This window comes from Gallinula chloropus, assembly GCF_964237585.1.
Source record: "Gallinula chloropus genome assembly, chromosome: 2".
Taxonomy (NCBI): Eukaryota; Metazoa; Chordata; class Aves; order Gruiformes; family Rallidae; genus Gallinula; species Gallinula chloropus.
The window spans coordinates 7,208,418-7,352,596 of NC_140086.1; positions in this window are offsets into that span (position 1 = coordinate 7,208,418).

The following is a 144,179-nucleotide window of genomic DNA, read 5'->3' on the forward strand; positions in this document are numbered from 1 at the left end:
TATACATATATAAGTAGATATGCATGTGTGCACGCACACACACGGACACACACATATATATACAAACCTGTGTGTCACCACGTGATAAAACAGGAACCTTAAGTAAAAGTAAATATTGACCACTATTTTTGTGTATGTAAGTAAGCATATATTCATACAGATATAAGGATACATGTATACACATGTATATATAGATATGTATAGAGATGAACATTGTGTCTTGACACAGCTGGATGTTTCCATCTGTCTGCAGAATAAAAAACAAAAAGCAAGAAATGGTACTTGTAAGATCTACATAAATTAAGGTCTGTATCTTACATAACATTTATAAGAAATTTTAGGTCATATCTAACACACTTATTAGCCATTCATTTCCCTGCTTTTTGAATTTGCTCTACAGAACTGACAGAACTGTCTGTCTTGTGTGATTGCTCTTTAAATCAACGATTACAAGGGAAACGAGAGATTAAAATATCAACATGTTTGTTTATTTCTTAGCTTTTAGTTTTGCCATTTCAAGTGGCATAAATCTGACAAATAAGCACACTGACTTTTCCATCAACGGCACATCCAGCAACAGGCAATCCAACCAGCTCAGGATTATTAGCATTTTAATGTTTTTATTAGGACACAGGTATACTTAACAGAAAGTTTCAAACTTCCTTAATAGGAAAACACACAATCAACATAAACTAGCAAAACATCATCAGCATTCTTTATGATGCATTTTTTTCGGCTTCACTCATGTTTCATTCAGGAACATTTATTGTTCATGTTAGCCCTTCTCTGATTCAAGAGCCCTAATGCACTTGAACATCTTGGCAAAGCTCCTCTGTGACCATTTATGGTGAGTTATCTTCATCAAATAATTCTATAAATGTTTGCACAGAGACAACATGCATCTGTTTTCCAGTTTGAGAAAGAGTATCATCATCCATGCCTGCTGGACTGCCTTGGCTTTTCCTATAATCCATCAGATGCATTTCTGCCCTTTGGCTGTTTATTTCAGAAGCCTAAAAGACATAATGTATAAGTTTAAAAGTTATGCCAGCTTCTTCAAAAATTAAAATTAAATAAAAAAGTTAAAATTAATTCTAACCTATTAAATAAAATTTCTAACCTATTCAGATAAATTAAATAATATTTCTGACAGATAGTGCAAACTCATTAGGAGAATAATTTATTTAATATTTGAGCAACTGCATAGAAAGGAGCATTTACAGAAATGACTTCTATGTCACTAATTCTACAGACCCCAGTACATGGGGACCTCAGTCAATGACTTGAGATACCCTTGTATGGAGTACTATACAGTCAAGCAACACAGACCTCAACAAAGTAGATGGAAGATATGGTGAAGATTTTTTCTCCACTTAAATTAGTGGCTTATCTAAATCAAGCAATTATGTTGCTTTTCTCAAGTTCTTTAAATATTTGCCTTTCTTTCTATAATAACAATTTGGAATGCAACCTAACAATTAATCACAGTAAAAATACAGAAAAAGTACAGAAATCTCTCAGTTACTCTATATCATCAGTTAAAACATTTTTTAGTACATGTATATATATGAAAGCTTAATTTCTTTATCCTGAGTTTAGAAGAAATTGTCCTGAGATTGTAAATATTTCCTAGGGTAAGAAAATTAGTTATCATGCACCTGCCAAAAACATTCCCCATTTCTTCCTTAGATTTTTTTCTTTTTTAAATATTTGTAGTCAAGGGCTCAGCTTGATTTCTGTGAAATATTTATACTGGAAAATTTTAAATATATTTTCAGTTTTGCAGATGATATTTTTCTGTAGGTGATTGTTAAAAACGTGTGCTTATCTATATATGTATGCAGATTCTAATATTTTTACACAGAGTCTTTGTTGTTAATAGATGTATGTGAGAAGAATAGCTTAAATATTACAGAAAGTCAGTTATGTAGGAGGGTTAGACAATTACAATAGAACACTGGTATCATTGTATTAAAATACATAAAGTAGTGATTTTGTATAATAATTTCTTAATCTTATTTATAATTCCTGCTTTTATACATCTTGCTCAGATTTTTTTAAACTTTCATGCAGATTTAATTGCATGCAGCTCAATAACATAAGATGTACCCAGGAGATGGATAAAAATTTGATAGGTAGCTGCTATTCATAACAATATATGAAGTTTGTCTTTTAAATAATCTAAAAAAATGGTTCATCATCCTTGTAGCTTTTCTGAAGAAATTATAATATTCTTAATTGTATAGTAATATTCTGAATTGTGTAAGTCTATAGTTGGAGGGGGTTTGAAGACATCTGAAATCTATCCCTTTATTTCAAGGCAGGATGATACCTACGTAATTAGTGATGAACAGTAAGTGCACCTTCAGCTATGGAGACTCTTGTGGTGGATTGACCCTAATTGGAAGTGGGCTTCATACATGGTCACAGCCTCCTTCATGCATTACCTGCTCTGGAGTGGAGTCCTCCGTGGGCTGCAGGTGGATATCTGCTCCGCCATTAACCTCCATGGGCTGCAGGGGCACAGCCTGCCTCACCATGGTCCTCCCCATGGGCTGCAGGGGAATCTCTGCTCTGGCACCTGAAGCACCTCCTCCCCCTTCTTCTTCACTGACCTTGGTGTCTGCAGAGTTACTCCTCTCACTCCTCTCTCTGGATGTAGTTTCATCGCAGTTTATTTTGCTTGCTTCAATATCTTATCCCAAAGGCTCTACCGCCATCATTGATGGACTTAGCCATGGCCATCAGCAGGTGTAGCTGGCATTGGCTCTAAAGGACATGTGGGGAGCTTCTAGCAATTTCTCACAGAAGCCACTGCTGTGTTCCCCATGCTACTAACCTCCTGCCATGCAAACCCCATACAACGCTGGCATCCAGGCCAGTTAATTTTTCTGTCACATTACCCTGACCATACTATTTCTTATTATAGGAACTATGGGTATGGAAGAAATATATTCTCTTTTCAGAAGAATTTGTGTTTCTGAGGATTGTTTTAGTGCATTTTCTAAAATATCGTTCATTACATAACTTGAGTGCTTTCAGCTTTCATTAACAGTTTGTTTTCTAGTTCAGTAATCCGTGATCTCTTTGGCTTTGTCTTCAATGAACCCACATCTTTCTTGAAATGTAAGGTCCAAAACTAGGTATAGTGTTCCAACTGTATAGTATGGCACTGTCCCTTGCTTTCATCTTTGATTTACTGTTTTCCCAAGACCATTTCCTATAGAACCATGTTCCACAGCCTTTTGTTTTCTATGTTAGAACTATGCAGCTACCAGGACTGGTATGCTGCACTTCTATAAATAACATTACTTTTTTCTTTTTTCAGGCCATTGCTCTAGTTTATCAAGATTATTCTGAATTATAGTCCTATCATTCAACACATTTAAAAGTGCCTTTCAGCTACATACATAGCATACACTATATTTTTTCAATCAGATTATTAATAAAATAATCAAATAGTAGTGGACTGAGAAAAAAATTAATGGAACATCACTCATCATATTCTTATAAGTAACCATTAATGATAAATCTTTGAATACGGAGATCCAACAAGCCAAAACTCTACCTTTGTCCCAAAAGCCATTGTATTCAAACAATATATAATTTTTAAGGAATATCATCCACAGGTCTGAGTGACCTATGTGCACCTATATGGAAGTGCCTCAGAAACAAGCAATAACTGTCTCCAGGTTTACTACTGCTGATTCTAGTAGGTAACTAATTCATCCTTCTTTTACAGCAGTTAGCATGACTCAGTGTTCTATCTACACACTAGCTGGCATCTCCATGTGAGGATTGATAATGCTCTTATCTTGGTTTAGTACAAGAAGGGCTCCCTGGATCCTCCAGCATCATGAGGGTTAGGTCCCTAGGTGGCTAAAGTATTATTAATATCCATGTAATATATAATAACACACCACCATGACCAATAATAATAATAATAATAAACCACAAAAATTCATGTTTTAAGAACTGAAGTATTATGCAGAAGGGAGGAATTCATTGCTGAAATCACCTGTTTCCTTCCAAAAAGCAAGTGGTACTTCATATGCCCATCCCAGAGGAAAACTGCTGAGCCAATTCCTGACTAGAGTTAGTTTATGCTTTCTTATATGACAGCTTTAAGTGGCTCCTAGAGCAATAAATGAAATGTGATGGAGAAATAAGTGACAAGTCTAGCTGGTCTGTCTACCTGTCTTGTGTTCAGAGTCACTGACTCTGTTGACTAAGTAGTGGATATAGATTTGTCTGTCACCACTCACAAAGAAAAAAAAAGCAACAACTAAAAACCCCTAAAAACAACAGAATAAAATTCCAAGCTTTTTTTTCTTTTTTTCTTTATCATTTTTCATGGTATTATTTCTAAGAAGATGCAGTTTCCTTTTACCTCTGGGGATAAGTGACAAATGCACCGTATCATTCTGAAAATAATTTTGTCAGTTGGATAACTCAATACATGTCTGTTAGCTTCAATCCATATTGATATGTCAGGGTCTGATCTAGGAACCTGAAGAAGTAAAACCTCGTTTAGTGATAGTGAAAGTGGATTAATAAATCTGTGTAAACCCCATCCCCCTTCCCCCTGCTCCGGTAAATTCTGTCCATTACGGGGGGCGGCGGGGGGGATGGGGTGGTGGAAAGTAAGTTCTTGACATAATTAACATGAAACTGCTAATATTGAGAAGGCATTTTTAGATTTCATATGTGACAGTAGAGTGAGTTAAAATATGAAGTCTAAGTCTTCACTTGGAGAGATGATTTAGCATGAGATAACAGGTGTTTTTCCATTTCTCTGTCTGTCCTGCTGTTACATAAGAGTTCAGTGCCCCTTTAACTTGGCTTTTTGTAAAGTAGCTGTTGAGTAATTGACTACAACTTGTCACAGCAACATAAACTGGTATGAAGTGGACAAGCAACGATGTTGCAAACATCTAAGACATCTCTGCAGTAAGATATAAAAGAACCTTTGCAAATGTCAATATTAATCTCTCCCTAGTCATTACTAAGGGCTCAAAAGACTCGTGGCTGGAGTGACTTGAGGAGAGTTCAGTAGATTTTACCAACAATTGTAAAAAGTACATTGATATTGCTTATCCACATTTTAGAAGGGTCATTATGCTGTAGTAGCAGCATTGTTACCCTCTATCTACAGACACAAAATAGTGCTGTGTTTTGGTCATGCACTAAAAAATGTGTGTAGTCAAAATAATTAATTGTGGAGGTTGCAATCTCAAAAGCAGCTACAGTCAGATGCAGTGTGTGTGCATATCTATAGATCTATATTCATTTATTTATGCACTTGTTACTATTCTGAACACATTTCAGAATCCATTCCTAATACCAAAGACTTTGATTCAGAGCAACTCTTACCAACACGAATGAGGAAAACTTAATTAACTTGAGATGCCCAACTTAATGCTCCAACAAAATTCAGAGGATTTAAGCTCATTAGTCCCTCATATTAAATATTTATATAAAAAACTTGATGTATTACATACTGTATCATGAAACCACCATTTGCATTGCAATGAGATGAAATCCAAACACAGAGAGAGCTCCCTTTACCTAGTTATCTCTATTGCTACCTCTGTATCTATAGTCAGGAAATGATATTAAGGTGCATGTAAGAATTTGCTGAATAGTAGTGACAGAAAATCTTCTTGTGTAACAAACACTATTTTCAAAGGAGTTCTTTTAAATTTTCAGTACCTTTTGTGTTTTTTTCTGAGCATGACATTCATGCTTTAATGAAGAATTCTGTTCAACCTACAGTCACCCACCTGACTGATCAGCTTGATCAAAGAAACTAGATATAGATCTAGAAGAGAACTTAAATGAGGTTAAGATCAAAATTACAGAAAACCCCTCAGATAAACAATCTGAAGGGTCAAAGTTCCTTGTCTCTGTTTACTAACAATTCATTTCACATTATTTCTAGACTTGGTACAACTTTGTGCTGTTCAAGATTTACTTGCAAGAGCTAATAGGTGGCAAAATAAACCTTTGATACTAGTTGATGGGGAAAAAGACCAAAACACTGGAGTTGATATTATTGTAACTCTGCTTGCAAACATTATATGAAGTTCAATATTTGTTTTTAAATACTACACTGGAACAAATAATTTTCTGTGGGAGTGTAATATCCTCACACTACAGATCTGTTCAGTATGCTCACCCTGACAATGGAGGACTTTTCCCAGCAGTGCAAGTTCTAATGCTTCATCCAAATTATTTTTAAAAGTTTCTAATGGTTGAGCTGCCTTGAACCCCTTGGTGATTCCCTTTTCAAGCTGAAGACTTGTAAATGTCAGAATATTGATATTTGAGCTATTTTTTTCTCCAATTCTGTCTTTCATTGACTGTTAAGTCTTACACCTTTTCATACAAAGGGAAGGACTTTAATGTCAGACAAGTTCAGAACAGAAAAACAAAAACAAAAAAGCAATATAAATAGAAGTAATTTAACATTGAAGTCTAGATCTAAATGGGGTGGAAGGCAGCTTCTGTAAAACCAGATCAAGATTAGCTGCTTGAAATTCAGGATGGATTTTTACTATCTCCTGAAAAAATCCCAGAAACCTTTAGAGAACATGACTGTTAGTGCAGAACAAAATCACTTGAGGGACAGTTCCAGTTTAAAAATATTTAGAGTTAAAATCCACTACCTGGGAACATTCCCATGCACTGTTAATTGGTGGAAAGATCTATGAATGCCATCACTACATCTTTTTTGGTGCTCTGACCTGATGTAGAGGTCGCATTAGATTTGTTCATTCTCTTTTCTGAAAGTTAGATCTGTGATACCTAGTTCCTAAAGAGCACCTAATGGGGCTCTCTGAGTGTCTGACCCTATCAAACAACATTATGAAGTGCTGAGAGCTTTACTCATAAGAAAATCCATACTGAACAGAGTCTGAAAAAGCAGACTTGAGAGAACAGCAATTTAGAAAAAAAATGGCCTAGATAAGTAGTAGATGTCAAAATGCTACAGCTGCTGGTTTATTTGAAATTTTTTCCTGTTGAAAAATGTTTCCTTTCATGAACTATTTCACTGCATTTTTTTATGTCAAAATCATTGCTTTCCTTAAAATTAGAACAATTAATTGCACAATGATTTCTTATGTTCCACCCCGGGCCTGAAGATGCTGGATATCCAAAATGTCTAGTAACCTGATGTAATGAACAGAGAATCAGTGAGAAGGAAAAACTATCTTTGTAGTTAGGGCACAGGGTTGCACACCATGCAGGCATCTTTGTGGATGTATGCTGCCAAGTACATAACCCTTAGGATAACATCAGGATTGTGGTAATACAAGGAGCAGAGTCATGACTGCATAGAGGTGAAGTTTTTAAACCAAAGAGGTGACGAGTTTTAAAGGAAAAAAAAAAGAATGAAAAAAAGGAAAAGATTAGGCAGGAAGAAATAATACAGGCAAAATAATAATGATATATCAAGGCTTTATATATCTTGTCTGGCTCTGTCTGTGAGGTTGAGAATAAAACCTTGCACCAGTCTCAAAGTACTTTAATTAGCTAACCTCTTTTCACCAATCTATGCACTATTGTTCTATTCAGAAAATACTGAGGGACCACTGTTATTATTATTATTATTATCATAATTATCATTATAATTATTAAACCAATAACAACACAGCAGATTGTTGAGTTTCCAAAATCTTTTCAGTTATTTACATGAAATGCAGTTTACAATGTTGCAGGCTTGAAGCACTTCTGCTGTTTTCCCACTATGCATCTTCCAGATTTCAAGTTTTACCACTAGGAATTTGGAGATAATATTAATAAATATTTTTTAACATTTAAAGCTCTTATATCAGAACCCTAATGAACTCGTAGTCACAAGTTTTGGACAAAAAAAAGCACCACATAAAGCATGGATTAAGTTTTACATAAAGTTTACCTCCCATCAGAGAGAGACTGAAATCTCTAATGCTCATTCCTGTTCTTTCACTCACTCATATGTAATTTTAATAGTAATAGTAATCTCATTAACTTCTTGTATGCGTACTATGCGTGTAGGAAGTAAGAGACAAGTACAAAGTAATGCAAGGTTTGGTAAACAAAGAGGTAAAGAAAAACAGAAATTCAGAATGGCCCCTTGTTTCTTAGCATCCTTTCAGGACAAGAGTTTATCCATCGGGGACATTCCACCTGCTAACCCTGCTGCAAGCACAGAAAGTGAAAGAAAGAAAAACTGTGGAGACTTCATTCATAAAATTCAATAAGCTTGGCTAAGCTGAAAGGAAGCTTTCACTGCTTCTTCTATTCATTTCCTGAAGGTTTTTTTTCTTCTTTTGTCATTATCTTTTTTCTGCACACACCAGAAAATAGACTTTCAACAAGAAGTTGTTTTATCAAATACTAAATAACGCCGGATCTGCCACTTTTATATCTCTGCACCTTCCCAGCTTACCTGACAAAAAGAACTTGCACTTCTGGGTCTGAGTACAGTGGCAGTTATGACCATATATATTCAGGAATTTCACCAGACTGCTCTGGAAGGACTGAAATAGCACCCTCCTGGCATATCAACTAATTTTTAAGTGAGAGATGAAAACTAAATCATACCTAAATTCTTTGTTTTCCCAGGCAATGGAAATAATGTGCCATTTGTAAGACTATCTCATCCATTTATATTTCTATGCCATTAAAAAAGCATAACTAATTTTTGACATATCTATATTTTATTTTTACCTAATATTTTTACTGACATATTGCCAAAAATCTTAGACTAATGTTTTGTTCTACAAACTATAAGGGCAAGGCAGCATTGTCAATGGGAAGGGTTTTCCATCTGAAAAAGACCTTAGGTGGAGAGACTATAGATGGAGACAAAAAAAAGATAATGAAGGAAAGAGGGTATCAGTTTAAAAAATGGGCTATAATTAGAAGTAATTGTCCTGTAGCTTCTCCATTTGCATACTTTAAGCCTTTTGTAGAAATCAGAGAATAACTGTGATTTTGAGGACAAAAGTATCCCTAAATCTTCACTCTTATGGGAGCTTCTGTTAGCCAAGGGGAAAGTGAGATGATAAATAACAAAATACTTTTTTGAAAGTCTATCCAGTGAATGGCATTTTTTGCCTATAAGAGCAGGAAATTTGCCTTTATTTACTGAACAAGCATGAGTTAAGGGTACATATGAAGAGCATGGAAAATTGAAGCACCCAGCTTTGACTTAATGTAAGAGAGAAAGGAAAACCCGGAGTTAGAAGCATGATTACTAAAACCCAAAACAAGAAAGGGAGTCCTGGGAGCAAATCATATTCCTTTTGATCTGGGACACCAAGAACCATCAAGGGCTGTGGCCACTAGCACTACACAGTATCATTTCCATAGTAATGACACAGCAAATTAGCAGAGTAAGTGTTAAAGACTAAAAGCTTTAGTGATAAGTACAAAGAGTGATTAACCATTAGCACGAATTATGTTGCTAATGAATGAACCTAGTGAAACTTTCTTTAAAATTTTAAGCTGATCTGAATTATCAGTCTTCTAAAAACTCCTCTTGTGGTGATTTCTAGTTTTCTAACAGAAAAATACTTAATTGAATTCAGTTATATGATGGTTTTGCCTTGGTTGGAGGCCAGATGCCCACCAAAGTCACTCTATCACTCCTCTTTCCAGCTGGACAAGGGAGAAAATACATATTGAGAAGCTTAGGAGTCAAGATAAGTACAGGGGAGAGATCATTCTGCAAGTACTGTCACATGCAAGACAGACTCAACACAGAATAAAAGAAAGAAAACTCTCTATTTTATTACACTGCACTGCACACCCAGTGACATCAGAGTTGGATAATGAGAAGCACAACCAGATCCTAGAGCACCTCCCCACAACTCTCCCTTCTTAGCAGACTTCACTTGATTAATGACTTCTCTTCCTTCTTCTCCCACCCTCAAAACCCCCATTGTGCCATGGGGAGGGGCACAGAATGGGGGATGGGGGTTTCATTTAGTTCCTTGTAAGTTGGTTACCTTCTCAGCCAAAGGTGGGGGTCATTCCTCACACCCTTCCCCTGCTGCACCGTGGTGTCCCACCCATGGGAAACAGTCCTTCAGGATCTTCACAAACGTCAGTCCTTTCCCATGGGGTTTCATCTCTTCACAAACTGCCCCATCCTGAGACCCTTCTATGGGGTGCAGTCACAGAATCACAGAGTTGTAGGGGTTGGAAAGGACCTCAAGAGATCATTGAGTCCCAGCCCCCTGCCAAAGCTGAAAAGCATGTGTAAAAAAAGATGTAGATAGGTCAAGCAAAGTTCACACAGAGCTGACAAGGTCTAGTGCAGAGGCCTTACAAAATCAGCACAAGTCTTATAAATGGCAAAACTATTACAGTGTGACATGGTAACCAATGTGATACAGAGAAGAGCAATGCAGGTGTATCATTAGTGGAATTTACTGGGGAAGTAAAAATCTGTTAATGTCAGGGTGAGACCTTAGACAAGATACTTCCTAGAAAATGTGTGCACATTCCTTTCAACATGTTGAAATGCAGAGAAAAAAAAACTCCTCAGGTAATCAAGTGAATGAAGAGTCTATGTTGCATGAGTAAATGAGTAGAATTTGGCTTGATTACTCTAGGAAAACAAAAGCTAAGAGGGGGTGTGATTGCTATCTATAAATATATGTTAGAGAGAAGGATGTGTGAGAATGCATGTAGAGAAGACAGAGAAAGCCTAAACCTCAGGGCCGTGGTCCTTGGGAGCAGCCTTTCAGGAAGGAGACAAGAAGATTTAACTTTTTCTGAAATACCATTATACATTGGGATTTCATGGAACACTGCACTGGCCTCAATGCTGCAGAGAGAACCTTCTAGCCCACAACTCCTCAGCTCCTCTGACAGAGAAGAGAATGTTTTGTATAGTGTTGACTGAGATTTCACAGATATTAGTAATGAATGAAGGACTGAGTAACAGAGCAGTTCTTAAAAAAGATTTATCTGGTGGGAGTTAATGAACTAATTTCTGATATTATCCTTTAAATTAGTTAGGGTGAGCATACTTTTAAAATATCGTACAGGAAGTTATTTGTTTTGGTTTGGTTTGGATTGTTTGCTTCAATTTCTGCCTGAAAGTGGAATGACTGATTTCTTAAATATATTTTTTAATTTAATCAGATTTTAATTTAAAAAAAAAGAAATTGAAAGTGTTAATTATTTTGTTTGAGTTCTAATATTTTCTCAGAAACACTTTTTTTCTGCTCAAAGTGACTCTTAAGTATTTAAAAGACAACCCTGGTATTTAAATTTTTGTATTGTTTTCTCTCTGCATAATTTGCTGATCGATCATGATGGTGTTTTAACCAGTCTATTTTATCCTGATATTTCAATTATTGAAAACAGCTATTTGTTACTACCAACTGACACAACTCTTCTTTTTGGATCATTGTGCTTCTTGACTTGGACACTAACAGAAACTAAAGTAAATTGGAATTTCAGGTCTAGTTAAAATATATTCACTTAACCCATAAGTTATGTTATTATGCAATAATATCTTTAATCATCCAGACAAATCATAATTTAGTTTTAAAAACAAATAAATAAAAAGATTAAAATATAAGGCTTGTGAGATGAGAAGTAGAGACTGAATTAGTGTTGGATATGAAAAACAGGCAGCAAGGCATGGAAGATGTATGGTTAGATTTTGATGCTACATTTTAATATACACTACTCAAATCACAGTAGTATTTTATGGTATACCTGCATTTGGCAGTCTTATACACTGAGCAGCAAATCCTATTTAGAGTGTCAAACTCTTTTATCAGTGTGGGAATAGTTTGATGTAGAAAAGAAATAGTGTTTCAATTAATGCAGAGTTTCATTGACACATTCTGATTTCATAAATAAAGCATTTATGATATAGGCATGTTGTCCTGCCTGTAACACAGCTGGTACAACATACTAATAAAAAATAAAAATTAATTTAATGTAACATTTTAAATGACATGTTGAAATTTCATACTAAAATATCAACATTCATGTGTGATTTTTGTTTAAAGCCAAACATTTTTGTATGAAACATTGTTGTATCAAAAACAGTGTGGCCAGTAGGTCTAGGGAGGTAATTGTGCCCCTGTACTCGGCATTGGTGAGGCCACACCTTGAGTACTGTGTTCAGTTCTGGGCTCCCCACCATAAGAAGGATATTGAGGTCCTTGAGTGAGTCCAGGGAAGGGCAACCAGGCTGGGGAAGGGGCTGGAGGGCAAATCCTATGAGGAACGGTTGAGGGAGCTGGGGCTGTTTAGCTTGGAGAAGAGGAGGCTGATGGGAGACCTTTTTACCACCTACAGCTACCTAAAGGGAGGTTGTAGAAAGGTGGGCGATTGTCTCTTCAGCCAGGTGACAGGAAGATAGGACAAGGGGAAATGGCATGAAGCTGTGCCAGGGCAGGTTTAGAGTAGATATTAGAAAAAAAATTGTTACTGAAAGAGTTGTGAGGGCCTGGAACAGGCTGCCCAGGGAGGTGGTGGAGTCACCATCCCTGGATGTGTTTAAAAAAAGGGTAGATGAGGTACTTAGGGATATGGTTTAGCTTAGGATGGGAATGGTTGGACTTGATGATCTTCAAAGGTCTTTTCCAACCTTGTGATTCTGTGATTTTGGAAATTCAGATTTTCTGGTAATTTTAAAAAGATTAAGCACTTCTTATTTGGAAGTAAAACATCAAACTGTCAATTATGACACAAATTTTAAATTTATTTCACTTCTGGTTTACTCAGTTGTTAAAGAGATTTTTTAACCAAGATTTTTTTATTTTTTTTATTTACTTTTTATATCACAGTACCATCCATGCTGGGTTTAATTTTCAGTGTGAATTCAATTTCTGCAAATTCTGAATCATCAGAAGTACCTGAGAGTTTTTGTATTTTAGGTATTTACCTGAATATTTTTCTTTTCTTTTTTTTTTTTCCTAATATTATCCTAGATCCTCTTTAGATAAAAAGAAACACTAACCTCCAGATATAAAGACAGGAAAAAAAAACAGGGAGATTTAATGAGATGCCAAAGATATGAGAGTAAATTTCTATTAAAGATGAAAAATGAAATCACCGCGTATTCTGTCTTCCAGTACTAATTATGACAGGAGGGCAAACAAAATATTAACGTATTTCTTACTGTGTTCATATTGTATTTCCCTTATCCCAACCCTTTACAGGTATGTAATAAATAACACACTCCCTTTGATTCATCAACATATACAGGTATGCCTCTGTAAAGTGATTCAAGTGGAACGGATCGTAAAACACATTAACTGGGATATGAAAACTGAGATGAGAAATGAATCACATTCCCCAGTGACAATGTCTCATGTGTATTATAGTACCTTTAATTATACTGGGAGTCGCTTCTTTTGCTAACACTGGGAATTCCAAAATTTTGATGACATTTCAGCCCTTCTTTTCAGCATGTTTTTTCTGGACTTCTTCAGTGGAACACAGAAATAAAAATATTTCTCTGTGCGTGAATATTCATAATCTATCAGCACTTCCTATGAAAAAGACACACATACACACACATGAAGGTACATTTTTATTACAGCTTAACTTTAGAGAAAGAAGTCCCATGTCATATATCATAAAATCATATAATGTGTAAGGTTGCAAGGGACCTTTAAAGGTCATCTACCCTCTCCTCCCCTCCCGCCTCGCAGTAAGCAGGGACATCTTCACTAGATCAGGTTCTTTTTTATCCAACCTAAATTTACTCTTTTCTAGTTTAAAACCATTACCTCTCATCCTATTACTGCACGCCCACATGAACAGTTTTTCCCCAGCTGTCTTATACGCATCTTTCAGGTATTAGAAGGCCACTATAAGGTCCTCCAGGAGCCTTCTCTTCTCCAAGCTGAACAAGTCCAACTCTTTTAGCCTGTCTTCATAGGGGAGGTGCTCTAGCCTTTTGATCATTTTTGTGGCCCTCCTCTGAACGTGCTCCAGAAGGTTCATGTCCTTCTTGTGTTGAGGGCTCCAAAGCTAGGCCCACTTTTCCATCTTGTACAGGTCCCTCTGGATGGCATCCCATCCTTCTGGCATATTGTCTTCACCGCTCAGCTTGGTGTAATCAGTAAATTTGCTGAGCGTGCTCTCAAAACCACTGTCAGTTTCATTAATAGATATTAAACAGCACCAGTCCCAGCACAGACCCTTGAACTCTGCTTGTCAAAATCTTTCATCTGGACTATGAACCATTGATCACCACCCTCTGGATGCCACCATCTAGCCAATTCCTTATCCACTGAACAGTCTACCCATCAAGTCCATATCTCTCCAATTTTGAGAGAAGGATGTTGCAGGGGACCGTGTCAAAGGTCCTGCAGAAATTAAGATAGATGACATCTGTAGCTCTTCCCTTGTCCACTGATGCAGTCACTCCATTGTAGAAAGCCACTAGATCGGTCAGGCAGGACTTTCCCCTAGTGAAGCCCTGCGGGCTGTCTCGAATCACCTCCCTGTCCTCTATGTGCCTCAGCAGAGCTTTTAGGAGGATCTGTTCCATGATCTTCCCAGGCACAGAGGTGAGACTGACAGGTCGGTAGTTCTCAGGGCCTTCCTTTCTACCATTTTGAAAAATGTCCATGATGTTTCCTCTCTTCCAGTCACTAGGGACTACACCTGACTGCCATAACTTTTTAGATATCTTGGAGAGTGGCTTGGCAACTCCATCAGCCAATTCCTTTAGGACTTTGGGATGCATCTCATTAGGTCCCATGGACTTGTGCATGTTCAGATTCCTCAGATGGTCACAAACCTTATCTTCATATGGTCTGATGTATTGGGTTTGTATGGCAAGAGTTTTGTGGAGTAGGCCACAGGCAGCAGCTTGATACCTGGGTGGCTGCGTGTTCCCACCAGGGCTCTGGCTGGGAAGCTGCATCAGTCTCAGTGGGTCCAGAGTTTAGAGAGAGTATGGCCTTCTGTCAGAAAGGTATCATTGCTCCCTAGTCAAGCTGGTAGTGTTAGAGCATCCTTCCTGTGTGCCTTCTAAAGCAAACTGTCACACCGTGTCCTTTTTGCCTTGTCTGTTACAGTCATCCACTAAGGATTTTTTTATTGGGTGGGCTTCCAGGTGTCTTTGTCTCCCTGAGCCCCACCCAGGTCTTATCAATCACTGTCCCGAAAGTTGCTGGCTCCTGGAGGGTCTCTCTACTCTTTCAGAGTTCCTCCAGTCCAGGAACCCTCCCTGTGCATTGCACTAGACCACTCCACTTTTGAGCTGATTGTGCCAGCATTGACACTGCGACTGTTCAGTGAGGGAGTTCTGGGGTGCTTTCTTACCTAACAAAAGTTACCTCAGTTCAGCCATGCTGTCCCTTTTAAATCATTCAGGTTTCTCTCTGTGTTTCTTTTTTTTTCTTTCATTTTTTTCTTTTTAATTTTATTATCTTCTGTTTCTATCAGGAGCTTTTATGGCTACTTTTATATCTTGAGGATATAAAGAGGACATTTTTAAATTCTTCCTTTGCTTTTAGGCGATCTTTGTGCCTAAAATAGTCAGTAGAACACTCTCAAGCTTGTTTAAGATTACATTTCTTACCTGAATAAAAATGGGACCTCAGGTCTTTTTTCTTGCCCTTTTTTGTTTCTTTCCTCAAGCATTAAACTGAATTGCCACCACAAACTTCCATTGTAACATTTTGAAATGTACATAACTGAAGATCATTTTGGCATCGTGCATGTGTCTGCAATTTGTTTATTCTTCTTCAACACAGCATAACCCACAACAGAAGCCTTTCATTCCTTTATAGCAGTTTGCTATGTATTTTTACACAAAAAAATACCATTATGCAGCATGTTTTACAGTCTTACCATTAGCATTATGTTACAGATTTCGGTAGAGACCTTTCCTGACACATTAATGGCACAGAGGACTGCTTGGGCACTCCATTTCCCTGTTAGTTTTAGGTGGCTGTTCATAGCTGTGCTGTTATCTCTATACTGCCATGGGTAGACAGCTAGGAGCAAATAAAGCAGTCGCCTCAACGCCACGTCTGAAATACAGTGTAGTATCCCTGACAATGGCAAAAACATCATTTTGGGTACCTGGGTTGTTAAACGTCTGGAATGATGCCACAGAAGACAATGAAGACCCACAGATGTGCTGCTTCCTTTGACTTTGAAGGGTTTTAGTGACTTGGCTATGATCAAAACAAAGCGGTGCCAGTGGTTAGAATAAAGCATGAAATCTGAGTTTAGGCAATCTTGGAGAGAATAGGCTTTTGTGGCAGCATAGTTATAACAGGCAATGACAGGGAATTCTGGCCCATGAAAGGGCACTCTGCCTTGTGGGATCTGGATCAGAAAGGCAAAGGGGCAGCTCTGCAGGCAAATAACAGAGAAGGGCAGCAGCCAGGATCATTATTAGGAAATGGGTTCTGATCTGAGCAAAAATCAGGAACTGAGCAAGGGGGAAGTCAGGACAAATTCTGCCTTAAATTATATTTACCAATTTCCTATTTTTCAGGCCTCTTCTTTTGAACCCATTTTTAGGCAAATGCTGTATGCCCACTAAGTGATGTCTCATTTCACGTAGTCTACAGGATGGACAAGATTTACTGAAGAAGAACAGGATATCATGTATTTTGTATTTAATATTTTTATTCTGTAAGTAATTTGAGGCTTAAAAAGTGGAATTTTGAATAATAACATGTTTTTTTTCAACAACTCATATCAGTGTTGACTGAGTTGTTTCAAAACAGAAACTGAATAGAAACTAGTTCAAGACACCTTTATGCTAACATCTTTGCAGTGAAAAAAAACCCCAATATGTTGAGTAATGCAAAGGATAACATTTCCAAGAAACAAATACCTGAATCTGTTTTACCAAAACATATGTATGAGAAAGAAATTTGTTCATGATATATAAGATAAATATCCCTGACCTCAAGAAACTGAGGGATGAGATTCAGATGGTGATGATTAATGTTATGCAAACTGCTTTACAACTAAACCAAGAGCAGTGGAAATTGCTTTTCGTGCACATGGGGGTGTGTGCTTTAGGACAAATCAGTTCCTTTTTTTCCATTCTGTGAAGTGTTGCACGTCTTTTTATCAGAATGAAACATAAAAACAAACAAACAAACAAGCCCAAACAAACAAAACAAAATTCTGTTGCCTCTTCCTAGTCTTTACTGTTTGGGGTTGGGTTTTTTTTTTGTTACAGTTATTTTTTGTGTGGTGGGGTTTTTTTTGGTTTGGGGGGAGGTTGGGTGGGGTTTTGTTTGTTTGTTTGTTTGCTTGCTTGTTTTTTTTGTATAAGCAAAATTATCCCATTCATTGCAGTGGGAAAGGGATTAGATTAGGATGCTTAATCTGATGCTTAATATAATACCACTTTCTCCACTCTACTGGTAGAATTTAAAAAAATCAGAAAGGTACTCTAAAAGTCAATATGTAGAATATATTTGAAATTTTCATGCAATTGTGTTCTCTTCCTTTTTTAAGAAAGAATATTTTGCCATTGCTAGACAGGGTTCCTCAGAAGGGTAACTGAGTGGTAGGTAGCATAAATGTTTTCAGATATCTGAACCTCCAAATATTGGATTAATGTTGACCCATGACATCAAAAACCACTTCCTTATCTGCTAGTGCCACTCCTATATAATAGGTCTCTAGTATCCATATTCCTTATAAAAGACAGCTCCACCATTGCATTTATGTAGTTTTTCCTTTAGAAAGCAGGTGAGATATATATACAAGCCAGAAAGGACCACCTAGTGTGATGAAAGGATGAGATCACTTTAGAGTATTTTCTACAGATCTCCTCTGTGATTTTTTTTGCATGCTACATGAATGTGTGGTAGAAATACTGCTTCTGTTAAAAAGCAAATATTTGTGTCGGCTTCAAATTGTTATTCAATGAGAAATCATATACCTCCCTCATTGCCTGTGTTATGTTTTTACAGTTGAAAACAGCAGTGGGAAATGACTGTTGATTTGTTGCACAATTTCTTCCTGCATTTCTACTTCATCACATTTATATACTACATAACCTGTGTGTGTATTCCTTCTTGGGACATTATAGGACTTCTACATCAGTTCCCTCTGTCAACCCCAGAGCAAAATTAATCAGAATATTAAACAAACAACTCAGAGTTTCAAGTAGATTTGCTTTCCAACAGATATCTGTAGAGAATAGCAACATAAAATATAATGATCAGGTTCTCAGATGGTCTAAATCATCATAGGTCTACTTAATGTTGCAGCTGTATTAATTTACAGTAGCTAGGTATCTTGCCTATAGACCCTCAATAATGTTTATTTCCACCAAGCCAAAGCTAGTCCTGAAACTGTAAGAAATATAGTTTGCAGTGGAAACTGGAACTTGCTGAATTGCTTGAGTCAAAGGGTTCTGTCTGCCTCACTAGTTTATTTCGACAGGATTGTGCTAAAGTAATTTTAATGAAAATTCTGAATGAGGTTAAGGTGCAAAACCTCATAATATCAGCATAAAACTACTATATATACCTTTTTCAAAGGTCAAAAAGGAGCAAACATTGGCACAGCTTACCTTCTTGTTCCTTGGAGATGAGGGGGTGAAATGGGAAAAAGAACTTGGAGCAGTAATGGATCATGAATCTTACATGACTTAGAGCTAATAAAGCATCTCAGTTTTACTATACTTCTCTTATAAATGTGTATCCCTCAATATCCTGGTTTTATGCAATTACATATGCATAAGGGGCACTGAAAATGACATTATTCCTGATCCTCCTGTAGGCTAAGATATCTAACTCTTAAGTGCAATATTGTCTGCCTAGGAATAAATGATGCAAATCTTGAACACTGACACCTATGACCAAAGCATTTGACAGAACTCACTTTTTACCAAGAAATCATATTGATAAGAGCAACAGCCAGGTATTTTTCCCTCTCCAAGGAAAAGTTACTATAACTGACTGGTGTGAGGAGTCAGATCTTCTCAGTGCTTATGAGAAATGTAGTTGGTTGTTTCCCTTTCAGGAAAGGCTCCTAAAGGATTATAATAAAACCCCTGAAGCTCTGTGGAAGAGTGAAAATAGCAACATCCTCCATTTCTGTGCTGTTTCTTCAGTATCTACCAAGGCCATCAGAATGTTTTTGAGTGGAACAAGAATATTAATTTTACATACTTTACAGACATCTGAGAAATGGCAGAAGTTGCTGTAGAAACTGAATGGTGATTTCATTTTCAGAGGCTCCGATCTGCTCAGGAATTTGGAACCTTCAGTGCCTTTAATGAATTTTATTCTAAATTATTTGTGCATAATCACGGTGTCTGTAGCAGATAAGAGAATTATGATCTTATGGTCTCTTGGATGCTGTAAGTGTAAAACTGCACATGGTTTTAGTGAACCTGAAAGAATTTTTCTTGCTCACACAAAGGCAGAATTCAGATATAGGTATGGGAAGAGAAAGACCAGGAAATGTTTAATCAAAATACATAAGAAGGTTTTGGAAGGGAGGTCTTCGATATCTTAAACATGCCTACATCTAAGCAGCAGATTTTTTTTTCACTTGAAGAAGGTGTAGAAAAACAAAGCAGTAAATTTACTGGGGGATTCTATTTATCTCTTCCACAGCTACAGGTAACTGCAAGTTATCTGAAGTATATTAATGGATCAGTCAAAACAGAATAATATTGGTAATAACAATAAAGCCAAGAACTTTTTACATAGGTAATATCTAGGCAAATACATTAATTTGCTGAATCACAGAATCACAGAATCACAAGGTTGGAAGAGATCTTCGAAGATCATCAATTCCAACCATCCCCATCCTATGCTAAACCATATCCCTAAGTACCTCATCAACCCTTTTTTTGAACACATCCAGGGAAGGTAACTCAACCACTTCCCTGGGCAGCCAGGCCCTGACAACTCTTTCAGTAAAAAATTTTTTTCTAATATCCAATCCAATCCTGCCCTGGCACAGCTTCATGCCATTTCCCCTTGTTCTATCTCCTGTCACCTGGCTGAAGAGGCCATCACCCACCTCTCTACAACCTCCCTTCAGGTAGTTGTAGGTGGTGAGAAGGTCTCCCCTCAGCCTCCTCTTCTCCAAGCTAAACAGCCCCAGCTCCCTCAACCGTTCCTCATAGGATTTGCCCTCCAGCCTCTTCCCCAGCCTGGTTGCCCTTCTCTGGACTCGCTCCAGGACCTCAATGTCCTTTTTATGGTGGGGAGCCCAGACCTGCAAACAGTACACAAGGTGTGGCCTCACCAATGCCAAGTACAGTGGCACAATCACTTCCCTAGACCTACTGGCCACACTGTTTTTGATACAAGCCAAGATGCCATTGGTCTTCTTGGCTGCCCGGGCACACTGCTGGCTCATATTCAGCCTGCAGTCAACCAACACCCCCAGGTCCTTCTCTTCCTGACAGCTCTCCAGCTAGTCTCCCCCAAGCCTGTAGCGCTGCATGGTGTTGTTATGTCCCATGTGCAGCACTCTACGCTTGGCCATGTTAAACTTCATCCTGTTGGTCTCAGCCCATTTGTCCAGTCAGTTCAGATCCCTGTGAAGACCCTCCCTACCCTCAGGCAGATCAACAGTTCCTCCCAGCTCAGTGTCATCTGCAAACTTCCTGAGGGAGCATTCAATCCCTTCATCAAGGTCATTGATAAAGATGTTGAATAAGACCGGACCCAGGACTGAGCCCTGGGGGACGCCACTCGTGACTGGCCTCCAGCTGGATTTTGTTCCATTCACCACCACCCTTTGGGCCCATCCAGCCAGCCAGTTTTTATCCCAGCTGAGGGTCCACCTGTCAAGGCCAGTGGCAGCCAGTTTCTCAGTCAGAAAAACAAGTGAGACGTGTAAAAACATAAACATTAGCAATCTTGAACAATATGCTTATTGCTTATTAATTATACTGAAGTGGTATTTGTGATTAGTTTAATAGCGTACAGAATGAATTGATTTATCATAAACAGAACCGTAGACTAAATCCCTCAATCAGTTTTCTAAACTTGAAAAAATAAAATAAAAAAATTGATTCTGAGCTGAAAAATATATTGACAATATACTGACAGTAAAAGCAGCATTTGAAGTGTGTTCTCAGACTATAATATATCAGTATATGTAGCTTCTTCTTCAGTGTCAGTAAAGTTACAAATGTCTTAAAGATTCTGATTTAAAGTGATTGCTTTTTTTATTCAAGACAGAGCAGTATCGATTGTGGGGATTCCCTGAGTTCATTTGAATAGAAACTCAATTAACTGCTTTTAAAGAGAAGTTTGTCTGTATGCTGCTATCCTTATAGAATCATCTATGAAACTGAGATTTATTTTTTCATCTTTTTTCTTCTCCTTCACCCCTAGAAAGGGTTTTTTTTTTTTTCAGTGAAATGCAAATCTGACTTGTTATTCTTTAGTCCTTTCTGTCCTTTTCCTCTCACGATTTCTCATACTGAAACACACCTTTCACTGGAAAAGGTGAAAAAGAAAGGGTGAAGCATGAAATATAGAAGTTTTGATTTCCTGGACAACAGAAGAATAAGAGTAATACTGCATGCAAATAATTCTGATAACCAAAATCTAGGGAAATAATGATTTCCCATCTGCCCTCAAAAATGATGGACCATTCTGTTTATTAGTGTTAATAAAACAGTATGACCACCTCAGCATTTAGAGGCCTTACATATTAGTCTTCCTTAGAAAACCAGCTCTAGAAAAGAGTCTTGAGAGAATATGACCTTTTGTTAAAGAGATAAGGAACTGAATCTCTGACAGTAAGTACGATATGAAGACATAAAGAGAAAATGAATTTGAGATTAGCTAATGTAAGCAAGGGGTTGAATATTTAGATTAAATTGGAACTGGCAAACAGTTTACAAATTCAGCTGCTGGAATTGATTAAAATCTGTTATTTAATTTTCCCTGATGTAGGATCCAATCAATCTTGAGGTGTTTTCAAATTCATGGTATGATACAATGTCATGTTTATAGAAATATTGCCTGATTAATATATGTACTCTCCAATTAGAGATTAATAAATCTAGTAATGAGATTTGCATCTCCTCTATTTAATTTTAAAATTTACATAAATTTAAAACAAAACCTAGAAACAGGCCTCCCATATTTAAAGAAAAGATTTGGGAGCCTTAGAATAAGCAATAAATCCTAGACTGTAAGAAAGAGCTGGAATTGGAAGCCCATGAAGTCTCTGAAATCCTAACCCTTAAGGCAGTTTTGACTTCAAGAGAGTTTGCTCTGTTCAATCCTTTGAATTCAGTCTTCAAAGTAGGTGTCTATAAGGGCTCCTTGGGAGAAATGAACCAAGTTAACTCCTGAAAATGCACACTGAGAAAGAGCTGTTGCTGATGTACATAATAGTCAAGAAAGGGGACTCAGCCACTTCCTAAAATGGCAACTCTCATCAATACCTGCTTATGAAAAAAAATGTTTTATTTTTGTGTTTGGGATGGAAGGCATTAACTATATATAATTGTTGCTTGTTTTATTTCTAATCAGTTCACAGGGCTAACTTACAAAAGTGTCTGCATATCTGAATATAGCTAAGCCATTTACTCAGAAGCTTTTGATTCATACTTGATACCCATTTTATTTTGTTATTTGAAGTCTATAACCCTGTAGACACACTTAAAGGAGAAAGTCCTTCTGAATACTGAGATAAGTGTATGTCTGATTGAAGGATCTCAAATGAATATGGATAGGAAGGATTACCTACCAAAGTGTAGACTTGTCCATGTAAAATGAACAAACACTTTTGGGATAAGATGATGTTTGATGGACAAGATTTCTACTATCTAAGACAGGAAGCTATAATTAACAAATACATCATTTTTAGTCTCTAATTTCTGAAATGTCTCCTAATCTGTCTGGTTAAACCTGGTCTGATAGCAAGAAAGCCTCTGTATTCCAAACAGTCCCAGCCCACTGTAATTTTTTCCATCTATCTAGACCTACTGCACAATTCCAGTTCAGCAAAGCACATGTTCAGCGGATACCCCAACTGGGTTGTATTTACAGTCCTTTAGAAAACTTAAACCTCAGCAGCCCAGGTCTCTCCAAGGAGTTATTTAAGAAACACATTTTATCTCTAGTGCATGTTATCTGTATTGCACACATTAGCATAAGGAAATACATTTGCAGCGTGCTATATGAAAGGCATGTTGCTAGAATGACATTTACTCAGGGAACTCAAAATTCAGTCCAAATAATTTTTTTCATGCTATTAAAAAAAGAAAAAAGAACAGTGTCTTTATGAACTGCAGTTGGTTTGGGAAAAACACCCAAAACAACAGGTGCTAAGGATTTAATTATTTTTTTGCTGTGTTTACATGAATTGTTGTGTGCCTATCACATTAAATTCTAATGAGATATTGAGAATTACTACCAAGCAATTACCCAGTAATGGTTGTCCTTTAAGGTGTCAATCACTTATCCATGGCATTTAATTAAAATAGTTAACCTCTGTAGTCACAGAACAATCACTCATGTTGGATACACCATGTTTTTATACAAAGAATAGTGGTATAAAGCTGTTCAGGTAGATGCATCCGTGAATCAAGAACTGTGAATTCAACACAACTCACTCATCTAAGTGGTCTGTACAACATGGGCCAACATTTTAGGAAGTTACAGTGGAGTTTATCACACCTAGCTTTGATGTCTACAATATCTATGCCTATGAGTAGAACATCTTAAGCTGCTTATGACCACAGAATCACAGAATATTAGGGTTTGGAAGGGACCTCAAAAGATCATCTAGTTCAACCCAACCCCCACTGGCCCCTAGAGCTGTATCACCTAGATTAGATCACACAATGTTCAGGTGGGTTTTGAATGTCTCCAGAGAAGGAGACTCCACAACCTCTCTGGGCACCCAGTCCCAATGCTCTGTCACACTCACAGTGAAAACGTTTTTCCTTCTGTTCACATGGAACTTCCTATGCACCAGCTTGCACCCATTGCCCCTTGGCCTATCATTGGACATCTCTGAGAAGACCCTAGCTCTGTCCTCCAGGCCCTTTACATATTTATAGACATTGATGAAATCACCCCTCAGTCTCCTCTTCTCCAGGTTAAAAAGACCCAGCTCCCTCGGCCTGTCAGTATAACATAAGGAAGATGTTCTACTTCCTTAATCATCTTAGTGGCCCCATGCTGGACTCTTGAGAACTTTCACAGAATCACAGAATCACAAGGTTGGTAGAGACCTTTGAAGATCATCAAGTCCAACCATTCCCATCCTAAGCTAAACCATATCCCTAAGTACCTCATCAACCCTTTTTTTGAACACATCCAGGGAAGGTGACTCAACCCCCTCCCTGGGCAGCCTGTTCCAGGCCCTGACAACTCTTTCAGTAAAAATTTTTTTTCTGATATCCAATCTAAACCTGCCCTGGCACAGCTTCATGCCATTTCCCCATGTCCTATCTCCTGTCACCTGGCCGAAGAGACCATTGCCCACCTCTCTACAACCTCCCTTCAGGTAGTTGTAGGTGGTGATAAGGTCTCCTCTCAGCCTCCTCTTCTCCAAGCTAAAGAGCCCCAGCTCCCTCAACCATTCCTCAATAGGATTTGCCCTCCAGCCCCTTCACCAGCCTGGTTGCCCTTCTCTGGACTCGCTCGAGGACCTCAATGTCCTTCTTATGGTGGGGAGCCCAGAACTACACACAGTACTCAAGGTGTGGCCTCACCAATGCCAAGTACAGGGGCACAATTACCTCCCTAGACCTACTGGCCACACTAGTTTTGATACAAGCCAAGATGCCTTTGGCCTTCTTGGCTGCCGGGGCACACTGTTGGCTCATATTCAGCCTGCAGTCAACCAACACCCCCAGGTCCTTCTCTTCCTGACAGCTCTCCAGCCAGTCTCCCCCAAGCCTGTAGTGCTGCATGGGGTTGTTATGTCCCATGTGCAGCACTCTACACTTGGCCATGTTAAACTTCATCCTCTTGGTCTCAGCCCATTTGTCCTGTCAGTTCAGATCCCTCTGAAGAGCCTCCCTACCCTCAGGCAGATCAACACTTCCTCCTAGTTTAGTGTCATCTGTCAACTTTCCCGATCAAAGTAGAGAAACTAATTTCATGAGGTGTTTATCTCTACAGTAAATATTTACACATGAATAAGGTAAATAAATATTGATAGAAGCTACTTGTTCTGGGGAAAGGTATCAGTTCCAGAATCGGGCTGCATATCTGCAGATGCTGTCTATCTGATCAATGAGGGATAGTGCTTTCTAACGTGAACACAAAAAAATGTATTAGAAATACTTCATTAAATTATGTCACATGTGAATGGCAAAAAAAATGAATTTTATACTTTTGAATAGGACACTATACAGTTTAGAAAGATTTAAATGGGATGGAGAATGCATTTAAACTTTATTTTATTTGCAATATCCATCAAGTTACCATAAATCCCAGATCATCTCAAGCCAGAGTTGGATTCTGTGATTAGCAACAGCACTGATCTGTTGAGCCCAAAGAAATTGACATGTCCAGTAACTCTATTCCTCCCTGAAATGTAACTCAGAAAATGTTCTTTTTCCTAAATTGAATGATTCTTGAAACTAAACATGAAAGGAACTGCCCTATTTAAATCTTTTTATTCTGCCAATAAATTTGCTGGTGGCTTTTTTTCATTTAGTGAATACATCAGAACTGGGGAGTATTTCTAAACCAGACAAGCATGAGATTCAAAGTGTAATATAATTTTTTACTTACATGTATGAAAACCCATGATATTTAATGCAGGCATGGCAATGTGACCCAGCCTATGCAGTCCTATGTTCGAGAGGGAAAAGAACACAATGTACTTTATAGCTATAATTAATGATGGAACTTTTTAGCAAATGTCTGGGCTAAAATGCCATGAGTGTCAGAATGAGTATAACAGTATCTACAAATTCCAGCCTCATTTTAAGCCAAGGTCAGGATCTCCTTTACAATTTGGATTTTTTCCCAAAACACCTGCATAGTTCTGTACCTCATCATCTTATAAAGATGAAGCAACTAAAAGACAACAGCTGAGTGTCCTTTACATAACAGAGAATGTCCTTTGGTTATTGCATCCCAGCAGGTTATTTTGTTTCTGTACATGTTGTAAGGGATTAAGCACCAACAGGGAATTTAAAATTATCATAAATTTTCTTAACTCTTTTGGTCCCACTCTCTTTGAGATGTGTTTTTGAGATGGGAACAAGTCTGAGGTGAATACAAACGAAATAGTTATGTTTGAACACTGCAATACTGATGTTGGATTTATTCAACATTGGTTTTTTTACATTTTATGCTGTAGAACATGATTCCATTTCTGAATTGGTTACATCAGAAGGGCCCTGTCTGGGAAAATTTTTTGCAGGTAGGGTCTGCAGATAAATATAGTTTTGGATATAGAAATAGCTACTAGCAAATACTTAACAGAAGAGAGGAAAGCTACATGCCAAGAAATAGTTGCTCAGAAGTTTCCCAAGGACTGATAGTCCTTGTGATTAGTAGTTCTGTTTAATCTGCAAGAACTGATGAAATCAGCACCCCAAGAGCATTTGCAGTCTGTCCAAAGCCACAGGCACCCAGTGGTGTCACAGCTGTGTTGTGAAAGTCAGACTACACCCAAAGGCAAGGCAGCAGTGGACAAAGACCACTGGGTTGAAGAGACAAATGCTGAAACAAGGATATCTGTAGTTCTAAAAGGTGAACTAGCCACCAAAACCCTCCACTTTTGAGGGGACAGTTGCTATTACCAAGTTGCAGTTTAGACTGCTGAGACTGTAGCTAATCTCTAATTAGATGGCTAAGTAAACATGTGTGTGATTGGCACCATGAACAAATAAGTGTATGTGCTGTGTGACTAGTTATCTGCTATTAATAATAATAAAGATTTAGTTGCATTAATAGTTACTTAGTGAAAAAAAGGTCAGATTCATTTACATCCATTTCCTTCATACTAAAGACAGGCGTGAGGTCACAAGTAGAGAAGGCTCTGTGCAGGATAAAAGGAAATTGTGTTCTACATGCATGCTCTGAGTTGGCCACGTATGCAAGTAGTTGATGGAAAACTTCACATCAGAATAATCTATAGATTAATACAAAAGTCAGTTTTTGGATGGTGGTTTTGAAAACCCTAAAAAGAAAAGAACAGCCAAGCTTCCTCTTGTCTGCTTTTCTCTTCAACATGGACAAGCTGGGTGCTTTATTTATTTGCCCAGATTCAGAATAATATTCAGGTTTGTGAAAGCAGACCTCATCTGCAGCATCAAAATGTTCCCTAAATATGAAGCTATATGTATCTCTGTGTTCTTTGATGACAGTGTTGATTCAAAAGCTTTCTTATCTGTATGACTGTACATAATTTCATCCATTTTATGAATGGAGTTTTGGGCTGTAAAATTAATTACAGATTTAGGTTAATAATAAAAAAGCACACCTTCCCCCCAAAAAAACCAAAACAAAGTTCAGTGGTCCCAATAATGAGGTGGGAATTAAATGTGAATCTTGACTGCAGTGTGTTACTGATGAATGTTGCCCTAAGGCTTTGAGTACTACAAATAGCAGGATAACAGCAATAATATAAACTCTTACCAATTTGGAAGTGCTTTTGTTGACTCTTACTGCTGTTTTGTAGGCATCATTTATCTTAGAAAATAATAGTTGTTAAAAGACTGCACTGTTTTGTTTTCTTTTTTAGTGCCAAGCTGATCTGTTTGCAATTGTCAGATGGAAAGTTTGTTCAAGTGTACCATTAAATGATAAGCTAGAGCTTTTGACATTGCTTAGTAGAAACATAAGATACAATTTGTAACTGGAGAAGCTGCTGTGCACAGTTTGATGCTTACACGACCCAACAATGACACAGATTCAGTCAGTAATGGAGGCTGGCAGAGTTTGGAAGATAGCAACAGGAATTCAGGGTAATAGAACGTGCTGATGGCAGCTTGCTGCAAAATTAAATGTCCTGGTGCCCGCTCTGATATGATCCAAGAGGCACAGTTCAAGATGATCTCAGCAACACCCGGGTCCGGACTGATACAGTCACTTGGTAGCATCATTGGTGTTTGACTCGAGGCTGTTTGCTGTTCACTGGAAGGACTTCAGCATCTGTTAGAATGATCTTGCATTTAACTAGGAGAAAAATGCCTCAGCTGCTAAAAGAATGAAACTTCTAAAAGCATGCTATTATGAATCAGGATCGTTCCAGCACTAGCTGGGCATTTAGAGTTCTCTGGTGTGTGCATTATTGGCATCATTATCCTGATTATCAGTGTCTACTTGGCTCATTTATCTGTGGATATAAATCTGTGTGCTTATGTTGAGTACTCGCTAAGCATACAGGAATACTGCAGTGCATAAAATATGGCCAATCATTTTTATAAGGTTTAAAGACCATTTCAAAATTACTAGCTCACTTCCTCAAACTATGTATCTGAGGACTGATTTATTTATTATTTATTATTTATTTTCATTGAAAGAATTGTTAGGGCCTGGAACAGGCTGCCCAGGGAGGGGCTTGAGTCACCATCCCTGCATGTGTTTAAAAAAAGGGTAGATCAGGTACTTAGGGATATGGTTTAGCATAGGACAGGAACAGTTGAACTTGGTGATCTTAAAGGTCTTTTCCAACCTTGTGATTCTGTGATTTACAGGCAGATTTACAGAAAACCCTCTATGTGGTTTCAATCCCCAAATGCCTGTTCCAGAACAGGAATGTGTCAGCTGATCATGTGCAGACTGAATCACTGCGTGTTACAGTTGCTGCAGTAAGGAAAATAAATGCTGTGTTGGCTTTTTCCAGTTTGTACAGTATGGAAGTGGAGGTACTCCTTCACAAGCAGTTTACAGGGCCCCATGTTGAAGCACCAATATGTGAGGAAACAGTTGGGTACATAGTTAGGTGGCCCATGAGGCTTGGCTGTGCTCACTGCTTGTAAGTCAGGTGTATGTTGAAAAGAATTTCCTATAAGACCATGATATCTAAGGTTCCAGGTCCAGGATTTCTCTTTTCATTCTATATACTAAATGGAAAACTAATAAAAAAAGAACGAAGCAGCCCTAGCCCTTTTATATAATAATTGGTTTTGCAGATTTTGCCCATAAGAAGGCAACTAATAATTTCAGATTGATATTTTAGACTTTGAAAACTTCTTTTTTTTTTTTTTAAATTCTAGTTAAAGTGTCCTTATGCAGTCCTTTTTTGTAAAAAGATTGGGAAATAACAATTTATTAAATATCTTATGTGAAAACTTGGTCATGCTGTTTAGATCTGGGTCAGTATGTCAATAAACTGAATTCCTGCTGTATTTCTTAGGTTGTGGCTCTCTAGGTTTTGAGTCACCAGGTTTTTGGGATCAGAAGTTCATTCTTTTACAGCCTTCCTTCTTCCCAGAGTAGAATGAAGATCTTATTCAGTCTCTTTCTGGGGCAGCACTGAAGATATTTGGGAAGAGGAAATTGAAAATATTAAGTTCTTAATGAGTAAAAATATACAGATTATACTGCTGTCAGTTACCTGGGCTATGGGTGTGCAAAGATCACAACACATTTGGTATCTGTATTAACTCCTGATCAACATGGTCTAATCCCATACCTTAGCTGCCTTTGAACAGGAGGTTAGACTAAAAGCTTCCTTCCTGAGAGCTATTCCAACCTAGGTTTTTATAGTTACAGGATATGGTGGGTTGACCCTGGCTAGACACTAGGTGCCCATCAAAGCCACTCTATCACTCCTCTACTCAGCTGGACAGAGGAGAGAAAACATAACAAAAGGCTCATGGGTTAAGATAAAAACAGGGAGATCACTCACCAATTACTGGGCGAAACAGAAGTGACTGGTGGAAAACTGATTTCCAATTATTATTTCCAATTATTTTATTGCAGCAGTTAAATGAGGAGAAAACTTTGTGGATATAAGTGGATCTTTATTTAAAAATGGAAGATTTAATATTGTTGTTGTTATTGTTATTGTTATTATTATTGTCGTTGTTGTTGTTTGAGGTGTATTTTAAATTTTGGAGCAGACAAATCTGCAAGACTTTGATACCTTCCACAGAGTGACACAAGCAGCACACTCCTTTCTCACGTCTGGAGGTTGGTGTCCCTCCTATGCAGTGGGTTGGAACTCTGATCCTTGGGGTCCTTTCCAACCCAGACCATTCTATGATTCTGTGATTCAGCAGCCCAAATTTGAAGGATCAGTGAAGGGCTCATCCTCAGTGTAGTAGTTATGATCTACCACTTACGTTCCCCAGTGGAATTTTTTACCTGCATTTCACACTCAGATTCACCAGCCAATGACCACTGCCATGGTCAGGTGAAGGTATGGCTTCAATTTTTGTGTTGAACAAAGTATTCAAACTGAGAACAAAATTAGTGCTGAGTCCTAGTGGTCAGACTGCAACATTTCTGTTCTTGCTCCAGTGTATACTCAAGTATTTAATTCAGCACGTGACATTTATACCAGGAAGACAAAGAAGCCTTCACACCAAATGCCTTGGAATGTTTAGATTATGGAAAACAATGTTCACGCCTCAATTAAAGATTTAATCACTAGCAAGGACGTTTCTGTATAAAATAGGGAGCACAGTGCACAGGTTTCTACAATATTTTGAACCAAGAATGTGACCTATGAAAAACTAGCTTAAATTACGATTCTAAGGGTGGAAAAGTCTGAGAGGATTTATTTTATTATTTTTTATTTAAGCACTAACTCCATAATTGGTTCAGAAATGTATTAGCCATTATATATACCTCAGAGTGAATCTAATGGAAACCCAGAGTCCAGAAAGCTGTTTACAGGTATACCACCCACTAGTCATAATGAGAGTCTGAAATGATGTGGAGAGTGACATTCATGAGTGTATGGCAAGAAGTGGCAACAAGTAATTTTTAAGTGAAAGGTCAAGCTGTCAAGCACTCAGTGGCAAATAGCCATTTTCAAGGATTCTGATGTCCATTATATACCAGCTTTTTGGGATGGAGCCCAGGCAACATGGGGACACATAACAATCTGGGTTTTTATTAATTTGTTCTTTTTGTTTGCTTGTTTGCTTTTGGTGTGTTTTTTGTTTGTTTGTTGTTTGAGAGCAGAGGGGAAGAAAAGCTTTTAATGGATTCAGTCTTGGAATAGACACTGTGTTACAGAACACACTAGAAGAAAAAGCTGTCTGCAAGGAAGTCTGTCAAATAGTTCAGGTTTTTCTCTAGTTACATCAGTTAAGAAAATGAGCAAAATCTAAGTTCTCTTTGTGTTATGTTAAATTAAAATATTAACACTTGAAAATTAAAACATAGATTCCTAGTAGATAAAATATTTTAAAAAGTATTTTATAAGACATTCTACAGGCTGCACAGTCCTTTGAGCACTGGCTGTTGCTTTTGGCCACTATTGCACCCTAAATAGACTGTGAAGTAAAGTGGACAGGTGCGGAAACGAGAATAAGATTGTGTTAAACACTTTTGGCTGAATGTATTCTTCTGGTCTCATGATCTATAGAACAAGCCCTACACTGCTCTTATGACCCAGATAAAACAGTATTTTTATTGTCTCTACATCTAATCAAAACTCTTGGAAGAAAAGTCATACATCTCCCTTAAGTATGTCCCAAGGGTTTTGTTTCTAACTCACACATAAATGTAGGAGGAAATCTGCAACTTCCTCTTCCTAAGTAGTTACACTACAACTGATTTGGACACAGCATTGCAAAATATTGCTGAAAATAGTTACAAGGATGGTGTTTTCTTCCATGAAAGAGGAAAAAAATATGAGGAAAAAGTAGTCCCATGTTTAAAAAGAGGCGTAATAATTTCTTTTATAGCCACAATTGCAGCTTCTTATCACTTTTCCTTCCAGTGTGCATGCCAGTATTACACATTGAAGAACCTTTCATCTGAAAAGAGTAACGGGTCTCAAAATTTTGAGAAAAAGAGCTGCAAAATAGATCTGTGACAGAGGGTATATAACTCATAACTTCCTATTTCTTCATTTATAACACTTAATCAGCATCACAATACTCTATATGTCTGACAAGCCTCTGCCCATGCTGAGGAATGCGGCTGCTGCTTTCTCATTTGTAGATTCAGCCTGTAATAAAGCGGTGCACGTGCTCCAGAGACAAACACACAAACACACACAGAGGACCCAGACATGGCCAGTCACACAGACTGCCACAGGCAAGGTGGCAACAGCATGAACACACAGGACCCAAATAAACAAAGAGAATAAAGATCAGCCCTGCAGAGAAGGACTTGAGAGTACTGGTGGATGAAAGCTGGACATCAGCTGACAATGGCACTTGCATCCCTGAAAGGAACAATACCCTCTGTTGCATCAAAGCATGGCCAGCGGGTCAAGAGAGGTGACTCTTCCCCTCTACTTTGGTTTCATGAGACCCCACCTGGAGTACTTTGTCCAAGTCTGGGGCCCCCAACAGAAGAAGAACATGGAACTGTTGGGATTACATCCAGAGGGCCTCAAAGATGATCAGAGGGCTGGAGTATGTCTCCCATGAAGACAGGCTGGAAGAGTTGGGGTTGTTCAGCTGGAGAAGAGACGGTTCCAGGCCAGTTTATACCAGCATTCTAATTTAGATTAGATACAAGGAATAAAATATTGAGGGTGGTGAGACACTAGAGAAGGTTGTCCAGAGAGGTTATGGATGCCTGCTCCCTAGGTCTGACAATGCAGATGGCTCTAAGACAGACTCACCACTGGTCAAGGCCAAGCCAATCAGTTGTGATGTTAGGGCCGCTGTGATAACATATTTAAGAAGGCTTTTGCAGACTGAGAAAGGAGTAAGAAGAAACTTTGCTGACACCAAAGTCAGTGAAGAAGGAGGGGAAGGAGGTCCTCCAAGTACCTGAGCAGAGGTTCCCTGGGTAAAAATCTGTCTGGATGGCCAGGCCCAAAGAGTGGTGGCAAATGGAATTAAATCCAGTTGGCAGCTGGTCACAAATGGTGTTCTCCAGGGATCAGTACTGGGGCAAGTTCTGTTTAATATCTTTATGAATGGTCTGGACAGGGGGATACAGTTGATCTGCTTGAGGGTAGGAATTCTCTACCAGATGGATCTGGACAGGCTGAATCAATGGGCTGGGGCCAATTGTATGAGGTTCAGCAAGGATCAGTGCCAGGTCCTGCACTTTTGTCACAACAAGGCCATGTAACAGCGCAGGGTTGGGGAAGAGTGTCTGGAAAGCTGCCTGGTGTAAAAGGATCTGGGAGTGAGGGTTGACAGCCAGATGAATATGAGCAAGGCAAATCAAAGAGTATACCTTTTTATGGAGCTGCATCTGCTTACTCTAGCAGATCAGCATTGTGCTTATATTGGGGCATAAAATATTCACACTGCTCATTTTTTTCTCATTTTAGAGAAGAGCTCAGATCCTCATTTCTACAGGTAAAGTTGTCATGATATTACTACAGCCTCCATTCAAGTGTCTGAGTAGGATTGAGTGCCTTATGCATGCACAGACTGTCTATTCCCATTACAGGTCCCACTGACCTGCACTGCTTTGCAATCTCTTTGATGATATACAATTTAAAAAATACAGAAAATGAGACAGAAATATCTATTTGTAGTGATTAAACAGTGACATGGAATGTATTCTATAACAATAATTCATATAATATGTTGCCAACAAAATTATTCACTCCTATATGTCGATTGTGTATTTGCTAGATTACATGTGCTCAGAATGTTACCTTCTCTTACAGGGCCTTCATTTGCTATAATTTTTTCACATATCTCTGTTCTACTACTTTTTCTTCCTATTTCCCCTATGTTCCAGAATAATGTTGTCATTTTCCTCTCTCAGTTTCCATTTGCAGAGCCTTGCCTACATGGGTCACAAACTCAGACACATAATCCTCTGCTATCTGAGCAAGGTCAAAATTAAGCAACATAAATTTCCTGTGATTAGAATTAGTTTCCCTTGCTTCAGACCAGACCTCTTGAGGGCAATCAAAACTGTTAAAAAGAATTGCTGCAAAATTAATACTTTGGAAAAGGGATTTTTTTTTTAATCACCAAAGTCCTTATTTGAAACTCCCCACTGCCTTCTATCAACCTTTGCATCCTTCTCTTGAATTTAGAGCATCTGTAAAGAATCAGCTATGAACTCTGTTTCTTTAATTCACTAATACCCAAGGGGCTGACTTAGTTCTATTCATGTTAAATAGTTATTTCCTCTGCCCAAGGAAATCAGTAAGACTGATTTCACTCTTGGAGTGAAAATTGTGTGCAAGGGTATCAGAATGTGACACCCCCTAGAAGTGCTTAATCCCAAATTGCTTCCCTAAATCAAGAACGAATTCAAAGCATTCCCCAATGCCTACCATTTTCCTAACAGAGATCTTCTCATCCCTTTTGACCAGATAACATGCAGGGCTCTAAACAAGCAGATGACATGGCAGTAAGAGGGATACTGCTGTGGAGTGCTATATCATCACTGTGTTTGCTGCCTTGTTTCAGCCTCTGCATTTTCTTTTGTTGTTATCTTCCACTGTGTCACATTTTGTCTTTAAATATTATTACACTAATCCTGCTATTTACATGCTGATATAGGCACATGTAGTTTGGTTGAATCCAACGAGACCATATATATCTCATGTTTACTAACAGAGATTTTGATTAAAAACTATATGGGACAGCCACAAGGGAGTAATCCTGGCCCTAGAGATAGTGGGGGTGAAAAAAAAGGTTATAGAAAAGTAACTATTGCATTTCACAGAGCCTAAGACTTTACTTACTAGGTAGACACATAAAATAATCTCAGAACTGCATACAGACATGCATAGGTACCAATATGGTGTCCTGGAGGACACCAAGTTGAACATGAACTAGCAATGTGCCCTTGCTGCAAATAAGGTGAACGGAATCCTCTGTTGCATTAGGCAAAGCATTCTCAACAGAGAAAAGGATGTGATCTTTCCCCTTTATTCAGCACTGGTGAGGGTACATCTGGAACCCCTGATGTATGGGGAAAGGATGAGAGTGCTAGGGCTGTTCAGCCTAGAGAAAAGAGGGCTCAGGAGGATCTTATCAATGTGTATAAATAACTCTTTTCAGTGCCAGATCCAGGGGCAATAGGCAAAAAACCTGAAACACAGGAGACTCCCTCTGAACATCAGGAAACTTTTTTAATGTGAGGGTGACTGAGCAGTGGCACAGGTTGCTCTGACACATTATGGAGTCACCCTCTTTTGAGATATTTAAAGCCTCTTCTAGATATGGTTCTTGACAGTTGGCTCTAGGTGACCCTGCTTGAGCACAGGGATCAGATGATATCCAGAGATGCCTTCCAACCTTAACCATTCTGTGAAATCTTTGCAGATCCTTGCTGTGTACTGTGATCTGGTGGCTAGAACTTGTCAAAAAATATGTTGAGAGTAAGTGGCATACTACAATGAAATAGGGCTGGCAGCACCAGTTTCTGAGTATCTTAGGGAAGACTGGACATACAGGGATGCTTGTGAGCTGTACATCACAAAAATATCAAGTAAGGTAAGGCTTTAAATTCCCTGTTCCCTATTTCATCCCTGCTTAAAGGAACTGTTCAATATTTCAATGTAAAAGGTTGTTTCTGCACTGTCATGTGAGTGATTAGCTGGTATTTATGAGTTACCTTGCATGTTGAATTGTTCTAAGTGTGTTTTGAGGGAGGGAGGTTAATACACAAAAGCATGTTCATTACACCATATGAAGGAAAGTATAAAACTAAAAATAATAATAAAAAAATTACAAATCTCAATGAAGTAGAAATTCCTTTTTTGAAAATGCCTCACGTCTTTAACATATGTAAACTCAATAGGAAGTTTTGGGTTACTTTTTCCTCTTAAAGACTCATTTGCAAATCCTGCAGGCTGGAAGTAGGGAGTGGGGATGTTTGTCATCTAAAGCAGGTTCTGTATAAGCCACAAGTTCCTTGGGCAGCAGCTTTCATTCCTCACTGGGAATGCTATGACATGAAGGTTTTGACTACTGCTTCCAATTAGTCTGAAGGGAAATGTTTGATATATTTCAAAAACTATGGAGGCACTTTTAGATCAGAAACCTCCATGATGGCAGCTGCCAGCACCTTTTGACAAAAAATTGATAAAATTTTGACATTCTGACATCTAGACAGAGAGGCAACTGAAGTATCCAAACACAGTTTTGAACTGATGTGACACTTGGGGATAAGGGCATCAACACAGATTTGTGAGTTGATTCATATTCACTGAAACTACGACTGTGATGAAGATGTGTTACCACAAAGGGATCTCCCACACCCCTCAACCCTCCCCATTTCAAAGCACTGGGGTTTTTTCCCCATATTTTACTAGCTAAAAACAAAAGGGTACTGTTATTTCCTATTTTAAGTAGATATGCTTGATGTTAGAGGAAAATACAATCTTCCAGACTGACAGCCCAAGAGAGGCAAGGCTGACACAGCACCATCTCCCCAGGTCCAACCAATAGCAAGGCTGAACACGTTCCCAGTAGTCACATGCACATAGAGCACAACTATACATCTTATACACATATATATATAAACATATATATACACATGATTAGCCAGACAGATCACACACAGACATACAGAGGATCCACATGAACACACATAGCACCTCATCTAGCTCTTGTCTCTGGCTGAGGACAATGGAGGTCCACTAATGAGAATTTAGAGAACTACATCCATACAAGGTGGATCTCTTCAGCAGCTGGGCTAAGGTACTCCACCTACCCTGAGCAGGCTGGGCCAGAATCCAAATCTCTCCAGTTGTTGATACCTGGACATAAAAGTCCCTAAGACCACATCTCACTCCAGTTGCTAGTGCAGACCACAGACTCAGAGACACACACAACTGCCAGGGTCTGCTGTAGCCAACCTCACTGTGATTTCACCTGTGGAGTCACCTCGGGCTCCCAGACCCCATCACCTACTCACTGGCTACTACAGCTTGATATTTCTTTTGTGCTTCACAGATTTCAGCAAATAACTTAGAGCTGTGTTTCCTAACTTGCTAAACGTTAAACATTAGGGCCCAGAACCATCACAGGAACCATCAGGAAGTGGGGCCAGAGGGCATGTCCCTTCCTCTGAGTCCCTAAATTGTGTTCCAAACTGCCTTTGTGCCTTCTGGGATGGTGCAGATGGGGTTGTGATGGGCTGACGGCTCCTGGGATTTGCCTTGGAGCAGTCAGAACAGGGTATTATTAGGGGTCCCCCTCCTGCTGTTGTCACTGTTCCTTTGTGGGTGTGCACACAGGGTTTTATCACATAACCAAACATATAACTTTTAGCAACTTGTGAAATGCAAATTTAAATTAACATCTATTAAAATCTGTGAATATGGGCTAATTCCTATTAATTAAAATCTCCAAGAAAGTCAGTGTTTTGCCACTTACAGAAATATCATTGTTACAGGCACTGGCAGTGGGGCTGCAGGGCAGCTCTGTGGGGAGAGGCCGCGGTTGCCCCGTGCTGGACACAGCCGGTCCCAGACGGGTCCAATGGCCCCACCGCAGGACACAGCTGAGCCCCTCAGCCGAGCTGGGGGTGCCGGGAGGGGAGGGGGAAAACAGGTTTCAGCGAGACACAAAGGCAGCACAGGCAGAGCAGGAGGAATCCCTCCAAGGAGGGAGCAGCAGCACAGGGACCCCGAGGCCGCAGCAGGAGGAGGGGGCAGGAGGTGCTGCAGGCCCGGAGCAGGGATCCCCTACAGAGCCCCGGCTGGAGCAGAGACCCGCCCTGTAGCCCAGGGAAGGGCCCTGCTAAGGAGAGCAGAGTGTCCTAGAAGGGCTGTTGTGGACCCACTGCAACCCCCATCTCCAGTCCTGCATCCCTTGGGGAGAGGAGAGTCAGGAGTGAGGCGATGAAGGTGGGGATGGGGAAAAGTTAGGAAGAAAGGAGACACTGTTCTTTCTCGGCAGGGACAGGTGTAGTTTTAATTTTTGTCTTTGTTTCTTACTATCTGGGTCTACTGTAATTGGCCATAAATGAAGTTATTTTTCCCTGGGCTGGGTCTGCTTTGCCTGTGATGGTGACTGGTAACGTGATATCCCTGTCCTTATCTTGAACCACAAACGTTTTCATCTTATTTTCTCCCCTCCTATCCTGCTGCTGTTGCAGAGTAGGGGGTGATTGAGTGGGCTGGGGAAGATCTGACAGCTGGCCAAAGTCACTCCACCACAGACATCATCTCTATTAAGACATAGGAAAGTGAGTTAATTTGACAGTAATATGATACTATTAGGACTGACAATCATTTCCAGTGAGCATAATTGTATTGACCCCTTAAAAGTAACCTCCAAATCATCCTTAGATCACAGGGAAAGAAAACGATAAGGATAAAACATACTCATTAATAATGATTTAGGTCCTTTCGTTTTAAAACTGCATTTCTGTTAAAAACATTACCAAGCAAATAGACTTTCCCCTCAAGCATGCTCTTAACTTCCTTTGATCTTACTTTCTAAAAGGACATCAGTCTCATTCTCCTATTTCTCAGTAAGAAAAACAAATAAGGAAACAGACAGATACTAAATATCCATTTCTGGAAAAAATATAGTCTGTTATTTTCCTTCAGAAGTCTTTTCAGAAATGCTTTGTTGTATGAAATCGTTTTCAAAAGAGGTCATGTAATTAGAAAGCGTGTAATGAGATTTACACAAACAAGGCATCCTCAGGTTAGCATGAAATCTTCAGGTATTTTTGTCTCAACCCTTTCCCCTTTGTCATCATACCCTTCCCCTCCCCCCCAAGAAGTGGATCATCTCTAAAATTGTCATTGTTAAGTACTAAGCACAGGTGTGTATTGTTATTTTATAGATGAGAAGTATTTAAAACTTAATAAAATCAATACTTTTTATCCAACTTCTGTGACCATTTCCTAAGTGTTGATCTGAAAAATATGTGTAGATCTACTCTGTTCTTTATATTTTGGATCTCATCATGGCTGATGTGATCTCATCATCTATACCATATCTATAACACTGTCATACAGACATAATTTCTAAAGTGGGGGTGGGAAGTATGCAGGAAGAGAGGTTTATAACAGGCAACGACATCTTAATATTAAAGAAGTCACAGAATGTTTTCTTCTATAGCTGTAATTTAACATTTTTATGGGCCATTTTTTCCCCTCGCTATTTGTAGCACGTTTTTTCTTTTCAGGCAGAGTTAGACAGGCTTTACTTAAGGAAATTTGACAGCATAAGATATGCCAGAGGCAGGCATCACTATTAGAAAAAGCATCATTTCAGAAATTTGAATATATTAGACAAGCCAGAGTAGGCAAAAAAGCAAATATGCAAAGCTGGCGTGGGGAGAGAGGGCCAGGGTGCAGTGTGGGAGATGGCCTTGGAAACATTAGAGGAAGGGAAGGGCAGGACAGTCATGCCTGTGTGCTAGCTCATCTTCTCTCCTCTTAATCATAAATACTCTGGTGTGAGTCTCACAATCAGACTGTCTTCAGATCCCAGTCTTCTGTCTACTATTATTCATCTCTGTTTCAGCTCAGACTTTCCTTCCAGCATGTTTTGTGAGTCACAGATCTGGTTGCAACAGCAACTGGATGTGAGGAGTGAGAGCTGGGCTGAGGAACTGTAAAAATCTTGTATTTATCCCAAGAAATTAGTTGGACTCAAGAAATTAGGGACAACTGTAAACAAAATGTAGGACTTGGCAGATGTCATAGCTGCATTCACTCAGCTTGCTGCCTGTTGGGACACAGAGGGTGGCTCAGAAACACTAAGAAACAGTGTTTGTCCAGTTCTCCTCAAAAAAGGGGACCCTGTATTTGCATCCCCACTTGTGTCACTACCTTCCAGCGCATCCCGTACTCACAGCTCCAGGTTCAGATTTTACCCTTTTCCACAGCTGCCATTTAAGAGAAGTTCAATATTTTAGGTAACTATGTAACCTTCTTGATAATCACATTTTCTTTTGTGGGTTTTTCGTTCATAATTTCACTCCCTAAAAGTGAGTTGGCTATACACAAATAAAGTAAAATGTAATTTTCTTATCCAAGAAATCTTCTCCAAGGCAGCTGGATTATTTCTATTGATTAGTATGCTCTACATTCTTGATAGAGTATATATATATATAAATAAAGAAAGCAATAAAAGTAAAATAAATGCCATGTAGTACTTAACCTCATATTACTTTTAAATTATCTGAGGCTAGGCTGATTAACTATGAGAAACACAACAGGTTTTTTGTTTTTTAAAAAAAGTAGATGCATTATTGTTGTCCACCAAACCCAGCTCTTCATTATGCAAATAAGCACTGCGAGCCTTTGTTGTTGTTTTGTGTTTTGTTTATATTCCAGCTAAATTAAAGAATATTTTGGCAGGAGCTTCATGTCTTCTAGCAGTCATATGCTCTTGATTAATCACGTGTAATGGCCAAATAGCGTGTGGGATGAAGTAATTTCATACCAATCACTACACATTACTCAAGAACACTTTGACTCTCTGCCTTGTCTGTCCCATACGAGACCCCAGGGTGACAGAGAGCTAGTCCATTATGATATGTTACAAGAGGTGGTGGAAATCGCTGTCCAATAGAACAGCACCATAGAAACAGAACATTAGCAGAGCAGCTTGCATTTCCGGATCATTACGAGCAATGGGGACTGATGAAGCTATATCAGTAAAGCATCTGGTTTTGAATGAATTATTCCTTCTTTCATGGCAGTGTGAAGGATTCCCCTCCTGTGCCAACCAGGTGCAAGGTTCAGTTTTATCAGTTGGTTTCACTGCTGGCAGGATGCTTAGCCTAAAAAACTGAGGTCCTTTACAATTTCCATAAGGCTCTGATCTCCAGGCACTACCCCACAGCTTGCAATACTCACCACCACCTGCCCCACACAGTTGTGTGTGTCATACAGATACAGAAATCTCAGGTTCCCATATGGTCCTACCATCCAACAGGGAATTATAATCCTTCTGACACTGTGTTTCAATACCTTTCACCATTTCATAACTGTTTTTTTGCTGGTGCCAGATCAAGGACTACAGGATCTGTGGAGAAGGACCTGGGGGTCCTGGTTGATGACAGGTTGGCCATGAGCCAGCAGTGTGCCCTGGGGGCTAAGAGAGCCAGTGGGATGCTGGGGTGCATCAGGAGGAGTGTGGCCAGCAGGTCGAAGGAGGTGATCCTCCCCCTCTATTCTGCCCTGGAGTATTGTGTCCAGTTCTGGGCTCCCTGGTATAAAAAAGACAGGGAGAGAGTCCAGAGAAGGGCTACAAAGATGATTAAGGGCCTGGAGCATCTCCCCTATGAGGAAAAGCTTAGTGAGCTGGGACTGTTCAGCCTAGAGAAAAGAAGACTAAGGGGGGACCTTATTAATGTTTATAAATATCTTAAGTATGGGGATGCAGGGGGAAATAGCCAGCCTCTTTTCTATGGTCTGTGGAGACAGAACAAGGGACAATGGCTGCAAGTTGGAGCACAGGAAGTTCCGCACCAACATGAGGAAGAACTTTTACACAGTGAGGGTGACAGAGCCCTGGGACAGGCTGCCCAAGAAGGTGGTGGAGTCTCCTTCTCTGGAGATATTCAAGACTCGTCTGGACACCTATCTGTGCAATATGAGCCAGGGAGCTGCTTTGGCAGGGCGGTTGGATCCGATGATCTCTCAAGATCCCTTCCAACCTCTATGATTCTATGATCTTTCTGTTTTATCCCTAAAGTGATCATAGCTTCATTTTCTCCTTTGGTAGCTTCCATTTCATGATGTTTAGATCCACACAATTCATGAGGGGAGTGATCTGGCATAAAGAGAAAAGGGATAGGACAAGGTGAGATAGCGAAGATACAAAGGAGTGGTAACAGAAGGATACAAGTGGAAAGAAAAAAGGGACATGTTGTTAGGTTGGCATTCAGGACACTGGAGTGTCGTCCCCCCATGGAGAAGGGCTCTTTAGCAGGGAGTGTAGTGATACAACAAGGGGTAATGGGTTTAAACTAAAAGAGGATAGATGTAGATTAGGTATAAGGAAGAGGTTCATCCCTATGATGGTGGTGAGGCACTGGATCAGGTTGCCCAGAAAACCTTTGGATGCCCCTTCCCTGGAAGGTGGTGAGTAATAATAGACAGGAGAATGTACAGTATCTGAAGACAAGAGACATCAGCAGTCTGATGTGTCACTCAAGGCCACATTGGATGGGAGTTCGGACAATTTAGTCTGGTGGAGGCTGTCCTGGCTCATGGCAAGGGGACTGGAACTAGATGATCTCTGAGGTCCCTTCCAACCCAAACGATTCCATGATTGTATGACACCTATTAGAATAATGTACATATGCCCATTTCCGGCCATTTCAGAGGTAGATGCTACTGAGTTATAAATAAATACATACTGTCACTATGAGGTGGTTCTTCAGAAAAAAATGAAAGCAGTCAGCGATGTGGGTTTGCTTTGGCAGCATTCCATGGAAGAGCTACCAGGCACCATGCATCCTGGTAGGTGTAAAGGGGATCGTAAGATAGGACTTTACTCAGCTTCCCACCTCAGTTTAACAAGGGGCAGGAGAAAGAGACAAAATCATTATCTCTGATGTAGACAAATAATAACTTTTACTTGTTACTAGGAGCACGAAGGCACCTGGGAAGGAATTTACTTCACTAAGGGTCCCTTCCATTGTTCAGTGATGAAGATAATGGTACCTTCCAGTCCTGAGTGACCAGCTAATCCATCTGAATGGACACTCTTTGTGTGTCTGTATATATAAATATATATATATACATACATGTATCTATACATATGCTTTAAACTGCAGTTGGAGAAGACAGCAATAATTTTCCCAGGAAACATTTATTAGCCTCGTGTATATTCCATGAAATTAATTTGTTGACTCCATGGGTGTGTCCCAGAGTTTAAGCATGGGAACCTCTGCTCCTTATTTTCACCACTACAAACTGAACAAAAAGTTTGCTTGACTGTTGGCTAGATTTTTTGTGTGAAATCCTAAATGAACTATTAACCTCACAGCTTTCACAGGAGTTGCTGGAGTGGATGGGATCTGGTTTCCCACCCACATATCATGAACAATTTGTATCAAAAAAAGGAACATATTTAAGGAGAGCTTGAGTGGAACTAGCAGTGATGTGTCTGGCATTTGTAATCCTGCCATTGGCTAAACCCTGTGACAATGTATCACAAGTTTAATCACATTAAAGCAGAAAATGTCAGAAAATACTGAGATGGCTTAGCTGAGGAACGGCAGACAGCTGGGGAAAGGGAGAGGGGATTTCACTTTTCAGTGGCTTGCCATCATTGTAGGAATAAGAAGTTCTCACAAAATTTGCCCTCATCACCTGTTATAAACCCAGTGTATGGAGAACAAGTTCTGCAGATAAAGCAGATATCAGGATGGAGAATCTGATCGTTCATGTTCCTGCTTCACACAAACTGACTTCTGAGACGCGAAACCAAGTCCAAAGGCAATGCTCATTCTAAAGAAACACACGAGTTTCAAATTCCCTGAGGAAGAATTATATTCCCTTCACTTCTCTTGCCCATATTAGAGCTCATGGAGAATAAAAAAGGAATTAAGAGTGAAAGAAACTCAGAATGACTCTGCACACATTCTTGTAAACTAACACATTTTGGAAATGCCTACTTTTTTAATCCAGTTGAAAGTCAACACAACAAATGTTTTCCAGAGTATGCTCACAGCTGTCTTCCCAGTGCTACCAGGTAATTTCTGCTGGGGATGACAGCAGCCAAATTGATGCACTCAATCAAACCCAGCTGGTATCTTCTCTCCAGTTGTCTCTGGTGTTGCATGCTCCTTCACCGCGAGATTTTGAAGAACCTGTTAGTGCCATGTAAAACAATTGTGCCTATGACCTGTGCTGAAATGCAATGGGGGAGATGGACATGTTTAAAAGCTAGAGCAGTTTCAGGGAGTAGTTCTTAATGGTGAAGTTCTGTGGGGATCCAATGCTGACATCCTCTCATTTCTGGTTAAAACTGTCAATGATGTTTGATGAATGTGTAAGACCAAGATAGAGCATGTGGAATAAGAGTGAAGCCATACACCGTATTGCAGAATACTTGCCAATTTGTGAGCTGCTAAACAAGAACCTGGAATGAAGTATTAGAAGTCACTTATAAGTTATGGAAGTCAGTGGCTGAATAAAGATTTCAATTTGGTTTTGTAGCAAAGGGGACTGGCTTGAAACTGAAATACATTAACTGAAAAACATCATTTAGATAAATAGTGGTGAGATCATTCTGGAATTGATTTAATGTCTGCATATAAAAAAAATGGGCTATCACAAAAGGCTTAAAAATAACTGTGAAATTTCATTGATGTTTAAGAAACTTGAGGCGTAGCCAAGTACTTCCAAAGCCTGATCTCTCACTCTATGCTTCACCCATGAACAAACTACAAGGAAGTGAACATTTACAAAGTGAAATAAATGAGTGGGTGGATGAGCTGGAAACTGAAATTACATAGGCTAGAAGCAAGACACCTTCTTTTCACAAGGGAAAAGATTATGTTAGGGCAAGAAGGATTTCCCTTACTTGAAGTCTTTAAAGCAAAATTGGATTTCCCTCCCCCCCCCCATTTCCAATATGTTTTTTATTTTAAGTAGACATTCTAGACTCATTGGAGAAATTACTGTTTCTGATTATCTGTGTTATACAAAGATGAAAACGGAGGGTCACAGCAGTTCATTCTTGACTTAATATATAGACTTGTATGAAATATGGGGCAGTCAGTAGCTGGACTCTGTCCAGCTGATGCAGTTCTGTTCAGCATCAGTGACCTAAACTCCTGCTGCTCACTGGCAAGCTGGTTATACTAACTTGCCCTTTTGAAACTGCATTTCCCAGCAATTTCTCATTTCTATCACCTGAATAAAAAGGGTGCTTGAGACAGCATAATAGATGCAAGGAAAGCTTTTTTATGTTTTTTGAATGTTGTGGTGGGAGGCTGCAGATCTTCCTGTACAGCCATCATGGCACAGCTGTTTTGTGCAGTTATTTTGTAGCAGTGATAAATTTAATTGTGATTGCCATCCTTAGGCTATATCTTGTCCCCATAGCCAGGTGAATACCCTAATTCCAGATCTGAGTGCATGCTCCAGGCATTTTTTTATTCGGAACACATCTATAAAATGTGCCTTGGTTTCCACTGGGAAAGAAACCCAAATATGTGTCTCATACAGGGAAATAGTGCACACCAGCAATATACACAGAACTGCCTTTCCTTTCCCTTCCTCCTTTTTTTTTTTTATTTTTGGCATAATGCTGTTCAATAATTGGGGAACAGGATCCCAGAATAAAAGGAAGAAAGAGATCACTCTGGATTCAGTCCTGACCAGACAAAGTAGGCTTCCTTCCAAAAGGAAAAAGAGCATATACTTGTGGGTGACACACAGTACCAAAAATCAGCACTCAGAACCCAGCCTTGACACCATCATTTTTCCCAGTGTTACTGCATCAACATGACTACAGCATTTAACCTCCATTTACTCCACTTCTGTCTACTGACCCTGCCTCCTATATTTATTTATTATGTTTTAGGCATCATTATGTGTAAAAAATAGCAATGCCACAGACCTTGTCACAAACACACAGTCCTACAAAATCCAGAATTTGGCTATTGGAATATCAGCGATATTTTTATACTTAGCAGAGAAGCAAGAAAGACCCATGAAGGAGATCAAGCATCCTTTCATTTCCATGAGGCACACAGAGGAGCATTTTCCAGAAAGCCTGATCACTGCCAGCTCTACACAAAGAGAAAGAGGTGCTTAGATACCCCTAACAGAGAAAGCATGGTGTCTCTGAGAGCACAAATAGGAGCAGGAATTCAGTTATCTTTTATCACACAGTCTTGACTGAGCATATTCTTTAGTTCTTCTGAAGTAGAAAAGTAGGAAAAGATTCTTCCCACTTCTCATGATCAGTTAAAAAAGTGAAATTAGGAGGGGAATAATAACACCCCAAATAATTATAATCTAAAGATCCAAGTTTATAAAACATTTAATGATAACAAACCTCAGTAGAAGCTGTAGTGTCTCTGCTTACCCTGCACCATGCTCTTCCTCTGTGTCTCAAAAATTGAAAAACCAAACTCTTCCTATCAAAGCAGGGACTATTTTTGCTTCTGCACAAGTCCAGCAGCAGACTGCTGGGTGAGCACCTGAGGAAAGAAGACCAAGTTATTAAAACTACTTATAATAAGCACTTGAGTGATTCCTGGAATAGCAGGAAGCTGAGTGCATGAACGTTTTGGCACACATAAGAATAAAGCAGATGTTAGCCTCACACCTCCATCTACTTGAATAATATATATTGTACAATATCCAATTTGGCTACCCTCAGTCTCTCATTCAAGCTGCTGCTCCTGTTCACTCAGACAGCCATTCAGCACTAATGACACAGCTTTAAATCAGAGCCTACTCTTACAGGCAGCATGCCTGCATCAGGATCTCGATGGTGAATGCTTTTGAGGTGAAATTGGGAGTCAGAATTTCGGAGTCAAAGCAGAGTGTTTCTTTGAGGTTACTGAAGTGAAGTTTGTTCCTGTAGCTTCTACATAATTAGTGCAGAATTTTGTACTAATTTGGGGGGAAAATAACTAGTTCTTAAGTATCTTACTGAATTCTGAAAGGGTGGCTATGCTCAATTACTTGCGCGACAAAGTTGTCTTAAAACAAGCCCTCCTATCACAAAATGGATCATATATTATACCCTGAAGGAAAGAAAAAACCCAACAAAAACCCCCTCACCTAACATTTTCATACTGGTTGAATTAAAAAATAATAATTACTGCTAGGAACCTCCCTGAAATCAATTAAGTGATGTAAGGGGTCAGAAGCTGAACACCACAAGAAAAGGTATAAGGATTTGGCACAGAAATCGAGTATGCTGGGACTATTCAAGGTCACCAAGTTTAAAAATCACCATGAAGAGAAGATGTAGTTCATTACCTGACTGCTTTAGAAATTCAGCCACCTGAATAAGGTTTCATCTGGCAGCTGCTGCTCTCAACAGAAGTAGGAATTAATAGGGAAAGCACCTGTTACCACATTGCTGCCTTATGCAGCATCAGTGGAGAATCTAAAGACTCAAATCTCTCCTGTCTAATTTAGGACCTAAATGTTTTGCTTTTCCATTACTGTAATTGCTTTTGTCTTCCTCCCCTTCCCCCCCTGTCCCCCCCAGGGAAACAGTGAAAAAGCACATTTATTAAGTATCACAAAAATCACCTGTTTCAAAGTAATAATGAGAGAAATAATACAATAATAATAATGGAATTATAGAAATTTACATGTAACAAAAGAAAAATGTTCTTTACACCATTTAAAGCTATAAAAGCTGATACATGGTAAGGAATAAACCTGAATCTCCTGAGTCTTGGTTCTGTGCTTTGACCACATCAACAAAGAGCTCTGAGATGAAGTTCTAAAGCCATGATGAATAATATTACAAGAGGTTCATAAAAGTGTATAAATAATGAAACAATGTGAATGGTCCTGTGAGTTTCCTTAAGGAAAATGCCCAGTAATATGAATTCCTTCTGAAAAGGCAGTTCATTATTAGGTGGACAACAAGATGTATCCAGGGATATATAGAACTGTCACTCTTCATTTTCCATATGCTGCCTGAAGATTAGGATGCTGAATGCATTATGCAGAAAGATAAAAAGGTATACAGAAAAATGTTGAGCCAAAGTTTTAACTGGTGTAAACCAATGCAAAACTTTTGGAAGCAGAGGTTTAAAGCTGACTACCTCTTGCTGCAGATATTTCTGATTTTTTTTTTCTTGTATACACTTTTAGTTCCATAGCTGTATGAATCTTGTGAGCAATATGGTATGCAATGTGTTAGAACAGACAACACCTGATCCAAATATTTGCAGTAAATAACCAGATTAAGTTACTCATTGGAAACAAGCTAAAGGTAATTTAATTTCCTCCTATGGCAATATATGTGTTGACTTGTTACAAAGACTTAGAAACAACATCCTTTCTACATAGGTTAAACATTTCATATAAAAGCTAGGCTGTTCAAAATTAGCATTTGAGAAAAAATATGAAGTATATTGTTAAAATGAACAAGGTTTTTTTTATACCTTGATGGTAAATTTCATTTGTATCTGGTTTGAGGGGTTTTTTTTTTGCACTCTTCTTAAGGGATTCACAATCTGTTCTGCTGACTTTCATCCTGTTACAGAGAAATGGCATTTATTATCTCACTGATAAAATGTGAGATGATTATTATTGGTCATGAATAAATTTGGAATGAAAATTAGAAATTTTCTACCTACCACAGCTGTGAGGTCCTAAAGAGCTTTCCAGCAGGACAGGTGAGAATAAAAAGCTCTCTTGAATCTTAAAATGGACATTTGCCAGTGCAATGAAAGGATGCAATATCATGGATGTCTGTGATACCACTGAGACTGGTTTTGGAGATCCAAGAGGTTTCTAAACCATTTCGATTTTCTATATTTAAAACAAAGAAAACTATTTTCCTTACATATAGTTTCATCTATAACTGACAAAACGCAAAAGCATTAATAAACATTTTTATCCCTATATTAAATGTAACCTTTATATTTTACTATTGTTAGGCAATGTTAGTTTTAATCTTCTCCAAAAATGTTTAATAACAGTTTTAACCACATTTTCTTTATTTATGGAAATGATTTTGTTACTCTTCTTTCCTTGAATATAAGTTCTAGACATTCAGTGCTTACTTGTATCTTTATCTCACTATTCCTTCAGTACAATTTACTGGGGAAGCAAAACATGTTCCATTGAAGCCATAAAAAACTATAAAATAAAATGTAAGTGTACAGATTTTCTAGGGAAAGAGTTTTATATATTTTCCTGGATTTTTTTCTTCTGTTAGCCAGTATGACAAAGTTAATTTGAATTTCTGTCTCTTGAAGAAACATGTAGTGCAACCTCTTGAAGTAGCTTAGACTTTTTGCAAGTGTTTAAGAGGTCATTGAACAGTTGTATTTAAAGATATTTATTCCAGTCTCTTGTGCTGCTGCAAATTGCTGAACTTATTGAAATCTATTTAGTCAGATTCAGCGTATTATTGTACTGGACTAATAATAAGCATTTTATCTCCTCTAGATCGTGCATAGCAAATAGATGACTGTTTAAAGTGCTACTTATACTCATTAGGAAATGATAGAAAATAAGTAGATTTTTGTCCATCTGCCAAACTAAGGAAAGACCTACTGTCCCTACCGTGTTTTGTACACAAATCTGATCAACTTTAATTAAAAAACTCCTGACCACAGAAAATGCCTGGAGCTATTATAAGCAATCTTCTGTGTGTTCCCACTGACCAAGTAGCTTGCTTAATGTCCCATAATCATTTCTCTTATTTTTTAGCCATTGTTTCTTCTCCTATCTGTGCTAGATACAGGAACTGATTTATTTCCCCTTATTTTCTCAGTGATGTTTTTACACACTGAAACATCTCCCATTTACTTTGACTTAATTATTATCTTACAATGGACTATGAATTTGATTACTTTTGTTGTTCTTATTTCTGATTTGTGCAGACAGTTAACATTTTTCTTCAACTGTGATATCTCAGTCTCAACAAAGGATTCTGCCTGCCCTGTGCGACAGAAGACTTGCCTTGTGTTCTTAAGATGCCACATCTGTTTATACACCTCTACATCATTTTGCTGTTCTCTTGTAATAGATCTGCCATCTTCTGGGTTTATGAAACATCATTAGCACCTCATACACACACACACCCCCCTTGTCCACCCCACCCTGCCCTTGAAAAAGGTTTATGTAATGACTATATATGTATCATTTGTCACTTACTTTATTTTTGTGTTTGTGTCTGTGTGTGTTGGTTGTCCTTTTAAACTTATCTAATTTTTTTTCCATAATGTTGATCCTGTTTCCAGCACTGGAAAAACATGTTACTCTCTCATATCATACCTTTACTTATTCTTCTTCTAAATACCTCTTAAAAAGAAAAAAAAAAAAGAAAAGAAAAAGAAATACACCATATTGGACTCTAGGATACTGCAGACACCACTAAATGATTCACAGAACAGAATCATAGAATATCCTGAGTTGGAAGAGACCCATAAGAATCATCGAGTCCAACTTCTGGCTCTATATAGGACTAGCCAAGTAAAAGCATGAAGTTAATTTGACACAGAATTTAGAGCAACAATTCTTTATGTTAAAAGTTTGATAGAAAAAGCCTTCCTAAACAAGATATTAAAGTGAGTTTTCCTCAGGTGAAATGTGAAAAAAAAAACCCAAATGAAAAAACAAACTGTCTTATTCCCTAAGTTTAGGACATGACAAATAATGCCATGCTAAAACTGTAATTCTGTACCAAATCCATTCCTCTCTTTCCTTGTCTCGATTACAGAACCACTCTTCAATTAAACTATTTTAAAATAAAATAAAAATAGTGTTCAATAAATCCTTTTTTCAGGGTTTTGATGTTTCACTATTTCAAAATTTAATTTCTAGGAAAAAAATAACTCTCTTGGTGAAAATTGAATTCCAACATGTTTTCCAGCCTCTTTTTTCATGGGAGAATTTTTTTTTACTATCAAATGTAAGTTTGGATATGAAGTTCAGAAGAGAATCCAATACTCTGATGAGTTTAAACAGATCTCTCTACATCTCAGAAGCAAGCACATTCCACCTTGTCACTGCATGCACTCATAAAGGGCTGCAAAAGTGTAAAATTGACCTACAGATATAAAGTTCATTATAAGGTAATAATGAATGCATTCATGTATTCACCTGAATATTTTAGGGATATTTTTAGAGCACGATCAGCAGTCTTGTATTTAAAGTCTGACTCCTGTTTTGAGGCACAGTTCTGCCACTGTCATTGCCACCCACATATCCCTGACTGTGGTTTTGTATTATATAGTCTTTTTTTTTCCCCAGGGCAACTGCTGCATGAACACAGGACAGGGCAACACAGCTTAGCTCAAACTTGGGAAGTTGTTGGCTGATAAGAAGTGACTCCTGCATCAGATATTTGCACTCAGTATTCTTTCTGCCTCATGTGCATTTGATGTATGAGTGTGTGTATATATATATATTAAAACATATATATATATATATATACACACACACATACATGCATAAACCAGAGCAGGGCTCAAGCAATTCTGGAGATTGCTGGAATGCATTGATGGCAACTTCATCCTTCAAGTGATAGAGGAACCAAGGAGAAGATGTTCCGTGCTGGACCTGGTTCTCACCAACAAGGAGCGTTTGGTAGGGAATGTGAAGCTATATGCCAGTCTTGGCTGCAGTGGCCATGAAATGGTGGAGGGCACACAGCAAGCTCACTACCTTGGACGTCACGAGAGCAGCCTTTCCTGGGACCTGCTTGCTAGAGTACCATGGGATGGAGCCTAGGAAGGATGAAGAGCCCGGGAAAGCTGGTTATTATTCAAGGATCACTTCATCCTCTTCTCGAAGCCCGTAAGTGTTGTACCCCAACAAAGAGTAGATTGGGCAAAAAAACAGGTGGCCTGCATGGATGAACTGGGCAAACTCAAACACAAACAGGAAGCCTACAGAGGGTGGAAACAGACACATATTCATATTTATATTTAGGTGGCTGTTGACCAATACTTTCTCATTGGGCAGCTTTCCAGGCACTTTCCCAAGCCTGTAGTGCTTGTTGTGACCTAAATGCTGCACACAGTACTGAATGTTGTTGAATCTCATACAGTTGGCCCCAGACAATCAATCCCACCTGCCTGGATCCCTCTGTAGAGCCTTCCTACCCCTCAAGTAGATTAACAGTCTTTCACAACTCAGTGTTGTGTGCAAGCTTAACTGAGGGCACATAGTAACATGGTTCTGTTTTCAATCCTCACACATGAAGAAAAAAGATGTTGCATTTTACAAGATGTTTCATTTACACCATGTAGACTCTCATTCCCATATTTTCACATGTCTAGAATCTCCTAATCTCCCAGTTCAGCATCACCAACATTTTCACGTGACACAATTAATGAAATTTATCTCATGGAATAATTATATGGCAGTCAATGAGATACAGATATATATATATATATATATATATACAGAAAAAGGAAGAAGTCTTGCCCTCATGGGGTTGCAAAGGACATAATCTGGAATAAAGTTAAGCCATGTGTAAGCCAGGCTTATGAAGCAGTTGCATTGCACTTCAAATCTTTGAGGAGATTTTGTGTTCATCAATGATTGGATTTCATCAGGAGAAACAAGCTCCATTTATTTTACTACCAATCCTGTGCAAACCACTGATTTGCATGCTTAATTTTGCATTGCTAATTCTTTTAAATGACAAAATTTCTTAAATGCAGGTGATTGATAGAAAAATCGGCCTTGAGGGTGGTTCATCACAGAGAGGGTGGATATGTTAACATCTCCAGGGTATGTTAGCAGCATTAACATGGGAATGATGTATGCTTGGGTTTTATATGAAAAACATGACTATTGCTGACTGCTCAGAGGGTGACCTGATCTAATGATGCCAAATGAAAGGTAACTCATGCAGAGAAAAATAGAAACTTACCAATGAGGGAAGGAAGCTTTCATTATAAGAATGAAATCTAGAAAACATCCAATAATTTTATAAGACTTGCTCATGCCTAGAGGACTTAATCTCTGCAAACTTTATCCATCTAAAAGTTCAGCGTCTGTTTGGAGAGAACTACAGCCAGTTGAAGAGTCAGGTCTAGAGGACTACAGATTGCCTCTTAAGATACACTTCTGATATGGTTGAGATATATATGACTACTATGAAAAGTTCCCCTTTTCCATACATTAGAGGGTTACTGAAATAACTAACTAACTTCCTTGTTCTATATATGCTGCTAAATATGGATTGTGCTCTGCTTCTGAGGCAAAGTTGCACTGACAAGTCACATCTATACACATAGCTTTGGCACTGTCTCTCCTCTGGACCACCTGATCAGCCCTTTGGAGTCATGAAGAAGCATAATTTATGTGTGTTTTTCTTTCTTTTCTTTTTTTTTCTTGCAAGTTCAAGGTATCATAAATAATGTGATGGCTGTATAGCAACCTCTCACAGTGGTGTTTTCACACCATAAATCTGAAAGTGTGTGTTACAGGCCCTTGGGCATGGCAGATGGTAATGTCTGAGTGCTCACATCCTTATGCAACAGTGTTAGGTGGCTTTGTAGGTTGTAAAGAGCCCAACCTGGTGCATTATTTTCCAAACGGCCTGTTGGGACTTGTCTCTGGTGCATGCTAGACTCTGAACCAACTGGGCATTGTTCAAAAAGTGTTACCTGGCACATAATTATCTTTTCAAGATAAGCACTGTCGAGAGCCTGAGCCTACACCTTGGTCCTGTTTTATTTACCAATATACATGCAGTCCCAGATGGCTAAATTAAGTGAGCTGAGCAATTCAAACTTGTAACAACAATCTAGAGCGTAATTGCTCACCAGCTATACCCAAAAATGAAAAGTAAACACTCACACCCCTTCCCTTTTGTTTATTATCAGAGAACTACAAAACAAAAATACACAAAAGCTCACTTACATCAGTGTGAAGCTTTTAAGGTTTCATTTTATTTTCAACTTTAATTTCCAAATTTAAAATCTTCTAAGACTGGGGTTTTGTTCTAAATTAAAGGGGGGTTTAATTGATTTTTAGTGAAATGGGGCATGGTTTTGTTACTATTTGTCTTTTAGTTTTTCAGACAAAACTATTCATTAACATTTATCCAAAGTCAAAGTCAATTTTTTATGAGTAAGATTCAATTAGAGATTAAAAGTTTGATTCCATTTCCAAAGCATATGTCTCTTGTACCAGTTTTGACACATTAAAATATCAGAGTTATTTGCATGGAGCTTGTAATATAAGAAAGCTAGAGTATTTTAGAAGACAAGTGGGATAACTGCAGCATCTAACACTAAATTCCTTTTTTTAGGCAACAGAATTGAGCACGATGTCTACAGTATGGATGGCTGCAGTTTTCCTCTTGACCCAGATAGGCAGTATACTTCATGAACTATAGACCACAGAATTGATATACTGAGTGTCTGACCAAATGCTGGATCTACTTTAGATGACACATACCCAAAACTTTGCTAACTGTACTGAACTAGTTTGGTGGGATCAACTAGCTCAGCTACAGACAGGCAAAATGTAGAGGTACATTTTGTCATATAGATGTAACCTCACTAATTATTTGATCTGCAGTCTTGGGGGGGGGTAGGGGAAAGGGGGAGGGTGCACAACCCTTATTATAAACACAGTATTTTGGTCAATATTCCTTTTATTTCTGAGAATATCAGTGGTTTTCTTGAGTTCCTACTGGCTAGTCTAAATAAAAAAAAAATTCCTCTATAATAGAAATGCCTCATGGTGGAAACCATCTGGTGACTGATTGTCCTGTGTGAGAAGAAGGTCAGGTGAAATGCTTAGTGGTGACCTGTCACAGAAGGAAATTTCCCCTGACTCATTTTGGCCTTGCCAAATGTACTTCACTGACAGTTTCAAACTTAAAGTGACAAACTCACTACATTTATTGAATTGAGAAGGTATTTCCATCAGTGTTTGATATGTGGGATCTCAGCTACCAGAAAACCTTACAATTAATTATGGTTTTGGAAACTTTACAGCTAACCCCAATACTTTGCTAAGGTAAATGGAAAGTAACAGTAAATCTCAGGAAAGTGATTTGGATGCTTGGTTTTTGTCTTTAAAGTATTTCTGATTGGTTTGATTCTCAGCAGGCCACTCAGAACATCAAGTAATTAAGAAATATGCAGCCACTAATGTTTCAATTCTGTTAAGCTTCCTCAGAGATGTGGTTTCCTGGCTAAGTAAGCGGCTACACTCTCAAATACAGGAAAATACCACTAACAAAATATGTCCCAACTGTCTTCCCGTGGTTTTAGCAGAAGAAATATTTGCAGTTTAAGATGATGCTTATGCAGGTGAGTATGTAATCGCTGCTTCAGTTTCCTCAAGTCCATGTTTTTTAATAGCCGTACTGTCTTTTTCCCAATCTGCTTCAGCTCTGAGCAGTAATAAACAGAGCTCCGTTTACTAACACAAAGCATTTCATTTCTTCACGGTGTCATGAATACAAAACAAACACAGAACATTACACAACTGGTGACACTTAAACGTAAGTCAATTACGCAGGTTTAATGTATTATACACATAGCATCTGTACATGCAACAGCATGGGAGTGAAAAACACTTAAATAATTAAGTTAATGGGAAAGTACTGGGTAATTAAAGGGCACAGAGGAGAACAAATGGAATTTGTTTAGTGAGAGGTTTTATAGATTTGTGAAACAGGGGAGCATGTCATTTTGAAGCAAGCTATGGTCTACCTCTCAGCTCACAAATAGGTGGTTGATGAGAACCTTCTCATCCCAGTCTTGCTTTCTGTAATTGCTTTCAAGTCTTTTTATGGATTTGATTATGATTTTACACTGCAGTGGTGATGTCCCTGGTTTATACTAGAACCAAATACAAAAAGAACCACAAAAGCAATTTAGGATGGAGGGAAAATGACCTAAAGTTCATTACAGAGTAACAAGAGTGTGAATGAAGAAAAAAAATCTAGAAACTAGTAGTTTCCCGCTGCACTTGTAGCCATAAAACTGTGAGTATTTATGTTTCTTCTAATATAGCTATCAATAAAATAGTCAATAATGTTACTATAAAAATGTACATATAACTCTGCAGATTAGGTTCCTCATTATCGGGACCTATAATGATCATCTAGTCCAACTACCTGGCAACTTCAGGGCTGACTGAAAGTTAAAGCACATTATTAAGGGCTTTGTCCAAAAGCCTCTTAAACACTGACAGGCTTGGGGCATTGACCACCTCTCTAGGAAGTCTGTTACTTTATTCAATCAGCTTCTCAGTAAAGAAATGATTTCTAATGTCCATCTGAACCTCCTCTGGTGTGGCTTAGAATCATTCCCACATGTCCTATCACTACCAAGGAGAAGAATTTAGCACCCCCATCTCCAGTTCCCTTCAGGAAGTTGTAAAGAGTAATGAGGCCACACCAGCACTGAATACAGCAGGATATTCCCCTCTTTTGACTGCCTGGTTATACTGCACCCCAAGATTCGGTTTGCAGTAGTTGATGTGCCAGAGCACACTGATGATTCCTATTGAGCCTGCTGTTGACCCCAGATCCCTTTCTGCAGGACTATTCTCCAGCATCTTATCTCCCTGTTTATACTTGTGCCTGGCATTAATCTATCCTAGGTGCAGAAACCAGCTTTTGTTTTTGTCTCTCCAGAGAATCAACAGAACCTCCCAATTGGTATCATCAGCAAAATTGCTCATGGTGAATCCAGCTCCTGCATCCAGATTTTTGATAAATACATTGAAAAATATATTCCCAAGGTGTTCCTTGAAGTTCAATTCTAGCCCTAAAATTGAACCTTGAGGAACACCATTGGTCATCAGTCACCAACCAGATGTAGCCCCATTCACTACAGCCTTTTGAGCCCTGCTGTTCAGACAGTTCATCCAGTGCAAGTACCTGCAAACTGCATATACGAACCAAACCTCTGTTCCTTCTGTGAAGTCAAAATCCTACCTTCTAACTGAAGTGTTAAACATAACCATTCATAACTGTATCTGGCATGCTGTGTTGAAGAATTTAAACATAATCACAACCTGGCGTATTGCCCTCCATCCAGACTCATGCTGCTTTACAAACATCAATGCAAAATTTACTTGCGGTCAGACAGCTGGTGTGAGTCTTATATACCATTTACAATCAACTTAAGTCTTCATGGCAGTCTTCCTCAATGATAGGTGAACTTCATTATTGCTGCTTAACAAGGATAGAACCTGCTGTAGAGAGGTTATATGACTTGCTTATAAAAGAGACTAAACAGAGAAATATATTGTCCAGGAGTTATGTTAAAAAGTAAATAATAACACAACAAACCAAACAACAAACACAAAAACCCCTTTACTCATCCCAAGGTCTTTCAGGAAACTGGTGAAGAGTTGACAAGGAGAAAGAAAAGCTAACTTAAGAAGACAGATCTAATAGAGTTTTGTAATTTCTCCTTCTATCTTTTTAATAATCCTAGGATGGATTTCACTGGGTCTTGATTGAGTCAATTTAAGCACTTCACTGCTAGTTCCATATTAATCTGATCCCCTGAGATACTCAAAAAATTACTGTCTTTTAAGGACACTGTATCATTCTTTAATGAGAAAAGAAATTAAGTATATCACAGCTATGTCAGGATCCTTTGTTATTTGACTTAGAGCCTTCCTCCAATTTAGATTACTTTAGATAAAGAAACATTCTTTCACAATAACCACTGTCATAACCTTGCTAAATATATGGTTACTTTTTCTTCGATGTTAATAAAATTTCAACCAAAATAAATATGCAATTTACTCACTAGCCTAGAGAAAAACAATGTAACTTATTTAACAGAACAGAAAAAGTATATATGCAAGGCTGATTAAACATAGCAGTATGGTTTGGGGTTTTTTCCCTCTGCTAAAATACCTTCAGTTTCCATGAAACTTTGTGAAACAGCATATGTGGTAAAAATGGAAAGACACAATATGTTGTATAGCATCATTTAGATATAAAAAGTAATAAAGATAGGGGCAACTGCAGTTCATGTCCATTCACATTGACAGAAAAAATGTGGTGTTTATCTCTTTCTTTACAAGGCTCATTTGATTCAAAGTTACCTCTTTTGACTAGAAAATATGCAGAGGAACTAATCAGAGAGCAGTAGAGATTGTTTCAAACAAGATGTCGCTACAGTATCTTATGAAAAGTTGATAAGTGGTTCATAAGCACTATGGTGTAACAATACTTCTAGTGAAATGGGGAACAGCTTCAGTGGAATAATGTGGGATACATCAGAAACTCTCAGCCTTGTGTGTTTATTGAAACAAACCCAAAAATCAACCCCCCCAAAAAAAACAAATCTGCAGAAGATATGATAGGGTAATAAAATTCACTTATCTAAACTCAAGACACTTGTGAGAAGTTATTCAAGTCATTACAGAGAGCACCAAGGAAGCCTTTGACTCAAACTATATAGGTGCCGTTATATATACTATAAAGCCATCCACAGCATGTCTCAGTATCCTCTGAAAATAGTGGAATGACTTTAGAGGACTTCAGTAAGCCTTGATTGAGACTCCTCTGGCTGCAACACCAACTGTTGTGGAACAACCTACAACTGTCCCATTAAAGAATCAGAATTGTTTAGGTCGGAAAAGACCTTTAAGGTCATAAAGTCCAGCCATAAGCCTAACACTGCCAAGTCCACCATTAAACAATGTCTCTAAGTGCCAAATATACACGTCTTTTAAATATCCCCAGGGATGGTGAGTCAATCACTTCCCTGAGCAGCCTGTTCCAGTGCTTTATATACCTTTCAGTTAAGAAATGTTTCCTAATACGGAATCTAAATGTTCCCTGGCACAACTTGAGGCCATTTCCTCTTGTCCTATTGCTTGTTACTTGGGAGAAGACACTGACATCCACCTCACTACAACCTCCATTCAGGTAGCTGGAGAGAATGATAGGGTCTTCCCTCACCCTTCTTTTCTCCAAGCTAAACAACCTCCAATCTCTCAGCTGCTCCCCAAGAGACTTGCAACACTATTAAGCACTATTATTCTCTGCAGTCATGTGCTTTCATCCAAAGTGTTTATTGGAAATAGTCACTGAACTGTGCTAAATCCTGAGTACTGGTTGGTAATTGATTAGGACTCTGTTAGTTGAAGCAATTCAAACTATGTCAAGGGCTGCTCTACCAGTACCCATGACTGTCCTTCAGTGCCAAGGAATATTTACCGTGCTCTCCATAAGCATAGCTGTATCTTTGTATCCTATCTATGAAGCACCTTGGACCTTCTTTGTCATGGCCTAGCAGATGTATGCTAAATCAGAGACTATTCTCATGTAGGGACTTCCTGCTGTACACAATTCTAGGTAGCACACATACACGTTTATATTTAGGAGCTGGGCATGACTGCAGGTTCAGGAAAAAAAAAATTCAAGACAGAGAATTTACTAATGGATTGATAGCAGATCTCATTTACTCTGCCAGTCTGTATGAATGTCAGTAGAGTAAGGACACTGAACAATATAATTTGAATTTGAATCCTGCTTGTTACTGAGCTTCAGCTGTTCCTGAATATCTGACAGATGGGCATCGTGAGTGGTTCATTCACCACCATTGTGTCCCCCAAAGTTGCCCAGAAGAAAAAGAACAGCTTTGTTCACTCCCATGACACTCATTTTGGTTATAATTTCAAGAATTCAGAGCGTGAATCAGAACTGTTTATTATTCCTTTGATGGAGTCTGGAGAACAACAGACTCATTTGTAGTTAGGGGAAGATACAAATTTTCTTCCCTCTGACAGCACCGATGCCTGCTGATGATTTCACAGATTCACAGATTCGTAGGTGTTGTAAGAGACCTCTGGAGATTCTCTAGTCTGACCACCTTCTAGAGCACGATTACCTAAAGCATGTTGCACAGGGTTGCATCCAGATGAGTCTTGAATATCTCCAGAGAAGGAGACTCCACAACCTCTCTGGGCAAGCTCTTCCAGTGCTTGGTCACCCTCACAGTAAAGGTGGTTTTTTTCTCATTTGGAGATAGAACTTCCTGTGCTCTAGCTTGTGCCTGTGGCCCCTCAATCTGTCATTGGGCACCACTGAGAGGAGTCTGCCTCCTTCCTCCTCAAAACCTTTTATTTCATTTAATATATAAGAACATCTTGGGTTTTTTTTTTTAAATTGTTGTCCTTTGCTTTGCCCTGCTCCTGATTCACTAGGTCACAAATCCCAGTCATTCACTATTCATCACTCTGGGAAATGGTGTGCATGGAAAGCTGTCCTCAATTATTTTAGTGACTCTACCAATACAAATCTCAAAAGCAAACTGAGCACTGAGAAATAAAATATACCTCAAATGAAGAGAAAACATAGATTTTGGAGAACGTCCTATTGACAATATCAAGACCAGATTGGGTTCCCAGAGTATATAAGGCTCAAAGTTAATTATTCACAACCTCCCATGGGTAGATAAAATCTCAGTCAGTTCCTGAGGAAAAGATGGCTAACTTCCCTAAAGTCCCTTCCGTCTCTTTTTACTGCTGAGCATTATGATGCCATATGGCATGGGATATCTCTTTAGTCAGTTTGTGTCATGTGCCTGGTTGTGTGCTCTCCCAACCTATTGTGCACCCCCAGTCATAGAATCATAGAATCGTAAAGGTTGAAAAAGACCTTCAAGATCATCAAGTCCAACTGTCAAGCCCTACAGCACTGTACCCACAAAAACATCTCCTGAAGCACTTAATCTACCTGTTTTTTTACACACCCCCAGGGATGGTGACTCTGCACCTCCCTGGGCAGCCTGTTCCAATGCTTCACCACTCTTCTGGTGAACACATTTTTCAGTTCCCTGGGCGACAAAGTAAGAAGCAGAGAAAGCCTTACTGCTGTGCAAAAAATGTTCAGCAATAGCTAAATAATTAGTGTGTTATTACCATTATTTTGTTCACAAATGTAAAACACAGCTCCATACCAGCTGCTACCAGACCCAATACAAGGGTAACTTGTATTGTATTACTAACTCTTCTATTCAAAGATGGACAATACAAGAGGAAGCATTCTGAAATATGGTCAAATAAATTTCCCTCATTAAAGCTCTTGATCACCTAGATGTCTCTATTTTTAGAATGGACTATATACAGGCTCTGAACAAGACAAAATGCTCTGCAGCAGCACTGGTAGATTACTGTGGGAGCTGTGTGTGAATACTAAGATTGTAATTCAATCTACAAAGAAACCGTAAGAAAACAATGACAACAACAACTGAACCATTGATGCCCCAAAACGTATCTGTGCCTGCCAAATGCAATTTTTACCAAAGTAGTTTCAACTAAGATCATCTTGCTTGGTGTGACACCATCTGTTGAATTTCCCTTGCTCATGTACAAGTAAAGAGTAAGTGGCAACTTTACATAATTTAAAATAAACTATCAAGTGGGGAAACAACTTCTCAATTACAGACATGGAAAGGATCAGGTGGGCTATTACTCATCCTGTGGATCATTGCACAGCTGATTTCACATATGGGAAGACAGTTACTTAACCTTTGATAAAGCCACTTTTTACACAGACTTTAACACTGGAAGAACTCAGTTTTTGTATGTTTGTTGGGGTTTTTTGTTTGGCAGGAAGGGAGGAAGAATAATGGGAAGTTATGCATACTTTCTAGAAATAACAACGTATTTCACAATATTTGGGAATAATTTTTTCCCCTTACTTGTGTTTGGTATGCCCAACTAGAGGAGAAAAAAAATAATCTACCTGCTGCTCCTGTTATTCTGACCACTTTTTTTCTCCCAATTATTTATGAATTTCAGATGGTGGCAATTTTCGTGACATAGATTCACAACATATTTGTTTGAAAGGTATTTTATGAAAGAAAGCACAGTGATAGCTGCAATGTAAAGATTTAGTACTGAGTATAAGAAGAAACAGGGATAGACTGACAAATGAGGTCTGAAACAGATTCCGTTTTCCAAAAGAATATGAACCACATTCATGTTGGCTTAGGAGGCTTAAAAAAAGAAGACTGGGGCCAGGCAGGCACTGGGCAGCAAACTCTTGAACTGCTTTAGTTATTGGCCATAAGCTGAAATATTGCCACTCCAAGAAATACGAGCACAGCACTAAGAGGACACTCTCACTGATACATATTTTTTAACTTGAATACTGATCAGGTCACACCTCAGTTATTATTTTTTTAAGAAAGGAGCAATTGCATTTGATGAAGCTTTCCCTAAGCACAACTCTCCATTTGAGCTTGCTCCTCCGTGCAAAAAGCTCAGAGAACACAATGAGTTTAACCCACAAAGCTGCAGTTCTGAGTACTGCTACCCAAGGACAGGGGTTAGAAATCAAGTTTCCTGAGAGAAGAGACTGCAGATCACTGCCGTTAATTACAGATGCTGACACAAAGCCAAAAGCTTCACCCCAGTCCCCTCTAACATGAAACAAAATAATCAGAAATCAGCCTCCTTAAATCACATAATGTCTCTTCCAGGCCTTCTTGAGCACCAGCTGCATCTTGCAAAAGAATATTTATCTCGATTAACACAAGTGGACTCTGAAGAAGTGTCACATGGCTTTGCCATCAATCTGTAGAGAGCAGCAGCTTAATGCTCCAGCATGCAGTGATGAGGCAAGATAAACAGGAGACTACTCCACACAGTACACAGTTACAGCTCTCCTGAATCCTTATTTTAAATCCTTACAGTCCCTTCAGAACTCAAGCACTGATTACGAAGATTATGAAAATTCAGGTATTGAAGCCAGACATTCAGGTTAATATCACACAGGACGTGTCTTCCCACAGAAATCAAGTAGTAGATGTGGTTTTCAAGCTCAGGTCCTGCTTCTGGGGCTCTCCTTAGCAGACAGGCATTTTCATGCTTATTTATTTATTCTTTTTGAGCTGCTAGTGGACTTATCACAAGGGAGAAATTTTCTGGAGTCAGGGAGTTAAAGGGAAATTTATTTTTAAAAACAGGTTTTAAAAAAGCTATTTAGTTTTAATGAGAACTTCCAGATACCCATAGCTTCTGTCTTATCACGGACATTGGAGCTTTCCCAAAGTATCCTAACCATGGATGTGGTCAATTCCCATCCCAAGAGAATAAACATACTTTGGATGTCTGATTTCCAGACAGAGTCTTGCCAGTGATTTTCCCTCTGATACCAATTGGCTTACAGAGAAGAAAGTGAGGAGGATGTCTCCTTAATATTGCTCTATAAACAACATATACATGCACACATGCACACTCACATGTATATAACATAAATATACCCATACACACATCTATACATATATCCTTATTCTACCTCATGTTACCTGTGCCAGGATACTTTAGCACTATTTATTTTTTATCCCAATGTGAAGTAGGGTGTTGTGTTATGTTATTGTCACATAGAAATTTAGGCATCAAGGTTCCTGCAGCCCTGACTTGACTCATCTTTTTACATCACGAGCTGGAAGATTCATTTCTAGGCTGTGTCTTGCTGCAGTCATTACCAGTGGATTTGTGTTATCAGACAAGGGGGTATGAGCCACAGGTCAGTTATTGATAACCTCCTGGAGGAGATTTGGCTCACTGGACCCAGCCCAAAGCATAATTCAACCTTTGGGATAGAAAAAGGTATTTGAGAATATTCATCAGAGAAAGATGTCTGAAAGAAAATAAGCTTGAAAAAGAGTCTTGGACTAGAGTTTAGATAGTATTTTGGGGGAATTACTGAAGCCCCAAAGGGGCTATGACTAATTTTTTAATGTTGGACTACACAAGAAAGTGAATTTTTGAAGTTGCTGTTTGTCTAAACTTATAAATTCTTTTTCCCCCTTCCATTTTCAAGTTCCTTTAAGTCTGTATATCCTTGCATTAAAAATTATACATGGATATTGAAGAAAAACAAAGGATATCAAATATATAGTCATTTGCCTGTACGATACCTGATCTGCCTAGTAAGTGCAACTTGTAGAGACAATGAGAGTGTATGACACATTGCTAGAACACATATAGGGATTAAAAAAAATAAATAAGAGTGTCTGTCTGTCTACTGCAAGAATGAATGACAGAGGGAAAAACAAACCACAGAGTTAACAAGCAGTAATCAATTCCCTTAAGCATTCTGCTCAGTCACCTGACATCAAGGATTGAATGCAAAAATATTTTCCTGGGAAGAAATGTCTGATAGTTACCTTGCTGAAATATTCTAATGGAGAAGGACTGATAGAAGCATTAGAGAGGGATCAGCCTTGCATAGATCAAAGCTATAGCTTTACTTGGAGAAACTACCAGAAGTCCTGATATTTCTGACACCTTATTTCACTTTAAATATATATGGAAAGAATATTTCATATCACATGTCCCTCTCTTTCCACTACCCTTGAAATGATCAGTCAAGAAGCTCCTTAATTTTTTTCTTTCTTCACTGCTTTTAGAAAGCATATTCAAAATGACCTGCTGTATCTTGCAATGATTTGCAGAGTGCAATTGGTCAGTCTTTGTGTTGGGGTGGTTTGGTGGATACCTGACCAGCTCTATATAGCTTCTGAAAGGATTGTCTTTGAGAACTACTTTCTCCCTTTTTTTATAAATTATACCAGATGTCTTTTTTTTTTTTTCTTTTTTGCATGAAACAGGCAGATTGCGGTGGTTTGACCTTGGCTGGAGGTGCCGACCAAAGCTGCTTTATCACTTCCTTTTTCAGCTGGACAGAATATATATTGAGAGGCTTAGGAGTCAAGATAAAGACAGGGAGAGATCATTCCACAATTAGCATTATGGGCAAACCAGGCTCAACACAGAATAAAGGAAAGAAAACTGCCTAATTTATTTCTCTATACAACACACACAATGAAACCAGAGTCAGATAATGAGAAGTGCAACCAGATCTTAAAACACCTCTCCCACCCTCCCTTCTTAGCAGACTTCACTATACTAATGATTTTTCTCCCTTCCTCTCCCTGCATTGTGGCATGGGGAGGGGCAGGGAATTGGAGGAATGGGGGTTTCAGTCAGTTCCTCCTGAGTTGTTTTCCTTCTAAAGGGGGAGGCAGGGGGGCATTCCTCACACTCTTCCCCTGCTTGAGTGTCGGGTCCCACCCACAGGAGACAGTCTTCCATGAACTTCTCCAACATGAGTCCTTTTCCATGGGGCTTCAGCTCTTCACCACCTGCCCCAGCGTGTGTTACTTCTAAGGGATGCAGTCATAGAATCACAGAATGTCGCAGTCTCTCAGGCCCAGACTGCTCCATCCTGGTCCCCCATGGAGTTACAAGGCCTCCCTTCAGCAAAACTGCTCCTGCGTGGGCCTTTCTTTCTCAGTGTCTCTCTCTCTCTCTCTTTAGGTCTCTTCATGGGTTGCAGGTTCTGCAAGGAGCTTGTTAAAACACAGGTCATGGTGTCTTCCATATATCTCCACCCACTCCAGCACAGGGCCTCTCTACTGGATATAGGTGGGGCCTCTGCTCCCTGTTATCATCTTCCATGGGCTGCACCATGGTCTTCTCCACAGGCTGCAGGGGAATCTTTCTCACTGGTGCCTGGAACACCTCTCTGCCCACACCCCCACCTTCCTCACTGTCTGCAGACTTTCTTACATCACCTCACTTCCTTCTCTGGTGGCAAAAACCAGCTGCTTTGGGGGTGAGAGAGGGGGTGTTTCTCTTAAGTGTGAGTTCCTATGACCATCGTTGATGGGCTCGGCCTTGGTCAACAATGACTTTGGCTTTGAGTCAGCTGGTGTTTACTCTGTTGGGCCTATAGAAAGCTTCTATCTGCTTTGTGCAGAAGCTGCCCCTGCAGCCCCTCCCTCCTCCACCAGAACCTGGCCATGCAAAGCTACAACACAGATCCATTTTTCTAGTTTATTTTAAAGGCACTAGGACCATTACTCCATCTCAGATCTTCAAGGCTCAGCATCTTTCCTACTAACTTTTGCCTTATGAACACCCAAAACCTAGTATTCAGATAGACTCACAGAGTATCCTTTGATTTGAAAAGTCTTCCTTCTGTTCCTTGAAAGAGTTAGTGATAAAGAAAAGGAAAGAAGTGACTTTTAAAAAAAATTATTGCATGAGTTAGATGGAGGAGTTTCTACCTGAAAAAGATATTTATGAAAGGATCATACCTACTTGCATATGATGTGGTAAGCTGTGAGAAAACAAGTGTCATAACTCACTAGGAAGAAGCCAGCTTTGCTTAATCTTTCCTCAAGGGACATAGCTCAGTTTATTTCAGTAAGGTCCATCAGTTCAGTTGTCTCATAGGACAAAGAGCATAAAGTTTGAAGACTGATTGGATCTCTGGGGCCTCAATTTAGTTATCTAAATAAAGGCTTCTAGTTCTTCCTGAGACACTTTAGGGTATCTACAACATCTGTTGTCTGAGTGACATGACAAAGGACCCACAGGTCACCAGCGCCCTTCTGCAAAAGCAGCTGAAGATGAGGCAAAGATACCCTATGGTATTGAAGATGGAACTCTGACTGCACTTAATTAGCCAACTTGAGTCTTCTCTGTCTCATTGTGATGGCTGAGCTGGAAATAATATTACATACTAAATATCTGAATGGGGAAACTGAAAGGAGGAAAAAGAAGCTGTGGGATAGAAAAGAACTTGTTCTGGGTGCATTAGAAGAACTTGTTGGTCCCAATTTAACAATGACATTTGTGAGGCAGGGTGCATTCAAGATAGGAAGGCAGAAAAGCAAGTTCATCAGAAGGCCACCAAGGTGGCTGGAGACTGAAACAGTTTCTCTATGAGCAAAGGTTGATAGGGATAGTGTTTTTCAGCCTGGAGAATAATAGCTTCAGGGGGACTTAGTTGCAGCCTTTGAATATATATGAAGGCATTATCAAACAGATGGAGCCATGGATAAACCCCTGAACAACAAGGTCTGAATTTGGTGTTGAATTTGGTGTTGAATTACTCTGTTTTCAGCAGGAGGTTGGACTACAGACCTCTAGAGGTCCTGTCCTTTCCAACATGAATGATTCTATGATTATTATTAGACTGCACGTTCCTCCAGTAGAGGACCATCTGAGGAAATTTGCGATTAAATAATGGAAACTTTTCTTTTATGAATCCATTAGGTGTAGGTGTGCATTATGTTCAAACCTGGAACAGACCTTGTTTTATTTTCTCAAAAAAAGAATCCAATTAGTGTGAACTGAATAGGAATTAGGGATTCCCTTCAAAATCACACTACTGATCCTAATCAAAACTGCAATGTAGATGAAGCCTAATTCCTCAAGTTGAGCTAAGGTATTTCTACAGTGACTTAGAGTTAAATTAAAATTCAAGTCTGGAAAATGACTAAGTTCATAACATGAGATTTAGTTTTTAATGACTATTTTGTCATGAAGCTCAGAAAGGAGAGAGACAATTAGTATATTGTAATCATTGCCATATTTTTTGTGAGGGACACTGTATCTCTCTGCCTTTGCCTGTACCTCTTTATGTTTTACTCTGTAAAAACTTTCATCTATGAATGCTTTCTTACCTGTGCTTGTGCCTAGAACAATGAATCCTTGGCCCTCTAAAGATGCCAGATACTTTTCCAGTAATAACAATAGAAATCAACTGCATTAATTACATAGTTTCTTCGGCACACAAAAGGTCCTGGACTCATTAAACCCTCTGTCATTGAATAAAGCAGTTAAGGCTTGTAAAAATGTTTAATTTAAACACACACACAAAAAAATTAAAAAATCCAAACTAACAAACCCTGAGTTGTCTTCATAACTCTATTAGTTTTGGTTTAGTGTATAACTGCAGTCTTAATGGAAAGTATTACATTGGAATTTAGAAGTTTAGGATGTTATTTTGTTCCTAATAGAAACATATTAACCGAAAGAAGCCCACAGACTTTTGACAAAATAAAGTCCTACCCTCCTCACTTCATTTCTATCTCTTTCCCTCCTCATGTCTCTCACTCTTCCCATCAGTCACTATCTACAACACCACTTTAAAATAGTACAACTTATTTTTCAAGTGCAAGGAATGAGAGCTTTTATCTGGATATTATCCTATACAGAGAAGTATGCCACTATTTTGCTGTTTGGAATATGCACTGCAATTGGTTTCATGGATCTACTTATCTGCAGCATCTGGAGATTTTAACTGAAGTGCAAATGAGAGTATAACAGAAGCATATTAATTAAATACTAACCACAGGCTTTGGCTCTGCTACAGGATGCACTAAACAACACATATGGAATATAGGTCAAAGAAGCAAGATATGAGTGCAAAAAAGAATGTATTTGATTTTAGTAGGGTATTGCACATGCCACTCATTAAACTGGACTCGGAGGAGTTCCGTTTTCATACAGGTGATAGATCAGTAATACTTGTTACTCACAGGAACATACATATATATACATATATATAGCTAATGACTCTTTTCTATGTGAAACATTTCGATTTACTTGATGCAATGGTAAACACTATTCTACTAATCTATGCACAGATTGAAAACTTTGTCCTAGAGGGTACAAAATAGACAGTGCTGATGTGCAGGTCCCCAATTAGGTGTGGAATACCTTTTCAACTTATGCTCATCTGTCTAGTAAGCTGAATTCCTGGAAGGTTTAATGTGGTTCATTAAACACTGCAGGAAAACCACAAACAAGAAATAAATGTCTTAGTAAGCTTGTTAATGCCATCTTAGTGTGGTTACAGGCAAAGTATCAACATAACTCAGTGAACAGTGAAGTGTTTTGTGGTTGAAGTTTTAAATGCAGAGAATCATAGAATGGATTCTATGGGGTTGGAAGGCACCTCGAGAGATCATCGGGTCCAACCCCCCTGCCAAAGCAGCTCCCTAGCTCATATTGTACAGATAGGTGTCCAGACGGTTCTTGAATATCTCCAGAGATGGAGACTCCACCACCTCCCTGGGCAGCCTGTCCCAGGGCTCTGTCACCCTCACTGTGAAAAAGTTCTTCCACATGTTGGTGTGGAACTTCCTGTGCTCCAACTTGCAGCCATTGCCCTTTGTCCTGTCCCCACAGACCACTGAAAAGGGGCTGGCCATTCCCCCCTGAATCCCATACTTAAGATATTTATAAACGTTAATAAGGTCAAGGCTGAATGATTTGGGTTAGAAACAACTGTTAAAGATAATCTATTCCAACTCCTCTGCCATAGGCAGAGTCATCTTCCATTAAAACAGGTTGCTTTAAGACCCATCCAAACTGACCTTGAACACTTCAGATGGTGGGGCACCCACAAATTCTCTGGGCAGCCCTCTATCAGTTTAAAACCATTGCCTCTTGTTCTGCCACCACAGGTCTTGGTAAAAAGTCATTCTCTTTCTTTTTATAAATCCTTTTTTACATACTGAAAGGCTGCAAAAGAGGTTTCCCCAGAGGCTGCTTTGTTCCAGGGTGAACAAGCCAAACTGTCTCAGCCTTTTTTCAGGCTACAGGTGTTCCAGCCTTCTGATAATTTATACCCACTCTAACTAGTCCATGTCTTTCTTGTAATGGGGACATGATAGCTGAATGCTGTGCTCCAAGGGGAGTTTCACCAGAGCAAAAGGACAGAATCACCTCTGTTGACCTGTTGGTCATGCTTTTTTTGATGCAGCCCAGAATATGGTTGTCTCTCTAGACTACAAGTGCACATCACTGGCTTATGTAGAATTTTTCATCCACGAGTACCTCCAAATCCTTCACCATAGCACATTTATCCCCCACTCTGTAGTGATATTAGGTATTGTGCTGACCCACATGCAGGACATTGCTCTTGGCCTTGTTAAACATCATGAGGTTAATGATACACCTATTAGAACACCACTAACCATTTGAGAGGTCTGTTCTTGAAGCACATCACCCAGAAAATTTCAGAGACGTCCAAAATATCAGCTACAGCATGGTTAGGGCCTGTGAAACTGTTAACACAGTATTATTTTTCAATATTAAACCTTCTTAGATAACAAAGCAGCGATTAGGAAAGGTGGGAGTAGGGATGATGCAAAGGTTGCTGAATAACCTTCTCCACTATGGATTTCGGGAAGGAAGAGCAATATTCTGTAGTGATAAACGAGGGGTTTCCACTTATGCCCAAGTTACCAATAAAGTTTATTCTTTCACAGTGAAAAAACAGTAGGAATTCCTAGGAGTCTCAGTCCATGGAGGAAGAGAAAAGCAGGGTCATCCAGAGGGAAGCAAGGGAAAAGAAAAAGGTATCGTCTGTCTTGTGATGGATGATTCAAAGTGAAGTGCTAAAAGGATGCAGTGAGAGATTCAGAGCCGGGAGAAAATTTGTTGAAGATGTCTAAAAAGATCTAAGAAAGGTGCTGGTTCTGGAATTACATTACAGCTTCCCTTTTTCTGTCAGTGCACTTCTCTGATTCTAATGATAATTAATGTCACCTCCAGGTCACAAAGCTCTGTGACCCATTTCCATTTCCAGGCCTCAATAGGGAAGATCAGTGCTGTTCTTCTATTTGCTGTGAAAAACTATACAGATATAATAATAGAAAAGGCTGAAATTCAGATTTTTTTCTTTTGTTCAATTCTGGTTTATGACCACTAATAGGTGTTTATGTTAATGCCAGGATATGTACTTACTTGATCAAATAGAAAAACAAAGGCTCTGTTGAATATTAAAGGATATTTTGAAAGCAGTAATCATTCTATTCATTTGCAGATGATAGGGATAGGCTGATGTAGTCCAGCTTGTCCTCTACCTGCCTATTTACCTGTTTTTTTTCTGTAGCACTCACAACCATAGAATCTAAACAAAATTAACATTTTCATTTTAATTAAATTCAATTATTACTGAATTTATTTTAACATTATAAGCTCTTCTCCTTCAGGAATGTGGTAATAAGAAAAGACTGATGGGTGTCATTAACACTTTGGGTTTTTCTGGTAGAATGAGTCAAACACATCTTTCCACCCTATTTCCTGGCTCTGGGTATTACAGCAATATCTGGAGTGCTCAGGTGGGACTGTGCTACACACTGTTCAAACAAGTGGGGAAAGGCAGCCTGTGTGAAGAGTCGCAGTGTGTTAAACTGAATGAAAGGATGCTTTGTTTCTGCTTTACAGGTGGCTACATGAAAAGTAGAGACATTTAAAAGCTTTGGTATTGGCATCACGCTTGAAGGCTATGGTAGAGATAGGAATTAATCTTAAGACCTCTTTGTTCCAGTCAGCACTTCAATAACACTTCACATCTTTCATCACTGGCTGTCTTGATGTCTTGCTTTATTCATGATTTTTTCAGTATGACATTTTTCTTGAGACGGGCAATAGGAAAATATGCACTCCCACACAGGTACTAGCAAATTATCATGTGCATAAGCCTCCAACAGCAAAAAAAAAAAAAGAAATAAAAAGTAGATTTCCCACTGAACTTGCCTCAAAATAATCAATAATTTTAGATGAAAGGATTGCTTTGTCCTCATGGATCATAGGCAGAGGCAATAAATAGAACTCTGAGGTTAGTACCCTGGCTTTAGTTATCCTTATTTGTAGGAACACAGCTGAGTTCACCTTGGAAGAGACCTCAGAAAAGCATCTAGTCTATCTCCTGCTCAAAGCATGGACAACCATCAGTATAGACCAGGTTTTCAGAACTTTATCCACTCCAGCCTTGAAAATCTCCACCGAACAACTTGTCTATGCAACATTTTCTGATATTTGATGGTCCTTATGATGAAAAGCTTTTTCCTTATATTCAGTCGGAACCTTTTTTCCTTTTTCCATGTATACTTCTGAGGAAAGGATTTTTTAACAGATTCAAAGCGTAAGGTGGCATGGAAACAGACATGTTGCCAGTGAACAGCTTAAGGACTGTTCATAAGGTGTCATGAAGACACAGATGAAAGACAGAGCACACTTTTGGTGGCATCCAGAGTCCTTTCTAAAAAATGAGATGTAAGATTTGGCAATGTTAAACCTTTTTAAATGGTTGTCAGGTGAGCAGTAGAAAAAAAAAAAAAGACACAAGACACACTTAACCAGGATTTATTAAAAGTTATTTCTCTCTGCAAAAAAAGCACCAAGCAATGTAAAACAATTTGCATGATTTTCAGCTCTTTAAGCAAGCTGTGATAGCACTAACCCTGATATTTTTGTGAGGCACTCTAAGACCGTATAAATGGATCCATCAGTGTTCAAAATGGAGAATGTTGTAGTTCACCATTTAATAAGGAATAAATCAGGTCTAATTAGGTGGAAGCGACTGGATGGTTTAGTTCACTGCTGCACTGTTGCTGTTTTGTCTGAGGCTTTAAAAGCTAACTTGGGAACTCAGGGTGAGAGACAGAGAAACAATTATGAGGAGATTTGGACTAAAGAGACAGCTACTTCTCTGTTATTCATGTGTCACAGAACTTTTCTTCAGAAATGTTTGTTCCCTAAAAGTTAATTTTTCCTTGGCAGTAAATTATTTATTTACAAGGTAATATTTTTTAGACATTTTTAAATCATATTTTGTTTCTGTGTGACTGGTGAGGTTGTGTGTATTTGTGTGTGGTGCACTGATTAGCAAATTCATATGAAATGGCCATTTTCTGGGATTTTTTACATATAATCATAGATGAGTCACATCGGAACAATTATTTATTGATTGATTAATTTATGTAACCTGGAAAGGTTTCAAATGGAGATTTGAAGCCATTATTGAATCACAGAATCATAGAATGGATTGGGTTGGAAGAGCTACTTTCTGGTGGGGCAGTGTGAGAAGCAGAAAAGGCCTTGATTCCGTTAAATCACTACTCAGCAATAACAAAAACATCTCTACATTATCAATGCTGTTTTCAGCACAAATCCAAAACATAGCTTCATACCACCTACTACAAAGAAAATTACCTCTACCCCAACCAAAATCAGCACATCAATCATGCATAATCAAACAGTATTTGATGTTCTGCTAATTGCTTTTTAATTTTTTTTTCTTACTTTAAAACTTACTCTTCACCTTCACTGTCAAGAAGCATAAGATTCGTGTTGAGGCTGGTTTATGTGTTATGTGGCATCAGTGATATTAATGATTACTTCTTTGCTGGTTCCCCATCTGGTAGTATTGGATATGTGTGGACAAACAAGGAGTGGACAGGGGAGGTTCATTTGGAGCAATTTCATGATGGTCCTGACATTTTCTAACACTCTCCTGTGGTATCATCTTTCTAATTAAATACACCGTGCTGCACATTTTAATAGGAATAAGAAGAGGAACAAGCTGGCTGGCACATGGCTGAACTCTTCAGAACAAGTGTCCTTGAAACATGCTGGCTTAGGATTGTATATGTTTAAAGCCAGTTTTACATCACATAAGGAGCATACTACTTGCCATGCAGACAGCTATGGTAGGGTGGTGGTAAGGAAAGCAAGCTATCCAATCCCTAACACCAGCAAAAACCAGATACAGGATTTATGACTGGACAGTGCTTCACCATGGCAGAAAGAAATATCTGTACATTTCTCAAGTTCAGATCCTATGGGAGCTGGCTTTCACTTAGCTGTAGAACCATAGCAATACCAAGTATGACTAGCCCTACTGCAAGGGTGACCTAAAAGCTTTTAGGGCAGAAAGAAAATGAAAGGATCGATAGCTCACATTCACTCACCAGTTATAGTGAACGCACCCAACCTCAAGGAGTATCCATGGCATGAATCCCTTGCCACAGGGAGGACTTCATGTCACAGACCTCCTGCTCCAAGAAGACTCCAAAACAACCTCCAGCAGTTCTCCATTTATATCCAAGGGGGATCAGAGCTCATGGTTATACATGGTAATTCACTAGAAACTTCTTCAGACTGAGGCATCTCATTGGCTGAGAGCCTTGTCCATGGACTGAAGGGGTCTTACCTGTGGGTCGAGGGGTATACATGATGGCAGTCGCTTGGGAGGGATGTGGCTCAGTTGTCAGTAAATGTTTAGTGTTGTCGTGGTGGGTGCACCTGCCTCTGAGAAAATGACTTACAGCCATCTCATCAAAAGCTCTTGACTAAAGTGTCTTTTCCTGAAGATGGAGTAGTGTCATTCATGCCCTCATGATAAATACTGGCCTATGGTATCCCAGTATCATGCCCAGTCATTGATTGGGAAACTGCTAGTTTCAGAGGTCAAACACAGACCAGGAAGTTTGCCCTGGCCTTATTTAGTTTATATAAATAAATCAATCCTGAGTTACCTGCTCTTATTACAACACACTAAGGATAGCTTCATTACTGACCTATTCCTCTGTTGCTTTACTGGGTGATAGTTGATATGAATTGCACATCCTGTGGTTTCTATATCAGGTCATGTAAGGTCTGTGGTCAAATCACATTCATTGTTGCTACATTAAAAATTAAGTAGAAAGAAGTTGCATGGGCACTTCATATTGCAAAAGAATCAATATAAATCTCTCAAATATTTAATCCATACCTAATTTATGAAACATAGATGTGGTCTGTCACATGATTCCAGCTGTGTCAGATTTAGCAAATCATATGGCTGGAAAGCATCCCTGGGAACGAACTCCTCAGAGTGAGTTCACAACCTTCATTTGAGTCTGGAGCTTCACGAGATGACATCTTTTCTCCCCAGATGTGTTTCAAGGCCAATGTCTTGTTCTGGCTTTGTGATCCAGGTATAAAGATATAGGCATATGGGACAGGAAAGAGGCCACATTGCTGAAGTTTGTTACTGTATGAGCTGCAAGCAGAGCAATCAGGAATTGTGAAGAGGAGGTAAATGGTATCTACTTGGTGCATAGTGCATGAGATTTGACAGGTCTAAATTATGGAGCCTAACACTGAAAAGTTCATCTATCCAACTGGACAACTCAGGAAAAGGAAGGGTTTTGTACCACACAGAATCAGTCTTTCAATGATGGAGAAAAGTACAAGTAGCAAAGGTTGCTTCTGACACCTGAACACTCCTCAGAGGTCTGCAGTCTAGGGTGTGACCTCCTGAGACTAAGGATCAGATCTCACAAGTTAAACAAAGGAATAAAAGTGCCACAAAAAGTCATGAGGATATAGGTGAGGCAGAGTGTGAAGGACTTTTGCAGTTATACAGTGATGTACGATCAGACTGTGTTTAGCTTGATGGTTGAAATAAGGTAACAGGTCACAGAATTACAACAAATGAAACATGTAGAGAAAGGTAATACCTTGGGAAAAAAAATCCCATATGTTTCTTTTAAAATGCTGCTTTTTGCATTAAAGGGAAAGAAATCTAGAGGAAGTAAAATAGATTATCATAAACTATGCACAAGGAGTGAAAATATAACACAGTCACTCCAAATATAACATGACTGCTCTGAAGTGTAGTGAACTAGAGTGATGAAATCTTATGTGCATTTAATAACAATTTGGATGCAGTGCCTAAATCCATCAAAATCCACTTTATTTCTTTCCAATAATATGCATGCTGATTTAAATTTCGTAGTGCCAGAATATGTCACTGCTCAATATTTAAACCTTTTGATGATTTTCACTGAATATGTTCCATTTAGCACTTAATGATTTGTTTGCTGGTTTGTGGTTGTTTGTGGGTTTTTTTTTGAGATGCATTTTCAACTCCTTTAAGTGAACTGATAGCATGGAAGTGGGTCTGATCTCTGTAAATGCTGCTCATTAGACTACCAATTACATTGTGCCACATCCACTTAAAAAATATGATGTCCTGAATGTAATCACGGTGCTTACAATAGTAAGACAACTGAAAAGAGGGAAACGAGATGTTTTTGTTTCAAAAATATCAGTGGAGGATTACCGTTTAGTACTGGTTACAGGAAGATCTCTACACCATGTGAGCAGAGCTGAGTATACACATTTGAGAATGTAGCATTCTGCTGTTGGTGTTGTAAACTCTTTTAAACTAAATATGTGGTTAGTTGGATCATGGACTGCTATTGCAGTGCAAGGATCTTGTTGTGGAGAGAATAACTTTGGAAGCTGGGCATATCAGCAGTAGCTTGGTCATCAGCTGAGCATCTCTTTGTTAAGGCATGTGTTCTGCAGGCAGCACCACTGCCTGGAAGATACTTGCAGAAGACAAGAGTAATCTAGGAAGTGACAATGGAATTCTATGAACATTTTTAGTCCAACTCAGCTGCTTATTTATGGACATCTAGAGCTATATGAGCTACTCTGGGGTATCTGAGGCATTCACTCTGGTCAACAGGAGGACCCATGGGATATATACAATCTGGAGCATCAGATGGATGCTAGGCAGGATATGCTAGCATCATAAATGGCACAAGATGGTTAAATGTCAGCAACCAATCTGAACCCCTTGAGTTTTCTGGATCTGTATTTCTGTGGCAAATTTGATCCTGGCTGCCACAGACCTTGTCTCCTTCCTATGGAACATGCTCTAGGCTCATTCTCCCATTCATTTCCCTTTCTCATTTCTTGTTCTAGTTGAAACCTTCTCTAAGCAATGTCAGTACATTCACCTTACAGAAAGGTATTTTTAAAATTTTTATTTTCTGAAACCACAAGACAGAAAGTCCTATAAGGAAGAACGTGGAAATATGCAGCTGGCAGGGAAACTGCAATGACCAGCAGTGAGGCTGCCATGGAAACACATCCTAAGGCTAGCGAGTCAAATCCTACTAGTAGATATTTAATGAAATTTTGATATAAAGCCTGAAAATCTACTATTATGAACATCATTTTTGTTGGTCAACAGTGCAGCTAAGAATCTGCTACTTAATTTCTTTACAGTGGTTGCCACTCTGTCAGTGCAAGTGTTACTATATTAGGCTTTTTGATGTAGTATATACCACTGATATAAACTTCATCCAAATTAAAGTTTAACTTAAAAGACTGCTTAAAGAAAGTATTTGGGGACAGCCACGTAATTTAAGCACCTGTGTTTACAAAGTGTGAGTAATTTCAAGTGTGACAATTTAGAGTCATAATATGACACAGGAATTCTTGCTTCATTAACATCAGGTACCCACTTGAACAGCAACAAATCAGAGGAAAATCTAGACATTTTTAATGGCTTTTTTTTTTTTTTTTTTTTAGTAAAAAAACCCTTCTATTTTACCAGCAAAGTGTGACACTTCAGGATTGATACATTGTACAAATCAGCACCAGTCAAACCAGGACCTGTTTGAACAGCCATACCAGATCTTCAATTGAAGATTGCTTTTCTTCTTTTTTACATAGAATCATAGAATCATAGAATGGCATGGGTTGGAAGGGACCCCAAGGATCATATAGCTCCAACCCCCCTGCAGGCAGGGCCACCAACCTCCAGCCTGGATCTACACCAGGTTGCCCAGGGCCCTATCCAACCTGGCCTTGAACACCTCCAGGGACGGGGCATCCACCACCTCTCTGGGCAGCCTGTTCCTGCACCTCACCACTAATATACATAACTGTATATTGTGTAAATACCATTATGTGAAAAGAATCCCACACATTTAATTTGAAAATCACATTATGTTGATGTATTCACTTTTTTCTTTCAGAGGGTACAGTTATTCAGGCTATAACTTCTGTCCAAAAGGAAAGTGATGCTTTAAAATATTTTGGACGTTGTTTTCAGTCAGTCACTCAGTAACCCACTTCTGGCAATTGAGTTGATCAAACAAGAGCTCTAAGAGCTTAAATTTTAATCATATATTCCTGGTTAATCTCCAACCCCCCCCCCCCCACTCCCCCCCCACCCCCCCCCACCCCCCCCCCCGAAACAAGAAGTAGAATGCTAATTTCCTTGGTACACAGCATGCACTTTATCCTCAACAGGAACCTTCAGATCAAGAATGGGTATGCTGATTCTCACAGAAGCTGAACATTTTATTCCTATGACACATCAGAAAAAAATCTGTATTCTTTCAGAAGTGTGAGATCCAAAGTAACTGCCATTGAGAAGAGACACAAAGAGGCATCTCAAAAATTTTTAGATTTCAGAAAGAGCCATTTCTTCCAGAACTTTATACCCCACGATCCTGAACATGAGATAGTACCAGAAGGTTGTTTAGCCTTAATGTGCACTTGGAGTTATAGAAATCATGAACATGAATGACTGGGGAAATTGTTCTGTGTGGAACAGAACAACTGCTGGATGCTGGGTGAAAAAGCTGGAATATTATGTGGCTCCCTCACCTTTGTGATATATCCTAGGGACCCTGCTTTGGCAGGGGGGCTGGACCCGATGATCTCTGGAGGTCCCTTCCAACCCCTACAATTCTGTGATTCTGTGGAAGGATAGGAGTCATGCAATGACATTGTATAGGAGGGTGTGCACATAGTGTTATCAGATGGAGATTTGCATCTTCTACCTCTACGTGACCACTTTCCATGAGCATTTTGCTTAGAGAGCAGTTTACCTCATGGAAAATGAGGATAGACTTCTTCACCTGAAGGTTATAATATTTAGAACAAACAGTAAATAATTGGTGTGCTGAACATCCTAGATATTTGTAGTCTGACGTGAGAAGTATGAAGAGGTTTGAAAGCTTTAATACATAATCACAGCTACAATGTAATTGCGGTAGCAGAGCTTTGAGGTATTTACATATGCCTGCACTATTAATAGAAAACAACTGAGGATCAAAAAATAAAGAAAAACAACACAGAAAAGAAAAGGAAAAGGGTAAAAGACATGGCATTTACACCAAGATTGTCTATCATTAGTGGTGTTTGAATAAATTCTAGATAAAGTTCCAGAAAAGGTTAATTAAAGAGAGGACTGGCTTGACATTTCTTAAAAAACCCCTCTAAACCAAGTACATAAGCAAACAACTGAACATAAATGACAGTTTTTTTAATGAAACAATAAAATGGTTAAAGCTTGAACTCACATACAAAAAGAAACAAGAAATGGAAACTGAGATTAATAAAGATAAGCTTAAATATAAAATGAAATGAAATAAAGTAACATGAAGTCATAGAGAGAAAGTTAGAAAGACCAATGACCAACATACAGTGCAATGTGTAAGAGACATCAAGGATAACAAGAAATCATTGAGTAATAAGAGAAACATCATGAAAATCTTGAACTGATACTCAAGTTAATGTTGTTCTTAAGTTCCCCTGTAAAACATCAATGAGTAGCAGATATTTTGAAACACTATTACTAGTCAAAACCGAACAAGATTTCTAAGATTTTTGCTTTGAAGAATTATAAATTAAGTAATAATTATGAAGAACTCATAAATTTCCAGTTAAAACAATTTCATATTTTTAGTAATCATCACCTTAAAAGGTGAAAAACTAAACCAGTAACAATCAACAAGATTAAATTATATCATTGCATCCAACTACTGTAATTTTCTTCTAAGGCAGTGTTACAGACAATAAAAGGAAATAGTGAAAAACAAACCTTAATTTTAAAAAGATTTTGGTTCATGCTCTCAGAAGATTCTAACAAACAAGTAATGGAAACAGGAAAGCATGTTATCACTACCACATGTATTTGATAACCATTTGCATAAAATTGTTATTAATTTCAAAAGAATATATATATTATTCTGCAGAAATCTACCTTGTATTTGATCAATGCATTTGCTAGTTGTATAAACAATGAAAAAGATTTTTTTCTCAGTTTGCTGTTTGTATGAACCTGAGAGAGAAAAGGGATACTGCAAGTGGCATGAAGAGAACTGAAAGTAGTCTTGAAAATTGGTAAAACAGTCTTGCAAAAGAAAAAAAAAAGAAGAGATTGGGTAGGGACAAATTTAAGATGTTACATTTGGAAAAAAAACCTGTCAATTGCACAATTGTAGGATGGAATATGAATGTAGCAGATCTGTAGAAAGGGTATCTGGGATTTAGACAACAATATGGGTCAAATATGAGCCAAAAAGATTGTAGGGTGAAAAATAGCAAATTTTGTTTTGGGTAGCAGAAAGCCCAAAAGCATCTAAAAATGGGAATTAATTCTTTCTTTTCAGTTTTTGTAATGTGCAAGGAATGATAGAGCTTTGGGGTTTGGACCTACTAGTCTGCAGTAATTAAAGATTAATCCACAGAATTGTTTTGAGCATAAACAAGACCCTAGAAAGCAAAGCATTTGAAGAAAGACTGATCAGCTTCTTCAGTTACTTGAATAAAATTGACTGATTCCCCACTGGCTGCAGTGGGAGCTTAGACACTGCTCATAAGAAGACACGGCTGCATTATGAACTCTTAAATACAGCATGTGAAGTTTTGATCTGAATTGCACCACAGCAAAATCTTGCCAGTACAGCACTGGGATCGATTGCCTAGAAACAGTGAGGTCTCAATCACTGGAGGTCCTTAAACAGAATTGGAAAAGGCTCTGTCAAGAATGAAGTAGGTGTGTAACTAATCATGCCTCAGGGCGAAGAGGTGAAATAAACGGTCTTTTCAATCCCTCTGGGAAACAGGGACTCAGAGCCTGAAGCCATTCATGCACTCCGATACCTAGATCAAATGTCCCTGTACTTCAACACAGACAGTCATTTGTGGTGTATGGAAGACACGGACTCCAGCAGGTGCAAGTATAGAATCAGCTTTATTACACACACTACTGCTTAAATACCTTCCCCTAAAGGGAGGCGTTCATTCCCCCAGCGATCACTCAGCTTGGGGCCCTAAATAGCACAAAGCTAACCACTTCTGTTTCACTGGCCGGTGTTCAACAGCCTCCTCCAAGTTCCCGTTCACTCCCAGATCCGTGCATATTTTGCTGTTCCAGATTCTTGCTCACACCACACTCCCATGTTCTTTGTTTAACCCTTGCTTTTTGGCATGCCGCCTGGAGAAGCCTTATCAAATATATTTCTATTCTCTACAGTTATTGAATTAAAGTCAGACATAATCCTGGGATCTCTGAATGATTCCCTCTTGGGACCTCCTCTTCTAGCAATGGGAAATCAGCCATTCTGTAGTGGGCTAAAGACAGTATCTGAAGTTAGCTGGATTGAATAGCTCCTTTAATTTATTCTTTTTTTCAGCAATATTAGCCATTTTGTGGTTGTACATATTGAAGGGAGTGACTGTTTCCCCCCTGATTTAGTGCTCTGCATTATTTCATAGTCTGGTGTCTGATCTGCTACAATGACCTAGTCTGGCTCTTGATAGCTATGCAAATGGTCTTCTATTTCTAGTCAAAAGTTAACTATCTGCTAAAAAGAGAGCTCTTGAAGTTAGGACTCCCAACTACTGCTTCTTTCCACAATGTTAATTGTAAAATACATTTAAAACCACTCTGCATCCAAGTTTTTCTCCCTGCAGAATGGACTTACTATGCCACTAATTTCATGGATGTTGTGAGGCAAAGAAGTGTAAAGTATTACTCCTGGAAGAAACAAACCCATAAAAATCAATTTAGCATGAGTGTTATTTCTTTATCAGTTTATTTCTTTTCAGTGTCACTGAAACCAACTTTTTTTCTTTTTTCTTTTCTTTTTTTTTTCAAATATAGGAAGATACAGTTCTATCACTTGAGCCAAATGTAATTTCCATGTTAGTGTACACTATAAGCAAGTCAAATGGTCCCACCAGTGAGTGGCTCAAGGAACTTGGAAGCTACTTTTTCACTGACAATTTATTCACTTCAGTTCATAGGTAGTGTATGTGCCTTGTACCATTCCATGATGAAGAATACCAGGATGAAGAGGTGGAGTAGTACTCAGCAGTACATTTTTTTGCTGCCAAAGTGAAAACATCTTCAGACGCCATGGTGCATGGAGACAGAATTTTGTGCATTGACATGATGAAAAGAAGGTGTCTGCAGTAAAAGTGCAAGTGGTTGAAAGGCTTATCTCTTCTTTTGCACACTGTTGGAATTTTATAATGCTTACAAATAGAGAAAAACAGACAATGCAGATCCAGTCATGATGTGGTTTATAAAATTTGATTTGTCCAGTAAGGGTGCTTCTTAATTCAACATTAGACTTTCTATCTCCCCTATTTCCATAGGTTAATCTAGGTTTAGGCAATGGTGAGTTTTACCCATTTTGGGCTATAGACAATTTTTTCTGTAGAGAGATTGAACATTCCATTAATTTTATTTTTGTACCAGAAGTTGTTTAGGAAATAACATTCTCTAGAAAGGAAAACATATAAACTGGTCTTGGGAGATGCAAAATCTTCCCCAAAGTCTTATTTCCTAAATTAACTTTTGCTAATCTGCCTGAGTAGAATCTGATGGTATTTAAACAAAAGTTGTGGTAACCTTTATAATGACAAAATTAGCTGTGATTTCACAAGCATGTCCTCAAAATCCTTCTCATGTTGTTCTTTTGGAGATTTTGGCTTGGTTTCAGTAACAAGTATGTACAGTCATGACCAAAGTCCATCCTACTTTTGTCACCTTTACATTTCTATAATATCAGAATGATAGATACAAAAAGAAAGAAATATAAAAGGATGAAAGAACCTTAGTTCTCTTGTATTGCCACAAAGTGTCACCCTTTTCCCATGCATTGCCTACCTTGATTGCTTTTCTGTAGCTCAGAAAAAAATATGTCTCCTTTAAAGGAGACAGTCCTGAAATGCAGGGACAGAATCAGTCTCAAGTTGTGTAAAGTGATATATGTCTATTTTGATCTCTGATGACTGCAATGGAGGTTTAAATGAGATAACACTTCATGTTTTGATACATAGGTCATTCATATTAAGTACTGTTGAAGATCACAACATGGTTAAAGCCCATTTGTTAATTTGTTTACAGGGAAGCTTATTTGTCCATATATAATCAATCATCTTGTTTGCATACATTAAAAAATGCTGTCATTGTGATGTAATTGCACACACTTTGTAGATCTTCATTTCCAGCTGTTCACAGTCATCTGGGGAAATGAATGAACTGATTTGTGGGTTCTTTGATAACAGCGTGTTAATAATTTACTGTCATTTCCTAAGACATTAAAATCAGGTGGAACTAGGTTTTGCCAAACATGGAATTGTGAAAATGAAACTCCTTTATGGATGTGGACCAAGCAGAGTTCCCATACTACCAAGACTGTAGGAAATGCTCATTGCTTCTAGCTCTACAGGTATACAGTTCTGCCCAAGCAGTTTGCTGTCTACAGGATGATGAAGACAGAAAAACAAACAGTTTGGTATTTGTTGGGTGGTGGAGATATCAACCAGTCTTAGTTATTGACTCAGCTGTGTACATGAGTAGTCATTACAAATTGTGATGTGTGATGACAGAGGGTGCAAGAAACTGTGGGTCCTGACTACAAGATGTTTTCTCCTTTTAGGAGAAGAATGACAAAAATGTTTCTTGAAGAACTGGAAAATAAAACAATTGAAGTTACCATAACCCATTCATAAAAACAAAGGGATTGATCTGGCAAAGATTAAAAAATGGGTTTAGTGATGTCTTATTCTAAATATATGTGGGAAATGGAGGCAACACCTAAGACTTCTTGGGGGAACAGATGGGAGGCAAGGATGGCTTCCAGCAGTTATTTTTACTAGGTGATGGGGTCTTCACACAGGTCTTCATTGCTGCCAGCACAATGTGTACTATGCTAGTACACTGTTATTTATGATGAAACCTTGCCATTGCCGGAACAACAAAAGGCAGATGAGAAGATCTCTACTTGCAACAGTGGACAAAGAGATATGAACAGAAAGAATCCTAGGTAATCCAACTTGCACTGGCAATCATATATAGAAAATGGTGAGCATGTATAGGTAGTGTCAACAGTGAATATGAGTGAAGTAAGACCAGAAATAGGATCAAGAGAGAATTATTAGATTCCTGGAATGTCTCCAGAGATAGTTAGTGATACTCAGAAAAATAATCAGGATCTGGGTAATGCAACTCAGCATGTCACAGTCAAGTTATAATGAAACATTACTGGACGTGTGATCAGTGAACACATAGGTCACAGCTATGACCAAAATCTAGCTCTGAGCTGACAAAGATGCTTTCATGATTTCAGCAACTTCCAATACGTTGTAACTGTATTTAGCAATATTTTAATCAATATTCTTATTGATTGTGCAGGTTTTCATCAACCACAATGATGGCACTGAATTTCATATAGATCTGTATCTTTTGATCAATTGATGCTATTATCTAGGAAGATAAGAGCTGTTACTGAAGGTGGGTTTTTTATTGTTATTGCTGTTGTGTGTTTTTTTCCCTTAAAAACTCTCTCTAGAAATCTAATTTCTGTTTGAGAACTCTAGCCCTATGTTAAATTGAGTTGAAATACGCTTTTCTGAAGTTACATTTGAAAACAGAGAAAAGAAGCCTGCTTTATGTTGGAAATGGGCCAAAAGAGAGGAAACATCAGAAAAATATGTCACATTACTGGAAAAAAAAATTATGATATTTCATAATAAAATGTTTTAGGATAACAAAAGGAAACAGAATTTTGTGCATATTAGCAAAAAATAAAGCCTTATTTGGTTTATAGAAATGTGTTACAGTGTTTGATGATGTGAGGGGGTTGTCAAAAAATCAGTTTATCATCAATTTAGGACTGACTAAATAGAAGATGTGGAAGAATTTCACCCAGTAGAAAACATTCCCTTCAATGCATTGAAAACTGAAACAAATGTTCGTGAATAGTTATGGAAATATATAAGATGATAATGCTAAAAATAGGATACTAACTGGTTTCACCTATAGATGACCAAATTAATACTAAGAGAGGGAGAACTTGTTTCAAATTTACACGTCTAATGAAAACAATATAAAAAAGGTTAAGGTGAAGACATTTGGAATTATCTTTGCCAGAAATTTCATGATAAAGGACAGAAATGTTTTCAGAATAAATTTTTAAAACCAGAACTTTCCTACTTCTGTTAAATAAACCAGGTGTTGGGAATCTGAAACTTGTATTGAATCACTGCGAACCAAAAAACAAAAAAAAAAAAGTTCTGTGAGTAGAAATTAAAGGTTTCAAAGTTATGAGTAAACAGGACTGCACCTGTTGTGTAAAAGGTAATATCTGCAGTAAAAGACTGTAGAAAAATGACATTCTTTTTCACAAAGGTTTTCACAGTTCATCTTCCAGTACAGGCATAGAAAAATGATCTTCAAATGTGAAAATTGTTCTGACAAAATTACTAGTAAAAGGGAGACATAGTGACAGAGAGAAATAACAGATTCTTAAATTTGTTTTGTTTTCTTTGGGGGGTTTTGTCTTGTCTTTATTTCTTACAATGTAGAATTACCTTAGTGAATAATTGTGATGTTTTGACCCTGGCTGGAGGCCAAACACCCACCAAAGCCACTCTATCCCTCCCCTTTTCAGCTGGCCAGGGGACAAAATATATATTGAGAGGCTTAGGAATAGAGAGAAAGACCAGGAGAGATCATTCCACAATTAGTGTCATGGGCAAACCAGACTCAACACAGAAAAGGAAAGAAAACTGTCTAATTTATTACACTACACTACACACCCAGTGTCACTGGAGTCAGATAATGAGAAGTGCAACCAGATCTTAAAACACCTCCTCCCACCCCTCCCTTCTTAGCAGACTTCACTATATTCATGATTTCTCTCCCTTCTTTCCCCCCATTTTGTCATGGGAAGGGGCAGGGAATTGGAGGAATGGGGGTTTTCAGTCAGTTCCTCACGAGTTGTTTTCCTTCTTAGCTGGGGGCGGGAGGCAGGGGGGTAATCCTTACACTCTTCCCCTGCTCCAGCATGGGGTCCCACCCACAGGAGACAGTCCTCCATGAGCCTCTCCAGTGTGAGTCCTTTCCCACAGGGCTTCAGCTCTTTATGAACTGCCCCAGTGTGGGTCACTGCTATGGGGTGCAGTCACAGAATCGTAGAATGTCTCTCAGTGTCCCAGGCCCAGACTCTTCCAGACTGGTCCCCCAGGGAGTCACAACCATACTCCTCCAAACCTGATATGGCGTGGGCCTTTCTCTTTCTCTCTGTGTCTCTCTCCCTCTCCACAGGCCACAGATCAGCTGCCAGATGTTTGCTCCAGTGTGGGTCACAATGTCTTCCTTTATGTCTCCACACACTCCAGTGTGGGGCCTCTCCATGGGCTGCAGGGGGGTACCAGCTCCCCATCCTCTTCCATGGGCTGTGGGGGGACACCTGCTGCACCACAGTCTTCTCCATGGGCTGCAGGGGATTCTTTCCCTCCAGCACTTGGTGCGCCTCCTCCCTCCCCCCACCCGCCCTCCACCTTTTTCACTGACCTTAGTGTCTGCAGAGGTTCTTATATATTCTCACTCCTTCCTCTGGTGGAAAAAAGTACCTGCTTGCATTTTTTTCCTCCTAAATGTGATTCTCAGCATGGCTATGACTGTCACTAATGGGCTTGGCCTTGGTCAGCAGCAAGTCCATCCTTGAGCCCAGCTGGTGTTTACTCTGTGGGGCCTAGAGAAAGCTCCTGCTTCTAGCAGAAGCGCCCTTCCTCCCCCACCAGAACCTTTCCACCTAAACCCACAGCTGAGTTTTGGGATGGATCTCAGTCTCAAAGCCTGAACGTGCAACTGTGAGCAGCTGTACTGCATAAAGCTGAAGCAGCTACAGGTGATGCTTGCTCCAATGTGTTTGCCACACCCTGTGATATTTAAAACTAATGAGAAAAGAAGACAACCCACATTACTACAGCCATCCTTTGAAGTATTGTGGATGTATGTACTTAAACAGAAAAAAACCTCCAACACATCCAGTGGTTAAATCATTTGTTTTGAATGGAGGCAAATGCATTTTATCAATATAAATGCAGTGCATATCTTTCTAAAGAGACAGCCAGTTCCTTGGTGTTTCAATGCATGGACAGAGTTTAGTTAGTATATGAATGCTTTTGTTATCAAACTAGGTATATCTAAAGAATTCCACGAGAGCTAGATGGCACAGTATCCTCTAATGGCTTTCAGAAATGTGATTTAACATGTCAGAAATCTGCTTAGGTCTTTGTTGCTAGTATCTTCCTTTGGGAATATGAAGTATTCCCATATATGAAGCTACAGTATGAAGTAGCTAGTGGTGTAGAACTTCAATTCGACTCCTACCAGTTTGAAGCCAATGACAGAAATAGATGTTCAGAGCCAGGACAGGGATCACAGGTCAGCAGGAGAACATCTGAAGTGCAGCAAAAAGGAATTGCTGTAGCTCCAGCCAGTCAGTCAGCTCTATCAGGGCCATAACTTACATGCTTCTATATGTATATATACATACACCATGGGGAGAAAACAAGAGGAGTTAGAGTTGGATGAGTGCTTTCAGGACTATGATTTTACTGCCATCATGGAAACAGTGGGATAGCTCCTATGACTGGAGTTTTGGGATGGAAGGATAAAGGCTCTTAAGGAAAGACAGGACAGGGAAATGAGGACGGGGTGTCACCCTCTATATCAATGACCAGCTGGAGGGTGGTTGAAAAGCCAACCAAGTGTTTATGGGTCAGAATTAAAGGAAGGGCAGGGGACATTACTGCAGGTGTCTGCTACAGCCCACTCAACCAGGGAGACGGAGTGTATGAGGCCCTCTATAGACAGATAGGAGCAACCTAACATTCACAAGCCCTGGCCCTCATGGGGGCTTGAACCACTCTAATATCTGTTGGAGGACAATACAGCAGGGCACAAGGAATTCAGGAGTTTCCTGGAATGTGTTGATGATAACTTCTTTCTCCAAGTGATAGAGAAGTCAAGGACAGAGGTGCCATGCTGAAGGTGCCATGTTGTTGTACTCAACAACAAGGTGGGGTTGGTAGAGGATGAAAGGCTGAAGGGAAGCCTTGGCTATGGTAGCCATGAAATGGCAGACTTCAAGATCCTCAAGGCAGTGAGGAGGGCACACAGCAAGCTCACTACCCTGGACTTCAGGAAGTCAGGCTTTGGCCTCTCCAGGAACTTGTTTTCTATGGTACCATGCAAAAAAGCCCTGGAGGCAAGAGGGGCCCAAGACAGCTGGTTAGTATTCAAAGATCACCTCCTCCAAACTCAGGAGTGATGCATCCCAACAAAGAGAAGTCAGGCAAAACACCCAGAGGCCTTCATGGATGAACAAGCTGCTTCTGGGCAAACTGAAACAGAGAAAGGAAGCCTACAGCAAGTGAAGCAAGTGCAGGTAGCTTGTGAGGAACTGAGTTCTGAAATTTCTCTGGGCTTTGAGCGCATCAGTGTTCAAGCTCTATCAATAATGTGCAGAAATATTCATTGGATGTAAGCAAGAAAAATGAAACATGAAACCAAATAGTAGAGAGCTTTCTTGGTTACTACATTGTTAGTTTTCCATCCTGATGCAAAATCAGGTTCTCTGATTTTGCCGAGTCCTTGGGCAAAGTCCTAGTATGTATTCGTTTTCAATCATTCACTTTAGAAACTCCCCTTGCCTTGCGCTGAGCTAGCTTGTCCTTGTCATTTCAGCTCATGTTCTGTCATTTGGCATAATGTCTTTGGAAGGAGTACAATGCTTTGATTGAAAAAGTCATTTCTATAGTGGGGATGAACTAAATGAACACGGAGGAGGATTCATTATGCTGAGAAGAGCAGGCGGGAGACCTTGACTATATATTCTCCTCCCTTCCTATTTTAGGGAGGTTTAAAGGTAGGGAGAATTTTAGTATATAGAGTTGGAGTAAACCTACGTAACTATTTTGCTGCCTACACTCAGTTGCAGAGTTGATTATGAACTCTATAAAAAGCAAATGCCTCTGGGTTGATGGAGTTGAATTTTTATTTGAATCTGAACTAAAGGTTTTGAGTGCTTTTTCTAAAATCCAGATAGGTGTGGATGCAGGGGAATTTTATTATTATTATTCTTTTTTAAATGCCAGCTCAGTTCTGAACAATAGAATTATTTCAGCAAACAATATTATAAATACCCATGAATCATATGCAAAAAGGCAACCAAATTTATTCTCTCTTTTCTTCTCAAATCATCCTCTAATGCAGAAAGAGGAGATTATACCAGTAGACTAGTGGGAAGTTGTGGTGCTCAGGAAAAGGAATGATAGACTCTATAGAGACAAAGAAGAAACTTCTGGGAAGTTGTTAGACACAGGAACATCATCCTTTCTGGTATGCTTTTGTAAACAATAATTGTAAAAATAATCACATACAAAGCTGTGGCAGGTAGGGTGCAGGATCCAACACCAACTTACATGATTTGGCTTTTCTGAAGGCTACACTAAACCTAGCTAAATTCAAATTAATTTAGATCTATAGCAGAGTAAGTTTGAAATGGATCAGAACTTCATTTCACATAATATTCATATGTTCCTGCAAATTGTAAGAATCTCTAAATTGACTTGGCCAGCTCAGAAGAGTGGGCCTGCTCCCCTTAAATCTGTTGTACTTACCGTATGTACCTTCATGCAAGTACAGCTTAGGTGTTTTGTTTTTTAGGTTTTCATTCCACTTCTAGCCTTGATGATGCATTTTAATATTTCACCTACAAGCAGCAGGGAGAAGTGGGAACAGAGGTTCTACTTAAAATGTACATTTTACAGATATGACTTCAAAACCAGCATAATAATGTGGAACAAGCTGTGACAGAAAATGAGGGTCATTGCAAAACGTGCTGTTCTCCCTTCCTTTTACAAAGCACATTCTTTTGCTCCTGCCTTCCCACTGTATATACACAACAGCCTCCACAGATGGATCAAGGGGTCAGAAGGTCTTACCACCTTTCAGCGAACTGTTAATTAACAGCATATTAGTGTTCTCAGTCAGACTAGCAGAAGCAAACCTTGTGAGTTGCAAAATACTCTTCCTTGTTGACTATCCTACATGGGAAGTCATTTATAAATGGCTAAGTGGAAGGTCAGATTTTCATGAAGTTTCAAAATAGGGCAAAACCTCAGAGCTCTGAATTCACAGCAAGACACCTTCATCTTACAGCTACTCTGTCCCAGCATCTTTTATGTGTAAACAGCAAGCATGAATTCTTAACTAAAACAAAACGCTACACCGCATGCATAATTCCTCCCTTGGGGAGTGGAAAAGAGAGGACAAATTACATGTGACAGATGTTAGCTACATCACTTAACACACTACTGAAAGGCATTCAGGATATATCAGAAAGGTATAGTGTAATGCTGAGAAGTACCCGAACAAGTTCTGAATGAGAAACTTGACATACAAACCCTGAGAGAGCACAATACTATTATAGTTATCCTACTACTGGCTCCCAGAGGAGTTTATTCAGAGCTGACATATGCTTTCATTCAGGTCACTGCACTGTGTCATGGAGCTAGGTTTTGGTTAGTATGAATGTAGACTATGCTTCATCTATAAAATCCTCATGCTCTCAGGCCCTGCTTGGTATAAAAAGCAGATTCAGTGAGAGATTAAGACATTTAGTGTGAGATGCCTACTTGCGTACCAGGTGTGTAAGTTCCCACTATACTCAAAGGAGCCTTAATCAGTCATTGGAGTATGGATAATGATTTACACGAGTGTAGATGTTTATTTTATAGGTGCTTGAATTGTGCTCTAGGCTCTGCTAGTTAGCTGTGCTGTTCAGTTACCTAAAAATAGTCAGGTGGTGCTATCTGAGCTGTTCTGATGTAGCCTTCCTGCCCTACAGATGTTGCTACAGAGCCATATGGAACTCCTGGAAAAGCTTAGTTAAACATTCCAGTCCTAGATGGATGTTTAGGAAACTGAATCAAACCCTGACTGCTCATTGGCTGTAATAGAAACTGAAATTCCTTGCTCATGTGTCAGCATTCTCATACGTATAAGGACCTCAAGGTAGAAATTAGTCTTCTCTCCCTACACCTGAGGTTTCTACAAACTAAAATAGAGGCCCAGAGAATGGAAAGGATACATCAGGTGTCTTATTTGCCTGACAGTTCCAACCAGTAGCACCTCCAGGCCACTGTGAATATAGCCTATCAGATTACACAGGATAGGGGAGAAAATAAAAGCAAACATGATGAGGAAAGAGCCTGAAAGTTCCATGATAAAGCTGCCACCATCAAGTGGATAAAAGAAAGAAGTGAACTATAAACTGATCACAGAGTATTCATTTATGTCTATATTAGTATTTCTTGATAAACATTTCATGAGTCTTAATGCACACATTCAACACAGTGGTATGGTTTGTTTCGTCAGCTTTTTATAACAACATGTTTTACCCAACACGTGCTTATGTTACCTAACATCTGTTTCAGCTGTGCACAAATTGCAAAGTGTTATTTTCCTGTGGTTCATACATACCTCATTAATTGAGGCAAATTCAGTAATACATAACTCATATGCTTTTCTGCAGTAAATTAAAAAAAATGAACAGATTCACTTTGTTAATCGTCATCATGACTGGTTGGGGAAGTAATATTGAATAGCTTCACTAAATTGGTTTAGGACAGGGGTCATCATCATAATGGCTATGAACTGCATAAAACCCACTGGTGCAATTCAGACCTTGTGTGGTCTGCTTTGCTTTTGCCAGCTGACTGATACAGAAAAGGTTCATAGGAGCAAGTTTCATGCATCAGGCTGGTTTTGCCAGTTTGGCTGTACTCTTTCTCTATTCCCTTGGATCATGAGCAACAGGGTTAATTCTTCACAGAACTGGCCAGACAACGTTGCATGATTAGTACTGTTTATCCAGTTAAATCTTGTGCAGGGGGGTAGCATTGGACATACTGCACACATCCAAGTGTAAAGTTGCATGCCAGAGCAATTGGTGATATTGTCCTTCTCACGTGTACTGGAGAAAAGTGTATGATTCTTTGCCCAGGGAAGCTGAAAATATTTCTTGGGTGATGAGACTACAGATGTCATTTCTGTCTGTAGATTTCTCCAAAACTAAGTAACCATTGCTTGACTTTGAGTCTCTGTACTGTGATGAAAACTAAAATAATAATATCACTGTACTATCTCTCAGGGCTGTCATCATCATCTTGAAGTCCAATTTAGAAGGTAAAATGCTCCAAACTTCATCTGACTCTTCCTGAGAATTTCTCTTATTATAACCATCATATTTTTCTACTTAAAATGATCTATTTTCTTCTCCTTGTTTCTCTTTCTAGATGGACAATGGGAGGAAAGGGCTGTTTTTTGCTACTTCTCAAGTGCATACAGTATCTATCTTCAGAATGCTGACTCCATTGTGGCAAGTATTTCCCCCCTTTGTAATACTAGCTGCCCTATGAAAGAGCAACAGATAGGACACTGCCCTTTTAATATGAGTAAATCCTGTTATTGACTTCAGATGCCATACTCTGAGGGAGGAGAGCAACATGTTTGGAGTATTACCGTGTTGTAAGTGTGAGGGTAATTGATACCTCCAGTGGACTTTCCTGTGCATTCTCCTTTTGGGTGTTCACAGAAGGTTTCTACAAAAATAATGTTGCAAACTCTTAACTGAGTCTATTTTGATTTCTTCAGCTGAATTGAAGTGGAATGACAATAGCAGGGGTGTATCTGCCAACAGCTCATAAACCAGATTATGTTTGAAACCTGTTTCTGTCTGCTGTTTTTCTTCTTGTAAGCACAGGGAGGATAAATCTATTCTGCCATGTCAAAGCAAGACTTTAGTGATATCAGCAGCTAAAAAAGCGATCAGGAAAAAATATGAGAAAATAAGAAGTCACTGATTGGAGAATAAAGGGCTAAAGAGCTTAGGTAGATTTGAATCATTTCCACTAATAAAGTTCCTAACTACTTCTCCCTAATACAGGTGATTCACTGCCACTCGACTTTTCAGCACCATTAATGCCCAGTTTAAAATATCCACGAGATGGATTACTGTACTAAATACTTTACAGTACTGGGTTTACGGTCAGGATTTAGTAGAAAGCTTCTTTCTCCAATAAATCATGCTATGAATATTGATTGTGGTACCTTCTAGTTATCTAAAAGTTTTATGAGGCTTTAAGACAAAAATGTACTGACTGTTTTGGTGGGAAAGATCCTTTCCCAGAATTTAATCTGAGGAACATCTCTAATATATGCCAATTCAGTGTTTATATAGTTAAGAATGACTTTATAACAAAGTGCTGCCAGTCCAGACCAATTTATTATATGCTATACAAGTGTTAAACTGCCTTAAATCAATAGTTAAGAAGACAGAAGAGTGCTTGGGTGTAATAAGTCATCATTTTAATGAAATATAGATTATTCCAAGACTATTAAACAAGTGGTTGGTGTCAGGAAAATTGTTCACTTTTTCAATGCTAAACAAAACCATCTATTTTAATGGAGTAAAATCAATAAGCAGCTGAGATCTGCCATGTAGCTTGAATGCCTAAGTAAATGTATAGTTAGAACTGCCCACTGATAAGTAGGTGGGTTACTGCTTGCATGTCCTGGTTACTAAATCTGATTAAAGGAAGTGGTTTAGGGGGATAAGGGAAACAAGAAGCAGAAAAAAAATGTACTGACATTTATTTTGATGGACAAACACTTCCCAATCATTTTTTTCAGATTGTATTTTCCCCACTGCATAGATATTGGGGGCTGAGGATAATTCAAGAGTGGGGTAACTATTGCAATTCACCAGCTAAACTGATGAAACTTAGGGAGACCCAAGAAAAAAGTAATTTAGAAATTTACCTCAGATTATAAACAATTGGTTTCCATTAATAAGCACAATTTTATGTAATATTTTCAGGATTACCATAAAGGAAAATAAAAAAAGTCTAAAACTACAGAAGGGCTGCAAATTCACTTCCTATCCATCAAAGAAAAAAATAGTCTATTCTGCATCAGGATGACACCAAAGCCTTTAGCTTGTATTCTGTGAAAAAAAACCTTCTTTGGACAAGAACTCTGATAGCCAAAGTGCTAAAGCAGTCTGGAAAACCCAGGGTGAAATCTCTTGAAAAAATAGGCGTTAAATTTGAGGATATTTGTGGTGAAATCTTTAAACACTTTGTCATTTCATATCTTCTACCAGATTTCTCTCATTTTCTCTCTTCCTCTTTATAAAATAATTAAAAATACACTTAGGTTAAGAGAATTATTTTATAATATGGAATTTAGGCCTCTCAGTTAGAATTCAAAAGACTTTGATCTCAATCATATTAAGCAGAAACCTGAAGTCTCTCACGGCTGAATACATTGGCACTTGGGCAATTAGGTAATCAGAGGTCTCCTTTGATTTGATCATTTCTATTGTGAAGCTGAGAAAATTCCCAGTGTTTTCCACTGTTGGATATTCTTCATAAAATTTCCACTTGGAAGAATCAAATATTTTGGTAAAAGTTCAACTCCAGATTTGTCATCTCAGTGTAGCTACGGTTCACTAGATCACATCCCATCATTTCTTTTCCAGAATCAGCTTCTACTGACACTGACTGCTAATAAAACATGTTTCAGAAATAAGTTTCAGAGTTGCTGCCACTTGGCAAATTGTAACTCTTGAAGGTACACAACTGAAAAATTAAAGAGAAGGTATTAGGCAAACATCTCTATCTTGGCCCATTGATTTATTTTCACATTGCAATAGGACATTAATAAATCAGTTGTGTTAGGCTCCATTTACAGCTGCTTGTCTCTGAGCACAGTTCAAAAGCATTCTCTGACTCAAAGGAAAAATGAGGGGTTTATAAAATATGCTTGAAGACCAACACCCTAAGTTTTGAGACAATTGTTAATGTTTGTAGCTGAAGAGAAGAGGAGGCTGAGGGGAGACCTTATCACCATCTACAACTACCTGAAGGGAGGTTGTAGAGAGGTGGGCGATGCTCTCCAGCCAGGTGACAGGAGATAGAACAAGGGGAAATGGCATGAGGCTGTGCCAGGGCAGGGTCAGATTGGATATTGAAAAAAAATTTTTTACTGAAAGAGTTGTCAGGGCCTGGAACAGGCTGCCCAGGGAGGGGGTTGAGTCACCATCCCTGGATGTGTTTATAAAAAAGGTAGATGAGGTACTTAGGGATATGGTTTAGCATAGGATGGGAATGGTTGGACTCGATGATCTTCAAAGGTCTCTTCCAACCTTGTGATTCTGTGATTTTGTGATTCTGTGATTCTGTATCTGCCTTGCCACTCATTTGTTTAAATATAGTGCCTTTTGATATGTTCTAAAATATTCCACCTGGGCATCCAGTGACTGATTGTAGCTGCAGAAATAATATTTCTCCCAGGAAGAGAATAGTATTCTAGCATTATTCTTATAAGCAAACCTGGAAAAGTCTCTCCATACTGATTCTATGATGTAGTTCAATTCCCATGTTTAAGAAATCACTTTAAAAGAATAGTCACAGGAAAGTCAAGAAAGTATGACCTTAATAATATTTTTTCTCTTACTGATGAAATTAATATAAAGCAGTACATAAACACATAGCTTCCTTCCTTCCTTCCTTCCTTCCTTCCTTCCTTCCTTCCTTCCTTCCTTCCTTCCTTCCTTCCTTCCTTCCTTCCTTCCTTCCTTCCTTCCTTCCTTCCTTCCTTCCTTCCTTCCTTCCTTCCTTCCTTCCTTCCTTCCTTCCTTCCTTCCTTCCTTCCTTCCTTCCTTCCTTCCTTCCTTCCTTCCTTCCTTCCTTCCTTCCTTCCTTCCTTCCTTCCTTCCTTCCTTCCTTCCTTCCTTCCATAATGTACAATATATTTTTAAACCAAGCTCAGCAGGTAGGAAGATCCTGTAACATTTTCAAATTAGATCATTTGTCCCTGCATTAGAGCAGGTTTCTTTTATATGATTTCTTTCCGGGCTTAGTCCTATTGCTTTATGAAAGATGAGTTAAAGATCCTTTGGAACAAACCTTAATGACCACCTAAGTAAATGCTTTCTACAGAGATGTGTGCAGTTAGATTTTTACTTTTTCCTGACATCTACCTCTGAGACATCTTTATCCTGCAACATGGATTTATTTTTCCCCTTTTGGTCTGATATATTCTTTTCTCTTGTTAAAGGCATTTTACTTGAAACTGACTGCCTTCAGCAATAATAGCATCTTGAAAAAATAAAGATGACAAAAATACCTTTCTCAAATTTCATATGCCAGTAGGTACAGACTGAATACAGAAGACAAAGTGTCAGATGTTTATGTAGAGAATAAAGATAAAACTTATTGTTCTTCCACTGTTTACCATTCTCAAGGACTGGGCAGCAACTTTTCTTATAGGACAAAGCTGACAGTAAGGGAATAGCACAGCCCACAGTCAGCTTTGGGTCTGGGAGAGGTAACCAAAGAACCCCAGCACCCTTTTAGCTGCAAGAAGGTAAACTGCTGCAAGGTGTCCAAGCAGAAACCCATTCTTTGAAAATTACATCTTCTCCCTTTCTATTTTCTTGCAGAGACTTTATGCTAGGAACAAAACCACATCAGATGGTTTGAATGAGACAGGACTGATTAAGATAGTGGTTTTTTTTCCTTATGGCTGTGTTTGACTGGAGTAAATGAAAGTAAATTCTTGTCTCACACTTATCAATTGCTAGTTTCATTACCGAGTTCTAGGAATATTATTTCTTTGTCCTGCAGAACACTATTCCTTTTATGTATTTGACAAAACATGCTTTACTTCAGTTATCTGAGGCGAAATATGAAGTTAACCCTGTTCAGGACACAACTTTAATGAGTATTTTTCTTCCTTTTTGATTGTCTATGCATCATATAATTCAAATTTACTTTAAAAAAACCCAAACAAAACATAAAACACAAAATATTTTTTTCCCTCTTCTGTAAGGCTTTTTTTCAGATTTAAGCAAAGACTTTATGAACCGTACTGAGCAAGAGAAGCTTATGCAAAGGAATATTGTTGAATTTGAGAATCACAGAATGTGAGGGGTTAGAAGGGGCCTCAAAAGATTATCTAGTCCAACCCCTCTGCCAGAGAAGCATGACCTAGATTAGATCACACAGGAACATGTCCAGGTGTGTTCTGAATGTTTCCAGAGAAGGAGACTTCACACCCTCTCTGGGAAGTCTGTTCTGGTGCTCTGCCACCCTCACAGTGAAAAAGATTTTCATTCTGTTCACATGAAACCTCCTATGCTCCATCTTGCACCCATTGTCCCTTGTTCTATGACTAAGAAGAGCCTGGCTCCATCTTCCTGACACACCCTTTACATATTTATAGATATTGATGAGATGACCCCTCAGTCTCCTCTTTTCCAGGTTAAAAAGACCCAGCTCCCTCAGTCTGTCCTCATAAGGAAGATGTTCCACTCCCTTAATCATCTTAGGAACTGCTGTACTGAATCATCACTAGAAACATGCCTGTGGTTCCCAAACAAAACAGTGTTTATTCATATGTTTATACACACAGGTCAGGCTTTGTATGGTCCTGCTACTTACTTTCTTCATTTCCTTCTTACCCCATCTCTCTTAGGTTAGATACTCAGGTGAAAATATAAGAAATTTCTGTTTTCTTGTAATGGTGTTTGAGGGTTAATTAATGACTTCATTTCAAGTAACAGCTTGCTTGAACTCCCAGATTAATCTTGAATCAAATCTAAAGTAAGACTTCTCACAACAGTTGGGATAGCTTTGATCTTTTATTACTTTTAGACAATGAATGTTCCTACTGGTTTGCAAACTTCTTGCGTTCCCTGATAATGGTTCTTTTGAGAAAACTTAGTTGAGACTAGAAAATACCTCATTAAGTAGATACCCTTCTGGGTTTTGTAACATTAGAAGCTGTAAAGTGATTTGTGAAAAACAAAGCAGCTAGAAATGTGGGCAGCTTGGATTCTGAAGCTTGTAAGGACAACACCAACTTATAAACAAAAGACATAATTATCACTATCCTGATCACTTGTTACTTCAGTTTATATAGCAGTTCTGAGCTTATAGGTTCTTCAGTTTGTTCTATGTTCATCCTTAGAGGTACAAAGCAAGAGAATGTGTATGCAATGCCATAAAAATTTCATTTCCTTGTCCAAAGTACAGAAGCATGAATATACATGCCTAGAAAAAAAGGTCCATCTATCTAAACTCCTTCACATATCCAAGACAAACAAAATGTTAAAATTAAAAATAATTTTAAAAAAAGATATCACCAAAATCCTGCAAAACAGCCCTCCAACTTCCTGAAGTCTGTGCCTCAAGAATTCCTTGAATACAAGGTTGTATCTTTATAAGATTAAATACAGATGCCATCTCTCCTTTATTTTTGCACATTGTTGTATTTTTCTATCAGCACTGTGTCTAGATGTCTTTCCCAGCTCTGTGAGACTCTCAACATCTCATGAAAGGTTGAAATCTGTCTAAGGAAGATCCCCATAGATTCTAGTAGGTTTTGGACCATGGGGACAAAGTGGAACTTCAGGTTTTACACCATAGCTTTTAGTGCCAAAACAATGATTCAACTCACTCCTCTAAAATAGAGGGAGAGGAGTATGGTAGGCTTAACATTTTAGGAATACATCAGTATATGTGATGAATGAGCATGTTAGGAAGAGAGAGATTTTTTCAGATAAAGCTACATTTTAGCTTCCAGTATGAGGAAAGATAATTTAAATTCTATGATGCACGAAAGAGTGCACTAGAAGAATACAAATGAAGAGAAAATTGGGTCAACTTCCCACCCTAATACCAAGTTAAGCAGCTAGACAAAGATGTATGTGAATAAATTGTTTAGTAACATTCATCCATTTGAAGGGCCTGCTCCATCATTTCATTGTGCCATCTCTGTCCTGGGACATCTGCTGAAACTGCAGATTCAAAGATGTTGTTCCTGCTGCAAAAGCTTACAAGGCACAACATGAGAGTAAAATAAAATTTAAAAAAAACCCAAAAAACCAGAATGGTGTAGGTTAAAAAGTGTACATAGAATATGTTAAGAACTGAAGAAGTGACTGAGTGCTAATTCCACAGTATGGCTGGGAAATAGATACAGGCTGCACCACATAGGTGAATGATGGTGATTTAATTTGAGACACTTTTGTGAATTTTTTGAGAGAAATGTGCTCCAGATTGTGCTTGCTGAAGGAGTAATTAGCCTATATGTACAGATGGCTGGAGAAGTTCTGTATGATAGAAAAAGATAGAGTAAGATGAAAATATTATTCAACACTTTAAATAGTATTTTTCATTAAATGCATATAAATACAATATAATTTTTCAGATACTTTCAATATGGACTGAAATATTTTGCAGAGGAGAGGAAAGAGAAATATTCAAATTCAACAAGTCCTCTTAGAGATCCAAAATACCAAGATGTTTTCTCTTACCTGTACACAAACAATAAAGCAACTCTTTTTTTCTTGCCTCCTCAATCTTGGTGGCATGTGAATGTAAATCTGTATTACTATCATTTTTAGTAATATAACCTTCATGCTATGAAGAATGACTAGTTCCACAGATATTTTTTTTACTTGCATGGATACCACTACTATAATTAATTGATTTTGAGTAAAATAAACTGTTTTTTCAGAAGTTTTAGAACTTGGTTCCACTGACATTATCTTTGATCAAGTCAAAGAAGATAATGTACATTTGTCTCGTATGTCTCATCCAAAAGGCTTAAAGCATATTTTGAATATTATCTTTTTGGCAGTATGTGATTTTCACTGGTAAGACATTAATTACTGATACAAGTGGAATATTATTATATTTACTTTAAACTCTTTTTTTCTTTTTTTCTTTGTCTAAGAGTACTGATCATTCTAGAAAGAAAGTAAATGATACCAAATGGCACTATCTGAAAGCAAACACCAGTAGAAATATAGCATGGAAATCAGCATTAGATGCTGTACTCATTCATTTTATGCCATATGCAAAATAGAGACGATCTTTACAATGAAGATGTTTTTGTACAGAGCTTTGCACACAAAGACTTTTGTCTTGTCTAAATTTACTATTTAATCAGTAATCCATGCATATAATAGTGTTCTGTAGCTGTTTAACCTTTTGACATCTCCATTTGTGAAATATTTAGAATTAAACCTAATTGAACTACTCATTAATATTATCTATAATTTCATTCCCTGTCTCTTTAGTGAAATTTAAGTGAACCTGTCTTATTTTCTTTCAGTAAATAATTAGAATACAAGAATAATTTAGCCAGTTTGTTTTCATCCTAATTTGCGCATCAAAGTATTTACTGTTCATGTTGTGGTTTTAGTTGTCAGTTACATGAAATTTTCTCTGCTCTTTGACTACATAACTGAAATTTATGAAAGGGAAAAATAATAAATAAGTGCATAATGTGTATTGGATGTACTTTTTGGTACAGTCCAATAATATGTGCTAAAATGCATTAAGCTTTTGAAATCTGTGGACGTGTTCATAATAAATCACTTGCCTTGATAATCACAAAAAGCTAATCACCAAATAACAGGCAATTACATTACAATACCTAAACTAAGAAATGCTTTCATTTCTTAAAATGTATGCTGGTGTGTATTTTGATGTTTTGAAATGTCTTAACAGTCTTGTAGCTTAAGAAAAATACTATACATGGGTAACATTTGTAAATAGTTTGAATTCTACTGTTGAAAGAGTCTATACAATTAATTATATCCCCTTTCAACAGTGCATGTTAGCATTAACATTAAATGTATTATGACAAAGCCTGTCTGTCTTCAGAACATAGCTCTGTCATTAACTATGTCATAGATGGATTTCTGGATAGGACTCACCTTGTTTGACTTTTTGACTTCTATCTATGACCTAGCTGTCCAAACTTCTTTGTTTGTTTGTTGAGATTTTGTAGTTAATGGAGAGATATAGGCATGTGTTAGAAAAAAATGCCTTAGCAGATGGGAATCTCATCCTGGAAATGCCCGTTTTTCTGCTTACTATAATAAAGGATCCAGCTAACTACCTCTGATACAGATGTCTACAGTCAGGTAGATGTCTAAATGTAGGAAATATGAATCTTACTCCTTTTGTTCTGGAAAATAATTTCACATGATTTCCCTGACTGATATTTGTTCTGTTATGAGTCAAGTAATTGCAGTAGAGACTTTGATGACTGTAAAGGATTATTATCAGAATGAAGCAGGAGCAGCCCTCCACAGTCCTTAGAAATAGAAGGACTGGCAAATTTGCAAATTTGCTGACAATCTGCAGACTTAACCCTGAGTGTTAAGAGCATCTTCAAGGTGTTTCTCTATGTGTGAATAGGATAAGCAATGAGGATTTGCAAGAAGTATTGAATGCAAGAGAATAATAATTTAAACAACAACAACCAACCCCCCAAAACAACCAACCCAAAAAACCCAAATCAAAATCAGCCCTGAAAAACATGAAAAACAAGGCAGGATAAGAAAGATTTTCAAAATAGGTTTGTTGCTTTGAGTGCCCCATTTTATCTACAGTAGGAATATGGAGTTGGTGGGGAGCCAGCCATATGTATGTGAGGCAAGTTATTCCCTTCCTTTGCTCATGCAGACCTTCTGTCTGACTTAGAGGTAGCTTGAAGTGATCTAGCTTCTCTGCCATTCTTGAAATGGTTAAGAAATATTATCTGCAAAAAATTAGCAGAGTGAAAGTGTATAGAAAGAGCTGGAAAGCTCTTTAATTTCCATGGAGAAATTTTCTTAAGTAACGTTTGTAACTTATGTTTGACTTACAAATATGAGATTTATCTCTAACTTTTGTCTGGTTGTGAAATGGTGATTTTCAGGTAATTCCAACTTACTGAATATATTCTGTATCCTTTCAAAGTCGCCAAACTTAAGACAGAAGGCTTTGCTTTTAAAATTTGTTAACTCAGCAGATCTTCACATCTTCTCTTCCAGTGAATCACAAACCATTGTCTGGATTTAGAGTGTGCCGACCATGTTGTTCTTGCCAGTGATATCAGAGAAGTGAAGCACCTTATAACTCCAAGAATCTTCCCTGTTGCCTCTACACTGTTCAGCAGACCAATTCTCAGAAAACAGCAACAAGAAGTACATCAAGACCTGTGTCTCTTAAAGCTGATTAGTTATGGACATCAATATTTTAATTATAAATCTTTTACTGTCATGAGTAAGAGAATATAATTAGAAATAGCTAAAAGAATGAAGATTTTAATTTAAATATTTCTACTTTTACCTAAAAAAAAAAAGAAAAAAAAAAAAGAAAATGTGGGAAAAAAGCAATAATCCAACAACAAGCTTTGCCAGAGTCACTTTAAAACATCCTTTGCATATCTCTCAGGAAAAATGTTAGTGAAGACTTCTTCATGAGATCAGAAATGTGCAAGAGTATAATATGTGCCTTATTTCTAAATTTTGTCACAGTTTGTAATTTAGTGTGTTGTAGATAATTGAAAAAAATTTGTTTGTAGATGGTAATTAATTTTAAGAATAGTCTAATCTGGAGCTCCATAAATAACTAACAATGTTATAAATGGGTAAATATGAATAATCCTAACAGGGTCTTGTAAAAAAAACAGTATCAGTATCAGAAAAGAAAAATAAATCAATGTATGATCTTACAAATAAAAACTTCATGAATATCAAGTATCTTAAATATAAAATTCAGTACCATTATTTCTCTTTGTAGACCAATGTTAGTTTGTATCTCTTCTCCAAGAGTGTAAACTATTTGTTGATTACCAAGGACTGTTACTGTTTGAAATTGCAGTAACATTTCAACATACCAGTGTAATCACTGCAAGTTGGTGTTAATAAAGTCCCTGGAGAGAGCTTTACAACCAAATGTAAGCAATGTCTATTGAAGTCCTCATGACATTTTCATCTGAACTGAAACCTTTTAATTCTTGAACTGCCTTGCTCTAAAAAATACTTTAAGGAGTTGCAGAATACTGAGGAAGAGGGCAGAGAGCAAGATCCTTAGTTCTATAATCCTCTCATTGTCAACCTTTCATTACCTCAAAACTGACACAGGCTGCCTTGTTAACATTTCTGGTTCCTGGGGAGTGATAGGCACTGACAAATGCTACAGCACTGTAATTCTCCTCAGCTTGGTACTTGCGCTGTCTTTGTCTTTGTCTTTGGGGTGAAATAATCTCAGAGAAGCTTTAAAACATGGATTTTCAGTTAGTCTTTTATTCTGTCAATTTTCTAAGATACTTCTTTAGCTTCATTGAGCTTTAACAAGAGAAAAATGCTATTTCAAGTAAGTTCGGACAACCTTTATTATTCATATAAAAGTTTTTCTGTATTCAATATAGGCTCGTCAGACTCTTCTGACATAGAGAGACTACTAAGGCTCTTTACACTTCAATGACCATTATCTGCTGCTGTTGTTTCATGTGAGCAGCAACAATACAGCCAGGAGCAGCCTGGACAGTACCAAGAAGGATTACAGAGCCCTGGGAGTGGTGGTACGGGACACTGGAGCACACATAGCTTTTTCATCAGTCCTCCCAGTCAAAGGGAAGGGTACAATGGGCTAGTTGAATCTGGCAAGTCAACAAATGGTTACAGGAATGGTCTCACAGTCAAGCTACTTATATCATGGGGTTCACTTTGAGAAACCTGGTCTACTGGAGGCTGGTAGGGTCCATCTCTCAAAGAAGGGGAAGAGCATCATCATGTATAGACTTGCCAAGCTGGTGAAGGGGCTTTAAACTAAAGTTGTCATGGGAGGGGAATTGCAGTCCATCCCATTCCTACTAGTGCTGGCAAGAGATGATGCCAGTGCTGGCAATAGATATAATGCTTATACTCCCTTATCTCTGAAGGGATATCACAAGGAGTGGAAAAAAAATACCCTCAGCTATACCTATCATTCAATGAGTTAAATAGACAGTCAGGAAGAGGCAAATGAAATCCATGAATGTTATGAAAAAGTATGTGCAATATATGGTGACTATAAGAGTACCAATCTGAACTGTGACTGTGACAGGAAATCATTTTCACAGAGAAAACTACAGAAGTTAATGTAAGACTCTGCAGAGGCCAAAAATATAATTAAATTCAAGAAGTGATTAACCACTTTCATGAAGGAAAAGTCTATGAAGGGGTATTAAGTACAAAATAATGAATAAGCGCTCTGGCTCCAGACCACCCTCTGTTACAAAATGCCAGACATCTGGAGATGAGCATACTTACTTATTTTTTTCCTTGCTCATTTCCTATATATGCAATCTGTAGCCATATACTACATTCCACTGTTCAGAAGTTAAGATACTGATTTAAATAGGATTTACTCTAGGTCACTGTATCATGTCCAATGTCGTTAATCAGTAGCTGTACCCCAAAATAGTCATTGAATCATAGAATCAGAGATTGCCATTTAAAGGTCATCTAAACATCTTCACTAGATCAAGTTTCTCAGAGCCTCATCAAATCTGACCTTGAATATCTCCAGGGATGGCACCTCCACTACCTCTCTGGGCATCTTGATCTACCACCCTCATATTGAAGAACTTTTTCCTAATATCCAACCTAAATCTACCTTTTTCGTGTTTAAAACCATTACCCCTCATCCTATTGCTACATGCTCTTGTGGACAGTTCATCCCCTGCTTTCTTATAGTCACCTTTCAGCTATTGGCCCCCTGGAGCCTTCTCTTCTCCAAGCTGAACAAGCTCAACTCTCTCAGCCTGTCTTCACAGGAGAGATGCTCCAGCCCTTTCATTATTTTGTGGCCCTCCTTTGGACATGCTTCATCAGGTCCATGTTTTTCTTGTGTTGATGGTTCCAAGGCTGGACACAGTTTTCCAGGTGAGGTCTCACCAGAGCAGAGTAGAGGGACAGAATCACCTCTCTTGATTTGCTGGCCACACTTGATGCAGCCCAGGATGTGGTCAGCCTTCTGGGTTGCAGATGCACATGTCCAGCTTCTCATCCACAAGTACTCCCAAGTCCCATTCCTCAGGACTGCTTTCAAACACATCATCTCCTAACCTGTATGGCTAATGGAGATTATCCCGACCCAGGTGCAGGACCACGTGCTTGGCTTTGTTCAACTTCATGAGGTTCACCTGGGCCCACTTCTCCAGGTGCATCTGGATGCCTGTCCAGGTCCTGCTGGATGGCATCATGTCCCTCTGGCACAGTAACCTCACCACCCAGCTTGGTGTCATCAGCAGATTTGCTGAGGGTGCACTCAATCTCACTGTCAATAACATTAATAAAGAAGAACCAGTCCCTGTATGGACCAGTCATCGCCAATGCTTGTTTAATTTAAGGTGTTTGATCAAATCAAAATGTATAGGCAAAAGCTATAGGTTTTGTCTTTGAGCATTGCCTGCTTCTTAGATGCTGGCAGAAAGGAACAATGTTCCCTTTGATTCAGTGGCTGCATTTTAAAAACTGGTTGTGCTGGGCATAGGAAATCTGCCTCTCGTTGACTCTCCAGATGGTACAGAAAACTCAGTTCTGAAGCTGTCATCTGCATGAGATGTCACCAGCAAGCTATAATGTATTATATTGAGGAAGAGATGAAACTAGTCTCTTTTTCCTAAAAGTTTCTTTACTTTGTCGGGCATTCTTCCATACTCACAGCAAAGTCTTATCCACAGATGTAAGTTAATAGCCCAGTGGTCAAGCTGCTGATCACTTGGAGCTTGCTGGGTCTGTTTTCAAGCATTGCTAATATAATTTAGTCAACAGCTGATTAATCTTAAGTAAGCAATCATTAATTTGAATGCAGGGTAGAAAAATCCCTTAGGATAGCCTTGAATGTGTTGATTAAGATACTCTTTGTGAAAGGTTTGATTTGAATACTCTCAAAACTAGAAGACTGCTGTCAGAGAGCTGTTCTGGGCACTGAAACCTGATAAGAGAATGATTTCTATTTTGATACTTGGATGACAAAACCCAGAAACTTCCTGGCATGTATTTGATTAGCCTGAACATCACCTTCCGCATAATAAGAAACTCAGATAATGAATTCCTGTTATGTTATTCTGCTATTGTTATGGGAGAGATAATTATAGATCTCTTAACTTCAGTAATGATACAAACTAGTTCAACATCTTTGTCAGTGACGTGGATCGAGTGCACCCTCTGCAAGTGTGCCCACACTACCCAGCTGGGTGGTGAGGTCACCAGGCTGGAGGGAAGGGATGTTATCCAGAGGGACCTTGACAGGCTGGAGAGTTTGGCCCATGTGAACTGCATGAAGTTCAGCAAGACCAAGTGCAAGGTCCTGCATGTGAGTCGACGCAATCCCAAGCACAACTGCAGGCTGGTCAAAAATGGATTGAGAGCAGCCCTGAGAAGAAGGAATTGGGGGTTCTGATCAATGACAAGCTCAACATGAGCCATTGGTGTTCCCTAGCAGCTCAGAAGACCAACTGTGTTCTGGGTTGCATCAAGCGTAGCATGGCTAGCAGGTTGAGGGTGGTGATTTTGTCCCTCTGTTCTCATGAGATCCCCACCTGCAGTATTGCATCCAAGTAAAGACAGAGCTGTTGGAGTAAGTCCAGAGGAGGACCAAGAACATGATCAAGGGGGTGGAGCACCTTTCCTATGAAGGCAAGGGGTAATGGCTTAATTCTGAAAGAAGATGAGTTTAGATTAGATGTTAGGAAGAAGTTCTTTATTATGAGGGTGGTGGGCACTGGCACAGGTTGTCCCAGAGAGAGAGGCTGTGGAAGCCCCAATCCTGGAGGCATTTAAGGCCAGGTTAGATGGGGCTTCGGCCAGCTTGGTGTAGTGAAGGTGTCCCTGCCCATGACAGGGGGGGTTGGAACTAAATGATTTCTGAGGTCACTTCCAACTGAAAGCATTCCATGATTCTATGATTCATTCTATGATAATTAATATCAGAAGTAAAAAAATAAAATCTTACTGTTTCTGCTTTCTGTTTAGTACTGAAGATCCTTCCCTGTAGCTTTCCAGATTCAGTGAATCTATTCTATCTCAGACTTCCACTGCATTAATAACAGTATAACTGCAATGTTTTCATTAGAGTTATTATTTATTTACTTACCTAAATTACAAGTGAGATCATAAAAATACACTGTATTTCCAGAAATTCCCATTAATATCTGTCAACTCTTCCGTTCACTTTAATTCCATCTTATTTTGTTATATATTTTAAAGAGGATATATGTGCTTTTTCTTCATATGCTCTCTCACACTAATTTAAGGCATGAAGGACAACAAAAAATATTATCTATAAAGACATCCTGTTCTAATTGGTTTTGTCCGGCTTTACTATTGATATTGACTATTGTGAATAATAGACATAATTATGACTCTAATTAAAATTTTAAATAAATAACTATGCTATATAAAAAGTCAAATTATAATAATGTGATTTTACTGAAGCAGGGCAAATACAGAGTGTACTAAATCTTTGCATGAATTACAGGTAAGACTTTATGTATTACTTACCCTAATTTGAACAACCCAAGAGAATAAAGAGAAAATACTGTAACTAAATTTCTGTGAGGAGAAAACAAAATTCATATTAGTGGTCATTCTTTTTGACACTGACATTGCTACTATGTAACCATGTAATAAAAAAAGCCTCATAACAAAAGCTGTTTTCTCCTTGCATGCTGGATAAACCTTGGTTTCTTATCTCAATGCCTTTACTTTAATTTCTGTATGTTTATTCCCAGCTCTTTGTAATTTGCTTTGAGGAAAAGCCATTCTCTTTAATGGGACTCTGAAAAGTTGCCATGGAAATAATAAAATGTTTTAAAGCATGAATCTCGAGGGTAAACACAGGAGACATGTGCATAGCTAAGAACTGTACATCAAGCAAAAGAAATTGTCCTGACACTTGCTTCACTGATAGATACTTTGGCTTCAAAATGCAAAGCATTTAAGGACCAGGTATCGCAGATGCAAACTTCTTCAGGTTAAGTTTGCACCTGTGATTTTTTTTTTATCTCAGTCTTCACAGATAGGTGAGATCAAAACCCCCAACTTTTTCACAGGTTTATTTTTTGATCCCTTACTTTAGAGATGTCCAGGAAGATAACACACAGCATGGCTGTAAGAGAACTCTCCTCTCCCTCCCTGCAATTAGAGGGAATGCTGGATGTGTTCTAACAAGAAATACTAAAATCCTTTAGCTTTGTGATGCATTTTAGATTTCATCATTCTCTCATTTCCATTCTCTCCAATCCATAATTTGATTATTTATGGCCATGTAAAATACAATGTGTTTATGTTATAGATTCAAATATATAAAGACTAAAATTACAGGAGGTAAGTCTGTGTATTGGAAGAAAGGAAGACGTTATGAAGAAATTATATATCAAGCAAAACCCTGGGCAGTGAAGAGAAGAGGACTAATTAATACAGAAGTGGGGAGTATAGGACTGGAAAATGAATCTGTCTTTTTTCTGGTGTGATCTTCACCTTTCTGAAACTGCTGGAAATTGGTGGACCTTCATATAACAGGGAATCCCTAGCAGTCCCTTATGAAGTCTTCTGAAGAGCTATTGATTTCAAGCAGAAGCTGAACATTGCCCATAGCTATGCCTGTGTAAGTGGTCACTTTATAACCTCATAGCTCTAATATGCATATTTGAGTCTTGGCTAACATGTAATGAAAGTATATGTATGTTGACCCTGGTGACTCCATATGGATCTAACTCTCTTGCCAACTTCCTCACTGCCTTGCTACACTAAAGGCTGTCTACCTGCCTTCCACCAGTGAGACAAGATATGGATTATGATCATGATCACAGCAAAACTCCCATACAAGTAAGCAGATATGGCAGCCCATGTTGAACCTCAACACAGTATGCTATACAACCTGACAGAGAAGTCCATCTGGTGCTGATCACATGAAGAGTTCTCAAAATCTAAAGGGATGTAAACTTATATAACCTATCTCCTGCACCTTCTGCTTTTCTAAATTCCACTCATCTATATATGAGTTTCAGGCAGATTTATTGCAACCCTTAATGTCTATACCAGTACATGATAACATCTCAAATAGTACTAGAATTCAGTCAGTTAATGTGCACATAGTTTAGTGAAGTTCTATAAAAGTAGGTAAACAAACTGAGTCCATATTGCCTATACTTTATGTAATTTACTGTCTGAACTCCACTGATCATCATGGAAACTGAGACTTGACTCTGATAAAGACTGTTATTTGCATATCTTGGTCTCAAACTGAATGAGCAAAGCCAGCTATGAGGAAAGCTAGGGAAGATTAAAATGTGGAGTTGAGGAATCTCAGTGAGAAGAGAGGTTACAGAAGGGCACACTGGACCAGGAAGTGAATTGTGAGAAGAGAACATGCAAGATCTCTGAGTGATCTTGTTACTATAAACAATTTGACTGAGGTCTGAAAGACTTCTGGATTGACAAATTTGTCTCACAGAGAGAATTGTAGAAATAACTGGCAAAGGGATACTGTAATTTCAGAAATACTGCTAATAAGGTCCAAAAGTGACAAAATGCCAAAGTTTGTTCTCTTATTGAAAAAATGCCTTATAAAAAGTTTTTACTTTAATTAAAAAATGAAAACTAGAAATTAAATCCAATTTCTTTCACTGTCCTTGCTTTGATGTCCTGCTTCATAGGGGGGAATCTAAATAAAATACTTTTTTCTTGTTTCTGCAGCCTTGCTAAGGAAATAAAAATACAGACTAAAGAAGAATAGTGGCTATTTTTGCATGATTTCCACTGTTTATGCTGTTTGGGAAGCTTACAACACTGCTGTGAGGAGAGGAGAGCAAATAGAAATGATCTATTAGTGGGTGGCACTAGAAGGCAGCTCTTCTGCACACTAATGATAAATCTCTTAGGCAGGCCTGCTCACAGATATTGAAAGGAACCCTTAAAAGTGACAACACAGACATCCCTCACTCCAAATAGTTGTGCTGTAAAATCAAGCAGAGATCAGAGAGTATGAGCATAGTCAAAACCCTGGAAGATATTGTCATGGTGGGTGGGAAAGGGAAAAAGCAAGATTAATATTTATCTAGCATAAAATTGCATTAATCTTTATCAGTATTACTGAGCTTTAAAAAATAAGGACAGAATTGGGAAACTAGGGAAATAAAGCTAAAAATATGTCAGCAAATACTTGGAATAAACAGATGGATTAGTAGAACAGGGAAGAAAAATCTTGGAAAAAGTGGCAGATAAAAAAAAGTGTCATTCTTCAGAATTTAACATCTTGAAAGGAGCCATCACTATGATAGATGTAAAATTTTCAGACAAAAGAAAAATACAAGAATTTATTGGGATTTCTTCCAAAGTGATCTTCAACTTCATTACTCCCAGAAATTCGCAGCTACAGACAAATAATATCCTGTGAGATTTACTGAGTGTGAAAATGCAGTGCATAATGTCACAATAGTTAGTAACTTAAAGGGGAATGAGAAAAGGAAAAGAAGGAAGCAGGGTGATAATGGTTTAAAATATACTTATTTTAAGCATAGATAAAGTAGGATGAAATGCCTTCATCTTTTTGATTATGGTTTTTAGATTAGAGAAAAACAAAGTCTCAACATGCTCCTTAGGACTTCAGCTCGAAATGAAGAGCACTAAAAAATTAGCAACAGGTATATATGTTGCAATAGTAAAAAAAATAATGTGTGTATAGTAATTTTAGAATAATATTTTCCTTTTAAATTTTTTTTACTTAGTTCATTATTTTTCTACATAATTTTCCAAGCTGCTGAAACAAAACCAATTACTTAATCCTTTCAGACTAATATTGATCTCCATCATGATGTATGGCCCATCTTTTCAGATATTTTGGATGCCAAAAGTACCAAACCCCTTAGAATAATTTTTCTATAGAAGGCTTTTGTTGACTATTTACATATTCGGTATAGGGCCTAGGTTCACATATTTCTTTAAATTAACTGAGTGGCTACCAAGCCTTGTACAGGCCACTGACTATTAACTGCTGCTGGTATTTCACAGGTCAGCAAGAGAACTTCTGAAGTGCTGCACAAAGGAATTCCAGCAACTCCAGCTAGTAAGTGAGGCTCATCAGGAGCCAAATTTAAATGCCTCTATGGAGTTGCACATAGCATTGGGGGAAACTTTTTGTCATCCTGGAGATGTAGTGTGATGGCTCCTGTGACTTGAGAGTTGGAATTGAAGGATAGAAGCTCTTAAGGAAGGATGGACAGGGCAGATGAGGAGAGAGTTTCACACTCTATGTCAATGACCAGCTGGAGTGTAGGGACCTCCATTTGGGGATGGATGAGAAGCTGATTGAGAGCTTATTGGTAAAGTGAACATAGGGGCAGGAAAAATCATAGTGGGGGTTTGCTACAGCCACCTGACCAGGGAGACTGTGCAGAAGAGGACCTCTATAGACAAATAGGAGCACCCTCATGTTCACAATCGCTGGTCCACTTGAGAGACTTCAACAACCCCAGTATCTGTTGGATGGACAACACAGTAGGGCATAACTAATCCAGGAGGTTACTGGGATGTCATGGTGAACCTTGTTCTTACCAACAAGCAAGGGTTGGTTGGGGAATGTGAAGCTTAAGGGTAGCTTTGGATGCAGTGACCGTGAAATGATGGAATTCAAGATCCTTAGGGCTGTGAGGAGAGTGCACAGAAAGCTCACTACCCTGGACTTCATGAGAGCAGACTTTGGCCTCTTTAGGAACCTGATTGCTAGAGTACTGTGTGACAAAGGCCTGGAAGGAAGTGGGGACTAACTGCTAGCTAATATTCAAGGATCACCTCCTCCAAACTCAGGAGTGATGCATCCCAACAAAGAGGAATTCAGGTAAAAGCTCAGGGATGCCTGCACAGATAAGGGAGCTCCTGGACAAACTGAAACACAGGAAGGAAGCCTACAGAGAGTGGAAGCAAGGGCAGGTAGCCTGGAGGAATACAGAGAAATTTTCTGAGCAGATTGGGATGAGGTTAGGAAATCTAAAGCCCTGGTAGAATTAAATCTGCCTTGGGACATCAAGTACATCAAGAAAATTTTCTGTAAGTATGTCAGTGGTAAAAGGAAGATGAAGGGAAATGTGGGCCTTCTCCAGAATGATAAGGTAGACTTGGTTATCCAAGATACAGAAAAGGCTGAGGTACTCAATGACTATTTTGTCTCAGTCTTCACTGGCAAGTTGTTTATTCACACTGCTCACATCTCAGAAGACAGACAGGGATTAGGAGAATAAAGAACCACCCATTGTAAGAGATGATCATGTTTGAGACCATCTAAGGCACCTGAAGGTGCACGGGTTGAAGGAAAAAAAGGAAGACCCATGGGCCTACAGCCCTGTCAGTCTCACCAATTTGCAATAGGGGTAGAATTCATCCAACCTATCTTTTATGTGGATTGTGCACATGCTTTTATGTCTGTAAAAGGCTCTCTGTATTCCTTGGTTCATGAAGAGAAATAGTCAAGGATGTTCTACCCTATCTGTTGAAGATGTATACCTCTGAATGTGATAGATCAGCTTGTGTAAGTGCTGAGTCATGTCCCATAAGGGAGCTAATCTTCTTGTTCAGATGTAGACATCTATATTGTAGATAAATTATATTTATTCCACCCCTGATGGATATAATGGGTTGAGGAGTGGACCATGACACAGATCTCCATTACAACATGCAGAAATTCAGGTCTGAGCTTATGAACATGCAGCATTTTTGAATGAAAAATCTTCCTACTGGGTAAAAAAGTGTAGGTTTTGCTTAAATATTGTCCACAGTAAAGACTTCCTATTCTTGCTCCAGAGGATCCTAAGTGGCAGCTGATGAATCATACAATTTGCAAAGTGATTTCATTCATTGCAGACCTCTAAAAATTCCGGTGAGGAATAAAAAACTTACAGACTTACAAAATACTTGCAAAACTTAAAATTGTATACCTCTGATACAGAAAAATGAAATATTTTCTTATATTTCATGCTGAGATAAAGATATTTTTTACCTAATTATCACACAAGTTTAGATATATTTCATACAGTTTGAATATCTGATGAAATATGTCTTCATCTCTGTTTGGTTCTGTAGCCCATAATCTTACTACCTCAAAATATGGTGTGGTGGGTTGACCCTGGCTGGAGGCCAGATGCCCACCAAAGCTGCTACATCACTCCCCTCCTCACCTACACAGGGGAGAAAATATATATAATGAAAGGCTTATATGTTGAGATGAGGACAGGGAGAGATCCTTCAGCAGTTAACATCACAGGCAAACCAAACTCAGTGCAGAATAAAATGCATCCTATTTTTTACCCAATAAAACCAAACACCTCCTCCCATCCATCCCTTCTTCCCTGGCTCAGCTTTATTCCAAATTGTACCTCCTTCCCCCAGTGGCACAGGGGGGTGGGGAATAGGGACTGTGGTCAGTTCATCATGCATGGCACACAAGGGTGCTACCATCATTGATTATTGGCTTGGTGTTGGTCAGTGTTGGGTCCATCTTTGAGTCAACTGGTATTGACTCTGTCAGACCTGGGGGGAAGCTTCTAGCAGCTAGGTTAACAGCAGTAAGAAAGGCTTAGTGTATTTCTCATTTTCCCTTCCACCACCATGTAAAAATATTTACTGTATCATAACTAATTTTTCACCATTCACATTAATAGAGATAGAATGGGATAGACATTTGTTGTCGTATCAATGAATGACATACATTATAATTAAGTGAGAAATTGAAAATCAAAATAGAAAAAAAAAAATATTGTATATTTCCATAGGGTATCACCCTTTGAAGGAACAATGACTTATCTTTGGACTCAGAAACAGAGTATGAAATATTCTTTCTTTTTTTTTACAGACAATTTAATTTATAATGAAGACTTAGTGAGCTTCCCTTTGCGCTCGATAATCTTTGCTCTTTGGTTCTTGTATAATTTCTGCTGAGTCTGATTTACATTTTTATATAGGCAAAATCTAAACTACGTAAGGTCACTTTCTGCATGTGTTGTAGGTGACATGTAAGAAAATCTTGGCATCTGATTTGTATGCCTTTTTTGCATCCCCATGCACCCTTTTTGAAAGTCAAATTTTCAACTTTAGAGGCAAGTATCATTAAGTTCTTCTAGCAGATATATAATGGAAAGCTTTTGCAACTTAGGCAACCCAAAACTTTATCCAAATGCTGCAAGTATAGCTAGCTTTTAAAAATATATTTAATTATGGGTTTATTTTACAGCCAGGACTGTATTTATCATTCATTAAAGATGAGCAGACGCTAATGGCTCAAGTGGAGATTTAGCTTCAGATTAGTAGAAAACAACTCTGAAATGAAGCCAAATAGTTACTCAAAAATTTTTTGAACTAACTTAAATTTTATTCTTGTTCTGTCATTAAACAATCCTCCATCCCACGTCTTCTATTCTTCTCAAAGTCTAGAGATGGGAGAGCCAGTGGAGAAATTAAATGATAAATGAAACTATTAATAAGATCAGTAAAACATTCATAAGAGCTACCTGTTGAAATGCAAAATACTGTCCTTTTCAGCAGTATAATCTTGCAAGGATGAATAGGGTTCTTATTAGGGCACCTCATTTTGACACCTTGAATTAAAGAAAAAATAAGTTAGTTACTGTACTTACAGCAAGGAAACTGTTAAGAATCATGCTTAATTTTAATAGTCAAAAGTTTTGTATGATTGTGTCCTGCCCTGTTGCTACCAAATTTTATTGTCTAGCAATAAATAAATACATTGAATTTAGGAAAAATGGGTAAGGAAACCACCCCTGCCAAACTGCTATTTCCCTTTGCCTCAGGTTGAAAAGAAGTGGAAAACCAGGTTGAGTTCTGGTGCATCACCATTAAATATTGTTTAGTATGATGTAGCAGCATCGTGAGGGATGCTTGCCACCCTTACTTTAAAGATGACAGAGGGATATTTCCTATCCTCGTCAATTAGCCTAAAGCAAAGAAGAGCAAGTTTAAGATTATTTTAACAGAGACAGTGCTGAAGGACTGAAAACAATGAGCCAAATAGAATGAGACCGGAGAAGGCTGTTGTATTAATTCGAACTATTTCAGTTCATGATTTTTTTCCCCATTTTATTTCATCATGTTATCTTTTCTTTCTTTTTTTTATTGCTATTAGTTAACCATTAATGTTCAAAGCACATGAGATGATATAAAAATGTACACGAGTAATCCTGCTTAAGAAAGATTAAAGAATTATTTGTGCATTTAGGAACCCAGCAGATGCCTCAGTCTAAATAAGGATTTCCCACTGCCAGTAATACAGAAAGTTTAAAATAGTTTTAAATACCACTGGTTTCCTTTTACTGGCATTTGTGGAAGGCTCATGTTAACCATTTAACCTACCAGGTCATCATGTCACTTACTTACAAATGTTTTGTTCTGGGGGTAACATTGGATTCCACTGGGTGATGGAATATTTCATCAGCTGCTTCATAAAACAGAACCCATAAAAATAAGGGGAAAATGTTCAAGTTCAGTCTTGGATGCATTAACAGTAAAGGCATATAGAGATGGGCTGTAATTTTTTTAGTCTCAATTTATTCCTTAAACATATTAACAAAACTCTGCTGTTCCACTCCTTGTTTTCTTTTTTTTTCCTTTCTCCATTTTCATTTTCCTCATAGACAATTATCTAACTTTATGTGTCCCAACCTCATTAAGCTTGGATTTGAGCTGAGTGTCTTGAGGAATACAGCAGCTCAGAATTAATGATGGTATATTGCTTAAAAAAGAAAGCAGACATATTGTTAATGATGACATATTGCTGAAAATGAACAGCAGTTCACAAGACAGCTGGAAATTTGAAGTCAGTGGCAGAGCTTTTATGATATGAAAGGGGCAAGTTCAGTCCGGCACAGGTCTGTACTGTTCAAGCTTCTTTTCTGCTATTATCATATCTGATGTGAATCATTACTTTTCTGATGATGTATTTCAGCATCTAATAGGGCATTGTGATAACCAGCAAGAATTACAAAGAAATATATGTATCTCCATTTACTTTCAATTCAAGCATAGGAGTATGGAGTATGACAAAGAAGGAGAAACCTGTATTCAGTATCTAAATACTTTTATAATGCCCATGATACTTTAAGGTTACTAAATATTTTAACAGTCAGGAAGGGTAGTTAGTGTTAAGTGGGGAAAAATGAAAATGAACAGAAGATGTAATACTACTGTATTTTAAAAAATATGTTTTTTTGTTTAAAGAAATAAAATTAGGTCAAAAAAAAAAGATTAACTTTTCACTATTTACTCTCTCAGCATAGAAGATATCTTGACACAGAGATCATTTGCTCTCCCATCTCGGTAAGTGCCAAAGGGAGGTAGATAGTAGAACCCCTTATAGTAAAACCCCTTAGGACAAATATCTTCAAACTTTATGATGGTTTTGTCTGGGATAGAGTTAATTTTCTTCATAGCAGCTAGTAAATGGCTGTGCTTTGGATTTGTGCTGAAAATCAACTGACCAAAGGGATATTCCATACTATATGACATCATGCTCAACTGGGGGCTGGTCAGGAGGCAGGGCAGATCAGGAACTAGATTAACACTGGCTTCAAATTCTCCTGGTTCCAGTCAGGACAAAGTTAACTTCCCCAAGCAGCCAGCACAGGTGAGTGGAGCTGGTCAGGACTGTTTTCCACATCCTGTGACATCAAGCCACCATAGAAGTTTCATATTGTTCCCGTGATTTCTATCACTGGTCACCAAAGGGAGGAGATCAGTGCCTGCCCTTCACTCCCCCTCATAAGGAAGCCATAGACTGTGATAAGGTCTCCCCTCACTGTCTTTTTCTCAATTCCTTTTCTTAAAGGAATTCAGCTAAGCACTGAATCTTGATCTCCTATATAGTTAAAAAGCCTCATTGTTCTTGCCATGGTTTTGGCCCTCCCTTGCCAGTAAACAGTCTCATAAATCTCTTTTCAAAATCATAGAATCACAGAATCATAGAATGGCATGGGTTGGAAGGGACCTCAAGGATCATAGAGCTCCAACCCCCCCTGCCACAGACAGGGCCACCAACCTCCAGCCTGGATCTACACAAGGTTGCCCAGGGCAATATACTTAGTGACTTAACACAAATGAGGAATCTTTTCAGGTAGTCATTAACTTTGTCTGTGGACGTACTGTGAAGCTGACTTCAATATTGTATACTATTAAAATTTAGCATTGTAGATGCAGACTGTTCTATTCAAGGTGGCCTAAGTGCCAGAGGAGCATTCTTGTCCGTGTTTCATAGAGGATAGAAGAGACAAAGTGGAAGACTGGATTATTCTGGTCAGAAGAGATCACCTACACCTTAAGCAAAAACAGGATTTGAAGCAGAAAGGGCCTCCTGAAGTATGTAAGGAAAATAAAGAGGAAGTTGAAAAGTCTAAAGAGAGCAGTAAGTGGCAAGAAGTGGGAGGGATTGGGAACACTAGAATTAGCAGCACAGGACAAAACCACTCAAAGACCTGACAGGGAGCTTGAATTGTATTTGAAAGATTGCTTGTACCTTTTGTATCGTTGAACATTATTTTTGTTTCACAGCCACTATGTTGCTTGACTAACGGAAACATAATTAAATCAAAACAATGAAGGTGGGAAAGAAATGAATTGAAAACCTGAGATTTTAAAATAACAGATTCCTTTTTCCAAGCCTAATTTTACTATTTATGAGCAATTCTTTTCTGCTTTAGTAGCCTGTAGTTACTTCATGTATAGTGTTGTCCTATTAATGAAAAGGGTCAGCAGTCTCACTTAAAATCCACCCACTCTGTCAAGTGCACATACCTCAAATTCCCTTCCCAAGTCCCCATTTGCCTGTTAAAAAGCCATTAGTGCACAGGGAGAATGGCAGTCTAGCTGAGTGTGGAGAATAGAAGCAATTATTACAATTACAAACATCTTAGGTTTCAAGGTTTTCACGTGATACCAAACTTTTGTTGAGAAATTAGGAGGGAATTAGATAGAAGCAAGATTTGGCAGAACATCATGAGAAATTAACAAGATTTACCAGTTCACAGAACAGCACCCTTAGGGACATAGAAGGAATCCCACTGTTAGGAACGTATTAATCTAGAGGGACACTCTTTTTCCTGTACATTAAACATTTTCAAATATATAATTTAAAAATATGTCTTCTTTCTGCTTATCCCTTTACTTTGCATAAGAACTTCCAAGTAAAATTGATAAAGGCACTATCTCCTTCAAAATCCTCCTTCAAAACCTGGCTGCACTGATTACACTGGAATTTCCTCTGAGGCCATTGGTAAGCCCTGGACCATCAGTGACAGCTAACAAATTTTACATCACTAATGTGTATTATTGTATGGATCACCCTATCTAGTATCCTTGTAGTGTTCACTAGAAATAGTGCAAGATGGTATTACAAACAGCAGTGGACAGGAACAGCAGCTTTGTCACCGTTGCCTGTCATGCTCTGAAGGGACTGCTGTGTGCTGAGTACCCAAATTACCCTTTTCCACTCCTCATTTTGATACAAAGTCAATACTCTTACATGTGTCTGTATTTCAGTCAATATCTGGACTATAGAGGAGGAAAACAAAGCCTGTAAAAATCCAGATAGACAGGACAATCTTTTTTTTCTGTGAAAGGGTCTGGTGATTTCTTCTTGCACTGAAAACAACAGTAAAGTTTCAATTGTCTTCTGTGGGCACAAATATGCTTCATTGTGTCATCTCTGCCTCTCCTCTCCCTTTATTCATATGCATGAGCGGTGCCTTAAGTCATCCATATTCATATTTTATTGAGTACTTTATATCACAGGCAGCATATCTGCATCTGCAGTCCTATCACATTGGTTCTACTGCGAAGACATTTTCTTCTTTCAAAAATATAATAAAAATCACTGTCAGTTTATGCTCAATCACAAAGTATGCAAGCATGTCATGGTGTGACTGGAAATAATCCTTGTGGAGTCACTGAAAAAAATTGCTGCACTTTTGTACCCTCCAATGTTCACCTTCTCTCAAGCATCACAGAATCTATTTACCCCATGTATTCCAACTCCTTTTGCAGCTAGACTTATCATTAGAGTTTCCCTTCTCTCACCTACCAGCATTGCTACTGCGTTTATCTTCTAACAGGAGCAGTTTTATATTGGTAGGAGCAGCAGCACAGTTGCAGTGGCAGGAGACATGACAATAAAACCAGGAAAAACATATATCAAGGTTTTTGACGCCAACTGGCCTGAAGGAACTCCCAAGGACTTACACTAGCAAGTCAAAATGATGTGTTCTACTTGGACATGGGAGGCAGTTTGTTATGAATCCTCAGTAAGTTCATCTTGATTAGTCATGAATCATGCTGAACAACCAGAGCCCTTTCCCCCTGTGAACAGTTCAGCCTTGATCTTGACTTGCATCTCTTCTGTTGGGTTTGCACCTGCTCTAGTGGTTTAGCTGAGGATATGACTGGTTCTCCTCCTACCTGCAGCAGGTCCTGAGAACTGAAAACTGCCAAAACAAAATAAGGTTTATAATCAGCAACCATAAAAAGCAATGATCCATACTAGTCATCTCAGAGAATAGGAGTTGGACAAATCACACACTGGAGTGCTACCATCTACCTATCTTCACTCCTCAGATTTCTTAAGGTTGTTTCTTCTATTTTATGGTGACTTTTAAAACCCATATCAAACTTGGAAAGGCAATTCCTGTACAATGTCTTAGATAAGTCATTAGTTGTTTTTCTTTCCATCACTGGAACAGCTGAGGACTTCTACATAAATAAAAAAAAAAAAGTTCAAGACAATGGTTTTAGAATAGGTTCCAGAGTGGCATATGGTCTTGCACCAGATGTTCACAACCTCTATTGGAGGAGAAGCTGTATTACCAACTTCATTGACATCTTTATAGGGCCTCTGGGAGAGGGGGAGCAGTGCTGTACATTTTAGAATATCACTGTTGCTGTTGTGTCCCTGGAGAAGAGCAGAAAGAAAATGGGAGGAAAGCACACTGAATAGAAGAGACAAAGTCACTTAAGACCTGTCACTATTAAATATGCTTGCCCATGTTTCTCAGCATGTCCAGGCATATTTTCTAGCCGTTGTAAGTTAGGCTGCCCATATGTTCCCAAACAATCATTTTAAAATACAAGTTTACTTACCAGACAGGATTCCCCAGTCTCTCTGAGGTCTCTTACTGTTTGCTTCATTTAAAATGACATTTAATTAAATGAACAAGGACAGACTTTGTTTCTCCATGGGAGTGGGGGTATATGCAATATCTTGATGAGTTGTTAAAAAGAAAGAAAAAAAAAGAAACAGGAGTGGTCAGAAGATAATTGCTTTTTATGCCTTTTCAGACATGAGTTCCTCTTCCAGACAGCAATGTTGTAGTATTATTATTAAAAGACATTCGTCTTAACCATGGTTTTGCTACCAGCACTGAAATTTGCAGAAGCCAAGTGGGTTTGAATATCTCCAGAGATGAGCACTCCACAGTGTCCATGGAGACCATGTTCCAGTATTTGACCACATGTGCAATAATTTATTTTCTTTCCTTATTGTTATGGTTTAACCTCAGCTGGCAACTAAGCACCACACAGCTACTTGTTCACCCCTCCCCACCCCTCACCCCATAGTGTGATGGGGAAGACAATAAAATCCCAAACCCTTATGGGTATTAAAATACTACTACTACTACTACTACTACTACTACTACTACTACTACTACTACTACTACTACTATGTCATGCACAAATGCAACTGATCAACACTTGCAGAGGAAAAAAAATCAACCCAATGCCCAGTCTGTTTCTGAGCAGCAACTCCACCTCACAGCTACATTCCCTAGTTACATACAAAAAATGACATCATATGATATGAAATATCTCTGTGGTGAATCTGGGTCAGCTGTCTTGGCTGTGTCCCCTCCCAACTTCTTGTGCAACCCCTGTCCCAACAAAAACTAGCACATTTATGTTTAAACACAATTTCCTGTGTATTTTTCTTAGGCCATTACCTCTTGTCCTCTTCCTGGTTGTTACAGAGAAAAGCATCCCCTATTTTCTTAATTCTTTTTAGTTATGTATACATGTTGTAAAGATCTTCCTGCACTTTCTCTTCTTCAACCTCAACAAGCACAGAAAAAAGACTATTTGTGGAAAGGAAAATCTATTCAGGGTGATATATTTTATACTCAGATCTCATAAAAAGCTTAATTTACAGCTAATTATCAAGTAACACTTAACAAACAAAGGCTTCTCTTCATGCTTGTAACATACAGCTGAAGAGAAACTACTCCACTGTTGATCATATGCACCAAAGCACATACCAAGTAGACAAGAGACAAATCTGTTTCTTATTTCTGGCAAGAAATTGCAAAAAAGAAAATTATTTGTATTTCAGTACACGAGATTGGAGGTGCATTTTCATTTAATCCTCATATTAGTGTTTTTAGTCCAGAAATGACAGAATATTTTAAACACATAAAACTGTAGATAAAGCACTTAATTTTATTCATTATTTCTCTCCCTTCCCTCCCCCAGGGTGGTACAAGGTGGGGCTGGGTAGTGGGGTGGTGGAATGGGGGTTTTGGTCAGATCCTCACAAGTTGTTTTCCTCATAAACGGGAAGGGGGCATCCCTCACACTCTTCTCCTGCTCCAGTGTGGGGTCCCACCCATGGGAGATAGTCCTCCATGGACTTCTCCAACATGAGTTCTTTCCTACGGGCCTTCAGCTCTTCACAAACTGCCCCAGTGTGGGTCACTTCTATGGGGTGTAGCCATAGAATCATAGAATGTCTCTCAGTGTCTCAAGCCCAGACTGCTCCAGCATGTCCCTCTCCATCTTACTTTCTCTCTTTGTCTCTCTCCACAGGCTGCAGGTTCTGCCAGGAGCTTGCTCTAGCGTGGGTCATAGTGTCTTCCATATGTCTCCTGGGTCATAGTATCTTCCATATGTCTCCATGGGCTGCAGGTGGGATCTCTGCTCCCTGTCATTTTCCGTGGGCTGCAGGGGGACACTCACTCCACCATAGTCTTCTCCAGAGGCTGCAGGTGAATCCCTCCTCTGGCACCTGGAGCGCCTCCTCCCCCACCATCTTCACTGACCTTGGTGTTTGCAGAGTTTCTTACATCTTCTCACTCCCTTCTCTGGTGGCAAAAAGAGGGTGCTTGTGGTTGTTTTTTTTTCTCCTAAATGGGATTCACAGAGGTGCCATGACCATCACTGATGGGCTTGGCCTTGGTCAGCGACAGGTCTGGCCTTAAACCCAGCTGATGTTTATTCTGTTGGGCAGCCTGCCTTCTCCACCAGAACCTTACCATGCAAAACTACAACAAGCCTTCATTCTACCTGAACTGTACTCATGTCAAAACTGAGGAGCTGCCACTGAGTTTGGGGTTAATTTCAATATTCAGTTCAAGTCCAGTTGAAGGTATGATCCTTACATTGTAAATTTAGAATTCCAGCTGCAGTTCAAGAGAATTGAATTATTTTAAATCTGAACACTTAGACCATGAATATTTTGCTAGAACCTGCTGCATCTGGCTAGAAGACCAGTAGAGTAGGTCCAAAAGAACATATTTTGTTGATCTTATCACCCTTTAAAAAACCTCACCGTTGTGCCTGGATGGAGTGTACGCCTTCAGTGCTGAATTTGTACTATTCTGTGCCATAATTTAGAATTAGCTATTTATATCTGTATTAAAAAGCATGGTAATTACTTGCTTGCAACAATACACCCTCCAGTTATTCTTCAGTTATTTAATAAATAGAGAGATTATGTTTATATTTAAGTCTTCATTCTTAAAGAAAGGAAGAATTTGGGGGGTGTAATTTAAAAGGAAAATCCATGCAAGCTAAGAAATAGTGCAAAGCATATGACCAGGATCAAATTATCATTGCATTCCCTTTTGACTGTGCAAGCAGAATGCCATGCTGAGGTTTCATCATTCAGTGGTGTAGAAGCAGTCAGGGAGCAACAGGCCTGTAGCATGATGCTGGAGGAGTGCCCTTTTTCTACAAAGAAAATCTGAAAATAAGTCAGTGTCAATTATGTTTATTGTTTTCAGGGAGTTTTTAAGCTTAACACAAATGAAACAGATTTGGTTTATTTGGTTTTCAAATTCTTTTAAAAAATATCTCCTTTATCTCTTTGCTATAGCAAATTGCTCTGTTTCATAATAAACAATGGAAAGGGCAAGGATGAAGAGCAGTTAACTTAGCCATTTGATTCAATTTTCAATGATATCTATTGTCAATCAAAACAATTTTGATGTAAAGGCTTTTGCTGTGGTGGATAGGCAATTCCCAGAGAAGATGGCAAAACAGTTGAGCTCTTGAAACTGAGGAACTGGAACTTTCAGGGTCAGATAAACGTAACCCTTTGGCTGTGCAACTGGGAGAAAGTGTGATCCTCTTCAGGGGAAACTGAGAGTATTACCTGTCTGGCAAGGCATAGAAAAAGTAAAGAATGGAGAAAATAAGTGGATCCTGAAGCTGAGTGGATCAGTTCTGGAGTGGAGTGTGTCATACAGCAGTAAACACTGAAATGTGCAGAAAACCAGGCAGAAAGCAGTGTTAAATATTGCTAGTGAGGACGTTGAGCTGTAAACACAGCTAGCCTGTGTGAAGAAAACAAGGTTTTTACCTGATACTAACACATAGTAAACAATGATCAAATCTATTTAACTGTTCAGAAGTCATTACAGATGCAATATACAAGTTAGAATACATTCTTTTGCACAAAGCACTGCATAAGCATCTCTACTCCAGATTTAATCTTTCCCTTCTTGTTATCCATGATCTCTTACTTGCTTTTCCTGTTGTTTTTGATTCAACTCAGTTTGCCATTTTTATCTCTTTCCACTCATGTTTTTAACCTTAGCCCTCGACTACATCCCAGGAAGTTTAGTGTGGCATCAATATTATTATTTCTGTTTAAAAATTTTAAGGAAACGAGCACTGAGATTTTAATTTTTTTTTAAATGTCTTTTATGTTCTAAAAAGTTACTGACCTAGGATGTGAGCCAACCAGGATCAGACTATTCCTGAATGGCTTCCGTCAGTGGGCCAGTGATATTAATGTCAGTTGACCTAAGCCATTGGTTTGGATGAAGCCTTTGGATGGGAATGTCAGAGTTTATTTTTCACATCCAATTTTAATTGTAGTCTTCACAGATGATCATGGGTCACACAAATCCATAAGCTAGAAAAAAATAAATGTTTCTTGGAACTTCAGGAAGATCAGTTCAGGTATCTACTTGCTGACACAGTGCAAAATGAGTTGCCATACTATATCTGAAGTGTCCCTCTAGGGAAAGTGTCCCTCTAGCAAAATATGCAATAGGATCCATAGGAGACATATGTCCTTCTGGAACAGTGGTTGAAGGGTAGGTATGTTAGGGATCATCCAAAGGGACTATGTGCTTGTGTTCAGGCAAGTCTACCTTGTCTTTTTTGTAGACATACATAGTTACTTTGGACATTTTGATGAAAAAACTTTGCTAGAAATACTTTGCACTTTTTTACTGGCTCTGATTGTGCCTTTGACAAACCGATTTCTTCAGTACTATTTATCACTGTCTACTGCTTAATGACAAAGTCTTGCTTTAATTAATACTTTTGGAATATATCACAAATGGAAGCATCTAAATCCACACAGAATGATAAATAAATACAATGGATAATTGCCATCTGATTTCTCACTCTAGCAGATTAATTCAAGGAGTTGAAAAGTAATGTCTTCACAGTGAAGGAAGGCTAACCTAGGGAATATTTTTTTAATTCTTTTTTCCTAGATTCAAGAGTCTGGAACACAAGTCATAGGCTACTTTCTGTACAACCTTTCTTTTGTGAACATGTTAATCATCCTCTTTCTCCTTTGGCTAATTCAAGCTACAAAAATGACTAGCTTTACTTTCTTTAGTAGGATGAATATGTTAAAGAATAAGAGGTCTCAGATACCACAGTAGTGATGACACATGAGTTCTCATGCAAAGTCTATTTTGTTTCCATTCTCTATTAGGATGAAAGTATGCATTTTATTCTGGCTGTTAAAGAAAAGTAAACTTAAAAGTTGTCTGCTGTGTTGACTGCATTTGTCCTGGACAGTTGTTACTGGGGTTTTGGTCTTGTAAACATTTCCCAGGCTTGTTTTGATCAAAATGAAGCTGGTGACGGAATACACTCTGCTCAGAACTAGGGCTCTCTGTGGCCGCAGTGTGAGAGACAGATTAAAAAGCAGGACAACTACACAGAGTGGCAACAAGTTGCTGAAGCAAGATGGAAATGATGCCTTTTGGTTAGACCAGTGATTGCCATAAAGAGACATACTTGTCTACCCTGAATCTTTTTTCGTTTTGGCAATGGTATAATACATTTTCTCTTACTCATGTAAAAGTGTTCAGAAACCTGACTCTAAAGCCACTTTCTTTTCAAGTTTTCAGTTTTTCCTTGTTTTTTTTCCCTTGTTTCTTTTTTTTTCCCTCCTTCTGTTTTTTGTGTAAACCAACAACATAGCTATTAGTAGAACATATGCTGCACATATTAAATCCATATAATTCTACACCATACTTAGTGTTCATTGAATAAAGAGTGCCTTTATCCATGACTTATTTTTTGTTTCCCTATTAATGAATAAAATGTAATTTATCACTGATACAGATACTAAAGGTGTTGTCCCATATTCAGTAAAGAAGTGGAGAAAACAGAAAATGAAAATTCTACCTTTTGTAAGAAAAATAAAAGTAAAAACCTTTTGTTCTGATAGCATGTATGCCCAGTGCTCATACAGTTAATTCTGTTCAGTTGTGGCAGACTTTATCAGGTCCACAAAAACCCACTCACTATTACATTTACATAAACCCAGAGATGAAAAATTGACTACAAACCCTGATAAAAGGGAATTTAAAACAGGATTCATAATCTTCTAAAGGACTTTGTGTGCATAAGGCTGCATGCACCTTTGCCTACTGTACAAATCTAGATATAAACACAGGCTCATACTTCACTTCATTATGAAACTCAACATTTCTGAATATTGTTCATTAACGATTTCTGATGGGTTTAATGAATGGAAATAATTAACCTCCTACTTTTTTTCTAGAATCACTTGCTGTCTAAAAAGACCTAACATTTTCCCATTGCTCCCTATTTTATGAAACAAGCCCATTTGCTAGCCTGCTTCTTAATTTTAAAATTACATAGACTGGTTAATTATACACAAGACAGTGAAAAATGTCTCCACGGAGATCTAAGAAAACCAAAACTGATTGAATGGCTACAACAGAGGCCAATGAAAATTTCAGTTAATCAGAGAAAGGCAATACTTGTTAAAAGAACTCTTTAACCCTAATACACATTATATGATTCTCAAAATGTAAAATACTTATGTTTTTCTGCTGGAGAAAAGCTAACATTCCCAGTTGCTGCTTACAAAAAACAATCTTTCTTATTGGAAGCTCTGCTCAATTGAGGAATGGCACAGAAAATGGTACTGACATGTTGTACTCCTATTATCCAAAGCAACTGTATTACAATATGTCCCCCTCCACCCACACTACTAACAGGAATTATCCCATCTGAAAACAGCATCAACTGTAAGTCAGGAGGTTCACTTTGGGTTTTGTTATGTTGAGCAAACTGTCTGCAGCTCTTGGGCCACTTGACCCCACCTAAGCCTTATATGAGGCACTTAAAGTGCAAAGAAGATCAGCAGGGATCATCACAATGGGTTTGGGATGGGATGCAGCAAGACTAAGTGTAATTTGTGTAAAAACCCCCACAAACAAACAGAAAACCAAAACTCAAAACAAACCTGTTGATAGTCAATGCTTTTGATTACACTACTAGCAAGTATAATCTAAAATGAAGTAAAATACTTTTTTGACATTCTGGAAGGTTATTTCCTTAAAGTTGATGGAAATGCTGGAATGATGGAAAACTATGCCACCGTGTGGAATAAATAAGTCCTGCAATAGCAAATGCCGAAAGATTGGCATCATCTTGAATAGACAGGAGTAAGTTTTGCAAGGTAAAAGAAAATGGGAAGATTTTAAAGACATACCTCCAGAGATGATGGTGCTTTGACTGGGTTGAATAGAGAAGTTTAGGATTACTAAAATGGCTTAATTTTTGACACTGACTTCAGTGACGGGGGAAGAAAACAACAAAACACAGAAGCACATCCCCATTTCCATTTGTGATGCTGACAGAGACAATGACATGCTCATATTTTGCATTCCGTATTGCAAATCCATTTTGGTTTTAACACCTTTATTTCAATGCAAAGAAAGCTGGTTATACAGTGGCACTGAATTACTTACATCCTCCCAGCTGCCAGCTGTCCTGCTAAGGGAGTACTGTGCCTTGCCAGTTGCCAGAAATGATTGCTGTAAATTAATTTTCTCCGATTTTTCAAATCAGCACATATAGCAGTTACGAATTTACTATGAATGTTTCCCACTCTAATCTGTCATGCAATAAACAGATTTTCTTCTTTCTGCTACCCGTGTAACTTAGTATTAACTTTCTTCATAATGGAACACGAGGGGATGAATATCACCTACTGTTTGTTTCTTTGAAGTCAGAATACATTTTAGCAATCTTAATAGATAAGAAAAATATTTCTGTCTTTTGCTGAACCAAAGTAAAGCTGTTGACAGGACACTAGCAGTACAATTTCTTATTTCAAGTATCTTTTTTTGTTCTGTTAGGAAAATGAAGTTACTTCATTGCCTGCTGTCTCAAGTCTGCTGCCTCTAAATTCAGATTGTAACTACCACTCCCTTCCAAGAAAATAAGAGCAGAAGTCATACTATGAACTGGTCCCACTACTATTAAAATCAGTGACACCAGCAATCGTGCTCTCAGCCCACTATTTTGGAGAAATTCTAAAAAATTTGATGGGGTTTGTTTTGGTGGGTTTTTTAAAATTATTTTAATTCAGCATTTGCTCTGTTGCAAGTGCATCTGCAGCTATAAATTGCCCACAAATGGTTCTTTTAGAAATGACCGGGATGTATTTTGGGAAGATTTGTGGCCACAGTACAAGGGACACTGCATATTCTTTCCTTAATCCTGATTTTACACTGCTATATGCCAACAGCTTTTATACTTCTGACTTACTTCATATTAGGTAGGAAGAGAATCAGTCCTTCATAACCGAACAGAACAGATGTGTGCTTTTAAATGACTCAAAATTATATTACTGCACTGTAGATTAAACATCCTCCTACTGCTTGTTAAATGTACTTGTTCAGTTGCTTGATTGACTATATATTCAAACAATCTTCTTTTTCAGAAATTGATATCCTTAGATGAGGTAGTCTCAGTATTCAGTAGTATGCTGATGTTAGGTCTCCTGCAGAATATCATGCTTTGAAATTTTAATCAACAAAATATTGTGTAGAATGTGAACAGAAAGAAACCAAAACACCAATGTTGTTTTCCACAGGCAGGCACTAGGTAATATAAACCAATAAAGCTCTATTGATAAATGAAGAAAATTTACATCCTTCTTCTGATCTTGCATTTTCACCTTGGGAAAGAAGGAAGAAAAAAAAAGAAATAGGATTTATTTTTACATCTCTTTTGTTCTAAAATTCACATTTCACATAGTAAACAGATCACATTAACACTATCATTCATTCAGAGAGGCAGGGAAATTATCTAAGTCCCATTGTATGTCTCTAGGATTCCTGCATCTGAAAAATGACAGGATTATGGCTTTTCCCATAGAAACCCTGAATCTCTCAAGTCAAGATACAGCCAACACATAATGTCTTGTTCAAAGATTTCAAGGTCACTCTACTCAACACAGCAACAGAAGGTCGGGTTAATGGTGATGTAATCTCTTCCCAAACTCCCATCAGATTCCACTGGGGAGTCAAGAAGTCTCATAAAGTCTAATAGCATTTTTGCATCTGTTCTAGAGAGCTTCCCTGCCCCCTCCTTCCTTCCCTTTTCCCCCTCCTGTTAGAAGTGCAGCAGTTACATGACAGAAGGCTAGAAATGCAAGCATTAAGCAGCTAACCTGTGGTTCCTTTTATTATTAAAAAAAAAAAACCCTTTTCTGCTTCTAGGGTTCGCATAGCGCTGTCAGAATTTCAGTCTGAATGGAATGAGAGCCAATTCAGTTGATTCCCTGGCGGCTATCTAGAATGTGATTCCTGTGGAGTTATTCACAGATTAGTTAGTGTCCTTTACAGAACCTCTAAATCCTATATAGGTTGGTGCCACTTATTCCTGGATTAAATCTATGCTTTCCGCAGCTAATACTGACATAGCTCAATATAGCTCTTATTCATTTTGGGACTTTGGTAGCCACTAAGGAAATTATCAAGGGGTTAGAAACAAAACAGCTCTCAGAAAAGCTCTGATTCATCCTTCAGAAGCTTGCACAATTCCTCTGCATTTGTTTTGACAGAACATAGAGTTCTTACATGCAGCAAAGCTCTGTGGGTATCCTGGATATTTTTGCACTGTATGAAGCAAAGGTAAAGGGAGACATAAAGTCATACGTACCAGCTTTGTTTAAAGAGACCTCAGCTATTAACTTGAAATATGACACATGTTCAGGCTCTAATCTTCTGCTCCCTGATGACAGCATCACAACGAGATACAATAAGGACAAAGAATGGTTTGGGGTTTCAAAATGAAAAGGTAAGAGATGTGTGCTTTATCATAAAAGACCAACTGAGTCCATGAATGGCTCTTCAGTGTACTATGTGAACACAGAGCACTACTTGTGAGTTTTCAGATAAGGAACTGATTTCCTTCTAAAAAGGTTATTAATGCTTTCTGGATTTACACTTTGACCTGTCCTGTTGTGTGCACACTACCCCTCTCCCCACCCTCCCAACCCACATGTCTCTGAGATAGTTACACTGTCAGTTTACAAGGCTGGATTTTGAGATCTCCAGATATCTTGGCTTAGATTTTCTTAGGAGGAGACACACTTTCAAGGAACAAATAGAACCTCTACTGCTCTCTATTCCAGAAAGTCTTGAGTACTTCTATCATTATACCGTAATTAAAAGAGGAAAACAATAAAAATCTGAGCATCCATTCTATCCTGTTGACTAAATATCCACACTAATATTTTGCTCTTTAGACCAGTATCATGAGTTGGTGTACTAGAGAAAAATTGCTCAGTTCATGAAATTTAAACAGAATCAAATTTAAAGAAGTTTTGATTTGTTAATGACATCTAGTTAATCCACAAACAGTAAACTAGGCGTTAAGGATCGATAACAGCAATGTAACAGATTAATCACAGTATTACAAACTCTTAAGATGTTAAAAAAGCTATTGAAATGGCACAGTCAGGCAAACTCTTACAAAAAAACTAAGTAACCTGGCCTTTGGTGTGCATGTGTGGTGTCCACCTCTAAGCAAGGAGGGTGTCACTGTAGCCAGCAGGGTCCTGATTGCAGGGGTGTGACCCACTCCCTCCCCTTGAGCCACTCGATACTGGGCTCAATCTCCTCCCTGTTTTTGTGTCACATACCAACAAACCAAAGCATCAAGGCACCATCTTGATCCTACTTTCTTGGTGACAGGAAAAGACTGGTACATCTGTCACTTCCAACCCTAAGCATTCCATGATTCTATGATTCTATAACATTCTTCTTCCTTTAATAACCAGGAATAAGAGTGATAATCAATCGTCTCTTGTCAACCTGGTGCACCTGTGCCTGCACCATAGCCCAAAAGGGAGGGGGATACCAGAAAATTCTGAGACTGAACAATTAGTGGAAGATGTTGTCATACAAGTTGACACGTGATGTCCATCTACAAGAAGGTCTGGAAGGAGGACCTGGCGAACTACAGGCCTCTCAGCCTGACCTCGGTGCTGTGGAAGGTGATGGAATAAATCATCTTGAGTACCAACATGCAACACATGCAGGACAACCAGGGGATCTGGCCCAGTCAGAATGGGTTTATGAAAGGTAGTACGTACTTGAGCAACCTGATCCCCTTCTATGACAAGGTGACCTGCTCAGTGGATGAGGGGAATGAAAGGATGTTGAGATGCTGGAGCACGTCCAGAGAAGGGCAATGAAGCTGGTGAAGGGTTTGGAGCACCAGGGGAGATATCTGGAAGAATTTTTTTCCTGAAAGGGTAGGCAAATATTGGAACAGGCTGCGCAGGAAAGTGGTGGAGTCACCATCCCTGGAGGGATTTAAAAGGTGTTTAGATATTGTGCTTGGGGTCACAGTCTAGAGGTGGACTAGGCAGGGTTAGACTATGGTTAGACTCAGTGATCTTAAAGGTCTCTTCCAACGTAAGTGATTCTATGACTCTGTAAACTGGGCTAAGGTGAAAGTACCAGAAAAAAGTCAATTGTCTTGCACCATATAACTAACAATTCTAAGCGAGACCCTTTAGAGCTTTCTTGGGTTGCAATAGGCTGTGACCCACCTGAACTGAGAGAACTCTCAAGAGGCAAATTCCATTAGAATCATCTGCCAAGGCAAAGTCAACATTCTTGAGTGTCAACTATCACGCGTTGAGGTGTATAGCTCTTTTTGAGTCTTGACCATCACCTGTTGAGACATGCTGATGAATTGTGAGTTTTTACTCTAAATTCAGAGAGGGGAATCCTAACTATATGCTAGCTCCCTTCATTCATCTTTCTACATATGTTCATTTAGTATGAATCTTGAAATCTCTGTATCTGTGTTTAAGCTGCTGTTTTGATCACTGTGAGCCAACAACAGCGCTCAGAGCCCAGAAGGCCAATCGTATCCTGGGCTGCATCAAAAGGTCAGCAGGTTGAGGGAGATGATTCTGCCCCTCTACTCTACTCTCATGAGACCCCACCTTGAGTGCTGTGTCCAATTCTGGAGTCCCCAACATAAGGACATGGAACTGTTGGAACAGGTCCAGAGGAGGGCCACGAAGATGACTTTAGGGCTGGAGCACCTTTTCTATGAAGAAAAGCTGAGAGAGTTTGGGTTATTCAGCCTGGAGAAGAGAAGACTTAGGGGAAACTGTATAGCAGCCTCCCAGTACCTGATGGAGGACTACAAAGAATCTGGGAAGGAACTTTTTAGAAGGGCATGTAGTGATAGGATGAGGGGGAATGGTTTTAAATTGGAAATTTAGATTGGACATTAGAAAGAAATTCTTCACTATGACGGTGGTGAAACACTGGAACAGGGTGCCCATGGGGTTTTAATTCCCCTCACCCCCAGCAAACTTGCTCCGGCATGGGCTCCTTTCTCCACAGGTTGCACGTCCTTCCAGGAGCTTGCTCCTATGCAGGCTTCCCCCTGGGTCACAGCATCCTTCATGTGTCTTCCCCAGCTCCATTGTGGGGTCCTGCATGGGCTGTAGGTAGAATCTGCTCTAGTGCCTGTAACACCTCCTGCCCCTCAGACCTTTTGCACTGACCTTGGTGTCTGTAAAGTTTCTCACATCTTCCCAGTCTGTTCTCAGGTATTCTTTTTTCATCTTAAATATGTTACCACAGGGGTGCTACCACCATCACTGATTGGTTTGGCCTTAGTCAGTGGCAGGTCTGTTCTTGAGCTGGCTGGTATTGGCTCTGTCAGGCCTAGGGGAAGCTTCCAGCAGCTTCTCACAAAATCCACCCCTGCAGAGCCCCTGCTACCAATACCTTGCCACATAAGCCCAAAAAACACATGGTTTATCTAATCAAATGAAAAAGTTTTCATTTAGGCCATCTGACATGCTACTTAGATACCCAACACTAGTGTTCAGCTGTTGCTCCAAGAGGACACGGACCTACTGTAGGGCCACATCTGACAGCCTGATATAGATGTCTTCAGGCATCACCAATGGCACCAAACTGATGTGTGGCCAACTGAGCTGAGAACTCATTGACTGTAGTGGGAGCTTGGACTACTAAAGCAGATGCAGATTGCATATGAAGATACACTGCTTTGGAAGAAAATGACACTCTTTCAGAAAAATATAGTCTCTACTCTCAGCCTATCCTATCCTTCACCCATTTTTGTTATACTGCATGAATATAGTTTCCATTTTCTCAGCACCCCTGTAACTCCTGCTAGAGAAGGGTAACAATAGCAGATATGGCTTTATTTAACTCCTGCAGTTTGGATTTACAGAGGCCTCTTAATGCAATGAAACTTCAATGCTGTTAGGTGAAAACCATCAAAATTAAACACAGGCAGAGAGAGATTTCAGGATAATATGCCCAATTTTTCATTAATTTTTGTAGGGATGCAAATACTCTTCTTTCTTCAAAATGTATCCTAGAAAAGGTAAAGTACTTCTTTAATGAATCTGCTGTAAGAGTTTGAACAAAATAATGCCTTATTTTCATTTGCATTTCTTTTGTTTTATTCTAAGAAACAGATGGATCATTTCAGCTGAACCATAAATCAGATTGTAGCTAATGGTTAAATTCAGGAACGTCTCATGGTTTTGTAAATAGCATCTTCTCAGAAAACATCTGCAGGTATGACATGTACACCCTTCATTAAATTTCTTATAAAATTTCATTTTATCTAATATTTATAGTGTAAATTCATATAATTCAATATGTATGGGTATTAATGTAAAAAACTGGACCAGAGGCACAGCTGTTTTGATGTTGTTTTATTATTTTTCTTGCAGGTTTTTTGACTACTTTTGTTATATTATTTCAGGAATATTTATTTCTTGAGAATAACATTTCAACTGTGAAATAAGCATTAAGCAATAAGCAATACATAACCTGGTCCTCATTAATTTTACCATCCAGATCCAGTTGGTCTCTCCAAAGAAAGCTTAAAAATCAAGATGTGGGATAGAACACCAAAACCAACATAGAAGACAGCCTAAGTGTTTTTGTTATTTTGTTTATAGTATTGGTACTATAACAACTGTAAATTCTGTTCAGGATTTAGACCAGGTATGCAGAAGACTGAGGTGTTAGATTTATTTTTTATATTTCCATTGCCTTCAAAGGAAGATGAAGGTCTGGACTTCAGAAAGTTTTGAGCCGCATCCCTTTAAATATGGAACAAAATTAATTTCACCCTGTAGTTTCTTGATTCCAAAACCACCACTCATTTCAGTATTATGACTGATTTTGGCCACCTTGCAACCATGAATTGTTTTGACCTGATGTGCATGAGGTTGTGCTGATAATAAAAATGAGTTTTCATACAAATCATGAAATCTTTCCGGATATTTTGAGGTATATGTGGACATTTAAGAGAATTATACATTTGGAGATAGAAAAGACAGTGATAACATTTGTAGTGTTGTGTCATTTTCAAACTAGTATTTAAATAGGCTGTATTTAAATAGCCCTGTTCTCTGCTGTTTGCAACAGTGTACGTTCACAAATGACACTCATCATTATGACTGAGCCTTTTACCCTAAAATGAAAAAATAATCCTCCTATTTTTTAGTAACAGGAATGAGAGAAAATGGAGTTTCTTGCTACTTTAAGAAAGATCTTTCTCAGTGCCTGAAGAGCTCAAGCCACCTGCACTCCAGTTCTGAATGAAAAGTTGGGCAGTATTTTGTAAAGGTATTTGACCAAGTAATGAAAGAAAAAGCAACATAGTGAGGATAACTCATAGAAAGGACTTAAAAAGGATCTCAAAGGATTCAGGGAATGTAATAGAAATAAAAGATAGAAAAACTATGAGCACTCAAGCAAGAAAGTTTAATATGCTGAAGTCGGCAAAACTATTCATTTCAAACTGTCAGAAAAATTCATCCTGTACAACAAGAAAATATTTCAAGAGGTCAGAAAATAAAATAGAGGCAACAAAAGCATAAAATATCATCTGAGAAACAGAAAATCCCAGGTGACAGCACTCACAGATAAAGATGACAGATATGTCACTGACAGACAGAAATCAAGAAAGAGATGGAAGAATTCAATCAAGGTCTAGTTAACAAGAAAGTACATTTACTTCTGAACTTTGATGGTGATATATAAAGCAGGGAGAGGGTGACATCCTTTAAAGAACTGTAGGAAGACGTTAAATATACATTTTTAGACATGGAAATTACAAAAAGGGAATGGGGATTGCAAAAAATAGATAATTTCAAAAATGTACAGAATTCATGATTATTGTGAGAGTATTGTACCCCTTGGAAAGATGTTAAGTTTCCACTTTTTCTTGGGTTGGGTTTTTTATGTTAAGAAAACCTCAACACAAAGCCAAGACAAAGACAGTTCCCCTCAGAGGGATGTTACTACAGGTCCCATTTTTTCAAAGTATGACTGGTTTGCAGTTTTTATGCATGTTTATATTGGTGTCACCATCCCTTCATGAGGATCAGTAAAGCTGTTTTCCACATTTGCGTTTAACAAACTTGCTAAGGCAGCATCTGGTACAGTTCATCTAACACTTGTCCCTAGGAAAAAGACCTTATTATGAGCTGATTTGTCCTTTCTAGGAGGATGTGATCCTAGGATCTGGGCATGATTAACCTCATTAGGTTTTAAAAAATGAGCATCCAAATCTAAACCCAAGCAGTATGAAGAAAAGTGCTTGTTTGAAAACAGCTCTCACTGGAAGGTTTCCATAACTTTGCAGTTCTGGGATACCTTAATTCAGAAAATATTTCAAAAGCATCTTTCAAATTATGTCCATATTTCAAGCCATAGGAGCTGTTCACATTTATTTCAACTCAAGCTCAGTGAAGGGATTGAGAATTTTTACAGCACTCTACTTCCTGAGTGCAGGTTAGTGAACACACACAAAGTTAAAAGAGAGCAGGCCAGACCCTGAAATTTTTAATCAGGTGAAACTCCCATGCCTCGGTGAGAACTTTGCTAAGGTTAGGACTGCTCGACTTGGCTCAGCTCCAGCGCTGGATCAGTGAACTTTGCTTAGCTTCAGGCCAATTAGAGTTCAGAGGCACAAAGGTACTGCAGAGACTTCACCGCTGATAACCCGAGGCCAGATCTTGAAGGTTTTCCTACTTTCTTTCTCAGCACACAGGCAGGCAAACTTCTGGGAGCTGACTGCCTAAGCGAACACATATGGAAGGGATTCAAAAATGTGTTGCAGAGATTGCAGTGGGAGCTTTGCTGCAGGGGATTTCATCATTTACTTCAGATGTAGCAAAAATCAATCAAAAATGTTGACCTCAAAAAAGTTAACCCTAAGGTCCGGTACTGATGCATTAGTCAAACTGATGCTGCATCTGGAATATTTATTTCCAGTTCTGGGCCCCTCAGTTCCAGAAGGACAGGGAACTGCTTGAAAGAGTCCTGCGCAGGGACACAAAGATGGTTAAGGGGAGTGGAACGCCTTCCTTATGAGGAGAGACTAAAGGAGTTGGGTCTCTTTAGCCTGGAGAAAAGGAAACTGAGGGGTGATCGCTTCAATGTCTATAAATATGTAAAGGGTGTCAGGAGGATGGAGCCAGGCTCTTCTCAGAGATGAACAGTGATAGGACAAGGGCAAATGGGTGCAAGCTGCAGCATAGGAAGTTCCACGTGAACATAAGGAAAACTTTTTCACTGTGAGGGTGACAGAACCCTGGGACAGGCTGCCCAGAGAGGTTGTGGAGTCTCCTTCTCTGGAGACATTGAAAACCCACCTGCATGCATTCCTGTGTGACCCAATCTAGGTGATCCCGCTCTGACAGGGGCGGTTGGATTAGGTGTTTTTTCGAGATACCTTCCAACCCCTAATATTTTGTGATTAAAAATTCTTTAGTTTTTCTTTATTGTTTGGATAATAAACTTAACTAACCCTAGATTTGGCTAGATTTGGGGACAACCTATCCATGTCATTTACTAAATCACAGAGAAATATTGCTAGGGTCCATAAATTATATTAACAGCTCCTGAAATACAAGAGGACAGAAAGCCATGATCTGACACAGATATTGAGTTTAGATGGCACAAATCCAAATAAATGGAACAATAGGTTTACTATTAAAGTAGTGTCAAGGGCAATGTTAGCACAGTGAGCCCTATATGATGTGTTGGAAAAGGAGAACAGGAGTATGAGATATAGATCTATTATTGAGCTGAAATCAGAGGAAGACTAACATCAGTATTGTTTTCCAAAGGTATAAACCCAAGGTTTGGTTGTTAAATACAAAACTGGCTCATAGTAGGATGACCTCTGCTTTTGCTCTTCAGGAAGATTGTCCCCATGACTTCAAGTGGTGTCCCTACTTCAGGGTTGCTCAGATAACTAGTGCCATGTAAAGATCCTCGAGCAATCTGTCTGGCATACAGATCTTCTAACAGAAAGACAAGAGTTTTGTGGGAAAAGTGCTAGGTTAATGGATGAATTTTATGATCTTAAATGTCTTTTCCAACAAAATAATTCTACCTTTCTATGATATTGTAATTGATTTTACAATTGATTTTGCATGAGTCTCAAGCAATGAATCCCAACTCTTCCAAGCAATTCATGAGCAGTTCACAAATCAGCATGACATGAACCATTCTCAGCAGGCAGTGTTGATGTCACAAGTCTGTTTTTAAGGTTAAGAAAATTTAAGGATATTGGCACAAACTCTTCTGTGTTCATGTGCCTCAGGTGCCTAAGAAAAGTCCCAAATACATTTATTATGGGCACCAGAATTACTTTCACACAAATATCTCTGATGTCTCTCATTTTCAGATTCTGAACTAGGAAATTGTACATGTCCCTCTCTTGAAAACAAAATAATATCTTTAAACATACAGATGTTGACACTCATGGATTTCAAAGGCTTCGTTTGGGAGTTGGCAGACACACATACACACCTCTGGGAAACTCCTTTTGATTGAGTTCCCTGTAATTCTGCAGGATGTCTTTGAGAGATCAAAGCTCAGTTTCCCCTTGCACCCCTCATGCCAGGATCAGGTTCTGGCCTTTTGTGTGACAAACTCTACACAAACAGTGTTGTACAACTCATTTACTGGCTCTGGCCATGAGGATATGGCTATGTGAAGCAGGAGGCCACTGAGGTTCCTAAAACAATGATGAAGAAGCTGTGTCTGTCACCCGAAGCTGCATGGACAGAGCTCTATCTGGGTTAATTAGGTCCACAGAGAGGCAGGGCTCATTAGATACCAGAAAGTCCTCATTGACACGTTTCTTGTGCTTCTGGGATCTCAGCATCATTTCTAAGTCTAGACTGAATTGTCTCGACATACTAGTTTACTTGGAGTTAACTCAAGGTCTCTAGTCCTGCACTGTCTCTGTAAACCTGCCTTGAATTCTTATTAGCTCAGCTCATTGTTTCAAATTCTCTTCTGGACTTCAATGTTTAAAGGACTAAAACTTGGAATTTGATAATCATTACATTATTTAAATAAATTTTCCAGCTAATGAGACAAGATCCCTGGGTATAACTATGTGGATGCATAGAAATTCATGCTCCTTCAATGAAGAAACACTTAATAATTTTTCTTTTGACATTAATCTATTATTCATGTCAATATGACATGGATGTAAGACTGTCATTACAAGATCATTACAAGAAATTTCTTTATCTGAGACTATGCTAGGAGGGATGGTAATTGTTATTGCTAATAAAAGTAACTGCTATTACTTGGGTTTTAAAATATAATTACATGGCAGGAATATTTTGCTGCCATTTACTTACACAACCCATGTAATAACCATATAACTAAATTAGAAATGGATGAGGTGGATAGTGGAGATTAAATCCAAATTTACCCGTTCTGATGATATGCAGAAAGTTCTTGCAGGACTGACTGAATAAAGAGCACAGAGTTAGTGGGGAGACATTTCTGTCAGCCTCACCATAGACACAGCTGATCAGAAGATGAACAAAGCAGTTGCTCACACTGGGCTGGGATGGGTGATGCTGCCAGCAGTAAAGCTGAAGGGTCTTCTGTCTACTGACAGGTTTATGTTGCTGATCTGTGCAAAGACCCCCCCCTGTACCTGTGTATCCATGTAACTGTTCATACACACATGCACATTGCCTCCATAATGCCTCCTCTGTTGCCCCAAATCTCCTTGGTGCCAACTGCTTCATGATGTTAGGAAGCTGTAAGGGTCACCTGCATTCATAAGGATCATTAAAATAACAGATACATTTGTCATACTCATATAAATAATTAAGAAAAGAAAATCTATGATTTATCTGTACAATAGAAAGCTCATCTGAGAAATATGGTAAATAATAATGTGGTTTGTTCTCTGACTAAATCTGATTATAGAGTATATAAATACCAGACATAGAAAGGACTTTCCTAACCTGCTGTAGTTAGGGTGTAATAAATATTTTATTTTCCATGAGTTATTGTGAGTGTAGCATCTTTAGTTGATGGAACTGAAATATAAAGTGAGGACTGGATTCAATCAAAAATATGTCAGGCTTCTGTAACAAGCCACTGCTATTAAATATATTTTTATATGTGTATAAAATTTAATTTTATGAGGCTCTGCCACATACCATTTCTCTACCTTGTCTTGTTTCTCCACTCTGTACAATTATACAGTATGGCTATGTGTGTGTGTGTCTGTGTGTGTGTGTTAGATAGTTCCACTGAGAGAGGGGAAAAAGGTAATCGAATGAGCTTGACGAGCTTTCCTTGATGAGCTAAGAGTGAGGGATTTTGAGAACATGTATAATCCTGTAGGGACCAGGGGAATGCATCTCATTCCTTACAGTGTGGCTGTGGTGTATCGCTGAACAGTTTTCACCTGGGATTATACTTACTGCCTTTGTTAATGATCTGGAAGACGAAGCACATTAATTCACCTTGCAGATGACACTACGGTGGGAAGTGTTGCAAAATACAATGTATGGAGAGAGAAACATCGGAAGGGGCTAAAAAGGAGATTAGAAGGAGAGGCAGGAAATGAGATTCAAGCAGGGAAAATGCATTTGTGGGAAAGAAACAACTCAGAACTCAGCTGAAGCTGGGGAGTAATTTGAAGTCTGATTAAAAGCCTCTTGACATTAGTGGAAAAGATGCACACTGATTTTAATGGGCCTTGAAACTGATGTCTTTTAAAGCACTTTGAGTTCCTGGAATGAAGGAGGCAATATACAGGTCTGATCCTATGGGGGAGAATTTGCAGTGTAGGTCCGTAGCAGGAAGAGCCAGAGAAGCGTTTACAGTGTTATTTTGGACTATGAAAGTAATAACAGCATTTTCACTGCCTCTTCTCTCCTTTCTAACCTATCAGTCTTGTTTCATGCAGTTATGAAGGTGAATAGGGCATAAGGGGGCAAGTTTATTAGCACAGGATACTTCAGTTATGTATGTGGAATCCCAAAGGTTCTATTTGTCACTCTCTTCATGTTTGAAAACTACGCCCTTCCACCCCAAAAAATGCTCTTTAATGGGGATGGAATTCTGTAATAGAGAACAGAATTTCTGTTCTCTATTGGTGTATAGTGGTGTATAGTACAGGTTATATATAATAACTGCTTTGAGGATGTCTTTCAACAAACTTTTTATATGTACTTAATAGTTTATACTATGTATGAAATATTGAGAGTTCTTTTTCTTCATAAAATCTTAATATAAATGATTCCCCCACTTGATTTATTAAATGGATGTGGCAGGATGTAGACAAGGTCATGCATTTGAAGTAGCCACTATTCATCCACACCTTGAACACTTGATCCTTTTTTTTTTAAATCAAGTATATACACAAAATGGGAAAATTATCATCAGTATTAACATAACCTCTGGCTCACCTGGTTTCCTATGAAAAATGAAATTATTTTCTAATTATAGCTCATTTATTAATTTTAATTGTGCTACCTGCTGAGTCACTAATGAAGCAATCTAAAAGTGCTCTTTTAGAAGGTAACATGACTACTATAACTATGTAGTTAGCGTGTGATAAATACAAATATCGGGGAGGTTTATGTTGGATATTAGGAAGAGGTTCTTTCCTGAGAGGGTGATCGGACACTGGCACAGGCTTCCCAGGGAAGTGGTCACAGCACCGAGCTGGGCTGAGTTCAAGAAACATCTGGATGATGCACTCAGTCCCATGCTCCGACTTGTCAGGCCCTGTGTGAAGCCAGGAGTAGGACTGAATGATCCTTATGGGTCCATTCCAACTCAGTATATTCTAGGATTCTATACTCACACCAGTATTAGGTACATTTAACATTTCTCTACAGAATGTTTTTGTAGCAATTTTGAAGTATATATATTATCATATGTCTCAAAAATATATTTTATCTGTACTATTTTGAGTGGTTTTTTTTCTTTGTTAGCTTCTCTTTTCTCTTATATTAATCTTTTCTTCCATTTTCACCTTTCCTCATTTTTTTTTCTTTTTAGTCCTTAAAAGAAATAAAAAAGACTAGAAAAACCCAAATAGATGAAAGAGAAATTCAAATATCAAATCTATTTAAGAAAAAAGCATTATGAAACTCAATGCAAAACAAATGAGCAAGTATTATGTGTTCCCTTTTTGCCGTTTTTGCTAAAAAATGTGTGAGGAAGGGAGAAACAACTTTCACTTTAAAGTTTTAATTAACAAGAAATATCTTAATAAACATACATGCTTATGTAAGCTTTTCAACTTTTTTAATTGGAAAAGTAGAGGTGTACATATTGTGCCTCACTGAACACAAACAATTATGAAAAACAGTAAAAGTGATAATGAAAGGTGTACTATTTGCAACTGTGCTGTAATGCCTGTCTCGATCCTCTCTGAGGCATTCTTATACCACATGTTTCCAGTGAATTGATCACAGAAGTTCCTTCAAACTCTACATCTCCCAAACGTTAAAGGATTGACTTTGGTTTGTACTTAGCGTTACTCTACACATCTTCTGTGAAAAGTTCTTTATTTTTGTCTTATATCAAGGCCTTTCCATATCATGAAGCACTAGCATAGGTAAGATGCACAGGCTTTACTGACTTTATCCTACAGGGTACCTATGTGGGTGGTGACTACAATGGAAATCTCTCACTATCACCAAGGAGACAGGCAAGCAGTTGTAAGGGTTAAATTCTAATCCAGGTCAGATTTTCTAATTCAACTATATGCTTTGTGTCTTCTAGCAGAAGGTTTCTACTAACAATCTTTTTGCTGGCCTCAGTCAGAGTCAGCTGGCTGAGAGGAACATCTAAAGGCAGTGACATATTGGACAGACCCATTGATACTTGCTGAGGCAGAATCACACAGGTGACAGCACTATACTGCCACAAACTAAATAGCTGTGCACCCTACGCCTGGGCAGAATAACCACCTCTCCTGCTTGCCATGCATGCCAGCTGGTGGGGAAATATCAGATGCTTGCACAGGATTGGGGAGCTTCTGCTTCCAAGCAGATGCCTGCATGAGTGTGACCTCAGGTGAAGTCTGTAGGATAAAGTCCTGCAGGAGGGGGAGACTGACTTCTGCCTGGAGGGCTGTTTTCAGAGTCAGAGTGGCAGCAATAGCTTTAGATGAAGCTATCTGAAAAAGATCTGAAGTGGACAAAGGATTCCCCTAGTGCAGCAGAGGAACACAGGGATGGAGTGTATTGCATATCAGATAAATGCTGTGACATTCAAAACTCCTTCAGCTCCAGGACAGAAAAGTATGTTTTACAACAGCAGTTGTATATGCACTGTTTCAACTTAATCAGCCCTAAACACCTCCAAAGTACAGGCAGTGAAACAACACTTTCTAGACATATTTTTATTTGTCATGTTACGTGACTTCATCCCTGCTCCAGCAGGATCTCTTCAGGGCTGCAGGGGATCCCTGCTTTGGGCCTGCAACACCTCCTGCCCCCCTCCTCCAGCTGCGGCTTTGGGGTCCCTCTGCTGCTTCTCCCTCCTTGGCGCGATTCCTCCGGCTCTGCCTGTGCCACCTTTGGGCCTTGCTGAAACCTGTTTTCCCCCTCCCGGCTACCCCAGGTAGGTTGAGGGGCTCAGCTGTGTCCTGCAGTGGGGCCGTTGTTGCTGGCTTGGATCGGCTGTGTCGGGCCTGGGGCAGCCCCGGCCTCTCCTCACAGAGCTGCCCTCCAACCCCACTGCAGGGTCTGGGCACAGGCACCTGACACAATGAATATTATAATGCCAGATTTTCGGCGTAAGGCACTGGGGAGATCCTGATTTATAAGGTTACAGTCTCTATAGATGTATTTATTTCTTTTTATAAAGGCTTGATTTGTGCTCAGATGGTTCACTAGAGATATTATTTCCAAAATCCTTTGTGTGAGCTCTGAAGGAGCAGGCTGTGTTCTGTTTTCCTGTACCACAACAATTTCCATCATTTTGCTTATTATCCTTAAAGGATAAAATGCCCTTTAAGAAAGTGGTGACCCTGCCCATGGAGGGGAAGTTGGAACTACATGATCTTTAAGGTCCCTTCTAAAGCAAACCATTTCACAATTCAATGAAAATCCCCATATAGATCCAAAAAAATAAGCTCTTTTTATAAGAACAACATTAATAAAATGAAATAATTATACTGCAGTGTAAATTAGACTTTTTTAAGGGATTCTAGCATCATAGTGAAATAGTAACCAGTGTGACTATGTTTCGCCACTTGGAAGATTTTCTTAATTTTACCAAAATACATATTTACTTTTCATAATCAGTCATCTACATTTCTCATATCTGACAGAATAACCAGAATTTATTCACTGGAATTTCTTGCTGGTCCATAGGTTTAGGCAAATGGAAATAAATAAGACCATTACATAGTACATGCAAAATGAAAATTCATATGGAAAATGAACAAAAATAATTGGACTAAAAGACAGATTTACTTGACTTTCTATTTACTTGAAAGAAGCTAGAGTGGGATGCTATATACTGCTCAACCATACATGTCATGGCCAGTGAAGCCCTTCCTTACAGAAATGAAATGAACTACTTTAAAATGCCTCATTTTCTACTGTATTATATAGAGAGAAATCTTGTTCTTCTTTCACCCCTGGGAGACGGGCGAATGTGTTGTCCCAAATGTTGTTTAAAGAAATGCACTACACCGATAAACATAAAATATATACATTGAATCATAGAATTATTTTGATTGGAAAATACCTTTAAGATCATCAAGTTCAACTGTTAGCACTGCCAAGTCTACCACTAAACAATTTCCCTGGACAGCCTGTTTTGATGCTTGACAACATTTCTGGTGATGAATTTTTCCCTAATATTCAATATAAACCTCCCTTGGTGCAAATCAGGGCCATTATCTCTTGCCCTATCATGTGTTACTTGGGAGAAGACACAAACACCCACCTTACTACAGCCTATTTTAAAGTAGTTGTAGAGAGTGATGAAGTCTCAGCCTCCCTTTCTCTACGCTAAACAACCCCAGTTCCCTCAACCATCTACTATAAAAAATGTTCTTAGACCCTTCACCAGTTTTGATGTCCTTCTTTGGTCCAATACCTCAGTGTCATTCCTGAGGTGAGAGGCCCAAAACTGAATGCAGTATTTGAGGTGTGGCCTGACCAGTGTAGAGTATGGACAGGGATACAATTACTTCCCTGCCTACACTATTTCTGATACAAGCCAGGATGCTGTTGGTCTTCTTGGCCACCTGGACATGCTGCTGGCTCATATTCAGGTGGCTATTGATGAGTACCTCTGGGTCTTTTCCCACCAGAAATCTTTCCAGCCACATTTCCCCAAACCTGTAGTGTTGCATGGGGTTATTGTGACTCAAGTGCAGAACTTGTCTTTGTTGAACTTCATACAGCTGTCTTCAGCCCATCCATACAGCCTGTCTAGATGCCTCTGTAGAGCCTTTCTACCCTTGAGCAAATCAATAGTCCTGCCCAACTTGATATGGTCTGTGAACTTGCTGAAGGTGCATTTGATGCCCTCATCCAGACCATTGATAAAGATATTAAAGAGAACAGGCCACAGTATTGAGCCCCAGGGAGCACTACTTCTGGCCAGCTGCCTCCATTAAGCATAACTCCACTGAACCATGGGATCACTGAGTATTTGTAGAGTGTGCCCTGAAGTGGAGTTATAATATTAACTTTCTCCATACCCATCACTTACTTTGTTAGGATGTCTGTGCCCAGGCATTGGTAGGACAGAGCTGAGCCCTTCAGCCAAGCTGGTCATATGGCATGGAATCCCCCTTTGGCTAGTTTGGGTCACCTGTCCTGGCTGTGACCTATCCCAGTTCCCTGTGAAAATTAACTCTATCCTGTGTCAAAAGCATTATAATTTGGTTGTTAATTCTTTGTTTCAGTGTATGGGGTGTCCATACCCAGGTATTGTCCATGGGGGTGGCAGCAATATAAACTGATGTGATACTTCAAAGGAAACCAGTATTTCTGGA